Here is a 126,949-nt window from a genome sequence, read left to right as displayed (position 1 = left end):
TCAATAGCCAACTTCCTTGGGACAATGACACCCAACATTCTCAACCTATCAATCCGTGACTTCATTCCTAATACATGAGTACACACAAGTCTTCTATCTTTATCTTTCATTGCAAGCAGGGTTTGAGTGATCTTGAACTTTTCAAGTCTTCGAGCTTGTGGGTCAGGGAGATTAATTAGAGAAAGTGGATGAAGAGGAGTATGATTTCCATGAGATTTGGGGAGATCATAGTTGTCTGAACCAGACGTCTAAAATGGGAGAAATTTAAGTTAGTTGATTTAAGTCATTAATAGGACACCAAATATGAAATATTAAGGCTAGGATCCAACACAATATTGTATAACTTGGAAGATGGATACCGTAATTCAAGCTATAAAATATTCGAAGGTAGGCGAATGACGATTCACCAACTTCCACCATGAAAAACGAAATAATTTATTAGGTTTTAATTGGATTTGAAACTCCTAGATCTAATTCATTGAACTTTTCAATGGCATGATTACCCTAACTAGCATACAAAACTTTGATACTTGGGTAATAAAACAAGTTAGATGACATACCTTTTCTTGTAGCATGTTGGAAACCTTGAACATTTAGCCTTTACGAGCTTAGCACCAATAGTATGAATCCCTCAAGTGGAATCACAACACACCTAGAACAAAGGATAACTTGAGAAGAGATTCCTTGCACACACAAATAGGCTAGCCCTCTAGTATTCCACTTAAGTGTCGTTTTCATGAGCTAGAGGGGTTCTTATATAGTGTGGCAAACTTGAGTTACACCATGTAAACCTTAATGACTTTCCATATCCATCATGCTCCATGGGTTAAAACCTCCATGGAGTATCCATGGGTTACCACATGAGTTTAGCCCAACATGAAGAACTATGGTTCATAAGCCCACTTTATAAGAATGAATGATTTACCAAATCAACCCCTTATATTTAATTAGTCTCTTTTGATCACAAAATTAATTCCAAATTAATTCTTGATCAATACTAATTAAATAATATGATTTCATATTAATATATTAGAACTTATAATATATTAATAAACCATAAATAAATTCTTCTCAAAAGTCCATCCTATCAAATTGTCCTGATGATATGCAACCCAAATGGATCATGCTACTCTCGGGACATGTACATACCAATTATAGTTATAGATTTAGACACTAATCCAACAGTCCTCGACCCACTTGCTAAATGTCCACTCTATTGGTCCTTCTATATACACTTAGCCCAACCATTAATTAAGAAATATTTAATAATTATTATCTTAAGTGACGGTCGTTACAATAAAAGGGTGTTGTCTCCTCATGCGTTGATATGAAAAAAAAAAAAATTGTCTGTTATAAACTATTAAGATTTAAGATATTACAAAATACATAAAAGTTTAAAAAATGCATTTAGAAAACAAAATGAGGATTTAGGATAATTGAAACCCTCACCTTTGGGGTATGGATGACCAAGCGTACATTTCCACTCAATAACCGTACCAAATGTAAAAACAATAAACAAAAAATGAATATATTTTAAATAATATTGAAATACATTGAAACGTTAAAATTTTAACGGCTAAAATCATAACTTTCTAGAACACTAAAAATTTAAAGGAAATAATTTCAAAGAGTTTGTTAATAAGAAAAACGAGAGGGAATAGTTTACGGGCTGTTTTTGTAATTTGGATGCTTTGTGATTAAAAAAGAATACTTTAGGGAACATTATGGTATACGAAAACACAATTATAATTTGGATGCTTTGTGAAAAAAAAATTAAGGATCATTTGTAAATATAAGAAAGAATTTAAGGACCATTACTATATATGAAAACACTAAGATGTGTTTTCTTTTCATATATATATATATATATATATATATATATATATATATATATATATAAGAGTATGATCAAATGAGAACACCTAAAAGGTTGAGAACGCGATCTGGCCCATCTAAATATTCAAATCTAAGGCTATTATCAAACGAGTCATTTATGTTAATCCTAAAACTATTGGTAGTAAAGTGTAACTTTAAAAATGGCATAAGGGTATAACAGTAATTGAAACTTTAAGTTAATCCTATAATTTCTCATTCCCACTCTTATTTCCATTTTCGTCTCTCTCTCTCTCTCTCTCTCTCTCTACATAGGGTTGAATTAGTTGACCCCTCCATCATTTGCACACCATGATATATTCATCTCTTAGCCTACCTCCATCGCACCTTCGATTTTCGTAGCTTTAATCGAACATGCAAGTAAATTTCCAATTAACCTTTTGCAACTCGATCTCAATCGGTCTCTTACAACCCGATTCATGGAAAACTGAAAGGGAGGTGTTTACCTGGTTCAGATCGCAATCAGATATCCGTCTTGAAAGATACAAGAAGCTAAAATCATTCCACCTTTCTCTTTCGAACTAGCTATTGTTTCCAGATTTGGGACTCAAATTCATCATTGCTGAAGACAGGTGAAATCCTTCCTTATTTTTTTCACTTATTTCATTTGTATTTTAGCATCAATTATTGGTCGTTTGGTTTAGTTTGATGGTTGGGGTGTTTTAACCAATTAAACTTGCCTTTGGATGATTCAAGGATGAATTTGAACATCATGTACTGTTGCATGACAATTAAATAAAAATTGTATTAACCTTTTGTTCACTTATTTTATTGTAAAATAATCTAAAGTTATTAAGTTATAATCTCACACGCAGATTATTGTCTCCAGAACTCAGATTCATCATTTCCGAAGATGAAATCATTCTGCCTTTCTGTTCCATATTTCTTTTAAGATTGCAATCGAACATCCATCTTAAATGACACAGGAATATGAAATTGTTCTTCCTTCTATTAGAATATGTAACGCCCATATATCCGGGTTAGTCAATTTAGAGACAATAGGGGTCGAAAACGACTTTTCAACAAAAGATTATCTAGAATAAATAATCTTAACCAAGTTGTAGAATATGTCACAATGCATCCGTGCGTATAAAGAACGCCGAAATCCGAGTTATAACGAAGAAGTTATGACCCGTCGAAGTTTCGCGACAGAACCGACACGACACGACACCGGGGAGCGTAAATAGTGAATTTACGACAGAGCGAGATTTAGCCTTAGCGATTTAAACGAAATTCGTAGAATATGTTAAACTAAGAACATCGATAAAAAGAACAACCAAATCTGACTTCGTATGAAGAAGTTATGATTCTTTGAAGTGTCGGATTAGCAGTGTAGAGCCCGAAATTCGAATGTTAGATCGAGCGGTTTTTAGCCGACATGACCAAAACGAGAATCGAATATCTCGTAAAGAGTAGCATAACGAGAAAAAAGATGGGCGAAAACGGACGTCGGATGAAGAAGTTATGAGAATTTAACGGACCAATCCTATCCCGGCCTGTTAATAAAATAAAATTTTAAAATCGAGTCAAAATTAGCCGTCAGAGTCTAAACGAAAGTTGTAGACTACATTCCCGCATTCGCGTGGATATAAAGAACGTCGAAAACGGTGCTCGTATGCGAAAGTTACGAATTTTTAAAGTTCATAGTCAAATTTGCGAAGCTGATGCACGAAATGATGGCCGAACTCCCAGCCGTCGGATGAAGTCGCTGCGGATGGTGACACCTGGTGCGAGGGTTACGCCCAGCGTAGCGAAGAGATGCCTAGTGTCCGGAGTACGCCCCGCGTCCGAGGCCGGGTACGCCTAGAGTACTTCGGTTCTTATCCCTTCGCAGTGTAAGCCTTTTGGAGGCTCGCTGGCATTCATATCCAAGCACTACGCCCAACGTAGCCAAGGACTACGCCCAGCGTAATCCGAGGCCTCGCTGGGTATAAAAAAGGGGCGAGGGTTCCACATTTTCACACCTTTCTTCACTCTCTCTCTAACTTCTTTCTCTCTCTAAGTATCCTAAATACTCCTAAACCCCAGGGAACCTCCCTAGCACCCGAAGGAAGCCTCGAGGCTCCCGGAGTCCCGAGAAAAAGAGTCTTTCGGTTTCGAAACGCTGCTCCAAATAAAGTTTCGGTTTTCGATAAAATTCGTTTTAAGTGTGCTATGCTTACGCAACTTTTAATATAGCTTTCAAATAATTATAGGAATGTTATTAGGTCCTTAAAATAATTATTCGAGCTATTATTATGAATTATATTGAGTGTTATTTAACACTTATATGATAATAATAATAGTCAGATTATTAATTTGTCGCAGTTATCGTTAGACTAAACCCTAGTGGTGTTGATACTAGGTTTTATCAAAGGAAATTGTTTTGAGAGTATCGAAGCACTGTTCGAGTACTAAGTCACCACCTTTCAGGTGAGTGCATGGTCCCCTTCAACTTACACATAGATATGAAGTATTTACTACGTGCTATGTGTGCATATTGTCTGTTTACTTGTTGTTTATGCTCGGTAAAAGATTTTATACATGTTTTAAATGATTTAAACTACATATGTATTTTATATCTATGAAAATGTTGGGGTAAAACATGGGTAGATATAATAGATGAAGTATGAGTTGGACGATGAGTTGAGAGGTGATATAGACCATGAGGTATGGTTGAGAGGTGTACGATGTGAGAAGCCTTTTTCCCAAACGATGCCCCCGTCATTCAGTAGAGTATGGATGACAACCACGAATTGTTCTAGACAGTCCAGTGGAACACTAGCAGGCTCGCAACCTGTAGGTGTTGTGAACGATGTGTTCACTCGGTGTACTCTAAACCTTGGTGACCATGCAGACTTGGTGCCTAAACCTTAGTGATCATGCAAACTTGATGCCTAAACCCTGGCGGCTATGCAAACTTAGTGCATAAACCCTAGCGACTATGCGGACTTAGTGCCCGTTGTGTAAACCATGGCAATGATAGACTTCGTGTCGATTCCTTTGGATGATCCTTGGGAATGAATGAACGAGGAATAGCTGATTCTTAGGGTAGATCCTTAAGAATGGAGAATATAATGGGGATGGATAATGGGGTTTAATTGCTTGATTGTTGAACATAATAATTATATTATTGTGTGTTGAAAACCCTATGTACTCACCAGGTTTCCCAACCCGACCCACTCAGTTTATTTATATTACAGGTGTTGATATGAAGTCACATTACACTGAGAGATTTAAAGAGATGTAGATCACTAGTGTAAATGAATGTAAGTTCTGTTTATGCTTATGTTTCTGTATTAACGATGACATCCCAAATGTTTTAAAATGAATAAAATACGTTTCTTCGAAAATGTTTTAATAACGTATTTATCGTGTTTTTCTGGGAAAAAATTCCACAACATTTTTATTAAAAGAAGTAGTCTGATTTTTGTAAAGCATAAACAAAAAAAAATCAGTCTTTTCTGGCCGTGAAAATGGGGATGTCACAGTTGGTATCAGAGTATTAGTTTAAACGAATTAGGAATTTGTAGGAAATTTCTAGACTTAAACTTATAATGCTAAGAGATGATTGTGAGGTGTTAGCACTAGCTTATTTTAGGAATGATGCCTAAATCGCTTTTATGAGCTAAATGATTTGTTATGCTATAGTTTATCGGATCTATGGTCTGTTGCCAACCGGATCTAGAAACCTTATGTGTTTAGGATTCTAAACGTACGAATATGATATTAGAACTAGCATATAAACATTTCACAGTGATAAGGATGATTTAAACGTCGATCCTAAATAAAGATCTAGATTCACCTTATTCGGTGTATAGATCAAGATGGCAAGGACCCGTAGCGGAAATGTGAATGCAAATGGGAACCGAAACCAACCCCTAGTGATTGAGCAAATACCGGTTGTGGTAATCGCTACTGAACCAATAACAATGGCCGAAGTGCAAGCGATGATCCAGACGATGTTGGATCGTCAAATGGAGGAAACCAGACGTTTGCTCCAGCAAAATCGAGAGGAGGCGACCATACAGATCGAACAACCCGAGTTGAACGAAGGGCAGACTGAGGAGGGAAACTTCAGTGGGACTGTTGGTCAAGCCAACCCACCGATAGTTAGGCAAAACCACCAGGACGGAGGAAATGACGGACATGGATGCAAATACAAGGATTTCATGGCGTCCAAACCACTGAGTCTATCTGGAAGCCCGACGCCGGTGGAAGTCATGAACTGGATCTCCGAGATGGAGACGATGTTTGAGAGTTGCGAGTGTAGCAACAGGAAAAAGACCGCTCTCGCGATTCCTTTGTTGAAATCTGGAGTACTAAGCTGGTGGAAGTTACTAGCCGATTCGATACCCAAAGGAGAAGCGAGCAAAATGCAGTATTACTCTAAGCAGGATCTTCTGGAGATCAACAACGAGTTTCAGAATCTAAAGAAGGGAAAGATGAGTGTCATCGAGTATGCTGCAAGTTTTACAGAGAAAATGAAGCTTGTTCCTTATCTAGTTCCAACTGAGCTCTCCAAGGTAAATAAGTTTGCCCATGGATTACCAGCAGACTTTGGACCAATGGTCAAGCAAGCAACCACTTTGAAAGGAGCCATCTGGGCAGCCAGGAATGTTGAGACCCAGATTAGGGAAAAAGGTCTGGAGAGAGCTGAAGTTGGCGAGAAAAGGAAGCATGAAGGATCCTCAAAATCCAACAAAGAAAAGAAATTCTCAAAGACTGAAGAAGGCGGAGGAGGTGAAACCAAGTGGTACGAGAAGTGTAAAAAGAAGCACTTCGGGAAATGTAGTGAGGAGGTGACTTGCTACAAATGTGGAAAGACAGGGCATTACGCCAGCAAGTGTGCATCCAACAAGAAGGTGTGTTATGGATGTAACAAAGAAGGGCATATTTATAGGGACTGCCCGGGGAAAAATAAAGCAGCAAGGCCAGAAACGCCACCGAGGCCAAGGGCATTCCACATGATCCTCGACGAAGCAGAAAACAACGCGAGAAACCAAGGATAATGAATCTATACCCGAAGATCGAGTTACAAGGTAGCCTAATAGATAAAACCACATGATGTAGCCTCTTAGAGGCATAGTCTAGGGTGAACTTGAACACCTATGTAATAGCTTCAAGAAATAATAAAATCTTCGTTTTGTTATCTGGTGTGTTAAATTGTTATGTGATTTTATTGAATGGTGACTTGGAAAACTGCGACACAATACTTGGGACGATTATGAGTAGGTGTGAAAGGTAGTAGATGCATATACTATCGGAAGCACAGGACTCACTCTTGGATCAGGGAAAGTCACAAGGTTACCAAGAAGCTAGTAATTGATTTTGTTTTATTTAAGTATATCGTTACCATTGTTTCGGTAATGACCAAGAAGATTGTTGATATTCCAACCCAAGTGGTCATATCGAATTGAATCCGACTACGATAAGTATGTTACAGAGAACCAAGTTCGATGTAGCACCAACTTAAGCCAGAAGAATTAATCAAAGCGATCAGTAGAAGTATCACGACGGTTGCTAGAAATGCTACCTTTTAATATGTGATTAGAACATGAAGGAAGGTATAGTCTATTCTGGATTTTGACTCTAAATGACCTGAGTCCAAGCAATGCATCACACGATGATAGGTCATTAGAATATGACACATTGTTCCATTGTAGTAATGAAAGAACTTATCTTAAGTTCGTATCAACTAAGCATTGACATTGTGACTTGAAGGTCATAATTTGGAGTCTAACGTGAGATAGAGAGTGTATGCAAGATCGAGCACCGCTTGCAGTCAAGGAGTCTAAGAGTTAGATACTCGTTTGAAGAAACATCGAAGTTATGACTTAGGATGAATAGATAACAAATGGAGTCATCATGTGAGCCCTGTTTCGTTGATGATTCCAGGACGTAATCATCCTAAGGTGGAGATAATTGTAACGCCCGTAGACTCGAGCTAGTCAATTTAGAGGCAATAGGGGTAGAAAACGACTTTTCAACAAAATATTATTTAGAATAAATAATCTTAACCAAGTTGTAGAATATGTCACAAGGTTTCCGTACATATAAAGAATGCTGAAATCCGAGTTATAACGAAGAAGTTATGACCCGTCGAAGTTTCACGACAGAACCGGCACGACACCGGGGAGCATAAATAGTGAATTTACGATAGAGCAAGATTTAACCTTAGCGATCTAAACAAAAGTCGTAGAATATGTTAAACTAAGAACATCGATAAAAAGAACGCCCAAATCTGACTTCGTATGAAGATGTTATGATTCTTCGAAGTTTCGAATTAACAGTGTAGAGCCCGAAATTCGAATGTTAGATCGAGCGGTTTTTAGCCGACACAACCTAAACGAGAATCAAATATCTCGTTAAGAGTAGCGTAACGAGAAAAAGATGGGCGAAAACGGACGTCGGATGAAGAAGTTATGAGAATTTAACGAACCAATCCTGTCCCTGCCTGTTAATAATATAAAAATTTAAAAACGAGTCAAAATTAGCCGACAGAGTCTAAACGAAAGTTGTAGAGTACATTCCCGCATTTACGTGGATATAAAGAACATCGAAAACGGAGCTCGTATGCGAAAGTTACGAATTTTTAAAGTCCGTAGTCAAATTTGTGAAGCTGATGCACCAAATGATGACGTGGCTGAACTCCTAGCCGTCGGATGAAGTCGCTGCGGATGGTGACACCTGGTGCGAGGGTTACGCCCAGCGTAGCAAAGAGACGCCTAGCGTCCGGAGTACGCCCCGCGTCCGAGGCTGGGTACGCCCAGCGTACTTCGGTTCTTATCCCTTCGCAGTGTAAGCCAGCTGGAGGCTCGCTGGCATTCATATCCAAGCACTACGCCCAGCGTAGCCAAGGACTACACCCAACGTAATCCGAGGCCTCGCTGGGTATAAAAAAGGGGCGAGGGTTCCACATTTTCACACCTTTCTTCACACACTCTCTCTCTCTCTCTCTCTCTCTTTAACTTCTTTCTCTCTCTAAGTATCCTAAACACTCCTAAACCCCAGGGAACCTCCCTAGCACCCGAAGGAAGCCCCGAGAAAAAGAGTCTGTCGGTTTTGAAACGCTGCTCCAAATAAAGTTCCGGTTTTCGATAAAATTCGTTGTAAGTGTGCTATGCTTACGCAACTTTTAATATAGCTTTCAAATAATTATAGGAATGTTATTAGGTCCTTAAAATAATTATTCGGGCTATTATTATGAATTATATTGAGTGTTATTTAACACTTATATGATAATAATAATAGTCAGACTATTAATTTGTCGTGGTTATCGTTAGACTAAACCCTAGTGGTGTTGATACTAGGTTTTATCGAAGGAAATTGTTTTGAGAGTATCGAAGCGTTGTTCGAGTACTAAGTCACCACCTTTCAGGTGAGTGCATGGTCCCTTTCAACTTACACATAGATATGAAGTATTTACTACGTGCTATGTGTGCATATTGTCTGTTTACTTGTTGTTTATGCTCGGTAAAAGATTTTATACATGTTTTAAATGATTTAAACTACATATGTATTTTATATCTATGAAAATGTTGGGGTAAAACATGGGTAGATATAATAGATGAAGTATGAGTTGGACGATGAGTTGAGAGGTGATATAGACCATGAGGTATGGTTGAGAGGTGTACGATGTGAGAAGCCTTTTTCCCAAACGATGTCCCCATCATTCAGTAGAGTATGGATGACAACCACGAATTGTTCTAGACAGTCCAGTGGAACACTAGCAGGCTCGCAACCTGTAGGTGTTGTGAACGATGTGTTCACTCGGTGTACTCTAAACCTTGGTGACCATGCAGACTTGGTGCCTAAACCTTGGTGATCATGCAAACTTGATGCCTAAACCCTGGCGGCTATGCAAACTTAGTGCATAAACCCTAGCGACTATGCGGACTTAGTGCCCGTTGTGTAAACCATGGCAATGATAGACTTGGTGTCGATTCCTTTGGATGATCCTTAGGAATGAATGAACGAGGAATAGCTGATTCTTAGGGTAGATCCTTAAGAATGGAGAATATAATGGGGATGGGTAATGGGGTTTAATTGCTTGATTGTTAAACATAATAATTATATTATTGTGTGTTGAAAACCCTATGTACTCACCAGGTTTCCCAACCTAACCCACTCAGTTTATTTATATTACAGGTGTTGATATGAAGTCACATTACACTGAGAGATTTAAAATGATGTAGATCACTAGTGTAAATGAATGTAAGTTCTATTTATGCTTATGTTTCTGTATTAACGATAACATCCCAAATGTTTTAAAATGAATAAAATACATTTCTTTGAAAATGTTTTAATAACGTATTTATCGTGTTTTTCTGGGAACAAATTCCGCAACATTTTTATTAAAAGAAGTACTCTGATTTTTGTAAAGCATACACACAAAAAAGTCGGTCTTTTATGGCCGTGAAAATAGCGATGTCACAGAATACGTTTCAAGCTACTCTGAAACTGAGACTTCCTTTAATTCCAAAAGATGGTGAGGTTCACAAGGAAGAAATAGAGAAATGTTTTTCTGAAGATGTGCAGGGATTGTTGGATGAAAGGTTTCAAATTCAGATTTATGAAGGTTTTTGCATGTTCTGTTAAATAAGGATATTGTACTTGTTTATGATGAATGTGTATTTATTTATGAATAACAGTGTATTCATGTGTGAATTGTTGTATGTATTTATGAATTGTAGTGTATTCATGTGAATGAGTATATTTATTTATGATTAGAGGTATTCATTTTATGATAGAATGTGTATTAATTTATGAATAACAATATATTCATTTATGAATAACAGTGTATTAATGTGTATATGATTTTATTTATTTATGAATAGCAGTGTATTCTCGTGAAAGAGCGTGTCTATTCATGTGAATAAATTATTTGTAATTTGATGTTCATTCATTTGTGATTTGAGTAGTATTAGGTTTTTTGAAGAAACATTTCGTTTGTGAATACAAGCGTATTGATTTGAGATTGGATTTATATTCATTTTTTGAAAAACAAAAACGTGAAATAGGAGAAAAAATAATTTTTTTTATATTTTTTTCAGGTCTTAAATAAATTTGACTAAAAACGTTTTGTATATACAATTAATAGAAAAAATTGAATATTTTTTTGTTTTTTGGTAACTGGTCCTAAATTTAAGGGAATTTTGCTTTTTGGTATAGTTACTAATATGCCCTTATATATTGATTGATCCAGAAATGTTTTCGCGTTATCAACCTTTTAGGTGTTTTTATTTGATTTTCTCTCTCTCTCTCCCCCCCCCCCCCCCTCTCTCTCTCTCTCTCTTTATATATATATATATATATATATATATATATATATATATATATATATATATATATATATATATATATATATATATATATGTGATTAGGTTCATGTGTTTCTTACATTTATTGTGTGTTAGAATACATTAATATGAATTTAGTAAAATTAAATAATTATTTAATCAAGTAACATAGATATTAAATGATATCCATAATTATAATTATTCTTTTGTGGAAACTAATTAAGTTCGTCATTAATGTTAGCAATAACATTTTTTCAGAATAATTCGTATTTAGGTTTTTATATATGGATTCATGTTTTGTTTTAAGACACAATCACTTAAAATATTATAAAGTTGCATGGAATATGTAGAACGAGAGTGTATTCTACTAGAATACACTTCTATTCGGCTTGAATACAATCTCATTCTTCTTCATACAAATTCATTTTGAAAAAATATTATTGCTGACGTTAATGACGAATTTAATTTATTTCCATATAAAATAATTATATTTATAGATATCATCTAATATACATATAATTATGAAAATCATTTAATATATATCTTTATTTGATTAAATAATAAGTTGATTTTTACTAAATTATTATTGATGCAATCTAGCACACTATAAATGTGATATATATATATATATATATATATATATATATATATATATATATATATATATATATATATATATATATATATATATATATACACTTAAAAGATAAATAATTACTTTGTAAAATTGTAAATGGTTAATGATTAGATGTCATTTTGATTAATGTGACTAAGGATGGTTTTGACTAATGGTTTTCACCATGGTGTGTTTAAGGATTTCGGGAGTGGTAGCCGTTTCACGCATAGGATGCTGACTTTGACCCACTAGAGACTAGGGATAAGTTATAAAACCAAAAAACGGGACCGAAACCGGAACCGGTATAACCGAAAAGTGCTTAAACGGTCCGAGTATTGGGTTCCAAAATTAGTCTTATCCGGGTTCCTGTCATTTTGGGTACGGGTCCAACGGGTCTGGGTATTCTGAGTAAAAAAATAGAAACCGGGTTTAATGGATTGGAACCAGTTTTTGTACGTTTTATAAAGTTTTTATGTAGGAAATATAAATAAATATGTAAAAAGCTAAGTTGATGAGTATTTTATCATAATCTATATAAATTTTAAAAAATGAATACCTAGGGAATATATTTTTGGTATAGAAATTTGTATAAAAAATAGTGTTAGGTTAAACATGAAATATTATTTATAATTTTTGGTCTAAAGAAAATGTTGTAGGATTTGAGATGATCTAAATATATGTATGTTTATCATAATCTCAATTTGCATATCATCTCATAATAAAAAGAAAGAAAACATTGAAGTAATGGAAAACTCACATATACGAAACATGACATCCACCTAACCAAATCCCAGCCTATCTCCATTCCCCTATTTGGTGAATTTTATTTGTAAGAACCATAATTTATATGTAATATTAATATTAATACTTGATAAATGGCTATAAATTTGGTTTTATATGTTAAAGAATGGTTTAATTAAAAAGGGTGATTTAGTCGTATGTAGGAAATTTTGAAAAGTTGGCTTATGCAATCGCTTAAATATGTTATATTGTAATAACTTTTGTAATAAATTATGTTGTTTGATTTGAGTGAATTTGACTATATAACAATGTATTTGATAAAAAGGGTGAAATCAGAAGTTTTATTATTTTTAGTATCAACTCGTTTTGTTGGTTTATTGGGTTAAAATTCTATAAGCTTTTAGCCTATTTACACTGGATCTTTTACAAATAGTGTTATATATATATATATATATATATATATATATATATATATATATATATTCATTTTCTTGTTTAATTATTCTAACTAATTTTTTTAATTAGAACCTCTAATCATGTTACAACATATTTTTTTTTTCTTTTGTTTCAAAATTCTGGGTTTTCGGTTTCATTTCTGGGTCTAATACACGAATCCGGTTCCAATTATCAATTTGCGGTTCCATACCCACTTTACCCAGTTTGATACCCGGAATTGAACCAGAACCGATTACCATATACCGGTCCGGTTCGCGATTCTTATAATCTGTCAATTTCGGGTTTTCCAACTTCGAGTTTTCCAACTTCGGGTAAACCTATCCGGTTTTGAACCCACTTTCATCCTTACTAGAGGCACCTGAACACCGCCCTCGGGGTGGGTGGGTTGGCTATGGCGTGAAAGGTAAGAAGGAAGAAGACGCGAAAGATGATTGTTGTTTTGTTTTTGACTGTTTGCTCATGACCTTTTCAAGCATTTAAAAAAATTGAATTCATTATTTCTTCAATTTTTCTTTTTTTCTATATACATTCATTTTACACATAATTTTCAAACTAAAACACACTATACTCTTTCAAAACAAACACATATTCAATAAAAAAATATTTTATTATGTTTTTTTGTATAATTTTATAAATTGTACGTGTTTTAATATTTTTGTTAGTAATTTAGGTTTAATTTTCTATTTTTTTAGATTTAGTTTTCTATGTTTTTTTTAATTAATGTAATGTGATTTTAATTAATATAAAATATTTTATTAATCATAATTTTTTTTAAACTTATATCCAGTGTGTTGGTGGTAAACCGACGTCACTTTTTCCATGGTTAGGTGGCGACCCTCGCATAGCCTAAAATCCCCCATTCTTGCCATGTAATTAATTTTTGATAGACGCGTGTCGTGTAAATTCCAAGTCATCCCATATCTGAAAAAAAAAAAAAAAAACACTCGTATCGTTACTCATCAGTTTTACACATTTGTTCTTCTTCTCCAAGGCTGTAGACACCGTTCGATTGAGCACATCGTCTTAATCCTTTGATTCATCGATCGATTGTTGAACATTCTTCCACGAAAGTCGACGATTCCTCAACTTCTTCAAATATTTAAGTGAGAATTTTCTTTTAATGAGATCTGATATCGATTTTGAGTTTTGTTTGATGTCGATTTCTGGTTTTGTTACAAAGGAACAAAGCACCTTTATCTGCTATGATTTTATGACTTCAGGCTTGATTTTCATTTATTGCACCTTTGATTTTAGGAGCCGATAGGGTTTTGTTCCATCTATGCTGTGATTTCCGATTTTAGGTTTTCTGTTTGATGATTTTGAAGCTATGTTGAAATTATACCTCCTTGATTGTTGCTCACTATGGATTCATACATGTGCTAGGGATTCAACTTTCAAGAATTTGCAAATGGAAGCCACCGGAGAAGCTAATATCGGTAGCTTGTTGGATAAAATCAAACCACCGCTACTCGAAGATGCAGGCCTTGAGGATTGTGCACTTCCTCCGGACTCCATACAAGAAGCCTTCCTGAAGGCGGCCACCGCAGTCCGCTCACATATTTTCCACGATTCCGATGATGAATCAGAAGGAGACTGCATCAATGATCCATGGCCTGGAAACGAATCTGGAGGTGACAGACTCATCGGAATCACAACCGAGGCTGATCCTCCGGGGGCTTGTGCTCCAAAGAAAGGCAGTGAATTGCCGGAGGTGATAGGAGACGAGGTGGTTATAGGCGAAAGAGAGGGTACGCCGGATAAGGTGGTGGAACCGGAGGTGCCAGATGAGGCGGAGAAGTCATGTGTTGATGGACTGCAAGGATTGAAGATCGGAGATACCAATGATAAGAAATCTGAAACTAACAAAAAATTGAATGAAGATGAAGAAGACGACGAAAAAAGAAGTCCAGTTTTGGCTGAAGTTTGTATATGATTAGCGACTGTTTTACTTTTTATGCTTGTAGTAGCAGTAATATCTCTATCAATTTTACTTTATTGCTGTAACATGTTGCTGCTTTGAGCCTAAGACCATTTGCTGCGTCTATTTTTTGTCAAAATTTTCTTTGTTGCGTCTAGACTATACGTTGCTATCAAATTTGTCACTTACCTATCGCCTTGTTACTTCTTTGCAGATGGATTCAAGTTGCAATTTATTTACTGATATGTTTTTAGATGAATTTACAATCAGACAAATTATTCAAGCATTGCAGAGATCGTATCAAATTAAATTAACCAAAAATCAATATCTCATTTTGACAAACTTCGATTGAAATTAGAAGCACCTGCAAGATTTATTTTTTGAACACCAACACAATGAACACAATGCTACATTCTGCTTTGTATATTTATTAATCTTCTACACGGATCCATGAAATAGAAGTGGTATTGATGAGGAGTTTAAAGTTGCTAAAATAAGTATATTGACAACAAAGCACAAATGAATTGATGAGTGTATATTCAAACGACTGGGGTCAACAATGGGTTGTTGGAAAAATGAGCCTCTAGGTTTCCAACAACAAGATCAGCCATCACTATTCGCGTCTCAACAGTGCCACTCCCAATATGTGGCACGAGTACTACATTATCAAGACCAAAAAGCTCTTCAGGGACATGTGGTTCATTCTCATACACATCAAGACCTGCACCTGCTATCCGCCTTTCAACAAGAGCGGATACCAGTTCAGGTTCATCAATGTGTGGGCCCCTCCCAATGTTGATGAGAAAACCCTTGGGACCCAGTGCATCGATGACTTGGCGGTTGATGATGTGGCGAGTTTCTTCGGTTAGTGCACACGCCACAACAAGGATGTCACAGTCGGAAGCTAATTCAACTACACTGGGGAAGTATTTGTAATTTGATTCTGGTTTTTGTGATCTGGAATAGTAACTTATTGGACAGTTGAATGCTTCAGCCCTCTTTGCAATTGCTGTCCCTATTCTTCCTAGACCTATGATTCCCACCTTTTTGCCACTGAACTGCAACAAGGAATATAAACAAAAGATGAAATTGTAGTCCAAAATGACATGAAGCAAACGAATCAATGAAAATGTTCTAGCTGAATATTCATTGAATCTGAGAAATCAGTGGTTGGCAACATTCATCAACGAAGACAAGAAAGTAACTATCATCAAAAGTCAAAACCCTAATTGAATCATGATATGTTGGGTGGAAATCAGATCATATACGTGGCACCTTCAATATTAGGTTACTAAATCTTTAAATCAGATCAGTAATAGTGCGAAGCATCATCGGCTTTAAAGTGATATAGCATCTGATATAGTCAAAATAACTATTTTTGATAATGTGAAGCAGCATCTGAAATGTGATTCAGTAAAACAGGAGATGATTTAAAAAGAAATTGCGAAATTCGCGTAGATGATGAAGTCAAACCTTAGTAGTCAATTTGAAGTCACCTTTCTTCCATAATCCACCTCTAACATACCGATCGCACTCACTGATCCCTCTTAAGGTCGTCAGCATCAATCCAATCGCTAAATCAGCAGCGTCGTCAGTCAATACATCAGGTGTATTGGTGACCCTAATTCCTTTCTGCTTACAATGTCGCAAATCTACCTTGTCTAACCCTACACTGTAACATGATACAATCTCGAGAGCCGGCAACGAATCAATTAATTCTCGGTTGGCACCGACGTTAACATTTGCGACAACGGCTCGGATGGAACCGGAGTTGTCCTTGAAGAAGTCATTTTTCTGAGGGAAATTCCAGAGGCGGAAGAGATTGAAGCGCTTATCGAGTTCCTGTTCAAGGTAAGAAGACATGGGAAAGGTGAGGAGTACACCGATGGCGTCCATTATCAAGGCGGCGGGTGAAGTTTAGAGTAACTACCGGTGTGGGAAAGATAAGTTTGTTGGTTTTGGCGATACGGACCGGACTGTAATACCAAATTGTGTCTGGTGTGTCTATGCATCTCTGCCTTTTTATTTTTAGGTCGGGAAAGATGCAATACGAAAATTGAACAAAAAGATGCTAACACCATTTATTTATTTATTTTTATTATTATTTTTTTTTAATCACTAAAATAATATATTTTTGTAAACCATAAAATTTAAAAAAAAAAAAAAAACATAATATTTAAAATCTAAAATTACGAATACAATTAAAAAATATAAATTTAAACCTAAAATAATAACTAAAATATCATTCAAATTACTCATAAAATCCTAATTAACATAATATTTCTTCCTAATTTGTTCATTCATCGCTTGTAGCACTATTAGATCAGTAGACGTCAAACATTTCTCGCTCGTCTGAAGAATTGACAACTAATGTGTCATTAGTTTCCTCTCTTTTTGCTTCTGTTTCTCCCGTGTCTGCCTCTCTAGGAACTCCAAATGCCGACGTTTCAAGCCATTTTTTTTCTTTTATTAATAAATTGTGCTCGTCGAATTTCGCTCTCATTTCCGCCGCCTCTTTTGCTTTCACTTTAACCTCCTCCGCATGCCTTGCAGCGCGCCTCGCTTTGTCGCGTCAGGCAGTCGTCGTTGTGGGGATATCTCCTCGATATCATCCGGGATCTCATCGTTGTCGACGTTTAGGTCGATGTGAGTCTGTGTGACTGGCATATCGACCGAGCTCGAATTCCGAGACATTTTGGATTGAACCTTCGACGATGTATGCGTTTTATTCCACTTTGGATCCGCTCACAACAACTCCCATGATTTTCAAACTCGAAAACATGTCCCATATCGACCCGATATTGTTCTTTTGCAGATTTGAACAAATCGAAGTTGTTGGTTCCGCTTTGCTGTTGCGCCTCAAGCCGGTTGTAAATTTCGTTGAATTTGCTGCACCGCTTAGTTATTTAACTCCATTTGCTGCTCAACATGTCATTGTTGCTATACATATTTTTCTTCAAAATAGCGTGAAACTTATCGCAGAGTTATTCATTCTATTTCCGCGGAGTTCGTCTTTTGAAGTAGTACAACAAGCCGTCGACAAAGCATATTCCTCATCTGGTGTCCACCATTGTGGAACATCTGTATTTTCTGTTTCAACCGCTATCGATTTTCCTTTCCCTTTCCCTCTCCTACTTCCTCCTGCTTTCACTTTAACCGATGGTTGTGTTGTAGGTGGTGGCTGGTTGGTTTTTTGTTGCATCGAAGCAAAAATAGGGAACATATTTTGTTGTAAATTTGGGTTATGACCAAATAGATTTTGTTGAATGTAAGGTAAGTTAGGAAATTGCAGTGGTGGTGAAGCGGGATTGAAGGTGACGCCTTGTTATGAGATTTGTGGTGATCCTTGAGACGATAAAAGGTTGAAATAATTTATATAACCCGGAAATTTGAGAGACGAGTATGTGTTTGGGTTTGATGATGGAGGGGGTGTTTGGGTTTTGATCCATTTTTTGGATTGAGAATAAACTATGAATTTTTTTATAAAATATAAGAGAAAGAGAGAAAGAAAGATGTATATAATGAAATGAAAGTTATATTTATATAAGGTTTAAAGTTAATTTTTTTTTTTTAAAATTTTGAGTGTTGTTAAAACAGTCAATTTATTCAAAATCATACGTTTTGCCAAGTTGTAACGAACACGGGAAATAACGCAACGAGAAGGGGGGAGGGGGGCGGTGTTCCCCCATTACCAAGTTTTTGAGGCCTATCCATGTCGACAATAACGAGAACACCATACTGCATCGTCTTACATATCTTCTTATTCATTTGAAACAGAAATGTATTAAAATATTATTAATTTTATTTAAATATAATAAATGTTAAATACTCCCAACTTCTTCATTGTTTTAGGAATTTTCATTTTTATGAACTTGTTATTTGTCGTCTATATAAGCAATTTATTTTAGAATTCCACTAATTTAACCATTTTCTATCTTATTTATCAAAAAATAACAAAAAAGAAAAATCTTTTTTGCAAAATTAACAATCCGTAGAGAGGCCTATGAAGGCTCTCTACTAGGGATGAGCATTTGGACCGGAAAACCGACCGGAACTGATACCGGATAGAACCGATCAGGAGGCAACCAGGAGGATGTTCTTGTGAATTTTTGGAACCGGGAACCGGTAGGACCGGCAAAAATCAGAACTGTATGTTGCTATTTCTCGAGGACCGGTTCCAACATTAAAGACACGAATAGAACCAGTAAAATCGGTGGTCCAGTTCGGTTCCTATTTTACACAAAGTATTGATTAAAGTATTAAATATATGCTTGTGTGTGAAATATTTGTTATTACCTGAAATACGTGTTAAGAGCATATCTGATAATATATGATGATTTAGGGTACAAAACAAACCTAAATTAATTGAGATGGATATTAGGTAGTATCTACTTTTGAGTGTGGGTGAGATATACACGGAGAGTCGAACTTTAAGATTTGTCATTGATCCGAAAGCATGGATTACACAGAGTCATTTATCCTTAGTCCATGAGTATAGAGAGGACATAGTTATTTGTCATTAATCCGGGAGCATGGATTAGACATGGTCAATTGTCCTTAGTCTGAGAGTATCCTTAGTTTGAGAGTATGGAATGAGCATTGTTATTTTAACAATAAAACAATCCCCGTGAAATTGATCGTGTTGTTCATAATTTGAGCAAGTCTTTCGCAGTCCAGTATATGAGTTTGTTAACATATTTCTTGGGTATCGAGGTTCAACTCCATGGTCATGATATATTACTGTCCTATCTCCTATTACAACAACGACCAATCTTTCTCTTGGCAATAGCCCTCCTTTTGTTGATCAGGTGCAATATCGTCAACTTGTAGGTACTTTGCAATATGTAACCCTCTCGAGACCCGACATCACCTATTCAGTTAACAAAGTCTGCCAATTTATGCTCTCCCCCACTGAAAACCACTGGTCAGCAATGAAACACATCTTACGATATTTGCAGGGCACTTCCGATCATGGATTGCGAATCACTCGTCAATCGCCCAATATTTCACATGCCTATACTGATGTTGCGTTTAATTCCTTGAGCGCTTTTTCAGTTGCTGATTGGGCAGGCTGCCCGGATGACCATCGATCCACGTAAGGATTTGCTATCTAACTCAAATCCAATTTAGTTTTCTAGTCCGCAAGAAAACAAAAGACTGTTTTGAGGTCCTCCATTGAGTCTGAGTGTAAGGCCTTTGCTGATATAGTCGGTGAACTAACATGGTTAGAGACCTTACTAGATGAACTTCATATTCCCATGTCCATTATACCAAATTTATGGTGTGATAATCTGGGCGCCACATACTTGTCTGCAAATCCTGTTTTCCATTCCCGAACAAAGCATGTGGATGTTGACTTTCATTTTGTCAGAGAGAAGGTTAATCAAGGAAGATTGTCAGTTCAGCTTATCTCAACACAAGATCAGATAGTTGATGTGTTTACAAAGCCTTTATCTGCTGAGAGATTCATTTTCTTGAAGTCCAAGCTAACTGTCGCAAATCGGATTTAGCTTACGGGGGAATATTAGACTATTATTATCTATCTTGTATTTAGAGGGATTATTGTGTAATATTGTATCCTATAAATAGGGATGAACATTTAGACCAGTGGACCAGACCGGACCGGTGAACCGGACCGCACTGGACCAGACCGTTTTTTTGGACCCCCGGACCGGTTCTCGGTTCTAGGAATCCATCAAAACCAATCAATTTTTTTTCCAGTTCGATCCGGTTTTTACCGGGTTAAGAATCGGTTGGACCCGATCTAAAAAAAATTGTAATCTATGAAAAATTTTAAACAACCATAACTCATTCGTTTTAAGTCGAATTGATATTTAGTTTTTTTCCAACGTTTAATTTATAATTTGTAGATAAATTTAGACTATAATTTTGTTGATTTTGGTATTATATTCAATGAGTTACAGTATTTCAAAGTTGAGCTATCAAAGTTGAAAATTTTCAGTTTTTCAGCAACATTTTAAAAAATTTTGTAATCTGTGAAAAATTTTAAACAACCATAACTCATTCGTTTTAAGTCGGATTGACATGCAGTTTTTTCGAACATTTAATTTACACTTTGTAGATGAATTTAAACTATAATTTTATTGATTTTGGTATTATATTGAATGAGTTACATTCTTTCAAACTTGAGCTATCAAAGCTGAAATTTTTTCAGTTTTTCAGAAATATTTTTAAAATTTTGTAATTTGTGAATTTTTTAAACAACCATAACTCATTCGTTTTAATTCGGATTTAACTACGGTTTTTTCCAACATTTAGGTGTTGTTTGTTTTTTCTTTGCAGATCTGCGTGACCACTTCAGTCTGCGTCGCGCAGACTACGCGCATACATATACCCTCGTAAAATGTTTGCTTTTTAGAAGTGCACAGACTTAAAAATGTCAGCGTTAGGTTTTCTTGGCGTAGACCATTGACTTCTAAGGTTTTCACACCTCTTTAATTTAAGAAAACACGCTTTATTTTTTATAAGTGCCTCCAACGACCAACATTCATCTACGTCTCCCCCTCCATCGATGCTTATCTCCATCGGTCTTCTTCAACCTCTCTCCTCCTCCTCCTCGTGCTGCCGACGCTTAGATTAGGACCGTCTTTTTCCTCATGACCGACTGCACTACAGACACACTTCATTGTCACCAGATTTCTCATATGCTCTGCAATCGTTCATGTCGTTCACCGCCGCCAGTCGCGCCCACCGTCTCCATCGTCGCCTCTCACGCCCACTGTGTCTCTATCATCAGCGTCTCTGACCTCTATTGCCATTGGTAAGAACATTTTCCCTAAAACCAGATGTTATCTTCTAGGGTATGTTGTACTTGCTAGAAATAAGAAGTTATTGATACTGAAATCAGATTAGTTTGTTGAAACATGAAAATCATATGTACATTCACTGAAAATCGGATTTATTTGCTAAGATTAGATGTTCATAGGTGCTGGAAATCATATTTATTTGCTGAAAATGTATATACTTTACTGAAATATGAAAAATGTTTTTCGATTTGTTGAAATTAGTTGTTATTATTGTTGGAAATCACATTCTTAACTGAAATTTGATGTATATATTTTTGTTGGAAATCACATTTTAGCTTAAAATCGGATTTATTTGCTGAGATTAGATGTTCATAGGTGCTGGAAATCATATTTATTTGCTGAAAATGTATATACTTTACTGAAATATGAAAAATGTTGTTCGATTTGTTGAAATTAGTTGTTATTATTGTTGGAAATCACATTTTTAACTGAAATTTGATGTATATATTTTTGTTGGAAATCACATTTTAGCTTAAATTAGTTGTTATTGTTGCTGAAAATTACATTTTTATTTAAAATTATATGTATATACTTGTTGGAAATTATAAACACAAATGACTGATGGATTCATGTTACTATTTGATGAAATGCTTTTGAAATGTTTTTGTAACATGTATAGAGAACCCTATAAGTTATGAACATTTATATAATATGTGAAATTATAACACGAGTGTGAGGAATGATTCATGAATTGCAGCTTTGTTTCCATGTGATGTCAAAAAGATTTGAGGTTTGATTTATATTTCAATGTTGTATAATTTAAAAATAATAGATTTTAGAGGTTAGATTTATGTTTCAACGTTGTAATATTGTACGATTTGAAAATAATAGATTTTAGAGGTTAGATTTGTGTTTCAATGTTGTATAATTTTTTTTTTTAAAAAGAAAAATTGTGATTGTAGGATTTATATATGATTTATATTTTATTGTTATAAAAAAAATTTTATTTTAAATTTTCGTGTTGAAAAACTATTTTAAGTATAAAAAATAATTTTATTAAAATTTTAGTTTATTTTACTAGACTGCAGACGTTAAAAATCAAACAATCTTCTTCTTGCAGACTGTAGACGTTTAGTCCACCTCTTCTACTGCAGATGTTTGCAGATATTGTCCATAGACTGCAAACATTTTGTCTCTCAAAAAACAAACAACACCTTAGTTTACAGTTTGTAGATGAATTTAGATTATAATTTTGTTGATTTTGGTATTATATTCAGTGAGTTACAATCTTTCAAAGTTGAGCTATCAAAGCTAAAAGCTTTGAAATATTTCAGCTTTTAAAATATTATTTTAGATTATAATTTTGAATTTTATGTATCTTTGATAGATAAATCATATGAAATGGATCTTGGTGGACTTGATTTTTATGTTAGTTGTTTTTATTTTGAAAATTAATTTTGTAAGTTATAATATTATAACATCAAGGTAGATTAGTTATGCATGAAACGAAAACGTAATCAATTTTACAAGTTGTATCATATCAAACCGAACAACATATTCGTTTTAATGATTTCTATCAAACCTAAAAACTTATTTTAACGACTTGTATTCTATGCAATTAAAGTTGTACCGGTCCAAACGGGTCCAACAAACTGGAAAACCCAGTCCTGGACCCGGATACAAACACGACTCATCCGGTCCGGTCCACGGTCCACAATATTCTTCATAACCGGTCTGATCCAAGAGCCGGTCCGGTCTAGTTCGGCCCAAATGCTCACCCCTACCTATAAATATCCCATGTATTTACCATTCACAAATAATACAATAATACAATACAATTATCGATAGCTAAAGTCGTTTATAAAACATGCTTTACGTGACAGACTATTTTGTAAGAGGGAAAAGGAACCCATTAAGAGATAAAGAGAAGAGAGACATAGTTAACTTAGGATTTTGGTATGAGATTCCATAGTCCATACTCCATACCATGCTTTGGACTGTTTTTGAATACATCATTTATCATTTGTTTGATTATTATTTAGTATACGATTTCATATGTGATTCTTCCATAAACTTAATAAATTGTCAAACGAGTTTAAGAGTTAAAAGAGCTTGAAAGAGTTTGGAGAAGCTTAAAAAGTTGATAAAGCTTAAAAGAGTTTATAGAGTTAAGGCGTATAAAGCTTGAAAACGCTTATAGAATTGAAAATATTTAAAGAGTTTAAAAAGGTTGAAAGACTTTAAAAGAGCTTTTAAGAGTTTAAAATACTTAAAAGAGTCCAAGAACTTGAACATGTTTAAAAGATGGAAAGAATATGAAAAAAGTTTAAAGAGAGAAGAACTATTTTAAAATATAAAAATGTCAAATTTTATATATTATTTTTATGGTTCATAATCATGCATATAGCTCATTTCCCCCTACATATTTTTCCAATCAAAAAGGCCAATTTTAAGTGTGGTTAGAGTCAATTGCAAAATCAAAATCTTAAAATACCAACACAATGCTACAATCTGCTTCGTATATTTATTCATTTTCCTTGCACAACCCATGAATTGAAAATGGTATTGAGGAGTTTAAAGCTTTGCTAGAAGAATAAGCAGACTTTAAAAGAAGCTCACAAGTGTCAACAACATCTTTTTAAATGGTAGTAACTTAATACCAATATCATCATAATCGTATTCAAACAACAGGGGTCAACAATGGCTTCTTCGAAAAGTGAGCCTCCAAGTTTCCAACAACAAGATCAGCCATCGCGTTTCGTGTCTCAACAGTTCCACTCGCGACATGTGGCAACAGAACCACATTATCAAGACCAAACAACTCTTCAGGGACATGGGGCTCCTTCTCAAACACATCAAGACCTGCCCCTGCTATTCGCCTTTCAACAAGGGCAGATACCAGTTCAGGTTCATCAATGTGTGGGCCCCTCCCTATGTTGATGAGAAACCCCTTGGGACCCAGCGCATCGATGACTTGGCGGTTGATGATGTGGCGAGTTTCTGCAGTTAGTGCACACGCCACAACAAGGATGTCACAGTCGGAAGCTAATTCAACTACACTGGGGAAGTATTTGTATTTTGATTCTGGTTTTTGTGATCTGGAATAGTAACTTATCGGACAGTTGAATGCTTCAGCCCTCTTTGCAATTGCTGTCCCTATTCTTCCTAGACCTATGATTCCCACCTTTTTGCCACTGAACTGCAACAAGGAATATATACAAAAGATGAAAAACAATATCACAGCAGTGAGAAACAGCATCCAAATCAGAACTGATATAGTATGTTAGTCTACTGTATAACTAGAGTGAGAGTAATGGCGAAATTCAATAAGGAAGATCATATCCATGATAGTGTGAATTAGCATCTAATATTTGAGTTAATAGAACAGGAGATCGATTAAAAAAATTGCTGAATTCGCGTAGATGATGAAGTCAAACCTTAGTAGTCAATTTGAAGTCACCTTTCTTCCACAATCCAGCCCTAACATATCGATCGCACTCACAAATCCCTCTCAGCGTCGCCAACATCAATCCAATCGCCAAGTCAGCCACATCCTCGGTCAACACATCAGGTGTATTAGTAACCCTAATCCCTTTCTGCTTACAATGCCCCAAATCCACCTTGTCTAACCCCACGCTAAAATTAGATACAATCTCTAAAGCCGGTAACGAGTCGATCAATTCTCGGTCGGCACCGGCGTTGGCGTTTCCGACGACGGCTCGGATTGAACCTGAATTCTCCTTGAAGAAGTCGTTTTTCTGTGGGAGATTCCACAAACGGAAGAGATTGAAGCGTTTATCGAGCTCTTGTTCGAGGTAAGAAGACATGGGGTAGGTCATGAGGACACCGATGGCTTCCATGATCGAGCTCGGTGAGTAGCTGAGGTCCACTGGTGTAGGAACGATAAGTATAATACTTAAAATGGCTTTGCTGATAATCTGATATGCATAGAGTCTAGCGCGGATCTCACGTTTTCTTTCTCTTATTATAAGATTAATTGAAAAATATATACCATACGTTTTACCATTTAAGATTTTTTTTTTTTATCTATGTAACATAATTATTTGATATAATAAATAAAACTTGTTTTTTAAATACGATATATTGGTAAAGTTTATAGTCGGTAAACCTAAAAAAGAAACATGACGTAGTAAGTAACCTAAAAAAGAAACATATAAAATTAAAAAAAAAAAAAAAACAGAAAACAACAATAATTTCTATTAATCTAATGTGCAATCACCATGAACGATTAAGAATCAATAAAAAGTAAGGGTTTTAAAAATATTCATTTGTAATTAAATACTTACTATTTATTGTGTAATTAAATACTTACAAATAAAAAAGTTATTTAAAAATACTATATAAGTTATCTAACTTAATAATATATTATTTATTACATAATTAAATTTTAAATTCTATTTAACATTAACATCCGTGAGTTCTTCGGGTTTTTACCTAGTTGAAATATAAATATCATACGTTTTACAATTTAAGATTTTTTTTTTTATCTATGTAACATAATTATTTTGATATAATAAACAAAACTTGTTTTTTTTAAATACGATATATTGGTAAAATACTAATAACAAAAAAAATGTATTACAAACCTTGAAAATATATATATATATATATATATACATATATTCTCCTTTATAAATGAATGCTTTTTTACCATTTGTCAATTTCTTATAAATTTCGATACTTGTCATTATATAGAATAAATAATATCCACATTTGATTTTATTTTTTCAAAATTTAAAATTAAAAAGCCTGTATAATATTTTTACTTATATATGTGAAGTATTCATTGTAATAAATATGAAAATAAATTGCAATGATCATGTTTCTTCCTTCCTTTTTATTTCGAAATTTTATTTTAAAAAATATTTAATGTAACACTTTAATATTTAATTATTTTTTTAATTAACCCGTATAATACACGGGTTTATCACCGTGTGTGTGTATGTGTGTGTGTGTATATATATATATATATATATATATATATATATATATATATATATATATATATATATAAAACTTTAATAAATGAAAGTTTTTTTTTCCACTTATCACACTTTCATTCAATTTGCGAAATATCATTTAGTGGTTATTTTGTATTTATTATTTCAATATGTCATTTTATGAGTTTTCTCTTTTATTAAATTTCATTTTTTTTATCTTCTTATAAATTCAAGAATTTCAAATATTTTGACCTTTATATTTAATTCTTTTTTTAAAATTAACTTATTTAATAAAAGGGTGTTACAACTAGTACATACTAAATCACACGAAAACCTTTAAGTTTTACAAGTTTTTATTATTTTTGCTTCACTGGCAAAAAAAAATTATATAAAACCTTTTCTATATAAAACCTTTTTCTTTATAAAAACATATTTTCTATGTAAAAACTTTTTAAAATTTTTTTATACGAAATACCTATTTATAAAAATTGGTATTTATTAAGTATATAAATATATAATTTCATTTTTATAAAATAATGAATACAAACATGTATTTTATAAAAAAGATGTATATGAACACTCTTTTCATATATATATATATATATATATATATATATATATATATATATATATATATATATATATATATATATATATATATATATACCTAATTTATAATAAATTCATTTGTATTCAAACATGCTCATATATATTATATATCCAAACACACACACAAACACACACACACACACATATATATATATATATATATATATATATATATATATATATATATATATATATATACCTATTTGTATGCATATAAAAAAACTAAAGCCATGATGATTTCATAACAAAATTCTGAAATTTGGACCGAAAAATAAATTTTGGAACAAATTTATAAGAAAATTTAAAATTTAGGCAATAAGTATAAATTTGACCAAATTTATGATAAAATTTAAAATATGAGCTAAAAGTGTAATTTTTAAAAGTTAAATGAACTATAAAAAGATTAAATTGAATAGGTTTTTGGGACTTAATTAAATTAAAAAATATATAAATATTAAATCAATTATTGATCCAATGTAAATTTTTTATTTTTTATTTATTTATTATTATTATTATTTGTAGTTTGCCTTTAAGTTTAGGAATAGTATATTTATTTGACCCTTTGAATGTCAAAGTTAGGAACCAATACGAAGAACTATCATTGAAACCCTATTTGAAGAACAATACTTATACGGTTATACCTACAATGTAAACAAGGGTGAAAGTGAAAGCAATTCCGTTGGCTGAATGGATTAACAATGTCGTATAGCCCGGTAACGTTAACATCAATAATGCCATGAAACAGCATCGATATATGAAAAAGTAAAACAGTACAACTAACTATACGTAGATGAGATCACTGAAAAAATTTAAGAGGAGATGAAGAAATCTAACCTTAGTAGTCAATTTAAAGTCACCTTTTTTCCACAATCCAGCCCTAACATACCGATCGCACTCACAGATCCCTCTCAATGTCGCTAATATCAATCCAATCGCTGTATCAGCGACATCCTCCGTCAATACATCCGGTGTATTTGTAACACTAACTCCTTTCTCCTTACAATACGCCAAATCGACATGGTCTAATCCGACACTGAAACTCGATATGATCTCTAGAGCCGGCAACGAGTCGATCACTTCTCGGTTGACACTAAAATTGGGGGTTCCGACGATGGCGCGGATGAAATCGGAGTTCTCCTTCAAGAACTCGTCCTTTTGAGGGAAGTTCCAGATGCGGAAAAGCTTGAAGCGGCTATCCAGTTCTTCTTCGAGGTAAGAATACACCGGAGTCGTTAGCAGTACACCGATGGTTTCCATGATCAAGGTTGGTTGTCTGAGGTCAACAGGGATAGGAAAGATGAGTCCAGTGAGTGTTGGATTCGTACCTATTTAGTAATCAGAAGGCCTTGATGACAGATAGGAGATTCCGATGACACAGATCGAAACTCTATTTATACGACACGACACGTACACATTCCTTGATAGATTATGTCTTCAAGTAATCAAGTAATCGGCGGTTTCTAGAAAACCTTTTAATATAACGAGGTTTGATTTGTAGCTCTTGTATTTGAATAAATATTAAACTTATATTTTTCATATTTTTTGTAGTTTTGTTTTAGAGTAATATCTTTCCCCTAACCTACGTATTAAATTAAAAGAAGATTAAAAAATTAATAAATTCTATATGTTATTATTTTATATAAATAGAATTTCTTTTTTAAATTTACTTTTTCTTAAACGGACCCACAAACCTATTCTCAAATGGATCCATGTCTTCATGGAATCCGGCCGGCGCTCTCTACCATGCTACCACCCTACCACACCAGTTTTCCTTTGTCTTCAACTCCAATTGATTTATTTATAAGATTATATCTCATTGTTATTCTAATAATATAGTTTGTATAAGTATAACAATATTTTTAAATACTAATTATTTGCTAAAAGATAAACCCGTTACCAAAGAACCATGCATAGTTTGCTACCTCTATCTTTTCTATAAAAAATGAGAAATTTATAAGAACATTACTCATTACTGATTCATCAACCGTATTTTTATGCCTACAAATAGGGTGAAAGTAATTTGTTTCATAATCTCGAGGATTAACAACATCATATAGCAAAGCAAGGCTAACATCAACCATATTATGAAACAGCCTCAGAATTTGAATTGGTAAAACAGAAAATTGAAGAATTTTGCAAAATTCGAGCAGACACAGAAATCTAACCTTAGTAGTTAATTTGAAGTCGCCTTTCTTCCATAATCTAGCCCTAACATACCGATCGCACTCACAGATCCCTCTCAATGTCGCTAATATCAATCCAATCGCTGTGTCAGCCACATCCTCGTTTAATACATCGGGTGTATTTGTAACACTAATTCCTTTCTCCTTACAATATGCCAAATCTACATGGTCTGATCCGACACTGAAACTCGACACGATCTCCAAAACCGGCAACGAGTCGATCAATTCTCGATCGGTACCGAAGAATGGGTTTCCAACAATAGCGTGGATGAAATCGGAATTCTGTTTCAAGAAGTCGTCCTTTTGAGGGAAGTTCCACAGGCGGAAAAGCTTGAAGCGTTTATCCAATTCCTCTTCGAGATAAGAATTCATCGGAGACATCATCAGTACACCGACGGCTTCCATGCTCATATTGGGTGTAGCAAATGAGTCAATGGAACTGTAAGAAGAAAGTTATATTATAATATAGAAAGTTCAAACCAGTTTGATCACTCATGACGTAGTGGCTTTTGTCCCATGTGTTTTTATATTTCATTTTTTGTGTTTAAAATATATTCTTAATAAAGTTCCCAAAAAAATCTTTTATTAAAAAAAAAAGAGTTAGTAAGAGAACTTCAAAATGTTTTTTTTCTTTTTAATTAGCCGGACAAGGATTTTAGAATGACATAAAACTGTTCCACAAAAACTAGATGGTACTAGTGAGGGTTTTTAGGTTACAATTACATTGTACATGTGAAATTTCATTAACTCTTAAAGGTTATATGCAATCTAAATTAGATTTATGTCTTTTCATTATTAATAACTACATATTTATGAAACAAAAACTATAAACCCTATGAAATCAAATTCAAGAATAGAACCACATACATTGTGCTTGATTTGAAACAAGCTAATCAAAATCTTTTGTAGTTTCACCGAAAAACTAGCTCCAAAAATATGGTAGTCTCTAATGCGTCACACCCAAAACTCAATAAACCCTATTATTAAAGGTGAGGGGGGAGAGGATAATTTTCGGAATTCTCTTGTTGAATAGGTTAGGCCGAAAATACAAGGGTTGCACCCCTTTATATAGTTGTCTGATAATCCCAGAAACCCTAGGATTGAAGGAGAGAAGGGAGAGGAGAAGTTTAAATTAGTAATTATCTAGTGTCCTTTTATCAGTTGGAGGCTTCACGAAGCCCTATCAAGAGCCTCTAAAATTGCCCATACTCCAGGGAGGTTCTAGATCCTCTCTTTTGTTCAATTATTGAGTAATTGCAGTTCGTCCTTATACCTTTAATTAATTCTAATTAACCTATAATTAATTCCAAATTAATTTTGATTAATTCTTAATTAATTATTACAATTTCTAATTAATATTTTAATTTTAATCATATAATATATTAATAAATCATTTATCTCTCTTATTTGATCAATCATAATCATTTCCTGATTATCACGAGAACCTAAAAATGACTTTACTTTTATTCATCAACATTATACTAATTTAGTTAACACCTTAGATATCTTAATTCAACATGTAGCTGGAAGTCATGACTTTTATTTGTTTTAAACTCTACAAAAATTCAATCAAATGTTTGTTTTAAACTTAAAAGGTTTTACTTTTCTCATTGAAGAGTTAAATGACCCTCATTCAACTATGATTGAGTTTAATTCATTGAATTAAATTAATCATTCAACCATTTCATTAAACTATGCATCGTGAATGTTCTAAGTAATTAGAAACACCATGCAAGAAAATGAAACCGTACAGATAGCCCATGTAACAAAACACAAAGTTGGATCAAAGTTGTAATTTTCATTGTATCATATGAATAGACCATTTATTTAATTTAATCATTTTATTGTAAAGGCACTACAACCAAAATATTAATAAGTAAATCGTCCTATGGTAAATAAAACATGATCGTAAGGGAAAACGTTGCTTTAGCATAATAAACTATGTGTCTTGTCCCAAATTTGTCACTCATGTTTTTTTTTTGCACAATAGATCAGTAAACTTGTAAAATCAGTGCCAATTAAGCCATTATGAAACAAGTGAAACAGTTACCCGGTTACCATCAATACATAGCATGTCACATCAAAACATATCCATATGGCGCTAACATGACAATACCATTACGCCCTCTCTTTTTTCCCTTTTCTTTATTTTAACATTTTTAATAAACTAAGGGGACTATTTGGTGGACATATGTTTGTTTGTACAAAAAATAGATACATATGAACACTACGAAAATAAAAAGAAAAATACAATCAAACGATTAGAAAAAAGATGAATAAAATATTTACTCTTTAACTTACCATACATTGTTCCATATGGAACGAAAGCAAACACATAACTAATAGAAAAGAGCAAGAGATTTTTTTTTCCCAACAACACCTAAACACAATGGATGATGAAGCTTATATCATACATTAACATCATATCAAACACCCGATGGACATAATTGCAAACCAGTTATATAGGACTTTGATTTTTGTTTACTCACAAGATAAAAACTCAATGTAAGAGAACACTTCATATTATTAATAAAATTAACATTAAAAAAATCGATATACAACAATGGTAATGATATCATACACACATGTCTTTTGAGGATAGGGACCGGTTGTAATTGGCTTAGTTAAGGTGCTAGATCACGATTGGAGTAGGAAAATTCTTTGATCAACGGACCGAATATGTGTGGTAGTTAGGCTAGGGTAGCCTTTATCAGTTAGACTCTTGGGCGGAGTCTCGTGGTGTGATGTAACATCCCAAAAATTTCAACAAAATTTAAAGTTTTCAAAACAACCCTTTACTAATAAAAGTGTTTACAAAACCATTGTTTCCAAAACATGATTTAAAATTAGAGTCTCCCAAGATCCAAAACCAAGGATGTGTACAGTCACGCCTTCGCCTTGCTACAATCTTTTGAAGCATCTGAAACAATAAACTGAAATTGTAAACACAAAGCTTAGTGAGTTCCCCCAAAGTACTACCACATAAACAGATAGCATATATGAACAAGCATGCTCAAATACTTATGCCTGACCCAATCAGCCTCGGTCTAGAATACCAGGCATGTCTACGATGGGCCCAATCATCCTTAGGATGGAATACCCTCATATCATAAGCATGTTGGTACAATTAACCATCAGGTTAGAATACCAAACATGTCGGGTACAATCAACCATCGGGTTGGAATAACCCATGCCTATTGACTGATGCACAAAGCAGTCCAATCTCACCATATACCATACAATCATGTCGGGTCTAATCAACCATCGGATTGGAATACCCCAGGCCCAATCAACCATCGGGTTGGAATGCCAATATACATCAGGTCTAATCATCCTCGGGATGGAATACCCTTGGGCCCAATCAACCATCGAGTTGGAATGCCCCCGGTTTGTTGGCTCATACACATAGCAGTAAAACCTCAACCACTAACCAACAGACAATCGGGCAGATCTACAGATCACTAAGCATAGTATCATCCTATATACCAGGATAACGATCTAACAGATCACTATAGCATAATAACATACTATCACATAACAATATATCTAATCCAATGGGCCGACCTTGGTGTCTTCGACCCACAAGTATAGTGAGGAAAACTCACATCAATTCGCTAATACTCAAATAATTGCTCGGACCGCCGAACCGGATAACCTCATGCCAACTAACAATAAATACAATCTTAACAAATAATTAACCTGATAACCTAAATTTAAGGCCCACTCCATAAACTAACTTCCAAAAGGGTAAAAGGCCATTTTACCCATTTTTTACTTGTTCCATAAGCAAGGCCCAACCCAAAATGCATAAAAAGCCTAAAACCCAAAACGGCAATCCAAAGTACAAATCAAAAGCAAAAAAAAGCCCATTATGTACCAATAACTCGATTGGGCCCCAAAACCATCATGGACTTACTTCCAAGAAAACCCTAAGTCCATTCATGACCCAAAGTCTAAAGTCCAATGGTCTAACAAGGCCCAAGTCTCAAAAAGCCCAAAATGGCAAACTGGGGAGTATGCCCCGCGTACCATAATGGTACACCCAATGTACTCACCCACAAAGCACATATTACAAACAGCTAATGCATGAAAATTTGATTACGCTGAGCATACTTCCTGTGTACGCTCGACATACTCATCAGGGACTAAAAATCCATATTAAGCTCTTAACGGTTAAGCCAATGACTTCCAAACTCAGATATGATCCTAACGATGTAACAACCCAAATTTTCTAAAGAAAAATTTTCATTTTTAAATAATCAAAACATTTCCAGTAAACCATAAAATCTCAAGAACAATTGTTTTCGAATTCACAACATCAATAAATTTTATTTCAAATATCATAGGGTCCCATAAAAATGTTTGATGGAGTGCATGCCGCGCCATCAAGCCTTTCCTTTTCCCTTAGGCTCAGAAGTACCTGAAACAAACCAACAAAATGTAAGCTAATGCTTAGTGAGTTCCACGAAACATACCCCACACAGTCCACATAATCACACATAACATATTAGCTATAAAGCTACATAGACCACATAAGCCATGCATATAAACATATTGGATCGTGGAAACCATCCAAGGTCTTACACCAAGTGCCACTGGAAACCCCCATGTGGTCTTTACTAGCTACCACTGGAACCCCCACGTGGTCTTGGCTCACTGACGTGGGAACCTCCACACGGTCTTACCTAATCATAGAAATATTATATGAACTAAACATGTAAACATGCTAGGAAACCGTGGAAACCCTCCAACAACTTATACAAAATGCCATAAGAACCTCCTCATGGTCTTAACATATTGCCACGAGAACCCCCTGGGGATTTCCATACATGTGGCGTAGCAACATATCATCTAATCAACTATTTATCCATATATATATATATATATATATATATATATATATATATGTATATATATCATAAAATGGGTTGGCCTTGGTGCCTTGGACCCATTGGTATGGTGAGTAGCAACATCTCTTATAATGGTTCTAACAGGAACATGAGGACCTTCTTTCACGGATCTCCAGATCTCTTCATCTTTATCTTTGGCTAAAAGAAATCTTGTCATTCTAACTTTCCAGTGATCATATTCTTCCACTACTAGTAATGGGGCACGTGTAGGGCCACCCACACTATTTGCGATTTGCATTGAAATCATTTGTTGAGGATTAGAAGCAGCCATCGAAGTTAAGATATCTTGAGAAAAAGTGGTATATAGAAGAAATTTTATCCTGAATACAGAAATGGTTGAAATACCAAGGTATGTTCAAACCAACTACAATCTGCTCTTGTGGATTCAAAGAACAACCACTCAAGCTCTGACACAATTTGTGAGAACTAGAATTTGATTAGTTGCGTAGGGACAAAGTTTTAAAATACAAACTTTGAATGAATGCTTGAGATCAATGTCTGCTTATTATAAGAAGTTCAAGTCTAGACTGGAAAGACCAATCAAGTCTTAGATATTATATTCAACAAATGATCAAGACATTAAATGAAGAATAAAAGTAAATGATCAAGGTAAAGCTAATAAATGACGAACAAGAAGAATGTTTGAAAAAAGATTTGAGATAAAAAAGTAAATGCCAAAATTTGAGCAAAAGATCTGTGTTTTACTTGTATTGAATTCTCCTTTATATAGGAGAGAATGTTACAGTGAATTAACTAAGTAACTTACATTGGATTGGACAATAGAACTATTTCTGACATTCTGATTGTCCAATACAACAAAAGGCTAAGTCATATGTAACGTCACATCAATACAAGGATAATTAATGACAAAAGACAAAAAGAATGTTCTTCCGGATCAGCAAGCATTACGGGCATGAGAGTCACTCTGGAATGTGTTCCTCTTCAAGATTTTCTTCCTCTTCTTCTCTTCAGCTCCGGACAAGTTTCGAAGCACTATTCACTTCGGAACCAACATACTTTGGAATATGTACTTGGGATTGCTAGATGTTCACTTTCAGGTTCCAACATGATGTGAATAGACAAGTCATGATGTGTGGTTGTTCCATTGGCATCTCCTTCTTTTGAAAAATACTAAACAACAAGATGATGGTTGTGAAGTTCTTAAATAGAAAGACAAAAGGGAGTAGGTTAATGGTGGAGAGAGAGAGAGAGAGAGAGAGACCCTTTATATTAAATTATATATATATATATATATATATATATATATAGAGAGAGAGAGAGAGATTAATTTACAACCCCCTTAGGGAATAGTTCTTTGTTGTCATTGGCTGTTTATGGTTGATTTTTTTTGTTTTTTGTTTGATGATTTACTTTTATTTATTTATTTAGTTTTTCTAAATCTATTTTTCACTAATGGCTGCGTGTCTTGTGTAAGCCAATAAAAATGAAATTATTGTCACTACGTGTTATTTTCTCAGACAACCCACCGCATATAGACCTCTCTCGATGCTTCCCAACGCATATGAACATCATTGGTTACTTCCCTCCGCCTGGGTTACTTTCATCCCTTCACCGATATACCTTCTTCAACTCACTTAACTATCGCCTCTATATCTCTATCTATCTCTCTCTATTGCAGAAAGAGACACCGAGAAACATACATAGTTGAGAAAGGAAGACAAATCAGATGGTTCAGTTTTTAGTTTCGTCGGTGGAGATAATGTCAGATGAGAAAAATCAAAGTAGTAAAGTGGCAGAAAGATGTATGCAAACCTGATTTTATTTACAACCCGATTTCGATGACTCCAATTTTTAATCACAGCTGCCACATTCGGTAAATTCCAATGGTTCCCTCCTCTGGTATAAATACCAAAAAACTGGTGTATACCAAGGTATGGGTTTATATTCTAAATGAACTCATGGAAACCCAAATCGATTCCCCATCTCCAAGCCTTATCTTTTAAGCCTCACCGGACCTCTGCCACCACCATCTACAACCACTCATCACTCACTGGTTCAATTCTTCATTAATCCAAGACTTCCATTTACTCTGTATACCAATTCACGTAAGTCTGGACCATTATGAAAATTTGAGCTTTTAACTATTATTTTTGTTGATTATATGGATTAATTTGTTTGAATTATGTATGTATGTAATATATTATGTTTTCTTCAACCTCAAAGTCCACGATTCTTATTGTTGGCTATCACACCCCCAAACCGAGACGACGGGAACATTCGGGGGTGGAGGATGTCATGTACAGTCCAACATAATTTGTATTCAGCAAAAGTATAACAAAAGTATAAAAGACGCGACACTATATGCTCCGTCTTCTCAAAAGCCTGCGGGTGTACCTGTCTACCGGTTCCTTGAGAATACAAGCAATTTTGAAAGTGTATCAACATTTAAGTTGGTGAGCCCATAAGAATGTTTTTGTAATGAAAGTCTGTCTTTGAATCTATAAAAGATGTTTGTGTATTTCTCAAGAAAATCAAATATTTTCTTTAGTATTGAAAAATAGTCTTAGTCTTAAGACCAAAAATGTATGCTCGTTACTGCGTTTTGTAGTAGTATATGAAAATGTTAATTTGTATGTCTGGTCACCACCAGTTGTATTGTATAGTGTGTTCTGTATGAAAACCTTTGTATGAAACTCCTGGCTACCACCAGTAATGTATAATGTGTTCTGTATAAAAACCCTGGCTACCACCAGTATGCATAGTAGTTTTATTACTTAAAATAAAACTAATGAAGAATGAAATCTCATAAACATATGGTTAGTTTATACTGTTGCGAGTTTGGTATAACCATGCTTAATATGACCTAGTATAACATCCCAAAATTCAAGGCCAAAAATTTCATTTTTAATTAAGTTATTACATAAAACTAAAGTGTGAATAATCAAAATATAACATTATGAAACCATATCAGAGTATAATCCCAAGGATCTCGTGTGCGGAAAACATAGTGTGATGCGTTGCGACCAAGCCGAATCCTTTCCTTTGAAACAAAGTACCTGAAACCAAAACTGTAAACCATAAGCACGAAGCTTAGTGAGTTCCCCAATCATACCACATACCACATAACACCATCGGTATCTCTCAACCGGTAACTGTCATCGGTATCTTTCAACCGATAATCGGGGACTATTTCACCCCTACCACTATCACATAATAATATGTTATAAACATACTGATCACGTACTAACATCATAAACATGCTGATCACATACTAACATATCTTAAACATGTTGATCACATACTAACATATCATAAACATACAAATAAGCATTGCATCGGTTCTGTATACCCCTTCGGTATCTTTCAACCGATAACTGCCATCGGTATCTTTCAATCGGTATCTGTCATCGGTATCTTTCAACCGGTATCTGTCATCGATATCTTTCAACCGGTATTCGCCATCGGTATCTTTCAACCGGTAACAGGGGACTATTTCACCCCCTACCACTATCATATAATTGATGGGTTTTGGTCATAAGACATCCTATGTGCTCATACAAACCCTAATGCTTGGATCTAGGTTTCTCTATTGTACATGCTTTGAATCCAAGACTATAAAGTCTAATTCTAGCATACAAGTAATCATATTAATATGTAATTAGGTTTAAGATCATACCTTGATTGTTATGTAGCAATAACAATCTCAATTTCTCCTTGAATTGACTTTGGAAGGCTTAGAGTCACAAGTGTCACTCCTTTAATGGCTCACAAACACCATAAGCAAGAGGATGAAGAGGAGAGAGGTTGGAGGCTACCAAAACGTGTGTAAACCCTTACAAGAAGCTTAGCCACGTTTTTGAGCCTTAAGGGGTCTTTATATAGTTGGGCTATTAGGGTTATCTAACAAGGAAACCCTAATTTGGATGCTTAAGCCCTAAGCAACCCATAGACTCCTTTAATCAAGCCTATGGACGATTTCCTTATGGGTTTTCCATTAGAATTCGTCCATCCCTTAATACAAGGCAATCCATGGCCCAAATTGCAATTATCTTATAATTACAATTCCAGTCCCTTAATTTTAATTAATCTCTTTTAGTCACAAAACTAATTACCAATTAATTATTGACTAATATTAATTAAACAATATGATTTCTCCTTTAATATATTATTCCCATAACATATTAATAAATCATATTTAATCCTTACTCTCCATAATTCATCCTATCAAGTTGCTTTGGTGAAGGCAACCCAAAAGGACCATGCACCATCGGGTCAAGTACATACCAAAATAGTTATGGACTGAGACACTAATCCAACAGTCTCCCACTTGGATAACTCTAACAACTATTCTGCGTATGACTTCAGATCCTGATCTGCAATCGTAGCTTTCCAAAGCCGCTGTCAACTCTGATCACATCAGATACGCGTGTCCTTAGATAAGGGATCATATATTCCTCCATTCTTGATATCGTCTGAGATATGATTTCTAATCATTCTCTTTGTACTACTTCTCGATTTCTGATTTATGATGACAGACTAATTGAACAAATCAAATTAGCCCTAGCCCGGCCGAGCATTTACGTATGACATCACTAAACCATCGAGGGGCCCAAAGATATCGCTTTTTGTTCTTTGAATAAAAGGAACGGATAAACTTTGATACAATGCTTGCTTGCACTCACTCACCGAATTACACACAACACTATGTTTTATAACACCAAGTTACTAGTGCGTTTACATATTATCAATGTGCAACCGATTAGCAAGATACAACTCATACATCTCGGTTTCAAGAATATAAGATGTTATCGTCTCACTAATCACTCGAGATAGTGATCCAAGTGAGTGTGGGTTTAATCCAATGCTCAAATCATATTCATAAGCACTCATGAACGTTGCAGCAAACATTTGCTTATGTCTAATACTCTTTTAGACAATCCACACACCAATTCACGACAATCTTCATTCATATCTACTTCCAACATATGAACGACTGTGGCCCGTTCGAATAATTCGATTATTCTTAATAAACTCAATTATTCTGGAAGTCAAAACATGCAAGGTGAAACACAAGAATAATACTAATCCCATATGGCCTTAACCCTTTGAGTATAAACAAAACACGTTTTATTTATCACCATATCGATTACTCATTATTTGTCATTTCGGGTAATCAACTTCTTACTTGAATTATTACACTTGTCCCATGCTCCTAGCATGCACACAATGTTTACCTATGGTTCTTACTTTTGTGAAATAGACAAATTGAACACATTTCCAATCATTCTCATTTTACAACTCCAAATCCATTTTCTTAAGTGTAAGAATATCAAATTCTTGTTACTTATAGAATATACTAGATTCTAACACTTTATGCAACGATCCTTTTGTAATGTTACTGCACCAAAGTCTCAAAGACTATTGCCAATGATATTACAAAATCCTCTAACGTAGTTTGTTACAAGACAATTCCTTAGATATGATGTCTCTCACTCAAAGTACATTCCTTTGAACATCCTTTTGCATAAAAGTTTCTAATCTAGTCATAGCTTTTCAATACTTACTTCCCAATATAGATACATTTCCATACTTTCCATATGACAACTCATTTCTTAATAGAATCTTTTCTATTCATCATAATGTCAATATGGTCCATTAATACCATGCTTCCAACTACTCACAAGCAACCAATCCTCGTCGAACTTTGGATTGTTCTTTGATAGTTGTTTAATTATTTTAGTCAAAACCGATTCTAGTCCTTTTTCCCTCTTAATGTGCTAGACATTTGGAAAATTTTAGAATGGTCAAACATTAAAGCATTTGCAATCGATCCTATACCCGAAGCGTATGGGACACGACGCATAATGTTTTATTTGCTATGTTCTCAAAATTCGAATTGTGAAGAGGAATGTCGTAATCATAATCGAAGTTTTAAGAACACACTATGTACCCTTGACTAAGTTTATTAACATTTCTCAACCTAATCCTTTAGATTTGAAATGAAGCATAATATTCTCTCCCTTAATTATAGCAAAACAACCTTTCAACTCTTACAACTTTGCAAAGTATGACTCTTGTTTTCTATAATTAATATTGCCAACTATGCAATACGTGCCTTAATAATCATACAATCATAACATTTATGCTCCCACTATCATGGTGATTATTATAAAACATAACACTTATGCTCCCACTAGCTTCGACATGTATTCATAAACATCTTAACTTTCAGAAAAACAATACTTATTGAATTTCTTAAGTTCATGTTTCTAATACTTAGTGCTTTGATAATCTTTTATCAAGGCTTCTTGAACTTATACACCTTTGCCTTCGATAGTTCATATGTATGTCTAAACAATTTAGACTAATTGCCAAACCTCAAATTATGGAAAGGGATGTCGTAACCATAATCGAATTCGAGAATGCAATTTTACAATCACTATCTTTTAAAATCTTTCTTAGTGAAAGCATTTTCTCACAATCATTTTCATGAAGGAGGAAATCTTATGACACTTAGATTTAAACGGTGTATGTGTTCCTATCCATGTGAATTTGTTAAAAACCAAAGTTTACGACAAATTCAAACTCATATGGACCGAGCCTTTTTTAATCTTGATTTCTTGCCTTATGGTAGCACAGTTGCCCACCACGTCTTCCAAGTAGTTAAGCAGCTCACATTTTCCTATCAATGTACTTTCCATTGATCAAGGTCCTTGCCTTTTATGCATTCAAATGAGAACTCATAGGACTCACATGCATAATTAACTCGATTAGATTGGCACAGAAACAAAATAATGTCTTCACGATAGGTTGTAAACCTCAACTCGTGTGCTAGTGATGATCGATAAGGTTTATTTGATTTGTTCTTGAAACTTTTCAAGACTATTAAGACTCCCACTGACTCCTTGACATATACGATTCTCTTATCAAAACATTTCTTGACAAACAAATATTCAAGAGTTAGTGTAGCTTTTATCAAAACAAAACACTTCATAATTTTGGTCTTAGTTGGTCTTCGTCTTATCCAAGACATCACAACTTTCCACAATTGATGAATGTTATAAACCTTCTTAATACTATTCACTCAATGTCACAATCTTGACTTTAAGACTTGTTTTGGAACGAAGTATGATTGACTTCTTGATTTGACCATTTCTTCAATCTTTGATTCCTCTTCTTGGACATACAATTGTACGAAGACTCACTTAGAGGATCAATTGAGATATGGTTCTTAATCATTAAGACCTATCATAAAGCATAAAAGCTACTCTCCCTTCTTCTTAGAATGGAGAAACTCTGATCTTTCTGCCTACTTGATTCTTCTTATTCGTTTTGCTATTGATCTAAACCCTTTAATCAATTCAAAATTACACTTAATCTTGTAAGTATAATCATATTTACTAAGCCTTTAGTAAATCATGACGAATATATTTGTTACTCTTATGGTGAACTTGATCAACACACAACTTTGTGTACTCGATCTCCTAATCCTTCACTTGACACTTTGTCAATGAATTAGTCTAATTTCCAAATACGAAATTTCTCATTCATCATGCAACCAAGTTGCGTGATTCCAAATTTCTGTCCAATTGAAACTTTAGGTGATGAGAAACTCTCCCTATTTGGTAAATTCTCGACATTTCCATAAATAACATAACTAAGAATCATATCCATTCGTTGTAGAAATATGTAAACATCAATATTTCATAAGGATTTCATTGCAAGGAAGTAAACAAATAAATAAATAAGTCAAACAAAATTTATTTTATTTATAAAAGCAGCGGAAAAACATTTGTCCTTACAATGCAAAATCTATTGAAAATTATGTAAAAGAAAATTTCTAACAACTATATCATAACTATCTAAGCTCAAAATCCAATCTTCAAGTCCATGCGATCAAGATCCATCTCTTGTGATTAGATTCATCTTGCTCTCTTATCAAGTTTCCTTTCTTTTCACCGATCCTTCAAAACATTCAAATGCAATCTTATCACATCATGTATTAAGAATCAATGAATAGGAACTTAATGGAGTTAGATAGTGGATTCTTACCTAAAGCGTAGTCATACTTTTGACTCTCCCGTCTCTTAGATCTCTTAGGTAAAGAGGGCAACTTTGTCTCCAATGCCCCTTCTCTTGGCAATAAAATCAAATTGACTCTTTTGGAACAACACATGGAACTACCTCAGACATTGCCTTTCTCTTATGATCAAACTTTTCGATCATTGCATGTCTTTCATTGCCATTGTCTATATCCATAGAGGTCTTGAAGGCAGATTCACCAATCAACTTTGCTTTTCTATTGCGCCAAACCACTGCTGATTCAACATCAATAAGCATATAGGTGAGATCAATAAGGGTTACGTCGTAGTTCATCATATAGTACTCTCTTACGAACTCACTATATGAGTTAGGAAGTGATTGAAGAACCCAATCAATAGCCATCTCTTCACCGACAACGGATCCTATCAATGTGTGACTTCATCCCTAAGACGTGTGCACACACCGACTTGCCCTCTTTATGTTTACTTGCCAAAAGGGATTGAGTGATATTGAACCTTTCAATTTTACAATCTTGTGGGTTAGGGAGAATAATTGGAGGAGGAGGAGGAAGTGAAGCATGATTTCTTGTTCCTCGATCGAATCGTGGAATATCATCTTCATGTGGAATGCTTGTTCCACGGGATTTGAGAAGACCATAGTTGTCAAACTTTGACATCGGGAGAAAAACGAATTCAAGTTAGTTGATTGATTGAGTCCTTGGTAAATCACCCAAATGAAATTCCAAGGCTAGGACCCAACACAATATTCTACAACTCGGGAGAGGGATGCCGTAACCCAAATTGAAGAACATTTGAAGGTAAGTGAATGACGATTCACTAATTTCCACCATGAAAAACGAAAAAGAAATTTAAGTTTTAAATCTATGAAAACTCCTAGATCCTTTGAGATTCATTGAACTTTCAATGGCATGTTTAAATCTCGATATGCCCCTGTTGTTTGTGACTGGGATGCCGAGGATCACAAAGCGGGTGTGAATAACCATGCAAACTTACGTGGTGCACTCACATGTTACAATCACCTATTCGATGTGCCGGTAAACCACACACGCTCCACCGAACTATGACAAACATTGAGTCACCCTTTGCTACCTTTGCTTAGAACCATTTAGTGTGCCGGTAAACCACACACGCTCCACTAACGTCTTTGCAAGGGCACAAAGTGTAATTTCATGGAATTGCATCAATTCACTTTTCCTAAGTAACTAAGATTGGGAATTAGAAAAACATTTAGTTACTTTAGTAATTCATTATACTTATAATGGAAGGTTTCGTCCTATCCTACCCGTTCGGCTAAAGACCCTCCACTAGTCAAGAGTGCGGTGGGTAAGAGTGGATACCCATTCAATCGCCATTTTATAGGCAATTTCCTTAAACACCCCTTATAGACCAGCTTCGTGAATGAGGCCTACTAACGGTAAGACTGACTTTTACTCATACATATATATATATATATATATATATATATATATATATATATATATATATATATAATGTTAGACTTTTATTGTTATATATAGTATAAGGTGTATTTTATACTTTTAAAATACTATGTGGTTAACTTTAACAATTACACTTTTAATTCAATTAAATGGTTAACCTAAACCTTTATGGATTTATTAAATCTCTTTTAATTATACTCCTTAATTAATTAATAAAACCATAAGGGTGTGATTTGAACTTTTCAAAACATTACTAGGGTTTTAGAATTTAACATTCCTAATTAAACTTTTAATCAACTTTTAAATTCCAAAACTTGATGGCAAATTTTGAAACATTTCAGAACATTAGGGTTTTAACTATTTAAATTTCAAAATTTCAAAACTTTTGGGTTCAAATTTAAACTATAAAACCTAAAGGGGAAAGTATGAAACTTTTCATAACAACAAAGATCAAATAACAAATAATCTAAATTAACATTTAATCACATAATTATCTATATTTGATTTATTTAATGATTTCTTGCAAAACAATTTATCAATTTAATCAAAATAATCAATCAATTATCATATAAGGAAACAAATATTTTATTAATTGATAATTATCTTTAATTAGATCAAGGATATAGTCATATATATCATAAAATCAGATTTATATTGATCTAACATGATAAGGTAACTATCCATATGCAAAAACAGCAAGAAATCCCGAGATAAGCATTATCTGACGAATTGACTCGTCGAGTCAAGCCTGGACTCGTCGAGTCTGCATGGACTCGGCGAGTTCAGCCATGGACTCGGCGAGTCCAGCCTCCAGAATCCAAAAAAGCAAATTTTCCAGTTATACAATGCATCAATACAATTGAAACCAAGCTAGGCTCTGATACCACTGATGGGTTTTGGTCATAAGACATCCTATGTGCTCATACAAACCTAATGCTTGGATCTAGGTTTCTCTATTGTACATGCTTTGAATCCAAGACTATAAAGTCTAATTCTAGCATACAAGTAATCATATTAATATGTAATTAGGTTTAAGATCATACCTTGATTGTTATGTAGCAATAACAATCCCAATTTCTCCTTGAATTGACTTTGGAAGGCTTAGAGTCACAAGTGTCACTCCTTTAATGGCTCACAAACACCATAAGCAAGAGGATGAAGAGGAGAGAGGTTGGAGGCTACCAAAACATGTGTAAACCGTTACAAGAAGCTTAGCCACGTTTTTGAGCCTTAAAGGGTCTTTATATAGTTGGGCTATTAGGGTTATCTAACAAGGAAACCCTAATTTGGATGCTTAAGCCCTAAGCAACCCATAGACTCCTTTAATCAAGCCCATGGACGATTTCCTTATGGGTTTTCCATTAGAATTCGTCCATCCCTTAATACAAGGCAATCCATGGCCCAAATTGCAATTATCTTATAATTACAATTCCAGTCCCTTAATTTTAATTAATCTCTTTTAGTCACAAAACTAATTACCAATTAATTATTGACTAATATTAATTAAACAATATGATTTCTCCTTTAATATATTATTCCCATAACATATTAATAAATCATATTTAATCCTTACTCTCCATAATTCATCCTATCAAGTTGCTTTGGTGAAGGCAACCCAAAAGGACCATGCACCATCGGGTTAAGTACATACCAAAATAGTTATGGACTTAGACACTAATCCAACAATAATAACATGATATAATCATACAGTCAGGCATTTCTGGGATACTGACCTACCCTTTGATCCTAACGATCGAGTCAGGGAAGAACTATTCCCTGCTACTACCACTGACACACATAGCATATCACATAAAAATATCTCATAAGCATATCACATAAGCATACCAAGATAATTATCACAAAGATAATTATCTACCAACTACCCCTGTTAGTGGGCCGACATTGTGGCCTTAAACCCACCCCTACTGGAAGGTAACTCACCTCGCACTGTTGAAGTCTCAAAGACTCAATCCCACACTACTGAAGTCCTGTAGACTCAACCCCTGCTGCTGGCTGACAGATTCTCAAACTGTCAACACCAAAATAACACCCAATTAATAATTGGGTCCCACTACATAACCATGAGTACATACTTTGGATAATTACTACATTACCCCAAGCTTGGCTTTATGCAAGCCCAAGGCCCAAGCCAAAGACCCAAAAGTCAACTATGAGTCAAAGCCCATCATACGGCCCAATTTTTCAAATTGGGCCCACACCCTTACAAGGTCTTACCATAAGGCCCAACCATTTAGTCCAGTCCAACATTCAACATTCTAATGGCTCAATATCACATACTCATAAAGGCCCAAACTATGGCCCAATTTTCCAAATTGGGCCCAACTCCTCATATGGGCCTTACCACAAAGCCCATTAATTATTCTAGTCCATTTGCTTGATCTTGGATGGCCCATTAATAACCCAATCATCAAGGCCCAATAGAAAGGCCCAACAATAAACCCAAGTGAAATTAGGGTTTCACATAAAATGATGATTAGGGTTAAGTTTCCTACTTAACCTATTAAGGACTTAATCCATTAAGTCCAATGTTGACTTAGGTTGATTGCAATGATTATTAATTAATATTATGAGTTCATTAATTAATCTCGATAAACCCCAAATTAGGGTTTCATGGCATTAGGGTTTTCCAAACCCTAATTAGGGTTTCCAACCCAACTTAGCCAAATAGGCCCATTAGCTAAGTCATTAGATCCATTAGGGTCCATTAAACACATTAGACACATGTTTGGGATTTAATGTCAATTAGGGCTTCATTGGGCCAATTAGGGTTTACGTCCCTTATCCAAACACCACAAACGAGTCACCATACAACGAGACACACCGCCACCTGACAACGGGTACCGGTGGCGGCAGGAGGCGGAAACCACCACCTCACGGTGGTGGTTTCAAGATTTCTATTACTATTTTGGCACCATTACAATGTAAAACTTGATAATACACACACATGCACATACACACTATAAATAACCCACATGCACACACACAGCCACCCCTATGGTGGCCGGTGGTGGCAGAAAAGCTATAACCGGCAGCAACCACCATGGTTGGCTGCCATGGTGGTGCACTTGCTTTCCGGCGAAACAAACCTCCCAAGCACACACATCACACACCAACAGTGGAAATACAGCAGCATACACGCACCCGGTTGCAAAAATAACCTAACCACCTTCTTGGTGGCGTATGGCGGCCGGAATCGACGGTAGCACATACAATCATTGATGACAGCAACAGATGGAGCTCAAAGGAATCACAAAAGTGGCTAACGGCGGCAGCGGACCTATGACGACGCAACAGGAACGAGGGAGGTGGCGGTGACACCTTCACGATTTGGTTACACCTCCGACATCCACATTGCAAAGGCGCTCAATACCAAGGCAGCAGGCGGCAGTCTCATCGTCGTCGAAACGCAGCATCAACATCGCACGCCATGGCAGTGGTTACGACTTCCATTGGCGGTTGGATGGCTCCGACTTGCGTGGTAGCAGGTGGTGGATGCAACGTCTCGTGGCAGCGACTGTAGAAGAAGAAGGGGATGAAGAGTGGTGGAGAATCGGTGTTCAAATAGTGGCCATTTGCTGATCGGAAAATGGGGGTGGAGGTGGTGCCGGTGAGGGGCATAAGGATGGAGAGAAATGGCGGTTGTATGGTCCTCCAGGGTTAGGGTTACGGAGAGCAATACAACAGTTTAATATCGTGTCTCATCAAACTTCCCTCCATAATGGAAGGAAAGGCCCCTCTATATAACATTTCCTTTCAAAATGAATCCGATAATTACCATTTAAACCCTTAGCACTAAAATCCTTTACAACTTAGGTAAAAAATTTACCAAACAGCCCCCAATACCTTAATTATGACATATTTAGCACCTTTTTCTTTAAATTAAATCCAAATAGTTACCACGGAGCCCCTGTCTTCATAAATATTTATAAAACGAGTCCCGAACTCACACTTTTAACCCTCGACTTCCAAAAATGTGGCAATTAACTCCTCGAACCTAACACCCTACATATATAATTATTTATTTTAGGCTACCATTTGTTCATTAATTAATTTATTTATCTTGATAAATAAATGGGTGTTACACCTAGTGACCTCTGCGACGTTCTTCAAGCGTCAGAATAGTATGATATTTGTTACCCCAGGCATGCCTGCCTAACTGTAGCTAGCAGTTAGGTGTGGGATTGTCAGTCCCGAATAGATCTATTCACAAATAGCAGGCTCTCCCACCAGGAGACTCTAGTTATATCGTGGTAGGATTTAGTCTGCACCTCGAAGGGTACAATTGAAGTAGTGCCTCGCAACCCTGTATTAACTAGTTTACGTGTAGTGTTGTAGTGTTCTCTTGTACTTGAAACTGTGTGTATACTTGTAGAGTAAAAATAATTATACTTAAATAAGTATTTAGTGTTGTACTCTTGTGTTCAGAAAATAGTATTGTATGTCATAAACTACATCTATCATAGTTTATATGTTTATTAATGTATAAGCTCTGAAATTGATAAAACTGTGTGTTGATTCCCAAACTATACCCATTATAGTTTGCATGTATGTTATGTATTCAATTCATGTATTGTCTTGAAAACTTTACGATTATGGTTGTAAGTTGAAAACTTCCCTTATGCTGCATGTTACAAAAAGGATAAAATATCTAAGTATTTTATAAAATGTAATGATCTATTGGTTGTAATAATTGCATAAGTTTTAATTCTGTTGAAATCCTTTGTATAAAAACACAAAAATTCTTTGTGTTTGGCTTGTATCCCCCTGAAAACGTTAAAAATAGTAAAAAGCATAGGGGTATGAACTTGCAGTTGATTATGTGCACGTGCTTGACAACAAAATCGGAAAGATGACCATCGAGTTGGAGTACGCGGGATTAACGGTATCCTAATGATAATTAAACACATAATTGTATTTAAATTAGCGAAACCATTAATTAAAGTGTTAGAAAACACTTGTTTTTGGGTTAGGAATGTTACCGATACTTGTTTGAGGTGGGAAAAAAAGGTTTTCAGCCAAGATTCTCGGCTCAAGGTTGTTTGCGGTTGGGATCCAGGGTTTGCGGCCGTGAACCTGGTTTGCGGCTGCAAACTGGGTTTGCAGCCCTTGAAGATATGAAGGCTATTCTTGGTGTTCCTGAGGAAAAACTTGAAGATTTGAAGGTTTGTTCTTGAAGATATGAATGTTATTGGAAGGTTCTTGGAAGCAACTTGAGAGAGTTTTCGGGTGAAAATGTGAGAAATGAAAAATCTCTCCGGGAAAAACTTTTATACCGGTTGGGTTTGTGGTCGGAAATAGGTTCTCGGTTGTAAACGGGTTTACGAACCAGGGGTTTACGATCGTAAACGTGTGGCTGGACGAGTTTGCTGATTTTTCGAGGGAAATCTTGATTTTTTGAGTGTTTTTGGATCTAAAAACATATATAACTTCTAAATATATATTTTAGATTATTTTCTAAACCACAAGAACTAAACGGAACAAAATAAAATTTGAAATTTTATTTGACGAAAATTGACTTTTTTTAACTAGAAAGTATCGGGTTGTCACATCGGCTTCTACAATCATGTTCTAATTGAAGGCAACATTGCCGGTATGCTTTCTGTTTACTAAAAATACGTTTTTACATGTGACACCCTGATTGCATGCTTCGTGTATCAGACTTCATTGATAGTTTCAATTTGAAAGGTATAATATTCTATATGTAAAATGTTTAGTTTGTATTTTTCCAGTTTCTATGTTGTGATTTTAGACTCTGAACATGGACTAAATTTTGTAGTTCACTATATGGGAAACATAAATATGCCCGGAACTAAATAAACTATTTAGATGGTGGATGATGTTAAGGGTTATATACAACCTAATAGTTCATCTTCACTTTATTTCATAAAGTCAAAATAAGGATGACTAAGGATTTATCTGTTTCATTTGCTACTTTGGAGATGCACATTAGAATGGAGTATATGTATCAAATTAAGTATTACAATCCAATGATTTGACTTTCATGTTAGATGTTTGACAGAATGCCTGAATGAAACTGATCAGATTCTCTTGAAAGCTACTTTTGATTATGGATTTTATTTACATTTACAGATTGATCTGCAAGTGGTCCCTCATTTTGAGTTTTCAGTCCAAAATCCACATGATGTTTGGGTGGGAAAAACATGGATTATGTGAGATAGCTTATTGAGTGTACGTATTTCACATGGCTCGAAATAGAGGATAGAGCAATGTCCATTTGGTTGTGGTTCAAATAATCAAAAGTTTATTCATCTTTTCAATATTTGGAGCTTTTATGTTAATTCCAGCTGATGCTCAATACAATTGTTGCTGCAATATTAGTACTTAAAATTTGTACAAGTGGTGATTGGTCCTCTAACACTTAAAAGGTAACCATTTGATTCAACATGTGGATATTGTAAACGAAGATCAAAAGTATAACAGGTTAGCAAATAATTTATATATATAAATTTTTATTCTCAACCTTTTGGATGCTTTTTGATATAATAACTTTCATTTTGGTCGATTTATTTTCAGAATGGTGAAATTGTTGGACGACATCATGGATGCTCTAATTTTTACGGACACATATGAAGACATTTAGTGATTTTGAAATTGTTACAATATTACGTAAGTTCAATAACCATCGTAAAATAAAGGATTAATAATAGCAAAAAAAAAAACAACACACTTTCATCTATTTTTTATATTATATCATCCTACCTTCACATATTTTTCTATTCAACATTGTAGCTGTAAAATCTATCCAATAAAAACAGTATGCAGAGACTATATGGTTTTAAAACTGTAATATTGAATTTTATTAATAATAATATCAGTGTGCATGGGTAATATGATCCTAAAACTGTAAAAAAAATTAATTTTATTAATATAAAAACAGTGTGCAGGGCAATATCGTCCAAAAAATAATATATTTTTATATTTATTTATTTTTAAATTAAGACAAAACTTCATAAATGATCTTGTAGTAATGAAATTATGCAAATGCCCATCAAATATTTTAATCAAGGAACAGAAACGGCCAAAAACTAATAAAATTAGCAAAATTAAATAAATAAATAAATAAATAAATACTGTTTTTTAAAAGTTCTGAAACCTCATAAACCTTCCAAAAATGTTTTTTTAACTTTAAAATTATATCTAGAGATTTCTAAAACACAACTATTTATGACCATCTTTTTCTTGTTTTAATAAAAAAAAATTTGTGATTCACTTTATAGCCCCCTTTGTTTTTTTTTTTCATAACTAATCCTTTTACTTTTAAAATTTTTACATATTAGATCTTAAACTAAAAAAATTGACTGTGCCCCCCTTCCTATTCTCTACTTTTTCTACGTATTTTAATTTCGTCCCCCCAACTCGAATGTTCAAGCTCCGTTACTGCTTGTAGATGCAGCACCACACTTCCATTTAGGGTTGTGCATGGGTCGGTTTGGATCGGTTTTGAACCCAAACCCAACCCAACACATAAATGGTCGGTTTCTGGTTTTCAGAACCCAATAGGATCGGTTTCTGGTGGTTCGGTTTCTCGGGTTCTGAGGTCGGTTTGGGCGGTTTTTCGATTTCTTGGGTTCAACCCATACATTCACGGGTTCTGAGTTTAAACCCATGGGTTTTAGGTTTTGGGTTTTAACCCATTTTCCATAAATGAAGCAACAATTTAAATACTTCAAAAAACACCAAAAAAACATGAGTCTTACAACAAATAGTTTATTACAAGTTACAACCAAATCCCAAAATAGTTTATTACAACCAAAATACAATCATGTATTTGTCGGTTTCACGGGTTGGATGGGTCGGTTTCTTGGGGCGGTTTGTCGGTTTTAAGTATGGATCGGTTTCTCGGGTTGGATGGATCGGCTTCTAGGTAAAAACTAAAACCGAACCCGGTTTTTCGGTTTTAAAAAAATTCAAACCCTAATCGTCGATTTTACGTCGGTTTCAGTTTTTTTGGTTTCGGTTTCGTCGGTTTTGATCGGATTCTTGGTTTTTTGGTTTGGGATTGCTCACCCCTACTTCCATTTCAAAGTTATTTTGGATCGGTCCAGCTGCTCCGTGTGTGGTGTGCTATGTGCACCTCTACGCTATCAAAACCTGGAAAAAGAAAGTAACCCCATAGCGGTTGCTGGCCAGTGAACTTACCGACCTCAATCATGGAATTGAAAGCCATCGGTGTACTAATGACCTACCCCATGTCTTCTTACCTCGAACAAGAACTCGATAAGCGCTTCAATCTCTTCCGCCTTTGGAATCTCACTCAGAAAAACGATTTCTTCAAGGAGAACTCCGGTTCCATTCGGGCCGTCGTCGGAAACACCAACGTCGGTGCCGACCGCGAATTGATTGACTCGTTACCGGCTCTGGAGATTGTATCCAGTTTTAGCGTAGGCTTAGACAAGGTGAATTTAGTGCATTGTAAGGATAAAGGAATTAGGGTTACTAATACACCCGATGTGTTGACCGAAGATGTGGCCGATTTGGCGATTGCATTGATGTTGGCAACGTTGAGAGGGATTTGTGAGTGCGATCGTTATGTTAGAGGTGGATTATGGAAGAAAGGCGACTTCAAATTGACTACTAAGGTTTTATTTCATCATCATCATCATCATCTCCCTTTTTACTAAATCAAACTGTAGATGCTTCAATCTTTTAACCTATCCAACAGAATTACTTTCATTCTATTTACATTGTAGAGAAAAGGTCGGATCATGATTTTTTTTTTCAATTGTTATGTTTTCAGTATCGTCTTGGACTAGTGTTTTTCATCTTTTGTATATAATCCTTGTTGCAGTTCAGTGGCAAGAAGGTGGGAATCATAGGTCTAGGCAGAATAGGTACAGCAATTGCAAAGAGGGCTGAAGCATTCAACTGTCCAATAAGTTACTATTCCAGATCACAAAAACCAGAATCAAATTACAAATACTTTCCCAGTGTAGTTGAATTAGCTTCCGACTGTGACATCCTTGTTGTGGCGTGTGCACTAACAGAAGAAACTCGCCACATCATCAACCGCCAAGTCATCGATGCGCTGGGTCCCAAGGGTTTTCTCATCAACATTGGGAGGGGCCCACACATTGATGAACATGAACTGGTATCCGCCCTTGTTGAAAGGCGGATAGCAGGTGCAGGTCTTGATGTGTTTGAGAAGGAACCCCATGTCCCTGAAGAACTTTTTGGTCTTGATAATGTTGTCCTTGTGCCACATATTGGGAGTGATACTGTTGAGACTGTAAAAGCCATGGCTGATCTTGTGGTAGGGAACCTAGAGGCTCATTTTTCCAAGAAGCCATTGTTAACTCCAGTGTTTATTGATTAGAAAGCTACACCTAGGATCTCACACAACTTTCAATGATTTTCATCTGTTATGTAGTTAAACTGCATTTTTAAGTTTAAGAGATGAAATTGTAATCTCTGTGGGATTCGCACATCTACATGGATCATCAATGTCTTACCATGTCTTTGAGAGGTTGTTTATTATTCGTTTTTCTTAAATCGGTGCTATATGATTTGTTCTTATGCATCCTTGAGAATTGAGATTGTATATTTAGTACCAACAAATTCAACAATTTGATCGCTAGTACATAGCTTTTGCATGTGATTGAAGTCTATATGACCATGTATTGACATGTGCATGCGTTTTATGTGATTTTAGTGCATCGGTGAATGAGTTATTGCTTACATTCGTGGGAAGGAGATCTACGATTAGGGTTGGATGAAAAGCAATGGTAATAGATCGGAATGCTAGCACAAAGATGTAAGATTAGGAGTGGAGAATAAAAGGAGTTGATATTGATAAAGGAAAGCGTCCACCTAAAATTAATTGGTGCTGATAGCAAAATGGTATGAACCATAACTTTAAGGGTTATGGACATAAAAACACATTAAAGAAGAAGTGACAACACTTTAGCAGCGGTTGCATTATAGAAGCGATTGGAGGCACACTGCTTGGTATCGGTAAAAAAAAAATCACGTAACAAGAGTCGATGGAAAAAAATCACGTTGATAGGCTCGAATAGCATGGCCCTATTCACTACATCTTCGATCATCCACATCCATTGAGCCATTGTTAACTGACACTCACCAAGTCGGACGCTATTACCACATATCAGAACCACAACAACCCCGTCTCTATCATCATCTCATTTGCGACCTGTTACTAGTGAAAGAAAGGGAAGAAGATGGGGCAATTTTTTAGACCTGTGATCAAAAGAGAGAAAAGGGAAATTCGCACCTGTTCAACGATCGAGGAAAGAGTGTGGTTGTTTTTGGTTTTGGTTTTGTTTCTATCGGGAAGTACACAAAGGCAAAGAGAGAGATGCAAGAGTAGGATTCCATTGGATCAAAGAAAAAGGGGTGGGTTACTTTTTGTTGGTATTTTATTACACATCAACATTCAAAAACCTAATGACTTTGATCAAAATGATGTTTTGGATGGGTAAATTTGTAATATGTAACCGGGAAACCTACTAACTTTGATCAAAATGAGGTTTTAGATAGGTAAATTTTGAGTTTAATGGTCTAAAAGGTTCAAGAAAAAGTTAACTAGTCATTTAAAATCAAACGCAAAACTTTCATGTATTTTTATGTCAATAATCCTAACTTAAAAGCTCGGATAAGATCTCAATAACATTTGATATGACGGATTTTTCAATGTCTGTGGAAACTTAAGACTTAGTGTGGGACGTAGGGAAAGGTGCCATATGTTTACATTGCTAGAAAGCTATCGAAGCTAGGAAAATGTTTTGCATTTGTTCATCTCTTAATGGGGTGGAAGAAGGAGAATTAGCAACAAATATATATAGTATATACGAAGGACATGATCATTATTTACGACATATAAGTTTTTTAGAGATGAGAATAATAGCAACAAAATGAAACCAATCCATATTGAAAATAACAGAATGAGTGTTTATCATGTTCTTTTGTGAACGTAGTAGCCAGAAAGTTTGGGGAACGAGTATAAGAGAGCCGTTGAATAATTAAAAAAAAAAAAAAAAAAAAAAAAAAACTTATGTTATTGTTAGATGCGAGAGACTTATTGAGTATTCAAGATTCAACATGTGTTGTTTTGGTTGAAGTAAATGAAGTGTTAAGCACTACGAATCTTGTGGACTTGGAGATTAGCTACATTGATGGTGCTTGGGTTTGGATAGAGTTTAAGGCTTGAAATTCTCATGTTAATTTCAAGCAGCATGATTTGCTTTGCCAAAAAATTCAAGGACTTATGCTCGTTTACAAAATCTTTTTTGTTAAGGAATGTTTAGTTTGGGTGGAAATTGAGGGGTTGCCTTTTAGTGCATGGATAACTAATTCTCTTAAAAAAAAAATTGCAAACATATGAAGAACATCCATGTTTGATGATGAAGATCAAGATGAGAACATTACATCTGGGAGGGTGTGCATGAAAGCATTAGAACCTACAATCATAACATATAAGGTGATGGTTACAATGAGAGGTGTGGTTTATGATGTCCGAATCAAAGAAATTTTAAGGCGGGTCTTGAATATAACCAAATAATATGAGAGAAATATAGATAAGACTGAAATAGATATTTTTTATGAAGAAACTACGAAAGGTGGAGTATTAGGGAGAGAGGAGAGTGATCAAGAAGGTGTTGGAGTTGAGAGAGAGGTTACAATCTCTGATTTGTTGTTAAAGCCTCCATGATTTGATGGAAGTTATATAACAACCATGTGATACTTGTTCCGGTGCCCTCTTTAGAAGTGGGGCCGAGTGGTACTAATCATGATTATATTAGTTTGTTGCATGTTAGTGAACCTTCGACATCAAATAGATTTCCAAGCACTTGGAGGAAAACTATGATGTTTAGGAAAAAAAACAAGAGATATATTAATTACGCTTCTCTCATTGACAAGATGTTAAAATATATCGAATTTGGTGAGGTTTGGGGTTATGAAATGGATGGGTATAAAACCGACTTAGAGAAGTTTCTTGCTAGAATTGGTAAGAACAAGGTAATCCAATGAGTTTTCTTGCGGTAAATGTTTGTGGGATCGACTCATAGGAAAAAAAGTTTGATTAAAAGTATTTTATATGAAGAATGGTGTATATATGTAAAATGTCTATAGGAAGTAGATGGAGGCATATGGGGTACACATGATTTACATGTAAGAGGGAGTTAGACCATCTCCAACCCTTAACACTATTTTTTTTACGCTATACCTATAATTATAGTGTAAAAGATAGTGTAAACACTAAAATCCTACAACCCATTACATTATAATTATAGTGTAAAAGATAGTATAAACACTAAAAATGACTATTTGGAAGGAGAGGAACGCTATTATCTTCGGATCTGATCGACGAGCGTGTATGTTTTTGGCGGACGATATTAATATAAATACATTTAATTGGATTAAAAATAGATCAAATTGTTCTAAATTGTTCTATGTTTGATTGGTCCTTTTGATGTATGTCTCCTTTATCAAACATTTTGTTATAATGTGGCTTGAGTTCTTGGCTTATAGCCCCTTTTTTGTTATCTAATATATTTCGCTCGCCGTTCAAAAAAAAAAAAAAACTAAAATCCAACATTCTATATAGTGTTAGGTATAATGTACGGTTAGAGTATTATAACTGTAATTTATAATGTAAAAGTAACTTTTTAATGTATGGTTGGAGATGCCTTTAGATAGTTTTTTTTTTTTTTTTTTAAAGAAGAACTCGATACTTGGTTTTTTACAAGTGAAGTGAGAGCTTCTGTTTATAGATGAAGGAAAGGCTTCAACATCAAAATTATCAAACACGCTTTTTTGAAAATAAAATAATACAACTTAACATATTAGTAACACCAATTAGTAACACCAATGAAAAAAAACATTACATAAAGGATAACAAACTTAAGAATTATACAATATTATACATAAATAAAGACTTAAGAGTTAAGAACTATGCGATTTTACTTTATGCAATAGACATGTATTCCAGTTAAATTTTCGAGTTGTGTGGAAGTAGATCCTTAGACGATGATAGTTGCTTCATTATGTTTTTTGACTTTTGTAATGTGAAACTATTATTGAATTATAAATTGCAAAAATATTATTGCAAATGATGTCGTATTGTTGCTAATTCCCAATGATTAAAGTTGGGGTGTTCCGCAGGGATGATTAATTTGTATTCTAGAATGATGAAATTATAAAATTATAACATAAGTTTTAGATTTAAAAAGTTCAATGTTATAATAAATAATAATTAAATTAAGTTCCTTTCAAAAAATTTAAAAAATAATAATAATAATATTAATATTAATAATTAAATTAAGTTATCTACATGCAATTTATCTGTTTTTTACATGCAAAAATTAAATTTTCTGCGAAAGAATTGCACAGGCTAAAATTCCAACATAATTGTGGTATATGTTTACCCTTTATCCTTTTTTCCCCTTCTTCCATGCAAACCACCATCCTTCAATCCCCCTGCTAACTAACCATCTCCATTGTTGTCTCTCCAGAATCCCCAATTCTTTCTTTGCAGAATCAACCTCCCAAATCCCTCTTTTTTCATCTAATTCTCAAAGGAAAAAAATAAAAGAAGAAATCGTGCGTGCAGTTTGTTCACCGGTTTGTCTTCATCTTCATCGTATGAACCTCGCTGCTCGAATTCAAAATGGTTCGAGCAGCTGAGGATGAACAAAACATGAATCCCGGAGCAGGTGATGAAGGCGCCACAAACAATGACAACAAATGCTCAGGTAATCGCCACTTTTTTCCCGAGTTTTATTCGGATTTCATGTTTTAATGATTTCGTTGTGCCCTAAACCTGCAATTTCGTTGGATTAATTGATTAAATTGGGTGAGAATTGAGTTGCAGTATCAGATTTGGATACGGTGAAGGAAAAGTTCGCGAAATTGCTTTTAGGCGAGGATATGTCAGGTGGAGGAAAGGGCGTTTCATCAGCTCAGGCTTTGTCAAATGCGATTACGAATCTAGCAGGTTCTACCCATATTACACCTATCTATTCTGATTTTTCAGAATTATAATTCGATTTTCTGAAAACTTTATTGGATTGATTGATTCTCGATCCATGTATTCAGCTGCTGTTTTTGGGGAACAATCACGATTAGAGCCAATGCCACCGGAAAGAAAAGCAAGGTGGCGGAAGGAAATGGATTGGCTCTTATCTGTCACCGATCACATTGTTGAATTTGTGCCCTCAAAACAAAACACTAATGGTGTAAACATGGAGGTAGACGTTCTCTTTCTCTGTATCGATATATGCATTTTTCTTGAATATTAAATGGGGAAGAAAGGGGTTTGAATTATGATTTGGATCGAATACCAATGCATTAAATGCTTTACTTTTACAATGTGAACAGATTATGGTTACAAGGCAACGGAGCGACCTCCACATGAACATTCCCGCATTAAGGAAACTTGACGCGATGCTCATTGTAAGAAAAAGACAAGCCCTCTCGATATTACAAGCCTTTTTTTTTCATTAAATGTTATCCATACAACACTGATCTCATAGAAAGCTGATGTTGGACATTTAGGCTTAACATGTGATGTCGGGGTATGCAGGAATGCTTGGATAATTTTCAAGGCGAACATGAGTTCACATATGCATCTAAAGACGACAATGAAGCAAAAAGCCAAAGAAAGAGGGAAGAAGATAAATGGTGGTTACCAACCCCAAAGGTCCCTACAGACGGTTTATCAGAGTCTACAAAGAAATGGTTACAATTTCAAAAAGATGCGGTTCACCAAGTACTCAAAGCAGCCTTAGCCATTAACGCACAAATTCTAATGGAAATGGAAGTCCCAGAAAGCTACACCGAAACCCTCCCAAAGGTACTTGTACCAAAATTTCAATCTTTATAGAATTTTTTTGAATCTTGATGATTATTGATTGTTTCAGAATGGAAGGGCGAGCTTGGGAGACTATATCTATAAGAGTATAACGGTTGAGCACTTTGATCCGGATCACTTTCTTTCATCAATGGATTTAACGATTGATCATAAAATTGTTGACCTCAAGAATAGAATCGAGGCGTCTGTAGTGATATGGAAGAGGAAGATGTCTGCTAAAGATGGAAGATCTAGTTGGGGTTCGGGTGTTAGTTTGGAAAAAAGAGAACAATTTGGAGATCGGGCAGAGACTATTTTATTAATTCTTAAACAACGTTACCCTGGGATTCCTCAATCCATTCTAGAAATCAGCAAAATCGAACACAATAGAGTAACTAACTAACTAACTAACTAACATTTCCCTTTTCAAATCCCATATCATGGAATTAGACATTAGTTGTAAAAGTTTTTGATTGTTTGATTTTATAGGATGTTGGGCTTGCTATTCTTGAGAGTTATTCAAGAATCCTAGAAAGTTTGGCACATAAAGTGTTGTCGCGTATAGAAGACGTACAGCATGCAGATGCTCTTACACAAAATCCATCTTTGGGAGATATGAAGACCAATTCTCTTAAAGATTCAGTCAAGATATTAACATCAGGTAAATTCCCAGATGCAGTAGAAGAGATAGAAAGCTGAATCATTCAATGACATTGCCAGATTCAACACAAAAGTTCACAATTTCAGACTTACATGGAGCTTCGATTTACTGTTCTTTCTTCCTATGTAAAATGTAAAATGTATAGAAGAGAACAGATTGTATATTGTGTTTGGTGTGAATTGGATTGGGGTTGAAACTGATGAATCAAATGTACAAAAAGATTTGTAATGAACACGAATTCATGCTTGATTCTACCACATCATCATATACTTGAAAAGTGAAAAGAGTTTTGGAGTAGGAAGCAAACATGTACTTACAAGTTGTGGCAAAGATACATAAAAGACATAACTATATAAATTGTTGATCAGATTAGATTTTGCCACGTGGACCTAGCTTAGGTGGTAGTTGAGGGCCCTTGACGATGGGTAACACGTCACCTGTGGCGGTGGAGCTGAAGTAAGCAAGGGTGGAACCACCTCCAAGAATCAAGAACTTGAGTAGCAATCCTCTCTTGGTAAAAGGCGCAGCAAATGTCTCGAAGAACTTGCTCTGCAATAAAATCATCACAGTGTAAAATTTCTTTTTGTATAATCAATCCATCGACTTTGATCAATAATTAAACTCTAACTTAAATCATATGGTGTTCATGAACTCGTTGAGGCATTAGGTCGAATACCTGGAGGGGATTGTAAGGTGAAGGAGCATCGGAACCATAGACATCCCACTCACCGGTGGTGTTGCCCAAATCTTCCAAATCGAAGTACACACTTTTGTCTCCGTATTTAGCTACCACAGCTCCAGATCTACGTATTGATGATTAATAACATCAATGAGCCATTGCGAATGTAAATGTAAAGACGAAATTATGAGTTGAAATTAGTACCTTTGAGATTTGGGTTTGAGACCGAGGCGAGAAGGCTTGAGGTTAAGCTTGGTTCCGGTGAGAGAACTGCCGGCGAGGCCGTTGACTGTGGTGGGTGCGAAGGTTGCAAGAGACGCCATTGTTGCAAAACAGCAGAAGCTTACAACCTGTGATTTGAGTGAATGTGATTATTTCTATCGTCGATCGGAGAGTATATGGAACGATGGCCAAGAATCTGAGGAGGGTATGGTGGGGTCGTTTGGATGTAGTTGCATGGATTGGATGATGCCATGTGGGAAATTGGGTTTGTAGGGAGAGAGATGGTATCCACCCATTTAAGAGCTGTAGATTACGAGATTGGTTGGAGATGGATAAGCCTATCTCCTCCCGATTCTTGAAAATAAGATGTTAAATTAGGGTTTTGCACCGGTTAAAAATAGGAATGGATCCCAAACGGAACTCGTTTAACGGAATATGTTACCGGTAAGCTAGTTTATACGGATTAGAGCTAGAATTCACAAAAACTAACATAAATGTTAATTTAATACGAAGCTAGTAAAAAGTTTGGGCTATGTCGCGGGGTTGAATGAATTGTGGTAATATGATGACATTATTAGCATTCAAAAATAGACATTGATAACATTAGTAATCTTTGATGATTTGTAACATGGCAAAGTGTAACAAAATGGTTATATAACATTAGTAATCTTTGATGATTTGTAACATGGCAAAGTGTAACAAAATAAGGTTATATAATGACATGATTAGCATTCAAAAATAGAGATCCATAACATCGGTACATAAACAAAAAAATATCAATAATATAGATAGCTTTATCGGTCCATCCATCGTCTTCAATGATTTGTAGCATCTCCTTATACGTTTTTTATTAGTTTTTGAACGAGTGGTATGAAGAGATTCACGCATTTGAGAATGACAAGGTTTGCATTTCGGTCAAAATTTGAAACCTCTTCTCATTTGGTCCTCATTCCAATTATGTAGTGATCAAAGTGGATAAAATATAAACCAAAATTGGAAAAAAAAAATTGTTTCAACTTTAGACGAAACACAATAATTCGGAAACCAGGTAGACTATTTTTGAAATATTTGTAACAAAGTTGATATGATTGTTACTATTTAGTATAAAACCAATGTGTTCCACTGGCGTAACATGCTAGTCTTCTAGCCTAGGAACATAAGGGATCCCAAATACATAGATGTGTCAGATGGTGATGGTCAAATCAATTTCAAAGGAATTTTCCCATAAATAAATCAAATTAAAATAAAGAATTAGTTTGTATTATTGCCCAAAGCACGATATCAGTTTCCGAAAACTCAAGAGAACGATTTTGCTTGACCCATGAGGCTAAGCCTTCACCAACACATGGATTCTGTTTAGGAAACTCTCTTCCAAGAAAATTATCATCAAGTGCATATGGTGTAACCCAAAGATTATGTTTAAGAAATTTAGCTCTTCTAAAAAACTTAGCCTCTCAACCTGCTCATGGCAAGCAATTTAAACATAGTACCAGCTTTTACTTGGTCAATTATCTAGTCTTATTCACAGTGTGAGTGTTTCTAATCTACATACACAAACAAAACACAATTCAACAATAATATACAAAAAAGATGCATATAATTATTTAAAAGGGAAAAGATGTTTACAATCCAGTGACGAGCAGATAACTAATTGCAATCACACATAACTTCATTTTCAGATTTAAGTAATGTTTCTTCAGTGTGGAATCACGCATTATTATGGATGTTACTTTCCCATATTCTTCAATTTTCACATTAACATCAACAACCTAAACAAACAAAACCAAACAATAAGGGTCTGTTTTCGTAAGGAGATGCATGGATGTCCACATCAAACATTTAACCTATCAACATCCACCATTGTCATCATCAAAGTCTGCAGCTTTTGCTTCAGAACCTTGTGCATCAACACGATGAGTAACGAAAGATTTTCTTAGATAAAATTCCAAATTTAACCTGTAACTCTTTCCCATAGGGATAAATATCCACATAGATAGTAATTTAGTAAATTGGTTAATTAGAACCCAAAACATGTTATGTAACAACATTGGTTGGAGGAGTGTTACAAACATAAATGATGGAAAATACGATAAACACAATAAAGACCACCAAATAAGAAAGGACCCAAGAAACTGTAGTCATATCCTCTCTTTTCCACCCAAAATATAAATGAAGTCAGACTCACAACTACCACAGTTCTTAGAACTTAGAATCACTACTTTCAAAATCAACTTCCTTACGTTAATACTTTCACATCATTCCTTAAAAATCACAAACAAATATGGTTTTCCAAACATGGTAAGAAATGGAAACCAAAAATGACAAAATGTGCAATAAACCTAGCAGACATGGTTTTGAGTGCATTTGCTACAACATATAAACTGGTAAAAGATATTCAAATGTTTGATATTTAAACTCACCACTAGTGAAAGCACATGACAAGCCATTACTAAAAGTAAAGGTGAGTATGAAGATCCCTAGTAATACATAATTCACATGATGTCACTGATAATTGTAACATCGCTAAATTATAAAGTAAAAATTTTTGATTTTAATTCAACCAAAACATTAATTATCTTTTAAGTCAACATTCAATACTCATTTGCTAAATATTCAAAAGTACTTTGACAGAAAACAGTTATCATAGTACAATCCTAAAATAATTATAATAGGGAAACATGGGTGGATGCGTTGCGATCAAGCCGGACCCTTTCTTTTGAAAATAGAAGTACCTGAAACATAAATTGAAAACCGTAAGCACAAAGCTTAGTGCGTTCTCCAAAATACCACATACCATACATATTAATATATATTGGGCCCTGCCCATCATCGCACCCTGTTCGGCATCGGGCCCCACCCGACATTGGCCCCCGCTCGACATCAAGCCCCACTCGGTATAAATATATGTTAGTCATCAGGCCCCGCACGGTATAAACATATAAACACACAACACATGTCATAATCACATAGATAAATAACATACATACTAGCCTTCGGGTCCTGCCCATCATTGGGTCATACCCGGTAATCATAAAAACACATACAGATAACTAACATACAATATACTCATCTGGCACCGCTTAGAATCGGGCCCCGCATGGCATCAAACCTCGCTCGGTAAACATAAAACACATAACACATGCAAGATTCATGCAGACAACAAGCATACTAAGCATAACAAACCATGGGCCGACATTGGTGCCGGTGACATCCCCAATTTCACGGCCAGAAAAAGACCGATTTGTTTATGCTTTCTTTTATAAAATCAGAGTAACCATTTGATTAAAAGAGTTGCGGAATTTGTTCCCAAAAAAAATTATGATAAGAATTTATCAAAAGCATTTATGAAAGAAGTGTATTTTCATTTATAACAAAATCTCGCGATGTCATGTTCCGATACAGACACATAAGCATAAACAAAACTTATATTTAATTACAAATGATTTACATCTCCTTTAATCTCTCAGTGAAATAAGTCTTCGTATTGATACCTGTGATACAAACAAAACTGAGAGGGTCAGGCTTGGGAGCCTGGTGAGCATATAGGGTTTTCAACCCACAATAATATAATTATTATATTTAATCATCAAACAATTAACCCAATTACCCATCCCCATTATCTTATTTAATTCTTAATATTTTACCCTAAGAATCAACTATCCTTCAATCATTCATTCCTAAGGATTGACCTGAGGAATTGGCACAACATCCATCGCTACATAAGGCGCATCAGCCAAGGTTATCCTTTAAACGCCTCTGCCCGGATTACAACATACATTATTAGGCGCATCTGCCGACATTATGACATTCTATTTTAGGTACATTTGTCGACATTATCCTTTTAATGCATCTGCCAGGATTACGACATTTACTATTAGGCGCATCTGACAATATTATCCTTAAGCGCATCTGCTAGTATTATGACATACTCTATTTAGTGCATCTGCCAAAATTATTCCTAAGCGCATTTGCTAGTATTATTACATTCAACACCAATCTCAAATAAATAAACAACTTATTAACACGTATCACGTATTTTATAGTCAATACTTCATATTCAACACTCATCTCAGATAAACAAACAACTTATTAACACATAGCACGTATTTCATAATAAATACTTAATATTTATGTGTTAGAAGAAAGTAATTATACACTCACACAAAACATGTACTTAATATGTTCCAACAATACTTGTATTAAAACCGTGTTATGAAAGGGACTATACACTCACTTAATTAGACGATGCTCGTACGGCACTACGACTTGTAAAAGTAGTATTCTTCGGTAGATCCAAAAGATCTTCACAAAAACCGGCTTCTCGCAGGCAGAGCTTCGACTCAGGAAAATCCTTTCTCGGGATATTCGGGCTTCGGGACTCGATTCGGGTCTAGGGATGATACCAGGGCTTCGGGGGGTTAAAATAGTGCTTAGAGAGAGTATCGGGAGTGAGAGAGAAGAGACTGAGCAACCAAACTCGGCTGCCCCTTGAATTCTATTTATAGGGCTGATTTTATGGATTCAGGTCGTGAATCTCAAATATTCACGTCGTGAGTTCAGTCGTCACTGCATGCATCATCGCAAGTTGCGTCTGTCAGGCTCTAGAAGTCATAAATACTGATTTCACGTTGTGAACACTGTATTCACGTCGTGAACTCTGACAATTTTGGGGTTTCGCGCCCCGAACTTCAGAAATTCATAACTTTCGCATACGAACTCTGTTTTCGACATTCTTTATATCCACGCGTAGGTAAAAACAAGATCTGCAACTTTCATTTAGAATTTGTTGGCTAATTTTGACTTTAATTTTAATATATTAAAAATATATTATTTTTAGTAAGCCGGGACAGGAAAACTCCGTTCGAGATTCATAACTCCTTCATCTGAACTCCGTTTTCGTCTGTATTTTTAACACGACAATTTTGGGGTTTCGCACCCCGAACTTTAGAAATTCATAACTTTCGCATACGAACTCTGTTTTCGACATTCTTTATATCCACGCGTAGGTAAAAACAAGATCTGCAACTTTCATTTAGAATTTGTTGGCTAATTTTGACTTTAATTTTAATATATTAAAAATATATTATTTTTAGTAGGCCGGGACAGGAAAACTCCGTTCGAGATTCATAACTCCTTCATCTGAACTCCGTTTTCGTCTGTATTTTTATCGTTGGACTACTATTGATGAGATCTTCAATTCTTATTTAGAAAGTTTTTGCTAAATATCACTCGATCTCAATCTCGAGTTTCGGGCTGCATACTGCTAATGCTGAAACTTCGAAAAATCATAACTTCCTCATACGAAGTCAGATTTAGACGTTCTTTTTATGCATGCTCTCGGTTTAACGTTTTCCATGACTTTCATTTAGATTGCTAAGGCCAAATATTGCTCTAACATAAATTCACTATTTACGTCGCGCTGTGTTGTGCCAGTTCTGTCACGAAACTTCGACATGTCATAACTTCTTCGTTATAACTCGGATGTCGGCGTTCTTTATATTTATGGAATCCTTGTAACATATACTAAAACTTAGTTAAGATTACCCTTTCTAAATAATCTTCCATAAAAATGTCATTTTTGAAACTTATCGTCTCAAATTGAATAGTCCGGATCTACGGGCGTAACAATTATATCCCCCTTAGGATGATTACGTCCTGGAATCATCAACGAAATAGGACTTGTATAATGATTCCATACGTTATCTCTTCATCCTAGGTAATAACTGTAAGTTCTATGTTTCCTCGAAAGAGTATCTAACTCTTGGACTTCTCGATAGCAAGTAGTGCTCAATCCTGAATTTGCTCTTCGTACTATGTTGTACTTTCAATTGTAACCTTCGAGTTACAAAATAAATCCTTATTGAGGACTCCTTCTTATTCTTAGGATAAGTAATTTCCTTTATCTATTGTAACAGACCGATGGGTCGTGTTCTAATGACCTCTCATCGTATGATTCAACGCTTAGACTCAAGTATCATATAGTTAAATTCCGGAATGGAATATACCTTCCTTCATATTCTAATATGATATAATCACATTTTTACATGTAGCATTTCTAGCTACAAGCTTTCTTAACAACGAGCGTGATGCTATCGATCGCATTGATTTCAATCTTCTGACTTGAGTCAGATGCTACCTCTAACTTGGTTCTATGAACCACATAACAAACTCATCGTAAGCGGTAGGGATGAGTAGCGGAAGCGGGTACCTGCTTTCAGAATCGGAACCGTCTCGAAACTGCAGGTTCTAGAACTGGAACTGCCTTAAGCGGTTTCGGTTCCGGTTCCTAATGTTGCAGAACCGCCTTAAGGGGTTTCGGTTCCAATTCTTATTTTTACGAAACCGATACCCGCTGGATACTCGCCGGTTCCGGTTCCAAAACCGGGTATCCGGAACCGGTACCGACGGGTACCCGCCTATTTATAAAAAAATATATACTTAATTTCTATATTTTGTTGATTTGTTTTTAAAAATTAGGGCAATTGTTTTAGGGTTTGTCACTTTGTTTGATTCTTTCTTACAAACAACCGCTGACACCCTATACTATATTCTATCAATCGAAAGACACAAGCTCACTCTCACCGTTTCTCTTCCCTCTGGTAAATTTGATTCGTTGGTTTCGCTCGACTCCGTGTTCAATTGATTCACTTGTTTTGCTTGACTCCTGTTCACGCCGACCATCGAGTATCATTTGTTCTTAAGTTCTTTTTTTTATCAGTTTTTACAGTAATCAAATCCATTGGTAAGATTAGTTCACTTGGTTTAATCGAAGGTTCAGTCAAATGTTTAATCAATTGGTAAGATCACTTCATTTTGTGCTTTGTGGTCGAGTACTCGAGTTCGATTATAACATTTATTAGTCTATGGTCGACCATCGTTGTTACTTCTATCAATTAATGCATCTATTAGTCTATTACAATTTCGAATTTTCGATTATATCATCTATTTATGAAGTTTTCAATCTGTTACTTCCATCGATTTTTCGATTATACCTGCTTAAACACATGTTCTTCATCTTTTTGAATGGCTACTAATCCCTTTTGTTTTGTGAACTATAATATCGACTAGTGACTATAGACAATCTCTGCAATTTCATAATTTAAATGAGGAAAAGAGAAATATACAGATAGAGGTTTTTGTGTTATGTTAATGAGTAAAATATTATTAGTATTCTACCTTTAGTTGTCGTAACATATGCAAATTCAAGCAGATAACTACAGATGGGAGAAGAGAGAAGATTTCAATATATGATGTAGTTTTGGGTGATGTAATACCTCTTAAAATAGGTGATCAGGTAGGCTAATAAATTTTCATAAAGTTTTTAAGTTACTTTTGACATGTTCAACTCTTTATTAATTGTTGAATTTCCAGGTTTCTTACAGGTCCCTGCTGATGGTCTCCTAATAAAAGGTCACTCTCTAGCCATTGATGAATCCAATATGACCGGGGAAAGCAAGATTGTAAGCTGGTTAGACCTCCTTTTTAAATAAAAAAATAATAAATTGAATTCTTCTTATATTTCATCTCACTTTCTAGGCACATAAGGACCAATAAAACATAACAACTAGAGAATTAAATGTAAATGATGGTGATTTTAGTGTCATCTATGATCATTTATTTGGGTTGTTATTTATACAATTTCAGGGAGCCTGGGTATTAAAACCAAGAAATTCAGAGCCAACATTTGTTGTGCATTTTGTTGGTGGCATATTTGTTGGGGCAGCTCCTCAGCTCACTTATCGCTTATTTCTGGAACGCCTTTCAGAAAGGTAACTGGTCTTATATTCATTAAACATAAATCATAAAAGAATCAACAATTCTTCTTGTTGTCCAGGGGTGCATTGGTAATTGTAACACCTTATGCCAGAACCAGGGACAAACTGACAATCAAGTAAGTTTGTATTGACCTATTGATCAGGTTCCAGGTATTCTATTATGTTTTATCTATGTGTGAGTGTGTTTTAAGTTTATATAAATAAAAATGGATATAAATTGCAGATTGGGATGAACTTTGTTGTTGTTTGCTTTTTTTCTGCTGCTGCTGCTGCTGATTGTTACTGTTGCTGTTTTTTGATATTGTTGTTTTTGTTGTTATGTGTTGCTGCTGCTGTTTTTATTGCTGATTTTTGTTGTTGTTTTTTTATTGTTGTTGTTTTTGCTGTTTTTATTGTTATTGTTTTTGATTTTATGAATTACAATTTCAGCCTCCTTTTGATATTGTAGTAGTTTGTATTTTCTTGTTGGCTCTTGCTATCGTGTTATTTAAAAGTGGGAAATGTTTTTAATAACTTGTTATTCAAAAGATCAAATTTTTGTATTTTTTTGGTTTTATATCTTGTACTTGTATTGTTTGTATAGGTTACTGTACATAATTTACATGACATGTATACAATAACAAGTTTTAATACTCAAGAAGTCGGGTACCCGGAACTGTACCCGGTTCCGCCAGTTCCGGGAGCGGTTCTAATTTTCTAGGAACCGGTGTAGGCGGTTCCAGTTCCAATTCCAAAAACTTAAGAACCGCCGGTTCCGGGAGCGGTTCTGGTTCTGGCTAAAATAGGCGGGTACCCGGTTATGCTCACCCCTAGTAGTCGGACTCAATTTGATATGACCGATAGGGTCAGAATATCAATCATCTTCTTAGTCACTACTGAAACAATGGTAACGACATACTTGAATAAAACGAGATCAATCACTAGCTTCTTGGTAACCTTGTGACCTTCCCTGATTCAAGTGTGAGTCCTGTGCTTCCAGTAGTATATGCATCTACTACCTTTCACACCTACTCATACTCGTCCCAAGTATTGTCCTGTAGTCGACCAAGTAACCATATAAGAAAATCGCGAAACAATTTAACACATACGAATGTCTCTGAATAATCATAAAATTTTCCCTAGACTCCACTAGGACTTCTTCATTGCGCATCTTCAATCATCAATTCTACTTCAACTCGGCTGATGATGGAAATTCCAGATGATGGGACAACTTCAAGAATTACACCAATCTTTCCATCATCCTGCCAATCGAAGGTGTACTCCAAAAGTACCGCACTCCCCTAAATGTACTGGTTATTTTATCATATATATTCTAAAGGCTAGATACCACTCTTACGATATCTACCGATAAGTGTCATTCACTATCATAAGCCTTTTCATCTCCTCTATTTACTAAATTCCATATGAGTCTTCACCATGACCTCTTGTACATCCACGCAGACATTCAGTCACTAGGCGAGAATTTAAGATAGGAAAGCTTCATTTACGATAAACGTATAAATCCCCTTATCACTCCGAAACGTTTACATGTTGGTTCTAATATCGTAGTCATACGCTTAGAATCCTAAACACATAAGGTTTCCAGATCCGGTCGGCAACAGACCATGGATCCGAACAAATACTAGCATTGATATAGCTATTACACAAAATATTTAGCATATAAAAGCATTTTAGGCATTATTCCTAAAATAAACTAGTGTTTGTGTCAATTTAGGTGTACTACCTAACATATTTTAGACACACTTCTCACGGTCATTACTTAACATTCTAAGTTTAAGTCTAGAAATTTCCTACAAATTCCTAGTTTGCTTAAACTAATGCTCTGATAGCAACTGTGACATCCCCAATTTCACGGCCAGAAAAGACCGATTTGTTTATGCTTTCTTTTATAAAATTAAAGTAATCTTTTGATTAAAAGAGTTGCGGAATTTATTCCCAAAATAAAATATGATAAGATTTTATCAAAAGCATTTATGAAAGAAGTGTATATTCATTTATAACAAAATCTCGCGATGTCATGTTCTCATACAGACACATAAGCATAAACAGAACTTACATTTAATTACACTAATGATTTACATCTCCTTTATTCTCTCTGTGAAATAAGTCTTCGTATTGATACCTGTGATACAAAGAAAACTGAGAGGGTCAGGCTTAGGAGCTTGGTGAGCATATAGGGTTTTCAACCCACAATAATATAATTATTATATTTAATCATCAAACAATCAACCCAATTACACATCCTCATTATCTTCTTTAATTCTTAATGTTTTACCCTAAGAATCAACTATCATTCAATCATTCATCCCTAAGGATTGACCTGAGGAATTGGCACAAAATCCGTCGCTACATAAGGCGCATCAGCCAAGGTTATCCTTTAAATGCCTCTGCCCGGATTACAACATACATTATTAGGCGCATCTACCGACATTATGACATTCTATTTTAGGTACATTTGTCGACATTATCCTTTTAATGCATCTGCCAGGATTACGACATTTACTATTAGGCGCATCTGAAAATATTATCCTTAAGTGCATCTGCTAGTATTATGACATTCTATATTTGGTGCATCTGCCAAAATTATTCCAATGCGCATCTGCTAGTATTATTACATTCATTATTGGTGCATCTGCCAATATTATTCTTAATCATCTTTCGCACCTCATCATTTATATACCCATGTTTTCCCCAACATAATAGTAGATATAAAACACATATACAGTTTAACTTATTTAAAACATGTACCAAACATGCATTCAACACCAATCTCATATAAACAAACAACTTATTAACACATATCACGTATTTTATAGTCAATACTTCGTATTCAACACTCATCTCAGATAAACAAACAACTTTTTAACACATAGCACGTATTTCATAGCAAATACTTAATATTTATGTGTTAGAAGAAAGTAACTATACACTCACACAAAACATATACTTAATACATTCAAACAATACTTGTATTAAAATCGTGTTATGAAAGGGACTATACACTCACTTGATTAGACAATGCTCGGACGGCACTACGGCTTGTAAAAGTAGTATTCTTCGGTAGATCCGGAAGATCTTCACAAAAACCGGCTTCTCGCAGGCAAAGTTTCGGCTCAGGAATTTCCTTTCTCGCGATCTTCGGGCTTCGGGACTCGATTCGGGTCTCGGGATGATACCGGGGCTTCAGGGGTTAAAATAGGGCTTAGAGAGAGTATCGGGAGTGAAAGAGAAGAGACTGAGCAAACAAACTCGGCTGCCCCTTGAATTCTATTTATAGGGCTGATTTTATGGATTCACGTTGTGAATCTCAAATATTCATGTCGTGGGTTCAGTCGTCACTGCATGCGTCATCGCAAGTTGCATCTGTCAGGCTCCAGAAGTCATAAATACTGAGTTCTCATCGTGAACACTGTATTCACGTCATGAACTCTGTGATATAAATAAATTGAGTGGGTCAGGTTGGGAAACCTGGTGAGTACATAGGGTTTTCAACCTACAATAATATAATTATTATGTTTAATCATCAAACAGTTAACCCAATTACCCATCCTCATTATCTTCTTTATTCTTAGGGATCTATCCTAAGAATCAACTATTTCTCGTTCATTCATTCCTAACGATTATCCTAAGGAATAGACATGAAATCCATCGTTGCCAGGGTTTACTCAACGGGCACTAAATCCATAGTTACCAAGGTTTGCTCAACAGGCGCTAACTCCATATTCGTCAAGGTTTATCTCGTTTATTGACAGTATCGTTTTCGAGAGTCCACTCGCAGTACATGTCAATGGGTTTTTAGAGTACGTTGGTGAACACATCGTTCACAACACCTACAGGTTACGAGCCTGCTAGTGTTCCACTGGACTGTCTAGAATAGTCTGTGGTTGTCATCCATACTCTGCTAGATGATGGGGCCATCGCTTGGGTCATCGTTTTGGCTCATCGCTTCGCACCATATTTTATCACTCATATATCATCGCTCATCATTCATCTCATCTTTCATATTTCATCTCTCATCATTCCTCTCACCTCTAATCTACCCATGTTTTACCAAACACATTTTGTAGATATAATATACATATACAGTTTAAATCATTTAAAACATGTATAAAATCATTCATCCAGCGTAGACAACAAGTATTCAGATAATATGCACACATAGCACGTAATTTGTATAAAATACTTCTTATATATGTGTAAGATGAAAGCAACTATGCACTCACTTTTTAAGGTGGTGATTCCGAACTCAAACAGCGCTTCGTTACACTTAAAACGATTTCCTTTTACAGAACCTAGTATCATTACCACTAGGGTTTAGTCTAATGTTTGACGAGAATAATTTATAGTCTAGCTATTATTACTATTATATAAGCGTTAAACAATATTCTTCACCCACTATGTACAGACACGGGCCAAACATAAAACACCGGAGGGCAGGACCATTTTGGCATATAGCACTTCTGCAATCCAACAACCCTATGCGGCCCTTTAAACCAGATTCCCCGTACCGTGAGTGGTTAAAAAAATATTATAAAGACTCTATATAACTCATAATAATAGCCTAAATACTCATTATAAGGTCCTAATAACATTACTATACTGAAACATAAGCTATACTAAAGATAAGGTAGGCATAACTCACTTACAGCGGGTTTTCTCGAAAATCGGGAATCGCTAGAGCAACGTTCCCAAGCCGAAAGGCTCTTTTCTCGGGAATCTAGGAGCCTTGGGGCTTCCTTCGGGTGCTTGGGGGTTTACCTAGACTTTAGGGGGCTTAAGGGAGGCTAGAGAGAGAGAGAGTCTAGAGAGAGAAAGTGGAAGAGGAAAGGTGTGAGAATGAATGGAACCCGACACATCTATTTAGAGTGTGAAATCCTGATAGACTCACCGAGTCGGGTCACTGACTCGCCGAGTCAGTGCCATGTGTCATCACCTGGTGGCTTTTCTTGGGAAGAAAGCCTTGGCCCATATTCAGCCACGTCACCCCTTTCGCAGCAACACTCTGCCGACTTCTAAACCCCGTAACTTTCACATACGAGCTTCGTTTTTGACGTTCTTTATATCCACACGTAGTTAAAAACAATATCTACAACTTTTATTTAGACTCCATCGGCTAATTTTTGACAGATCTTAAAGTTAACAGTAGGAGGAGATTATATTGTTAAATGTCCGCGTAAAATTCATAACTTCTACATACGGACTCCGTTTTCGTCTGTCTTTTTATCGTTGAGTTCCTATTAATGAGATCTTCAACTCTCATTTAGATCGCGTAGGCCAAAAACCTCTCAAACTAAAATTCGAGTTTCGGGTCGTGCACTGCTATGCCAAATCTTAGAAAAATCATAACTTCCTCATACGAAGTCAGATTTGGGGGTTCTTTTTTTGTATGTTCTCGGTTTAACGTATACTACAACTTTTGTTTAGATCTCTAAGGCCAAAAAGTCCTCTATCGTAAATTCGCTATTTACATCTCCCGGTGTCATGCCGGTTTTGCCGAAAAACTTCGACTGACCATAACTTCTTTGTTATAACTCGGATTTCAGCGTTCTTTATATTTACGAAACCCTTAAGGCATATTCTACAACTTGGTTAAGATTGTTTATACTAAATAATACTTTGTAGAAAAGTCGTTTTCGACCCCTATTATCTCTAAATTGATTAGCCTGGATCTGCGGGCGTTATAAACCGATACCACCAGAGCGCTAGGCAAGAAAGGTACGAGATCATCACTTCGATGGTCACTGCCAAAATGGGTAATGGAGAGTCCCTTACCGCTCATCTGCAAAAGATGCAGAGAGATGTTGATCGCCTGTTGAAGTTAAATGTTAACTTCGATGAAGAGCTGTCAATCGACGTCATCCTTCACTCCTTGCCTCCCTGCTACAACCAGTTCCACATGACCTACCACATGAATAAGGAAGAGGTCACCTTGAGAAAGCTTCAAGGCTTATTAAGGACTGCTATGAGCAATCTCAAGGATAAGTCTGTTGCATCGACTCCCACTCCTACTGTTGCGCCTGTTTTGGCAATAGGTCAAGGGAAGGGTAAGAAGAGGAAGACTCCCTCAAAGGGACACCACAAGGGAAAGTCCCAAGATGGTACCTCTTCTAGTGGAACCAAAGTTGGTTTTGCTAAACCCAACTCTAACCCTAAGGTGGCAGAGTGCCACCACTACCACAAGATAGGGCATTGGAAGAGAAGCTACCCATAATATTTGCAATCCATCAAGGATGGGAAGATCAATCCATCTTTCGCAGGTATTTACACAATTAAATCTAATGATTCATCGCATTCTATTTCTTGGGTTCTTGATACAGGATGTGGTTTTCACATATGTTTTGATTTGCAGGGACTAAGAAGAAATAGGGATGTGGAGCATGGAAGGATAAATCTAATCATGGGAAACAGAAGATTGTCGCCTGTCACCAAGATTGGAGTTTATTCCTTAGTGCTTAGTAATGGATTAGGTTTTGATTAAAACAATTGTTGCTATTCACCAGATACGGCTAGAAACATCATTTCATTTCATGGTTTATATAGACAAGGTTTTAGATATTAATTTGATAATGAGAAGGGTTCTATTTATGCTTATCTGAATATTGTTTTATATTTTGAAGCATTGCCTTGTAATGGAATATATGAGACTGTGATGGTTGTAGATAACTTAGGAAATGATGTGTTGTGTGTCGATTCTTCCAATAGTATGGATAAAGCATGCTTGTGGCATTGTCGTCTTGGACATGTCAACAAGAAACGCATAGCCCAAATCCAAAAGGATGGAGTGTTGGAGTCATTCGATCTTAGGGATGATGATGTATGCGAGTCTTGTTTACTTGGAAAGCTTACCAAGTCACCCTTCACTAGCACTTGTGAGAGGGGTGATGGTTTATTGGATCTTATACACACCGGTGTGTGTGGGCCCTTTAGATCCACCACAAGGGATGCGAACCGCTTCTATGTGACTTTCACCGACGATTATCGCAGATATGGGTATATCTACTTAATCAAGCACAAGTCAGAAACATTTGAAAAGTTCAAATAGTTTAAACAAGAAGTGGAGAATCAGTTGGGTAGGAAAATCAAGATGCTTCAATCCGATCGAGGTGGAGAGTACCTAAGTCTTGAATTCTACAACTACCTCAAGGAATGCGGAATCGTTTCGCAATTGACGCCACCTAGGACACCGCAGTTGATTGGTGTAGCTGAGAGGCGTAATCGAACCTTGCTAGACATAGTTTGTTCCATGATGAGTCATGCTTCACTATCTATCTTATTCTGGGGGCATGCCTTAGAGACTGCCACCCATATCCTTAACTAAGTCGCTACGAAGAAGGTTGCCAAAACACCTCACGAGATGTGGACAAGGAATGTTCCCTGGTTATTACATATCAAGGTTTGGATTTGTCACACCCCCGAATCGTCAGAAAAACAATGGCGGAAACATCGGGGGGCGGGTGACGTCATGCGTAGTATCACAACAATCGTATCATAGCAATCAAAGTAAACACAACCATTACATTACAATATGAATATTTACATCTGTTTGGAAACATAGTTTATGTACATTGGTTTAAACAAAAGATAAAGACGAGACTCTAAAAATGCTCAATATTCTCCAAAAGCTGGCAAGGTACCTGTCTATCGTTGTTTTGAGAATACAAGCGGTTTTGAAAACGTATCAGCATAAAGCTGGTGAGTTCATAAGCATGTTTTTGTATTGAAAACTAGTCACCAATTTTGTATAAATGGTTTCTTTCCATTATACGTAAAATGTCATTTGTATCAAAGACCATTGTTATCAAATTCTGAAATATGTATGCATCTTTCCAAGAAATACCAATATTTTCTAACGTGTTTGTTGGTTTCTGTATGAAAAGTTTGTTCCATTTGCAAACCTTGGCTACCACCAGTATGTAATGTATGATCTATTTGAAAACCCTGGTTACCACCATTATGTAATGTAAGTTATGTTCGAAAACCCTGGCTACAACCAGTATGTAATGTATGATCTGCTTGAAAACCCTGGTTACTACCAGTATGTATAGTAGTTTTATTACTTAAAATAAAACCAAAGGTTTTACCCCTGGAGTACCCTCCAATAAGTAGATGTGTAGTTTTATTAATTAAGATAACACTATAGAAGAAAGAAATCCCGTAAACAAAGGTTACTTTATACTTATTGTGAGTTCATATAACCATGCTAATATGACTGATGACCTCCTTGATGTTTCTTCAGTCGTCGTACGGTTACAAAATTTGTCACCCCAGGCATGTCTGCCTAACTGTAGCTAACAATTCAGGTGTGGGATTGTCGGTCCCGAATAGATGTATTCACAAATTTCACGATCTTCCTCCAGGAGACTCTGGTTATACTAAAGGTGAGGATTTACTGGTACCCCGAGGGGCATAACGAAGATAAGTCTCACAATCCTGTATTAACTAGTTTACGTGTTGTTCGGTTGTTCTCGAGTTCGAAATCGTTCGTAACGGTTTAGAGTATAAATAATTATACACAAATTAATTATTTAATAAGATACTCTAGTTTTGTATTCGTAGTAATGGATAACTAAATCTGTCATAGTTTATATGTTTGACTTTGCATGAAGTTTGAATCTGTAAAACCGTTAATGAAATCCCAAACTATACCTATTATAGTTTGAATGGTTTTTTACGTTTATGTACTGTTTTGAAAACTAGGCAATTATGATTAGAAAACGTCCCTTATGCTCTGCATGTTACAAAAGGGATAAAGTATCTAAATGTTTGATAGAAAACCATTGTAATTGCATCAGTTTTTAAGTTATGAAAAACTTTATGTGTGGCTTGTATTCCCCCCCCCCCCCCTGAAAACATGAAAAACTCGAAAAAAGCGTAGGGGTGTGAACTCACCGTTTAACGTATGATTCGAGTGTACGATCGATATGAGTGCTGAGTGTCAACTGATGTTTCGTACGCAAGTGGACCCTATTAGCATATGGTAACACATATACGTATTAGATTAGGGTATTTCATGATTAAACATGACGGGAAACCACCCTTAGGCCTTGGAAATGCTTATACTAAGTGTTCTAGGTCCCACACTTAGTGATTTTTGCAAGTTTAAGGCCAAATATGAGCATTAAAGTGGGTGTAAGGCCATAAAGATGGGTGTAAGGCCGTATAGTGTGTGTGTGTGCGGATAGAGTGTACGGCCAAGATGTGTGTGCATCCGTATAGAGGGTGTGTGCGGCCAGAGTGTACGACCAGGATGTGTGTGCGGCCGTACATAGGGTGTGTGTGGCCGTACACCTTCAAGTGACGAAGAACACGAAGAACATGAAGAGTTTCAGGCTTAGATCAAGGTGTTTTACCTATATAACAAGCTAAATGATGGATTTCTTCACGTTTTTTAGGCCTTTGGAGTGTTCTTGGATGAAGATTTTAGAGAGAGAAAGTATAGAGAGTGTGTGGAGTGTAGCCAAAGGAAAGGAATGAATGAAGGGGTCACCCTCTATATATAGAGGTGAGTGTGCGGCTGGGGGATGGGTGTGCGGCCACACACCCATGTGTGCGACCGTACACACCTCTCAGGAGGGTGTATGGACCGGTTTTGTCCCTATACGACTTGTTGACTCATTCCTAATCTCATTCCCGGCTGTATTCGATCTTAGAACACTTAAACGTACCCTTAAACGACATTAAAAAGTAACGAAATCAATTTAACATTGATAAAGTTGACCAATCGTACAGACTGAAAGTTTCGGGTTGTCACATCATCCCCCGTTAGAGGGAACTTTGTCCCGAAATTCAAGAATAAAGATATAAATCATGGATTTGGAAAAAGATGGGGGTAATTCTGTCTCATTGAATCCTCGCGTTCCTAAGTGAATTTAGGTCCCCGCTTGGCATTCCAGCGAACCTTCACTATCGGGATGCGACTTTATTTCGTTCGTTTGACCTCCTGGTCCATGATTTCGATTGGTTCTTCCATGAAGTTTAGGTTCGTGTCAGATAGACATTTCTTGAGATTCGAAACGTGGAAGACAGGATGAATGTTGCTAAGTTCATGCGGTAAACGAAGTTTGTAGGCTACAAGACCAATCCTAGCAAGGATTTCGAATGGTCCTATGTACCTTGGATTTAGCTTCTCACGCTTTCCAAAGCGTATCATGCCTTTCCAGGGTGAGACCTTCAGCAAGACGCGGTCACCAACCTGGAATTCCAAGGGTTTTCGTCGTTTATCGGCATAGTTCTTTTGTCGATCTCGTGAAGCTTTTAGTCGTTCCCGGATTTGTATGATCTTTTCAGTGGTTTTGCAGATGATTTCTGGACCAGTGAGAGTGCTATCAGGGACTTTCCCCTTGGCTAGCTGCATGTCGCCCACCTCAGCCCAACACAGAGGGGATCTGCACCTGCGGCCATAGAGGGCTTCGAAAGGCGCCGCCTTGATATTGGTATGATAACTATTGTTGTAGAAGAATTCAACCAAGGGAAAATGAGTGTCCCACGATTTACCGAAGTCGATGACACATGCTCTCAACATGTCTTCCAAGGTCTGGATTGTGACATCCCCAATTTCACGGTCAGAAAAAATCAATTTGTTTATGCTTTGTTTTAAAATCAGAGTAATCTTTTAAAGAAAACAGTTGCGGAATTTGTTCCCAAAACAAAATATGATAAGAATTTATCAAAACATTTCTTTAAAGAAATGTATTTTCATTAAATAACAAAATATCGAGATGTCATGTTCCGATACAGACCAAAAGCATAAACAGTGTAAAATAGACCTTACAACAGTTATTTATAACTAGTGATCTATAATCCAAAATCTCTCGTCAAGTCCACCAATATATACTCTTGTGCCATTAACCGTAATGCAAAGAAAACTGAGTGGGCCAGGCTTGGGAGCGTGTGAGCATATAGGGTTTTCAACCCACAATAATATAATTATTATATTCAATTATCAAACAATTAACCCAACTACCCATCCCCATTATCTTCTTTATTTCTTAAGGTTTTACCCTAATAATCAACTATCCTTTATTCATTCGTTCCTAAGGATTTACCTAATGAGTTGGCACAAAGTCCATTGCTGTCAAAGTTTATCTATCATGTACTAAATCCATAGCTATCAAGCGCTAACTCCATAGTCACCAAGGTTCACTTAACAAGCGCTATCTTTATAGTCGCCAAGGTTTACTCAACATGCGCTATCACCATAGTTGCCAAGGTTTACTTTAACAGGCGCTAACTCCATAGTCACCAAGGTTCACTTAACATGCGCTAACACCATAGTCGCCAAGGTTTACTTTAACAGGCGCTAACTCCATAGTCACCAAGGTTCACTTAACATGCGCTAACTCCATAGTCGCCAAGGTTTACTTTAACAGGCGCTAACTCCATAGTCACCAAGGTTCACTTAACAGGATCAACGTCTAACAGTCACCAGGGTTTACTCATACCATCTCTCATCACACACCAACTATTCCATCTACCCATGTTCTACCCAACATATTTGTAGATATAAATTACATATATAGTCAAATCGTATACAAACCTGTATAAAACATTCATCCAACATCCATCTCAAATAACCAAACAATATATAAACACATAACACATATTTCATTGAGCTGACTGGATAACTCTTGCATTTCTGCTGGCACTAGGTGATATGGGGATTTAGCTACGGGGGTATGAAAGACCCCAACTTTCGTATTTTTTGAAAGACCCAAACTTTCATATTTCACATTATGATTACTCCAAAACATGTTATTTGCATATTCATAAAAGCAATATTTTACATTGATATAAAGGATTTACAAACTATTGGATACAAACCTTCTATTACAAAGTGTTATATATATTACATAACTACCCATGATATTGTAATTTATACAAACATAAAAAGTAGTACAAAAGTACTATTACAAACTATTCTACATCTTTCAATAGTATGTAAACATACTAGTTATTTATTACCTGCAATTGTTTAACATTGATGGGGTAAGCGGTGATGCTTAGTGAGTTCAAAAATAGATACAATATAATGTTATGCCATATATATATATATATATATATATATATATATATATATATATATACACTTCAATGTGGCAAAGCAAAGAGGAACAACAAGCTGTATGTGAGATCATGTGACAAGCGTTCATATCAATCAAAGACATTATTCAAAGATATTCTTTTCAATTCTTGATATACATCAATAAAGCTTTGGCCCAAATGGCATAGAAGACATGCAATTTCTGATTAACATCTTGTTAGATTTCAGGCTTATAGTCCTGTCTAACCATTTGCCAATGCCATAAAATAGAAGTCATTCTCTTACGGAGACATGCTCTACATGGCCAGAGGCTACGTACCAGTACTAATGTGAATCTAAGTCCTTTCACTGATCACATGGTCAAATGTATTACAATTGCTATAAACATAGCGAATAACACGAAAAAATAACTCAAAATGATAATACTGAAAAGCACATAGCACATATAACACATAACATACAATTGTTCCTATATATTGAACTCACCTTATGTTAACTGGGGGTTAAAATAGTAATTTGGACAGCACTTCGGCTTTAAATATGCCTTTCAATTTTCGGGCTTCTCGGGGGTCTCGGGATGTGTTTCGGGTGCTAAAATTGATTTCGGGGCTTCGAGGAAAGTTAATATGAAGAAAATATGGAAAGAGGGGTTAAAAGTGGCAAATTTTCAAAGTTAGTTGGAAGGGTTCGCAGGTCCTCTTTATATAGGGTCGAGGGTTCGAAAGTCTACGGCTGGGAGGAGTCCACGTCGCACCTGCGAAGTTCGGTCCGGAAGCAGCTCGGTGGCTCGGACGTGGCTTCTTCGTGCGAGCGTCGATGGCGAAGGCGAGGGACGTGGAGGGGCGAGGTTCGGACACCGCAGCGAGGCGCGTCGAAAGCTGATTGGCTCGCACTTCGGTCGAATCGGTAGGCAGCACGCGTCGGTCTCCGGAAGCAAGCAGGGAAGCAGCTCGGTCTGGGCTACGTCTCCGGTGACGCACCCGCTTCGTGCGAGGTGACGTGGCCGGTTACTATTCATGCAGAATTCTTCGATTTTCGGGCCCCAAACTTCTAAAATCCATAACTTTCGCATATGAGCTCCGTTTTTGACGTTCTTTATATGCACGCGTAGCTAAAATTACGCTCTACAACTTTCGTTTAGATTTCGTTAGCTAATTTTGATTTTAATTTTAATATTATTATTTTTAACAGACCGGGACAGGAAAATCCGTTAAAAAATCATAACTTCTTCATCCGACATCCGTTTTCGTCAGACTTTTTACCATTGTACTACATATGACGAGACCTTCGATTCTCGTTTAGGATGTATCGGTAAAATATCGCTCGATCTAAAATTCGAGTTTTTAGCTGTCTACTGGTAAGTTGAAACTTCGAAAAATCATAACTTCCTCGTACGAAGTCAGATTTTGGCGTTCTTTTTATCGAATTTCTCGGTTTAACGAATACTACGACTTTCATTTAGATTAATAAGGCTAAAAAGTAGTTTATCAAAAACTCACTTTTTACGTCATTCGGCGTCGTGCCGGTTTTGTCGCAGATCTTCGGTTGGTCATAACTTCTTCGTTATACCTCGAATTTTGACGAGGTTTTCGCCTACAATTTTCTAACGAGATTCTCTACAACATCAAATAATAAAATTTTTACTTATTTAAAATTTCATATTTTCTCTAAATTTCACTATTTAGCTTTTAATTGAAATCTTATAAGACTTCCAATATTTTCTGAGTCATTCTAAACATGGTTTTACTTCATTTCTGGTAAAAACCATCTGTTAGAACTCAACACTCAATTTTACATAATATTTCACAATTTTATTCATTATAAAACACGATTTTAAAACGTGTATGTTACAAATACCTCCTCCTTTTGAGGATTTCTCCCACGAAATTACATCGATTAAAATAAATGGGGATATTTTGCTTTTATCTCATTGTTATTCTCCCAAGTATAGTTTGGGCCACGATGGTGTTTCCACTTGACAAGCACCAATTCTACTTCTTTATTGTGTAGCTTAGTTGTTCTTTCATTCACGATTTCTTCAGGCTCTTCTACATATCTTAACTTATTATCCAATTCCTCTTCGAATAATGGAACTGTCTCATCATACATGCTCAAGCATTTGCGCAGATAACTTACATGAAACACATCATGAATACCCGCCAAATCTTCAGGCAATTCTAAGCGGTAAGCTTGCTTGCCAATTCTCTGGATGATTTTGAAAGGACCAACAAATCTAGGACTCAACTTTCCTTTCTTCCCAAATCGCATAAGGCCTTTCCATGGGGATACCTTCAGCATCACGAAATCACCCACTTGAAATTTTATAGGTCGTATTCTCTTTTCCGTATAGGACTTCTGTCGATCCTGGGCCGATTTCATTCTTTCTCGTACGATTTGAATCTTGTCGGTGGTGTCTTGAATCATTTCAGGGCCTCCAAGGATCTTCTGTCCTACATCACGCCAATATAACGGCGTACGACATTTGCGACCATATAATGCTTCATATGGTGGCATTTTGATTGAAGTGTGGCAACTGTTATTATACGAAAATTCGACAAGCGGTAAGTATTTATCCCAGTTACCACCGAACTCCAAAACACATGCACGAAGCATATCTTCTACTGTCTGGATTGTTCTCTCTGTCTGACCATCTGTATGAGGATGATAAGCGGTGCTGAGAGCAACTCGAGATCCCAATTCGCGTTGCATACTCGCCCAAAAGTGAGAAGTGAAGCGAGTATCGCGATCGGAAATGATCTTTAGTGGCATACCATGTCTTGCAACAATTTCATCCAAGTGTACTTGTGCGTATTTCTCCATTGGAGCCGTTTCATACATAGCGAAAAAATGTGCACTCTTAGTCAGACGGTCGACGATTACCCAAATGCTATCATTCTGTCTAGCAGTCTTTGGCAATTTGGTAATAAAATCCATGGACAGCTCTTCCCACTTCCATACAGGAACACTAAGGCTTTCTGGAGTTCCATAAGGTTTTTGGTGTTCTGTTTTGACTTGTAAGCATACTAAGCATTCTTGTACATATATTCCAATGTCTCTCTTTAATCCAGGCCACCAATAATCAACTCTTACATCATAGTACATTTTACTTGTACCATGATGTATTGATAGCTTAGACTTATGAGCTTCATCTAAAATATTCTGTCTTAATCCACCAATCTTTGGAATCCATAGCCGATTCTTAAATACTTTTAATCCTCGTGGATCATCAAGTAAAACATCGGCATAATGTACCATTCCTTCCTTCTTTACATTTTCTGGCTTTAAGGCTTCAACTTGCCACTTCTCTAGTTCATCAAGAATGGTGAACTTCACCGTAGTGTGAGTAATAGTATAACACATACTATTATGATAAACTTTCCTGCTAAGTGCATCTGCTACCACATTAGCCTTTCCAGGATGGTACAAGATTTCACAATCATAGTCTTTGATCAGCTCCATGGCTCGTTGTTGTCTCATATTCAGAGTTTGCTGACTGAATATATACTTGAGACTCTTGTGGTCAGTAAATAATTGGTATTTTGTACCAAAAAGGTAATGTCTCCAAAGTTTTAGGGCAAATACTACTGCAGCGAGTTCAAGATCATGCGTGGGATAATTCTTTTCATAATCTTTCAGTTGTCTTGAGGCATAGGCTATCACTTTACCACGCTACATCAACACACAACCGAGTCCCAATCTTGAAGCATCACTATATACGGAGAAATCATCATCACCTTCTGGGAGTGATAAGATGGGAGCATGAGTCAAAAGATCTTTTAGAGTTGATAAAGCTTTTTCTTGAGCTTCACCCCATTCGAACTTCACTTCCTTCCGTGTAAGACTTGTGAGAGGTACGACTATACGAGAAAAGTCTTTAATGAATCTCCGGTAATATCCCGTGAGACCTAAGAAACTTCGAATTTCGGAAGCATTACGGGGCACTTCCCAATTTTGAATGGCTTCGATTTTGATGGAATCTACAAATACACCGTTACTAGAAATAATATGGCCGAGAAATTGAACTTGACGGAGCCAAAATTCACATTTCGAGAATTTAGCATAGCGTTTCTCCTTTCGAAGAAGTTCTAAGATTTCACGAATATGAACGGCATGATCGGCTTCAGACTTGGAATAGATTAGAATATCGTCGATGAATACGATGACAGACTTATCGAGCATTGGGCGGCACACTCGATTCATCATATCCATGAATACAGCAAGATCATTTGTCAAACCGAATGGTATGACAAGGAATTCGAAATGCCCATAACGAGTATGGAAAGCAGTCTTCGATACATCTTGCTCTTGTACTTTCAACTGATGATAGCCAGATCTCAAATCAATTTTTGAGAAATAGCTAACACCCTGAAGTTGATCGAATAAATCATCGATGCGAGGTAGTGGGTACTTATTCTTGATAGTCACTTTATTCAGCTCAAGATAATCAATTCACATTCGCATCGATCCATCCTTCTTCATGACAAACAATAGTGGAGCACCCCAGGGAGAGGTACTCGGTCGAATAAAGCCTTTGTCAAGTAATTCTTGCAGTTGGATCATCATTTCTTTCATCTCGGCTGGTGCAAGACGATAAGGAGTCTTTACGATCGGAGCAGCACCGGGCACAAGGTCAATTCGGAATTCTACTTGTCTGTCAGGAGGAAGTCCAGGCAGATCATCGGGGAAAACATCGGGATATTCGTTAACAATGGGAATATCATTTACAGTTTTATTCTCCTTTCTTAAGATGTCAACTGTATAGGCCAGATAAATAGGACAACCTTTCGATATGAATTTACGAGCTTTGAGGAAAGAGATTATTTTTAAGATTCTTTGTTCACCGTAGACATGAATATGATTTTCCCCTTCAATAGGAATGTGTATCATCTTTTTGTAACACAAGAGTTCTGCATGGTTCTTTGACAACCAATCCATGCCGAGAATAATATCGAAATTAGGCAAGGAGATAGGGATTAGGTTAGCAAGAAAATTATAGCCTTCAATTTCTATGACATAATCCCTATAGATTTTATCAGCAAGTAATGATATACTTCCTGTAGTATCTACGTGAAATGGTTGCGCGAGTGCATAGCAAACAGTTTGAAAAGAATGCGCAAATTCATAAGATACGAAAGAATCTGAGGCACCAGAATCAAATAAGATGTGAGCAGGTCTAGAGTTGACAAGAAATGTACCCGTCACAAAATTTGGGTCCTCACGTGCTTCCTCTACGGTAATCTGGAATGCACGACCCTTAGCTTTTGGCACCTCCTCCTTTTTAGCTGGAATATTCTTCGGTTGTTGGACAGGGACTTGACTTCTCACTGGTTGTTGAACAGAAGCTTGACTTCCCGTCACTTGGCTGGTAAGAGTAGGGCAAAAACGCTTCTTGTGGCCAGTAATACCACATGCATAACAAGTCACATCCTTCCTTGGGCAAGCTGGCTTGATATGACATGTTTCTCCACACCCATAACAGATAATGGATTCCTTGTCTATTTTGCATTGATCCAGATGATTCCTTCCACAAACGCGACATGACGGTGATTGAATAGAAAAAGATTGTAACCTACCACGGACATGAAAAGCACTATGAGATTGTGCTTGCTTGGTAGGATCAGTTCGAATAGATTGAGCTGGTGGAATAGTGGAAGCAGGATTAGTTCTTTCAGTACGTGGATGCTTTGGAATAGTAAGAGTGGCACCACGTATTTCTAAGTCATGCTCACGCCTTCGAGCATACTCAACGGCTTTATCGAATGACAAAACATCCCGGTTGACAACGAAATCATGGATTTCATGTCGTAGTCCCTCCATGAATAACTGAATTTTCTCGTCTTCAGTTGGAATATACTTCGTAGCAAACCTTGCTCTTTGATTAAATTGAGTTTCATACTCATTCACAGTCACTCCTCTTTGTTTAAGCTCGAGGAATTCCTTCTCCAATCTTCTCCTCATATCTAGAGGACAATACTTCTTTAGCACACGAGTCTTGAACAACTCCCAGGATAGGTTCTCCTGGTCACATCCATCGAGAGCTTCATATGTTGCTTCCCACCAGACTAAAGCTTCTCCAATGAGCATTGCAGAAGCATAAATAGCCTTGTCTTCATCATCCACATGAGAAAAACGAAATACATTCTCGGTCTTCTGAATCCAAGTTAGAACAATTATAGGATTAAGGACACCAGAATACTCCGTAGCACCACTACTCTTGAAATCTTTGAACGAGGGACGCTTCAACTTTCCGCTTGAAGATTCTCCAGTGACTTTCTCTTTTCCTTTATCATCATTCTTTTTGTGTTCTTCGAGAGTTTGTCGAATAACACCGGTAAGTTTACCTAGAATTCGCTCCTCATGAGGAGATACTGGAGTATTCACTTCCTCGGGTTGAGGATCTCCACCAACATCAGGGGTATGGCTACTTACTTGTTCAGCCATCGATCTGAAATACGGAGTAAGATAGTATTTTAGAATATTAGGGTTGACTATTACCTAATACTTTTACTTATATATTTCCTACGGTTTGTATCCCTATACTTACAGTGATTAAGTTCATATATTGAACTTCCTATAGTTTAAGTCTAAATAACAATCCGTGGAATTTAGTTCGCTTAAACTACTGATCTGATACCATGGTTGAAAGACCCCAACTTTCGTATTTTTTGAAAGACCCAAACTTTCATATTTCACATTATCATTACTCCAAAACATGCTATTTGCATATTCATAAAAGCAATATTTTACATTGATATAAAGGATTTACAAACTATTGGATACAAACCTTCTATAACAAAGTGTTATATATATTACATAACTACCCAGGATATTGTAATGTATACAAACATAAAAAGTAGTACAAAAGTACTATTACAAACTATTCTACATCTTTCAATAGTATGTAAACATACTAGTTATTTATTACCTGCAATTGTTAAACATTGATGGGGTAAGCAGTCACGCTTAGTGAGTTCAAAAATAGATACAATATAATGTTATGCCATATATATATATATATATATATATATATATATATATATATATATATATATATATACACTTCAATGTGGCAAAGCAAAGAGGAACAACAAGATGTATGTGAGATCATGTGACAAGCGTTCATATCAATCAAAGACATTATTCAAAGATATTTTTTTCAATTCTTGATATACATCAATAAAGCTTTGGCCCAAATGGCATAGAAGACATGCAATTTATGATTAACATCTTGTTAGATTTCAGGCTTATAGTCCTGTCTAACCATTTACCGATGCCATAGAATAGAAGTCATTCTCTTACGGATACATGCTCTACATGGCCAGAGGCTACGTACCAGTACCAATGTGAATCTAAGTCCTTTCACTGATCACATGGTCAAAGGTATTACAATTGCTATAAACATAGCGAATAACACGAGAAAATAACTCAAAATGATAATACTGAAAAGCACATAGCACATATAACACATAACATACAATTGTTCCTATATATTGAACTCACCTTATGTTAACCAGGGATTAAAATAGTAATTTGGACAACACTTCGGCTTTAAATATGCCTTTCAATGTTGAAAACCGGGAGCTTGATTGAAAACCGGGTTCTACGAAGGTAGGGCCTCAAAACCGAAAAGATAAAATTTTTGGGCTTCCCGGGGGTCTCGGGACGTGTTTCGGGTGCTAAAATTGATTTCGGGGCTTCGAGGAAAGTTAATATGAAGAAAATATGGAAAGAGGGGCTAAAAGTGGCAAATTTTCAAAGTTAGTCGGAAGGGTTCATAGGTCCTCTTTATATAGGGTCGAGGGTTCGGAAGGCTGCGGCTGGGAGGAGTCTACGTCGCACCTGCGAAGTTCGGTCCGGAAGCAGCTCGGTGGATCGGACGTGGCTTCTTCGTGCAAGCGTCGATGGCGAAGGCGAGGGACGTGGAGGGGCGAGGTTCGGACACCGCAGCGAGGCCCGTCGGAAGCTGATTCGCTCGCACTTCGGTCGAATAGGTAGGCAACACGCGTCGGTCTCCGGAAGCAAGCAGCGAAGCAGCTCGGTCTGGGCTACGTCTCCGGTGACGCACCTGCTTCGTGCGAGGTGACATGACCGGTTACTATTCATGCGGAATTCTTCGATTTTCGGGCCCCAAACTTCTAAAATTCATAACTTTCGCATACGAGCTCCGTTTTTGACGTTCTTTATATGCACGCGTAGCTAAAATTACGCTCTACAACTTTCGTTTAGATTTTGTCAGCTACTTTTGATTTTAATTTTAATATTATTATTTTTAACAGACCGGGACAGGAAAATCCGTTAAAAATTCATAACTTCTTCATCCGACATCCGTTTTCGTCAGACTTTTTACCGTTGTACTACATATGACGAGACCTTCAATTCTCGTTTAGGATGTATCGGTAAAATATCGCTCGATCTAAAATTCGAGTTTTTAGCTGTCTACTGCTAAGTTGAAACTTCGAAAAATCATAACTTCCTCATACGAAGTCAGATTTTGGCGTTTTTTTTTATCGAATTTCTCGGTTTAACGAATACTATGAATTTCATTTAGATTACTAAGGCTAAAAATTAGTTTATCAAAAACTCACTTTTTACGTCATTCGGCGTCGTGCCGGTTTTGTCGCGGATCTTCGGTTGGTCATAACTTCTTCGTTATAACTCGAATTTTGACGAGGTTTTCGCCTACAATTTTCTAACGAGATTCTATACAACATAAAATAATAAAATTTTACTTATTTAAAATTTCATATTTTCGCTAAATTTCACTATTTGGCTTTTAATTGGAATCTTATAAGACTTCCAATATTTTCTGAGTGATTCTAAACATGGTTTTACTTCATTTCTAGTAATAACCATCTGTTAGAACTCAACACTCAATTTTACATAATATTTCACAATTTTATTCATTACAAAACACGATTTTAAAACGTGTATGTTACAGGGTAGCTTCGGGGATGAAGTCGATGCGAAACTCGACTTGGCGCTCAGGAGGGATTTCCGGAAGCTCTTCAGGAAAGACATCAGGAAAATTGCAGACTTCGGGGATGCTCTTGAGGTCTTTAACTTCCTTCTTCTCATTAACAACATGGGCTAGGAATGCATGACACTCCTTTCGCAGAAGTTTTTGGGCTTTTATGCATGAAATATGTGAAGGTTTGAGCTGAGTTTATCACCATATATCATAAGGGTTTCTCCATATGGAAGATTGAGGCGGATGGCTTTTTCATAACAAAGGATATCAACAAGATTGGGGCTTAACCAATCCATGCTAATGATGACATCGAAGCTTTTTATGGAAACTGTCATAAGGTCGATGGGAAAGGAATGATCATTTAGGTTAAGGGTATAGCCGATGAATATGTCGTTGGTGCTCTCGTTCTCACCGTTAGCCATCTCGATGGTAAATGTTTCGGTTAAAGGTTGAGGGTTATGTTTGAGGAGATGTTTAAATGCATGACTAATAAAGCTTCTCTCCGCACCAGAATCGAAAAGAAAGCATGCATAAGAGTTGTCGAGGAGGAATGTACCCGTTACGATGGTAGGGTCAACTATTGCCTCTTCTTGCCCCATCATTAGAACTCTCCCGGTGTTGTCAGTTGTTGCTGCCTTAGGGCAGTTTCTTTTGTAGTGCCCGACCTCGCCACATCCATAACAGGCCTAACCGACACCTGCTCCAGACGCCTGATTGTTTGGTTGGGATGGTGTTTTGCAACTTCGAGCAGTGTGACCCTTCTTGCCATAGTTGTTGCAGAGCACTTCATGACATGGGCCGGGAATACAGTGATGATAACTACACTTGCTGCACCAAGGAAGAGTACCAGTATATCCGTTGGTAGGTGCTTGAGTTGCACGAGCAGCAATGGGAGTAGTGGCAGCATGAACTGTTACAGTATGTTGTTTCTTGGAAGCCTCCTACAAAAACTGGCCCTTTTGTTGCTTCCAAAACTCTCTTTTCTCGCCACTTCCTTTTGCTGGTTCGGGAGCGGCTGTTACTTTATCCAGATCAACCCCGTGATGTATGAAGGTCTGCGCCAGGCATTTGGCGCTGTCAAAAGTGATTGGCCTGGCAGCCAAGACATTCCCTTGAGTTGGGGGCATCAATCTCCAAATGTATCTCTCTATGTTCTTGCTTTCCGGGGTGACCATTCCCGAGCAAAGAAGTGCTAGGTCTTCAAACCTAGAAGTGTAGGCTGCAATGTCAGAATCCTTTATTTTCAAGTTCCATAGCTTGTGCTCCAGTTTTTGCATTTTGCTCAGTGGGCAGTACTCAACAAGCATGAGCCCCTTCAAGCTCTCCCAACCCATAACATTTTCTACTGGCAGGGTTAGGGATTTGACTCGACTATTCCACCAGGTCAATGCTCTGTTGGTAAAAGTGCAAGCGGCGAATTTCACCTTGTTGGCTTCGGGACAGGAATAGATTTCGAAGATAGAATCGATCGTTTCGAACCATCGAGTCAAAGCAATAACACCTCTAGTGCCATCGAAGGATGTAGGTTTTGCATTCATGAAGTCTTTGTAGGAGCATTCCTTCTGATTCCCTTAACCTCCTTCATGATTTTGGGAATGATTACCACTCCCGGAACCATCAAAACCACCAGGATTTATCTATGACAAAGCAGCAGTCACAACAGCAGTAACGACTGCTTGGAACATAGCGGGATTGAACTGAGGAGGTGGTGGTGGTGTTGGATCCTTTGAGGAATTGTTGTTCTTTTTGTTGGGTCTTTTCTTTGGGGCCATCTTGTTCTATATCAGGAAGAATAAGATGATAAGTTCCTTTGACTTTAGAACCAAGAGATATGAAACAAGGTATATATCTATATGATAGGTAAAGTTTTCTAGTAAGCGATAAACAAGAATGAGTTACTAAAACCAGTAAACTATCGCTAAGAATGAGTAGCAACACTTGGAATGAATTTCTACGATGTATTCGGCTTTGACTAAAATACTCCTATAGTATTTTATGATGAATGTTTTGTTCTATCGATTTCTTGTGGTAGGAATACTTGGTAAGTTTCAGGTCTGCTGCAACACCGCAATCACTCCCAAGCACATGTTGGTCATGTCTCGAATGAATATAGTTAATCATGCTATATTGACCCTAGACATGGTTACATAACTGCCCAGGTTTAACCGCAATATCCAACATCCAATTACTTTTGTTTTGTTCTACTTATGATTCTGTCTTTGGTATGTAGGTATACTTATATACTTCTTGTGAAAATACTTATATTTTAAAAGCATAATTTTAGTTCAGAGCACTTCGGCCCCTTAGTGTTTATAGTTGTATACCATGTAAGGTTCGGTATACTTAGTTCACTATAAACAATAGCTCTGATACTAATTTGTCACACCCGCCCCCGGACGTTTCCGCCGTTGTTTTTCTGACGGTTCGGGGGTGTGACAGGATTAAATAGTTTAGAAACGTGTAATAGATAAATGTAATTGACATTTGATGATTAAATAGATGTGTATTATTTATTAGTAAAGTTACTGTCTTATGTTAATTGTTTACCTATTGTTTCATTTTTCATGTTTTGACTTCCTAAATAAAAAATTTATTCAAATGGTTCACAATCGTTCATATGTTGGAAGTAGGTATGAGTGAAGACTGTCATGAATTGGTGTGTAGATTGTCTAAAGGGTATTAGACATAGCAAAGGTTTGCTACAACGTTCATGAGTGCTTATGAACAAGTTTTGAGCATTGGAATAAACCCACGCTTGTTGGAATCACTTCATGGAATTTTATCATGAGTGATCGCAAGAGGATAATAGCATATGGTCTTAAAACCTAGATATATGGTTTATTGTTTACTAATTGGTTATGCATTGATAATGCGAAAATGCATCAGTAACTTGATGTTATAAAACGTGTTGTTATGTATGATTTGATTAGTGAATGGTAAATGCATATAAGTCGAAGTTTATCTGTTCCTTTTATCCTAAGAGGGTAAAAGCGATATCAGGGCCCCTCGATGATTTGGTTTGACTTATGTGTCGGGCCCGGTCAGGACTGAATTAATGTATTCAATTAAGTTCTATGTCAAATGAATTTGAGATCGAGAAACAAACTACTGGACAATAAGTATGACTATGTTCCATGTGATTGTCCGCACGATATCTAGAACATAGGATAATACGATCCGTTATCTAAAGGACATGTTGCTGATAAGATCAGAGTTCGACAGTGTCTTTGAGAGCTACGATTGCTAATCGGATTCTACTTGCATTTATGGTTACTAGACTTATCCAAGTGGGAGACTGTTGGATTGGTGTCTAAGCCCGTAACCGTATTTGGTAAGTACTTGACTCGGTTGTGCATGGTCCTTTTGGGTTGCCTTCACTAAAGCAACTTGACTGAAGAAATAATAAAGAAAGAGGTTATTATGGTTTATTAATATATTATAACAAGAATATATTAAATGAGAAATCATATTTGTATAATTAAAATTGGTCAATAATTAATTAAGAATTAATTTTATGATCAAAAGAAGTTAATGGAACTAGGGGGACTAAACTGTAATTATGTGATAGTTACAAAGTAGGGCAAAGGATACCCTATATGATAGGGTGGACGAATTAAAATGGATAAAGCCTTAGAATTCGTCGATGATAAGGTTTCTAGGGTTATCATTAGGACTGCTTGGCGGGCAAGTAATCAGATAAGGATAAGGACTCAAATACTAATTCCTACACCTATATAAAGACCCCTTGGCATAGGAAAATCGGCCACTTGATCCTAGAAGTTCCTAGAGTCGATTTTCTACCTCTCTCTATCTCTCTCTCCCTCACACTCTCTCTCTCTCTCTCTCTCTCTCTATTGCTTCTTCAATTGCTCTTGGTATTTTTTGAGCCATTAAATGTACTACACCTGCAGTACTTGCTTTCAAAGACAAAAAGATTCAAGATACAAGTTGTTATTACAACATAACAACAAGAGGTATGTGTTCCAATCTCCTTTATGATTTTCGAAATTACCTAGGAGCATGTTAGGTTTCTTTTGTGTTCATAATGTTGTGTAACTAATAGTGAAAACATAGATCTGTATCTAGGGTTGCATGCACACATATGATTGTTTGTATAAAACCCATCACTAAATGCATTAACGACTGGTCCACGTACTCTTTTATGTGATAATATCAGTGTTGTTTTTATGAGCCAAAATCCGATTTCTCATAAATATGCAAAACATATTGATATTGACTATCACTTCATTTGTGAGTTGGTTTTAGTTGGGAAACTTCATACCAAATTTGTTCCTACCAAGTTGTAAGTGGCATATATAATAACCAAACCGCTTCCTCAACCAACATTTGAGTTATTTTGAGATTGTTTAGGTATAAGACCGCCACTTGTTCGCTTAGGGGGGTGGGGGTGGGGGGGATTAGCGATTATAGATAGTTTGGTATACATTTTATATTAGTTTAACGTATATTATGTATTATTGTACTTCCTTATTTACCCTCCCCACATACTATATATATATATATATATATATATATATATATATATATATATATATATATATATATATATATATATTTATGACTGTGTTTAATGTACAGCAAGATCCTTCAACCATATAATTTCTTTATTGTTTCCTAAGAAATGGTATTGGGGAAATACATCTTCATGGGAGATTGAGGGTTGACCACTTTGTAAACGAATAACAAAAAGAATAAGGGGTCATACCAACTAAAGTAGTGATTTACCGAATTGTGTATATCAGTAAACGTAATGTACAAAAAATCACTTGTTGTGAGCACAAGTGATACTACGTTGAGGATGATAAAGTCATTGATATGACAACTAGGAGTTTATTCTTTATAAAGAGGGCTACAAAAATCACATAAACAGAGCCATAACGAGCTTTGATTGGTTGCAAGGAACAGAGAGTGAAAGTTTGAACCCAAGTAGGTGAGAACCAACCATTAAGGCAAAAGTGCGAAAGACAACTCAAGTTTGAATTTAACGTCAAGATCCAGAAGAGTTTTAGCACAATAAGTTAAGATGTAAAATTATTAGCTTTAGGTTTTGATATGTAAATGATAAAATGGATGTTTTGGTTGGAAGGTATGATATTTATATCATGAAGGAACTTGAGACCTTTACTTATGCATATGTATAAATGGAATGATATTACCTTAGATCTTATCATCAAGCATTCCATGATGATGTAAAACCACGATATATCACAAGTCAAAATTAACCAAGTGATAAAATTATGTTTTTCTAGGCATTTTATACATGGAGAATTGGTCTATAAAGAATATTTTCGTAGACTCATTATCATGAATAAGTAAAAGTTTTGATTTATGATTATCCTTTGATTATCTTAAAAAAAACTTATGTTAGTGATAATGTGAAAACTGTTGCAGTCCAACAAAGTTGAAACTTGAAAAGGACACACAATAGTAAAATTCATGTACTTTGTCATATTTGTATACGAAGAATAGTTGTGTGAGGAAATCGATGTAAAAAGGTCGCTTATATGAAACATTAATCAATAGTGTTAGTGATTATGCAAGTAGGTCGAGAGGTTGTTAAGTGTCAAAAAAGAATCTAGAATAGTGTGTTTTAAGTAAGTCAATTTAGTACTATGGGTGCTCTGTATAGAAACAATCCTTACTTTGGGATCGAAATGAGACTTAAGGAATCACTACTCAGAGGTGTTTAATTATATCAATATAATTAAAATTTCCTATTTATATATTAAAATATCAAGATGTAATGGAAGTCGCAAAAATAAAAACTACATAACAAAAAAGTGAGCAAAAGATTTTCTAGCATCGATTTTGTGTTTGTGTGACTTTTATGTACAATACTAGAGTGTGCCAATATGTTTATTTCATTCGTACATTTCTCTAATGTCACTACATATGAAATGGCGTTTTAAATTATATAGTCTTCGTGTATGAAACAAATCTTTAACTTTCTCAACATCCATTCAAGCACAAGGCTTTAAGGGAGGAGGGAATCGTTCCCACTGAATCCACCGAAACCACTGAACCTACTGCCACATCAGCTTTTCTTTTTGATTTTTCTTCATCTTTTCGAACCCACAACACACGGAAATCCTATCTTTTTCAACCCACTTAATTAAAAATATATATACAAAATAATCAAGGTAAAATCTTAATTAGCAATAGAGTTACCACCGGTACCACTCCCTGTTCGACGGGTTGTTTAATTGATTTCACAAACCCACTTTATCCTCTCTCTCTACTTTCTCTCTCTATTTTTCTCTTGTATCATATGTTTTAAGACTTGTACATTAATTGTTTAGTATTTTTCTTAATTGAGTGGGTTAGGTGAGTTGAAAAAGATAGGATTTCCGTGTGTTGTGGATTCAGAAAGATGAAGAAAAATCAAAGAGAAAAATTGATGTGGCAGTGGGTTCAGTGGGAACGACTTCCTCATCCCTAATAATCAATATTCTATTTAAAGAGACTCCTTTTTGCATGCATGTCATCTCAAAACGAAGCTATCACGTAGAAGTACATAAACTCATAAACCATTTCTGAATTAGAGTTAGAACTCAACTTCGTTTTCGGGTCCAAAGTGGGCACACAACTCATTTCTCCAACAATATAAACATATCAATAGGGAAATGGACGAGATTGTCTGAGAATTATAACAAAAACGAATTTCAAAGTTAGATTATAAATTTGTTAATTGTTCTAATACACTTTGCGAATTAATGAACCCCTTATTCATGGATCATCTACCGAGTTCATTTTTATAAACAAAAAATTGCTTCATTAATTTACAAAATTACGAAGTTTGTAATTATTTTGTTGATAAATAGTTAGAAATATTGTCTTGTAGCTATATGTAAGTTCCAAATTGCTCATTTTAGTAGTTTTATCCGAAAATATATATATAATCAACCAATAAAACATGTGATTAGTAAGGTGAAATAAAATCAAGTTTTGAGTTTGTATCACACTACCTATGGAGCTCGAGCTTGGCTCAATAGTCGATATCATTGAGGTGCTGTTTGTTTTTTGGAAAAAACCTCTTCAAACCTCTTACTGCTGCGCGGCGCAGCACACGCGCAACACTTTTCATCTCGCAGTTGTTTGTTTTTTAGAAGTCTTCTGAGTAAAAAACCTCTGCGCGTGCTCTGTTTGGCGCAGCACTTGTACTGCCTCTTCAAACCTCTTCTTCTTCTTTTTTTCTTTTTTTATTGCTGAAATTTTGATTATATGTTATTAAAATTTTATTTCACATTTTTTTTCCTTTTTTTTCGTTTATTCTTATTGAATTTATTTTTAATTTTTTTTTATATTCAATAATGATAATTTCTTGATGAAATATCATTATTTTTTACTGAAAATATCTTTATTTTTTGTTGAAATATCATTCTTTTTTACTGAAATATCATTCTTTTTTACTGAAATATCATTAATTTTTACCGAAATGTTATACATTATTAAATTTTACGTATTAAAAAGCTATTTTCGGTTTATAAAATTAGTTTATTTTGATTTTTTTATATCTGCAGCAGTATGCAGATGTTAAAAAAACAAACACGCTTCTTATTATAGTCTGCAGCCGTTTGGTCCACCTCTTCTACTGCAGAGGGTTGCAGAGATGGTCCGCAGACTTCATGAATTTTTGCTTCAGGCAACTGAGTCATTTCATTTGTAACATGTAGCAATTGTCCAAGGTACCTCTAAATTCTAATCAGCTTTGGTAAGTATAATCAACGGCTTTGCAGGCATGCGTGCTTACGTGTTACAATCTTATTAAAACGAACTTCTTTACAAAAGTAGGCGCGAAGCACCAGAACACAAATACCCAATCCCTAAATATCATCATCTTCTTCCACTCTTATCCAGTGAGCCATGTCTCTCCTCCAACTTCGGTTCCCTCTCTCCCAGTTCAAATCCCTCAATCTTTCAACCCCTTTCATCCATGGCAACTCCGTCGTTTCCACCAAACCCTCCTCCTCCACCTCCAACCACCACCACCAGCGCCACGCTTATCTCCCCCCAATTCGCGCCATGAGATCTCTCCAGGGCCGCGTAATCTGCACTACCAATGATAAGACAGTGAATGTTGAAGTGACTCGTCTCGCGCCTCACCCGAAGTACAAGCGCAGAGTCAGGAAGAAGAAGAAGTTCCAAGCTCATGACCCTGAAAATCAATTCCAAATTGGGGATTTGGTTCAGCTTGAAAAGTGTAAACCTATTAGTAAGAAGAAAACTTTTCTCGCTATTCCGGTTCCCAAGAGGACAGCCAAGCAGCCGAAAGAGGTCGCGCCACAGGACCTTGGAATCCCGTTGGAATCTGATTCTTCTTCGCAAGTTTAGAGTGAGAAGGTTTGTTGATTTTTGTTTATCATTGTATTGTTTACGATTCGACTACTGGAAATTAAGTTGGTTCAATGTTGGTTGGATTTCCTATGAGGGTTTGTGCTATTTTGTTTAATTGTGATGTAAACTCACCTATGTCTGATCAAATGAACACCTTTTCGAGGCGTTCGGTTCCAATTTAATAAATTCAATAGTTCATGATAGAAACGAAGACATTGTGTTTGATCAATTGCCCCTTAGACACGAGGTATAATGATTCAATCCAGCATTGTTTTTATTCCTTCCGGAAGGAAGTTATTTTGAGCTTTAGTTAGGCCAATATTTAAAGTTAGAATTTGATGATTATTTAATTAAGTTGTGAATAATCGAAATCAAAAGTTTCTTGGTTGATTATCTTGGCCAATATCAGTATTGCAAGTTGCAACCAATCAAATGATTCGAATCGTTCCACATACGAACCAAGATTGTGTGGTTAAAAAGTTTGTGAATTTACTTTTGATTCAACAAATCCACAGACCACATGTACAGTATCCGTTTAAACGCTTGATGGAAAGCCTCGCGTTGCAGACTTCAAAAACCCGAGTAGTTTCAAAACAGGAAGTAAAAAAAAAAAAAAAAAAAAAAAAAAAAAACAGAACAAATCTAACCACAAAAACAAAAGGTGAATCACAAAATAGCCCGAAAATGGAACTATTGAATCATGGGTTACTCCCTTTATCGGAATTGCTGGACAACATGCCCTGGTGGGCACCTCGTGCCGCCTAAGGCGCCACCCTCCCCGCAACTCACACCCGTCATGGAATCGTCTCCACACTCTCTCTTCGCTTTTCCATCTTTTGTGAGCTGACTCTTTCCTCTACATTGTACATTGTGTTGCATTTACTTGTGCATTGCTATTGAAATGTGAAAGATACATATAACATGGTTTGAAAGAGGGTGTTAAAATGAGTAGGGGAATGATCTGGTGTTGACTTGACATAAAATGATAAAAATTGAATGAAGAGTATAAAACAATCTAAAGGTTTGTGACATAAAATGGTAAAAGTTGAATGAAGAGTATAAAACAATTTAAAGGTTCACTACAAGAATTATCCCATATTTGTTAGATAAGATGATAGGTTATTGGGTCTCATGAGGCATTGACCCTCTCCTGGCTGCAAGCTTCAATCTACATATTCATTAGGATGTGACATACCTTAGCAAGCGCGACCAAAAGGGGTTTGTGCTTTTTTTTTGGTATGTTTAGAGTATTTGACTACTGATCGGACTATTGGGCATTGCCTTTAGATGGTCTTGCTAACAACACCGCTATGATATTTGGTTGCGAGTGGCACATATGTATTAGGGATATTGTAACGAGATTCAATAGGTATTGTATGTTTATATTTTAAAAACAAACAATTATCGGGGTTTTGAAATAGATGTTAAAAACAAATAACTTGAATTAATACAAAACCTCCTATCTAAATAAATGTAAAACTTGACTCAAAATCAATATCATTAACTTTAATTCCATATATCTAAAAGTTGAAAGGATAACTCTTCGTGTCTCTTGAATTCCCTTCTCAATATGGTAGAAGATTTTCAGTATTTGTGAAAGATACATATAACATGGTTTGAAAGAGAGTGTTAAAATGAGTAATGGGTAGGAGAATGATGTGGTGTTGACATGATACAAATTAGTAAAGGTTAAATGAAGAGTATAATATAATCTAAAGGTTCACAAGAAGAATTTCTCACACTACAAGAATTATCCAATATTTGTTAGATAAGATATGATATTGGGTCTCGTGAGCCATTGACCCTCTCCTGGTTGCGAGCTTCAATCTACATATTTACGAAGATGTGACATACCTTAGCAGTCACGACCAAAAGGGGTTTGTGGTGTTTTTTTTGTATGTTTAGAGTGTTTGACTACTGATCTGACCATCGGGCATTGACTTTAGATGGTCCCACCAACAACAACACTATGATATTTGGTTGCGATTGGTACATATATATTAGGGATATTATAAAGAGATTCAATAGCGATTGTGTGTTTATATTTTAAAAACAAATATTTACCGGGGTTTTGAAAATGTTTGTTAAAAACAATTACCTGGAATTAATACAACACCTCCTAACTAAATAAATGTAAAACTCGACTCAAAATCAATATGACTAATCTTAATTCCATATATCTAAAAGTTGAAATGATAACTCCTCGTTTCTCTTGAATTCCATTCTCAAGATGGTAGAAGATTTTCAGTATTTGAGTAGAAGAGAAGTGTCATATTATAATCATATATCCATTTTCTTGCAACTTTAACTTCGTTTTCATATCCGAAATCCAGTTTTTCCTCTCGGTATCTTATTCCCTACGTGTAATATTTGTTTGTATTTGTTTATGTATGTGGTTGACTTCTTATAAGCCCCACATAAAAGCTTGTATTGCACAAGACCGTGATTGTTTTGTTTGGGGTCTAAGGATAACGTTAATGATGCTACATATGATTGTTGTTAGGTCTTCCGATGTGGATCTAGCTCATATGTATGTGTTGTTGAAAGGTTCATGGCTAAAAAGCTAGTAACCATTAAAATAAAAAAGATAGTTAGGACAAACCGATAAATTGCATCTTGGGAGCAACCTCCGATGATCAAGTTAAATTGTAAGGTAAAGTGGAATTCTAAGCATGAGACGACTCTAAAGAAATAATAATGTAAGTGTAAGAGAGAAAGAGAGAATATGTGTGTGACGCATAATATGAGAGAGAGAGAGAGAGAGAGAGAGATGAAGAGTACATTTTAAATAACGGATAATGCATTTTAAAGCATTTAAGTTTGGTTCCTAGGGAGCATGCATGAAGAGACAAATTTGTTGAACAACATAGGTGATTTAGGGTCTAGTAAAAGCTAGATAACACATAACACCAGATAATTGGCGACAAACACTAGGATCAACGATTGGTTTACCAACCAAAGCACTGAGCTTAGAGTTGGTGTTTGTGGGTGTAGAAAATGAGGAAATACAGAGAAAAGGGATCAACTAACATCAGGTTCAAACTCTATACCATAGGCAATAGACACATGCTTATGACCAATAAACCAATTCCATATGGCCACCGTTTTCTTATACATTTCTGATCTAATTATTCCAAATTAACATACTTTCACAAAACTACAACACAATAGAAAACTTATCACCATCATATGAGAGTATTACATTGCTTCTTTTGGGTCTGACTATGCGATTTCCTCTACCAGCCGATTTAGGTTGGGAGAAGTGATCCAAACCCATTTTTCTATAGTGCCTAGGTCATATCTTAATTGCAATACACTTTGTCCTACGAACATCGTATCTTAATTGTAATATACTTTGTGTCCATGGTTTCTATGTACAAACTCTGAAAATGGTATGTAAACATTTTATTTGAAAAACTCCTTACAATGATTTATGTCCCAAACAATTTTTGACTAATCCAATACCATTCACCTACTTCAAGGATCTACAATTACAAGCATAAAAATAAAACTCAATTTAAAGCAAATTAACTATTTCATCTCTATTAAGATAAACCTATTTTACCTTGATAGGTTTTAGATGATCATTCTTGTGAGAAACGATTTTTAACATCTCAACCGTAGCAAAAAAGTTCCAATCTCCTGTTCAAACAAAAACTTGTGTCACAGAGAGGTCCAACAACAAATTGACATTAAGCCAATAAATAAGAGCTTTAAACATGTCACATATTAGAAAATGATAAAGTTGAAGTTGTATGTATTAAGAAATAAATAAGACGTCACTTTTGGATCATTTAATTATAATCTTCATTTTCTATTAAATAAACTATTTATTGGTTTCGGTTTTAGGGAAAAAACATTTTTCAATTTCATTCACTCAAACAAATGACAATTAATAAATTGACTTGCTTTAAACTTTTTATAAAAAAATTACAATTTACAATTACAAACAAGTGAAGTATTAACATATTGCAAATTGAATTTGAACAATAAACATTTATAAACATTAGAATTTAAAACTCAATGAAAATTGTAAATGTTACAGATTCAAAAATTTTGATTTCTAAATCATGATGCTTATATAAAAATCACAAAAGTACAACGCCAATCTTCTATTAATGCATAGAATTGTATAAGCGAGAAATTAAAGTCCAACAATTCTATTAAACATTTAAACAATTAAACCATTCAAAAAATTGAACTCCGAGTCTAAATAATCTACCAATTTAAAATTTAATATTTATAACAAACAAAAATCACAAAGTTAAATTGATACTTTACCGGATTAAAACATAATTTTAGGCGTCAAATTAAGAGGGACCATTTGATTGCTAATTTATTTTATGTTCCTCATTTTTGGCGCCTTTTTTCTTATAGAGTTTGAAATGGCGGAGGTATGGTGGTTAAAGGCAGCTTTGGAAGGTTAAATGCGGGTATGTGCACTCTTAGTCGGCTTCATATTTGTCTTCATTATCAACATCAACACTTCCACCCACCTAATTTTGTACAATTAATTGTAAACTAATTAAAACCCCTAAAAGAAAAGAGAAGAAGGAGACGGAAAAAGAAAAGAGATAACAGAGGGATAGAGCGAGAAGGGGAGAGACAAAGTCATAACCATACCAGACTAGCATTGATTTCTAAGGCTTCTTTGTTACCATCACAAGTTGTACTCATCTTCTTCTCCTTTACCGAACATCCAAAAAAAATCAAATGACTGAGAAATTTCCTAATGACTGTTTTCACCATGGTGATAGTGATGGTGTGAGGTCTTAGGGTTTTAGCAAGCGGCCTCGACTTATGAAAGGTAGATGATGTGATCTTCATAGAAAAAGAGAAAGTCAGGTGCTATCTATTTCATAAAATCTGCTTGCTGATTTTAGAGGCTACAATGTGGAAAGTCCTCATTTTATGCAATGTAGTTATAAAAATAGAAATTAAGATACGTTTTTGTTTGAGCGGGATGATAAGACTGAGGGCTATTTTCGATATTTCATTTTGATGGTTTGGAGGCTCATGAATTTCCATGTGGAAATAAAAGTACTTATTTATTAGGATGGGATATTCTATAATATGTTATATAATAATACATACTATAATGCAAAATCTATATATAAAATAACTTATTCTTATATATATATATATATATATATATATATATATATATATATATATATATATAGAGAGAGAGAGAGAGAGAGAGAGAGAGAAAGCCAGGTTCTTTTGAGAATCAAAAAAATTGTGAGAACAACAGAATCTACAACAACAATGTTCAATCCCCTGCAATGTTAGTTGATGATGCCATCTCATTGGTTTTCTCTTGGTATAAATTTAGGGGGGCCTCATAATTTATGTAAATGGTTTGAGTGGTGTTGCTTTCCTTTCTTATGTTGTAATATGTAACTCTTGTTTGTCTGCCTTTCTGCCTCTAACTAGTTTCTTGCTAGCCGCTTGGTCTTTTTTGTAATATTATTTGTCGTTTCAAAAAAAAAAATTGTGAGAATTTGCGAACTCATAATCAACTCCATATCTAGGCTCAAAAATTGATATATTTTTTTTAATGGTTTTTTGGAAATGTGGATTTATGTACAATCAACAGCGAACACAGTCAGCAGTCATATGACTGTTGATGAGCACAATCAAAAGTCATAATTGTTGATTGTATTCGTCAACAATCCATATGACTATTGATTATGCTCATCATCAGCCCATATAACTATTGATTGTGCTCATCAGCAGTTTATAAAACTGATGATTGTGTATACATGCAAATTTCCAAAATGAATAAATAAAATTGTCAATTTTTTTAGCATAGATATGTCACACCCCCAAACCAAGGATGGCGGAAACGTCAGGAGGTGGAGGACTTCATGTACAGTAGCATAACAACGAGTATAATATAGATCATAGCAAACACAACCAACATAAATATAATTGAAAAGTTACATCATAGTATAAGTTTACATGTTTCTAAATCAATTACATTATGTTGACAAAAACAAAATGTTTGACGCTTTAGCGTCCCATCTTCAAAAGCAGCTGTTTACCTATTTTACTGATTTCCTGAGAATACAAGTAGTATTAAAAAAGTGTCAACAATTAAGTTGGTGAGTTCATAAGCTTTTGAATAAAATGTTGAAATCCTTTCTTTGTAAAGGTAATGTTTGTTCTAGAAAAATCCAATATTTTCCTTTTAAAAATGTATTGTAGCCTTAAATGCCAAGACTAATAATGTACTAGTATTTTCCATATAAGTTGTAAATTATGCAAGTTTAAATTGACATAAACTCGTTTAATTGAAGGAAAATCCCAATGAATATTATGTTTTGTTAATACCTCATGTGAGTTATTATAACCATGCTATGACTCGGTCAGCCTTGTTGTGACATCCCCAATTTAATGGTCAGAAAAGACCGATTTGTTTATGCTTTGTTTTTTTTTAAATCAGAGTAACCTTTTAAAGAAAACAGTTGCGGAATTTGTTCCCAAAAGAAAATATGATAAGAATTTATCAAAGCATTCCTTTAAAGAAATGTATTTTCATTATATAACAAAATCTCGGGATATCATGTTCCGATACAGACACATAAGCATAAACAGTACTTACATTTATTTACACTAATGATTTACATCTCTTTTAATCTCTCAGTGAAATATGGCTTCGTATTGATACCTGTGATACAAAGAAAACTGAGTGGGTCAGACTTGGGAGCTTGGTGAGCATATAGGGTTTTCGATCCACAATAATATAATTATTATATTCAACCATCAAACAATCAACCTAATTACCCATCCCCATTATCTTCTTTATTTCTTAGGATTTTACCATAAGAATTCAACTACCCATCATCCATTCATTCCTAAGGATTGACCTAAGGAATTGACACAAAATCTATTGCTACATAAGGCGCATCTACCAACATCATCCTTTAAGCCTCTACCAGGATTACGTCATACACTATGAGGCGCGACTGCCAGGTTTATGACATTCTCTTTTAGGCGCATATGTCGACATTTTCCTATAAGCACATCTTCCAGGATTATTCTATAAGCACATCTACTAGTATTATGATATTCTCTATTTGGTGCATCTACCAATATTATTCTTAAGCACATCTGCTAGTATTATGATATTCTCTAATTGGTGCATCTACCAATATTATTCTTTAATCATCTTACATAGCTCATCATTTACCTCATCATTTTATCACATACCAACTATCTCATCTACCCATGTTCTACCCAACATATTAGTAGATATAAAATACATATACAATTTAACTCATTTAAAAACCATATAAAACATCCATTCCACACTTATCTCAAATAAACAACAGTACATAAACACATAGCATGTATTCCAAGCAAATACTTCATATTTATGTGTTAGAAGAAAGTAACCACACACTCACTTGATCAGAAGATGATCGGACAACACTACGACTTGTAGAAGTCGTATTCTTCGGTAGATCTGGAAGATCTTCACACAAACCAGGCTCCTCCCGGGTAGAGCTTCGGCTCGAAAACTCTTTTATTCTTGGGATCTTCGGGACTCAGGATGATACCGGGGCTTCGAGATATTTCTTGCATGTAAATCGAGGTAAAATGGGACAGAGAGGAGAGAAAATAGCAACCCTAAACGGTTGTCCCTTCAAATCTATTTATAGGTAAAAAATTGCCCTTGCCACGTCGTGGCACCTTTTTCCACGTCGTGGGCTTGGTCGTCACTGCATGCGTCATCGCAAGTTGCGTATGGGGGACTCCAGGAGGTGTCAGAAGACTTGCCACGTCGTGGTATCTGACAGTTTTGGGGTTTCACACCCCGAACTTCAGAAATTCATAACTTTCGCATACGAACTGCGTTTTCGACGTTCTTTATATCGACGCATATGTAAAAACAAGATCTACAAATTTTATTTAGACTCCGTCGGCTAACTTTGACTTTATTTTTATTATATTATTTTTAGTTGGCTGGGACAGGAAAACTCCGTTATAAATTCATAACTTCTTCATCCGACATCCGTTTTCGCCTATCTTTTTATCATTTCGCTACTATCAACGAGATCTTCGATTCTAGTTTAGATTGTTTAGGCTAAAAACCACTCGGTCTCAAATTGAATATTCGGGTTGCGTACTGCTAAGTTGAAACTTAGAAAAATTATAACTTCCTCATACGAAGTCAGATTTAGACGTTCTTTTTATGCACGCTCACGGTTTAACGTATTCTACGACTTTTGTTTAGATCTCTAAGGTCAAATCTCGCTCTATCGTAAATTCACTATTTATGCCGCGCTGTGTCGTGCCGAATCTATCGCCAAACTTCGACAGGTCATAACTTCTTCGTTATAACTCGGATTTCGGCGTTCTTTATATGCACGAAATCCTTGTAACATATACTACAACTTAGTTAAGATTACTCCTTCTAAATAATCTTTCATCAAAAAGTCATTTTTGATGCTTATCGCCTCTAAATTGACTAGCTCGGATCTACGGGCGTTACACTTCTATACGATGTTCTTCAGGTGTCAGAATGTTAATGATATTTGTCACCCCAGACCTACCAGTCTAGCTGTTGCATGCAACTAAGGTGTGGGTTTGTCAGACCCAATATAGATCTATATACAATTATCACACTCCCCCTACAAGAGACTCTGGTTACAATTACTGACTTTTGATTTCGTTACTTTGGAACTAACGTGAAGCTAATGTCTCACAAATTTATACATTAACATATTTACGTAAAGTGAACTGAAAACCCCTTTTTGTCGAGATGTACTCTCTCGTGGTGTGATGTAAATGAAACATAAACTATGACTTGTTATAGTTTATCCTAATTGTTTGTAATGTATATGAAACATAAACTATACCTATTATAGATTATCAAAATGTTTGTAATGTATAGAAACCTTTTCTGTGTAAGTAGAATGTATAGCAAAAACATAACTATGTTTATTATGCCTCATCTTGTAATAATTGTAATAATAAAGGATTCTTACAATTTAGTGAACATTTTTATGTTATATAATTTTATCACAACAGAAAACACATGCAAAATATGAAGTCATCAAGTAATAACACTTTGCTCAACATGTTACAAAGTGTTATGAAAGTTGTAAATTGTAAATTCGTTTTTACCATTTCTCCATTGATTTAAAAAAATCACAGAAAAATCATATGAAATCGAAAACGAAATCTGTAAACTTTGAGAGTTTAGAAAATGTTTCTAGTTTGTTCATAAATTTTATTATGATTTTTAGAAGCCTCTAACTATTGTGAAAATGTTCATATTCATAGACTGGTCCGAATTCATAGCTATAGTGATAGACAGTTTTGTAAAAATCACCATAAGTTGTAGAAAAAATGTATGAATACGTGCAAGTATTCATTTTAAAGGTATAGACCTGAAATATCTACATATTAAACAGTTTTGAAAGATTTTAAGTTTAAGTTGGTCAAAATAGTTCGTGAATGGAACTCAATTTTTATGTGGAAAGCTGATGTTTGAGTTTTAGTTAAGTTCTTGGTGATTTAACTTGTATTCTCCCCCCTAAAACTTGAAGAAAACATGAAAAGGTGGGGGTATGAACTCACCTTGACTGATTTCAGTAGATGGATGATGAAGAAAAGTAGTTTCCAAGTCAAGAACACTTGTGAGATACTTGAGGATTTGAGGATCTAGTAACAAATATGATGATATTTGTGTAAGGAATCCATGATTTGAGTGAAAGGATGCAAGATTATCAAGTGTAGGATGAAGTTACTTACCAAAATTGGAGGGGAATGCTCAAGAACAACCTTCAAAATCGGGTTTAGAGAGAGAAATGGGTTTGATTCTTGGTGAAAGTGAAGAATGTGGGAGGAGAAGTAAGGGTTTCCAGGCCTTACTCACGATCATATGCTGGAGAAAGAAAGGGAAAGGAAAAATAGTTGACTAGGTTGGGATGAATAGTGACTGAGTATGGCCATAGAGTGGGTGTGGAGGGTTGCTTGTGTCATAACTTTAAGGTAAAGTCAACACTCTACCTTAATATCTTATCCACTAGATATTATTCCTAGACAAAGATTTCCCTTAAAATATGTTTAAATTATCAATATATAGGGTCTTATATGTCAAAATATGATTTTGGGTGAAAATCCCACTTCAAAATCATGAAAAACGGGCTTAAAACGTGAAAGTGGTTGAAAACCGAGAAAAGGTGCGAAGTTAGCGAAAAATCCGAGTGGAGGACCGAAGTTCGGTCCTTGGGAGCTTAGAACCGAATGTGAGTTTCGGTTGTGGATGAGAACCGAGAGGGGGGTTTGGCCAGAGGATCGCGCATGCGAAGCATCAGAAGGAACCGAAAGCGAAGGTAGCGATAAGCGAACGCGAAGCGAGGTTTAAAGTTCGGTCTCAGATTGGTGACTTTCAGCTTTGGTTCTCGGGTAGTTCGGTCCCAGCAGGTTCGGTCCTTCAGCAGTTCGGTTCAAGCGAGAGGTTTCGGTCCTGATGACTTCGGTTCCCAGGATTTCGGTTCTTATCAGGGTTTGGTTCCTTAAGGGAGGCTTCGGTCCAAGAGCTTCTTAGGGGTTTCGCTTCTTAGGGATTTCAGTTCCAAGAGGTTTTGGTCCTATAAAGATGTTTTACCAATAAAATTCCCGTTTTGTGCGGTTTTTGACTAAGTTAAGGGTCGGGATGCCCCAAATGAATATAAAAAGTTGAAGGAGGTTATGAGAGAGATTTGAGAGAGAGAGAGAGATTGATAAAGTGAGATTGAGAGAGACTTTGATTTTGGCCTTTTTGGATGTTTGGCTTCGTAACGCAAGGTTCGTACACCCCGTTAAGGCTCGTTATGATTGTTATATGCCCCCGAGGGGTATGGAATAATGTTTTATCGAATAGTTTCATCACTTACCCCGATTAGGGTTTAGAATTTCTGAACATACGAACTTTCCAAGTGATAACTCCTTATTAAAATAACGAGTTTGTACAATAGTAACATAATGTAAACCCTAATATACAAGGGTTAGTTGAGTTGACCGGTTTGACATGTTGACTTTATTTGACTTTGTCTTGACCGAAAATTGACGGTTGTCACACGATATGACTTAGACGTACCATTTAGAGAATATTGGTGTTTTTGGTTTTGAAAAATGATGAGCGGATTAGGAGTTCACAAGTTCACACACTCTTTTTTAGTTCTCATAATCAAGGTTGCGGAACTCGCTACTCGGTACATGCTCGGCCGACTACCGAGTAGCGAGTACTCGGGGAGTACTCAGATTCGGTAATTTGTGTAGAAATATTTTAAAGAAAATTTTATATATCAAGATCATAAGTTAAAATCATAATTTTATTGAAATATATAACAAAATTAGATACATGTGAATACATAAAACCTGAACTACACACAATTGTCTATTTTCATGAATAATTACTGAAAATTTAAGATATATATATATATATATATATATATATATATATATATATATATATATATATATTAATAATCATATATGTGTGTGTTAAATAATAGATCCTTAAGTGTATTATACATATTAATCTTGAAATTCTTGAATTTTTTCTTTTTATGACAATTTTGACTCTTTGACAAAGTTTGACCGAGTTGACCGAGTTTGACGGAGTTGGCAGAGTTTGACTGAGTAGGCCCGAGTAAGATCGAGTTAGAGAGATATTGGCCGATTTTTGACCGAGGTTGACCGATTTTGACTTAATCCGAGTTTTTTTGCCAGGTTCACAAATCTCGCCTCGGTGGAGGGCCGTTTTTTACAACACTGCCATAATAACTCAGACATATATATATATATATATATATATATATATATATATGTTGTTGGATTAAGTGTCTAAGCCAATAACTAAATTAATATAATCTTGAATTATTAGCAAAGTTATTTTGGGTTTCCCTCGAACCTAGTAATTGACGGGTTAAGGAGGGAGCAATAGGATAAGGGTTATCTAAAACGAAATCTGTCTTATCTACAACTTTCCTAACACTTATATAAACCCTTAAGGGGTTATGAGTTTATGCACCATTGATTTAGAGAGCATTAAGGCCAAAAATATCCCTTCTCCTCCCCTCTCCTCTTAAGCTTCCAATTTCTAGGGTTTGGGTGTGAGCCATTAGAGGCACAAGATTTCTTATGCTTGCTTTATGAAGACCAATCAAGAAGGAATACTAGTGTATTTGCTATAATAAACGAAAGGTATACAATTTCTAATATCCCTTTCTTAATTTCGAAAATAGAAATATGCTATTAGGGTTCTTGATATTCAATTGTTTGTTGCAAATCATAGTGAAAATATAGATCCTTTAGGTTGCATGTGAACTTAGGGTTTAAGTTTTCTCCACCAAAATAAGATTTTTGTAACTGATAAAAACCCATCAGAGACATTCTTCTCATTGATCTTGCACAAAATTGAATAATTCAAAATTAGGATTTATAGAAACTAAATCCTAAGGAGACAATTTTCGAAATTTACTAGGGTTCTTGAAACCCTAGCCTCCGCCCTCATATTTTCGATTTTTGTAAGGGTTTTAGAAACCCTAGCCTCCTTAGCCATTTTCGAAAATTGAGGAGTCCCTTTTAGGATTTACATTGTTTTCTTATTTGTTATTTTAAAAGCCTTAAAATATGAATAATTAAAACCTGATAAGCCCTAACCTATTTTCGAAAATTAAGAGGCTTAGGATTAGGATTAAATTTGAATTATTTTAATTGGTTAATTGTAAATAATTATTTAATCCATAATGATTTAATTAATGGTTTAATTAAAAGATAAGGATTAAATCAAAATTGGTTTATTTTTAAATTAAATTAATTTTTTATATTCATTTCGAAAATTTAAATTTAAACCTAGTATTTTAGAAACAAATTAAAATACACCTTCTCCTCTTTTATAATAAATGAATCCCTTTTTGTACACTTGTCTTCTCTATATCCTAATGAATTCATAAGCTGAATTTACGCTTTTGCCCTTCTGTTAATTACATATATGGTTTTGAATTCCTCTAATCCCAATTATTGATCTCCTTAGATCTCGCTGTTTTCTAATTGGTCTACTCATCTCAAATGCGTTTAATTTAGGAACCTGGTTGTATTTCCAAATGAATTCTGTAGGTTACTTTTTCCTCTGTTCCTCAATATCAATTATTCATTCTCAATCTCCATCCCTAATTTCAGTTGGATCATCACATTTTCTTCAATCTCTCCTTAAATCAGAGACATAAAATCTGTATAACATTTTTTTATTTCTTTTGTATATCATTCCCTGTCCATCATTATTTGAATTATCAAGCTTACATTGTCTTACATAAAATTTTCGATTCAGATGGATCCATTAAAATTTAGTTAAATATATCGGAGGTTGTGTGAAGGTAGAACTTCACACAGATACATACACATATAAGACGAAATAGGTTTGAAGCATATTTTGTGATTGAGGTGAATTTACCCGCTCTTGAAATTTCTGTTTCTTTTGTTTTATATTAAATCGTAATATAAGATTAAGGGATGGAGCTATTTCAGATCGGTGAACTTTAGGATATATCGAGAATTAACTAGAAAAAAACATGTATTTTTTCATTCGATTACACAAAAGTTGACTCAATCAACTTCTTAGTTCATCTATTTAGATGCACATTGATTAAATGTCTTCCTTGTACTCAATTTTTTTTTTACTTTTGATTTGTTGGATTCCGTTTTTGTAGATAGAAATGGAGAAAGAACGGGTACACCCAATTGCTTGGTGCTTGGTGTGCAATGAGTACCAAAATCCCAAGTTTAAGCATTACGCATCTAGTATGTATGTTATGTAATTGCTCACACTATCATACACGAATTAAACTTCCTACTTTTAGATTGCTAAATTTGAATCCTTTTCTAGGTTCAAGTCATGGAGAAGCAATATGAAAAGTTAAATAAGATACTAAAAAAACTACATGTTTCCTCTACTCCATCCATCATTCAACAATATTACCTTTTTAGTCATACTGGATACCTGAATATGTTCTAAATAGGATGGTATCTACCGAATCTTGCCTATTTACTTTTATCTTTAAGTTAGTTTATTGATTTTGATTTTTGTTGCTTATATTTATACTATAGCTAGGTTTTTTAATTGGATGTTTTGCAATGGACATGATGAAGTTGGATACCTTTTTTATTTATGTTGATAATGTAGCTTCTAAGAAAGATGATTTTGTAGTTGAATCTTATGTTTTGCTTGATATTTAGTAAGTTATAGGTTTTTTGTTGCCAAATTCAGTCTCATGGATTTGCTCCTCGTGAAATCTCATGGCTTTAATATCCAACATTTTTTTTCCTTTTTTGGTTAACAGGGCTTTCAAAGAATATGAAGAAAAAACAATATTGATGGGTTTTTATACGCCCTATAGTTATTAAAACCATAATTAATTAATGGTGGACCTGGAGCAAGATGGGAAAAGTCTACTATTTCAGTCCAAAGTCCATTATCTTTATTTCAATATCAATTTTCCTGGTCTCTTTACTATTGAACATAAACACAGAACATCTGCCATTGTGAGGTATGAATTTGTAAACCGCTTTTTGCCAATTCATTTGTAGCAAAATAAATTTGTTTTTTGTTTTTTTTGTCGGTGCATTCTACTCCTTCTTTAAAGCCTTTGTTGTAGGTGGGTTGATAAAGGGTTATGTTATCTTGGCTTTTGTAATCTTGAAGAATTCAAGTTTAAAAGATATTATAGTTTCATCATGGAAGGACCGAATAGATTAATATCAAATGAATTTAATTATCCTGGATGTCTTGTCAGAGAGATTCTATCTTTCATTTTGTTCTATATACATCATTATAGGTTGAGTTGTCCCATATTTGCCGGAGTTCTTGATCATGCTACAACTAATTAACAACATACTAGTCATTTAGAAAGATTGTTAATCCGTGTATTACAATGTGTTTTAATATATAATTAATTTAATGATTTTAAATATTTCAATGTTGTTTTACTATGACTACAACTTGTAGGAGCTCAAAAACATGTTATGGTTAAAATCGTGGATTGTCAATAATGAAGGCAATCATTTTCTGCATTTAAAGGGCTATTGTTGTCATTTTCTGCATATGTAGGGTTGTTTCTGTTATTTTGTATGTAAAGAGTAATTTTTGTAAGTTTTTACACTTAAAAGAATTTTCTATATTTTTCTTCATTAAAAGGGTAATTTCTATAAGCTTGTGTATTTAAAGGGTAATTTTTTTTGTTTTTTTTGTAATTTTCTGCATTTTAATCGGTAATTTCTATCATTTTGTGCATTAAAAATGTAATTTTTGTAATTTTCAGCATTTAAGATTTAATTTTTGCCATTTTATTTATTTGTAGTGTTATTTTGGGTATTTCCGCATTTGAAAGGTTATTTCTGTTATTTCTCATTTAAAGGGTAATTTTAGTAAATTTCACCTGTTAAATGAATTTTTCAGTAAAATTTTCATTTAAAGGATAAATTTTATAAGTTTACGTTGTAATCATTCATTGAGAAATTCTCTCCAGGTAGCAGGTCAAATTAGTGTAATACAATATTTACTTTTGAATGTTAGTCTTTATGATGGTCGATTCTTAGGGCATTTGAACGAAATCGGCGATGAATTAAATGGAGACAAGCAAAGATACTATTCTAATGAAACAACTATATTTTGGAAGTTTTTATTGATAACAAGCTTTAATGATGTTTTCTCTCTCAAATTTATGGATTTGATAATGAGTGCAAATCATTGGTTTTTTCTCAATTTATTGAAATGAAACTAATAATCGCATTGCGCGCAAGTTTCCCATTATTTATGATTTATGACTATTTTTGTTATTTTGAAAAATAGTTTTTTAATATTTAAACTACCTACTTAGTCTTAATTTTAATTTTAGACGGATCCTATTTAAGGTGTCATTACATTGTACAGGTTTCCCCAACTTTTTTTCCCGCCTAAATTTACAAAGCGAAGTATGATTTTTCCTTTCTCATGCTTTAAACTCCCGATGCATGAAATCCGGTAAGACTTATCCCTTCTATAACATGATTTTTGGTCTCCTATCGAATCAACAATTAAATCGCAATATATCTTCAAATTTGAATCGTTCATATGTAACTTTGAACACATCTTATATAGCCGCTTCCTCCTGGGTTCAAACTGTGATGCTATGACATCCCAAATTCATGGTCATTTTAAAATTTTTATTTATGCTTATTTGAAAATCAAAGTATTGCTGTGAAATTTGTTCCCAGAAAAAACATGATAAATATATTATCAAAGCATTTATGAAGAAATGTATTTTGTTCATATTAAAACTTTGGGGTGCCATCGTCAATACAGAAACATAAGCATAAACAAATCTTACATTCATTTACACTAGTGGTCTACATCTCTTTTAATATCGCAGTGTACCATAGCTTCGTATCGACACCTGTGATACAAATAAACTAAGTGAGTCAGGTTGGGAAACCTGGTGAGTACATAGGGTTTTCAATCCACAATAATATAATTATTATATTTAATCATCAAACAATTAACCCAATAACCAATCCCCATTATCTTCTTTAATCTTAGGGATCTACCCCAAAAATCATTTATCCTTCATTTATTCATTCCTAAGGATTATCTTTAGGAATAGGGACGAAGTCCATCATTGTCTATGACACAATTGCCAATGTTATCTATTAGGCACAACTGCCAATATTATCCTTTGGACGCAATTGCCAGGATTATGATGTTCTCTGTTAGGTGCAACTGCCGATATTATCCTTTAGGCGCATCTGTTAGGATTATGATATTCTTTATTAGGCACAATTGCCGATATTATCATTTATGCGCAACTGCCAGGATTATGATGCTCTCTATTATGTAGAGTTGTCAATATTATCCTTTAGGCGCAGCTGCCAGGATACTTAGAGTACATCTGATGAACACGTAAATCAAAAACACATACTGGTTATGGCGCAACTGTCAATATTCATCTATATCATCTTTCATCTCTCATTATTTATCTACCTATGTTCTACCCAACATATTTGTAGATATAAAATACATATACAGTTTAAATCATTAAAAACATGTATAAATCATTCGTCCAACATAGATATCAAGAACACAAATAATATGCACACATAACACATAATTTATATTAAATAATTCATATCTATGTATAACATGAAAGTAACTATGCACTCACATTAGTAGCGTGATTGGATAGAATATAACTAGAAATTGTCAGTGGTTCGTGATCATTGGGTTCGGGAAGGGAAACGATCTTTGGAAAAAGAGAGATAATGAAAGTAGAAGGTGTAAGGAAGGAATGAACCTTAATCGCTATTTATAGGCTGGTTTTGGCTCTCTCACGTCATGAGAATCAATGCTCACTTCATGAGCCATGACTGTATCATCTTGTAGACTTGCCATATGCGTTTATAGCTTCGAAAGGTGTCTCGATGACTTCTCACGTCAGGAGAATGATATGCTCACATCTTGAGCTTCCAAGAGTCATCTCGTAGCCTTCCCAGGTTTTTTCTAGCCTCGATTAGTGTCCGTTTAACTCCTCACGTCATAAGAAAACATGCTCATGTCGTGAGCCCTGACAAATTAGGGTTTCACCACGTGTCATGCTCTCAAACAACTACATATTCGGAAGATCATAACATTTGCATACGAGCTCTGTTTTTAACGTTCTTTATATCCACGAGCGGTGGAGACGTAATCTATCTTTCATTTAGATCAGTAAGACTAAAAAGTAATCTATCGTAAACTACCTTTTTTTACGATTCCCAGTGTCGCGTCGGTTTTGTCGCGAAATTTCGACATGTCATAACTTATTCATTATAACTCGGATTTCAACGTTCTTTATATGTACGGAACCCTTGTGACATATACTATAACTTGGTTAAGACTATTTATTATAAATAATTTTCCATCAAAAAGTCATTTTTGACGCTTATTGTCTCTAAATTGACTAGCCCGAATCTGCGGGCGTTACAAATGTTTATTTAAAGAATGTATAGAGATAAATATGGAAATAGTTTTTAATGTATATAAAGATTCTTTTACAAGAGAATTGAAGAAGTTTAATCCATGATTCACTCTTCCCAACTTCATCTTTCTTGGCATTTATATGGACCTAAAATGTCAAAACTTTATGGTTTAGATTTGCTTACATGTATTTATATCTTTGTGCTGGTGATCAACATAAAAGTCTAAAAGTATATTTATTAATGACAAAATTACAAAAATGGTCCCTGTGGTTTGTCAAAAGTAACAAACTTAGTCCCTATCTATTTTTTTATGCATTTGGCCATTGTGGTTTGTAGAAGTTGCATTGGAGGTCCTTTTTCATAACACCGTCAATTTGTAGCCGTTTGGGGTCATTAAGTTGGGGGTATATTCGTCTTTTTACGTTTGCTTCTCCACACCCTTTAATAAGCCCTAACCAACGTTCACAAAAATCAAGCTAGCATCTCTGAAAAATCGAAGCTCTCCTCTCTTGCAAGAATGGTGATTTGTACGTGTGGAAGTGTTACTGTGAGAGTCACATATTGGACGGACCTCAACCCAGGAAGGCGATTCTGGTCTTGTGCTCGAAATGGTCGAAGTTGTCCATTTCTTGGGTGGGTGGACGATCCGATGTGCCATAGAGTTGTGGAGGTGATTCCTAGCTTGCTGAGGAGAATGAACAATGTTCAAATGCTGTTGATTCAAGCTCGTGCAGATGTTGTGAAGCTCAAGTGGATGCTTATTCTGTCTTGGTTCTTTTTTTTTTCATTTATATATGTATGTACTAAGTAGTAGTTGGATTTGGGGATGCATTTGTTCAGTGTATTTTGGATATGTAATGTCGGATGGTGTGTAGAACTGGAATGGGATATTGCTAGTTGATTTTGGGATGGGATGTCATGTATTAGAATCTTAATGTAATGTATGGTTTTGGTTAATCAGTTTAATAGTATTTTGTTTTATGTTAATTATAAAGCATTGTTTTTTTTTATTATTATTGATCAGGAATATTGGAATGGAATGGAAAGAGTTGTGTCCATTTATCAAAGATTGGAATGGAATGAGAAAAATAGAAGATCAAAACCCTATAAGTAAACAATGGAATGGAATGTGTTTTGGTCATTTATCAAACAATGGAATGGAATGAGTTTTGGACATTATCAAACAATGGAATGGAATGAGTTTTGGTTATTATTAAACAATGGAATGAAATGAGAAACACACCATATCAAAACATGATAACTGAGATCATTATAACCAGAAATGTAGCATGACATATGGCTAGTATCAATTTAATTACATCACTAATTCAGGTAGTTGCAAAAAGATGTAATTATCTAGATTAAACATGTTTTAACAAAAGCATCAATACAAGTTTATAATCTTAAACAAAAGGTAGCCAAATAACTTGATTAGTCATGCTTTCATCTGTATCCAACTTCACTTAGGTCCTACTTGAGGCTTTTTTTCCCTTGTCTATCTTCTTTGCTCTTAACCCACCCATGACATTTTCACTTGATCCACCCACTGAACCTTGACTTGTTCCACCAACTGCATCTTTACTTGATCCACCCACACCACCTTAACTTGATCCACCCACTGCTCTCTGACTTGACCCCCCTTGCCCCTTACATGTTCTAGAGTTATGTCCTTTGTTATGACACTTGGAACAAGTAACAGTCAAGAATTTCCTAGATAGGTTTTTTGATTGGTTAGTAGGCTCATCTATAGCCCTCCTCCTATTTTTCTTGGGCCTTCCAACCTACAAAAATATTAAGGAAATCTTAAAAGTGGATGAATAAGAAACTATGTTAACTAACATACAACTTACTTGTGTGTGATGTGTAGGTGGTATAAGAGTGGTTGGACATCTAGATTTTGGCCACATGCTCCTTCCATTGATTGGATCTATTTTGTTAGAGTACATTGCCCTCGATGTTTCTAGCTTATAACAAGGATGCGCCCAATATTCAGGTTGTTGGGCTTTTTCACCATTTTGAACATGTTCCCATATTGCACAAATTCCATGCCTGCAGACTATCCCTGTTATCTCCCAGTACCTACAACTACATGTACCCTCTTTCAAGTTGACCACATACTGATCAAACATCATACCAGTCACTTGATATTTTCCAGAACCACAGAAGAGTGCCTTATATTTGCTTGCAGCTGTTTTAATCGTGTCAAGTATAGTAGTTGCAGTAGGGGTTAATAGACTTTTGCATTTATCAATTTCATTTTGTACAATGCAATGTCTCTTCATCAAGTACACTCTTATGTACTCTAAACATGTAATTATAGGCTTGTCCCTTCCACGCTCTAGCTTAGAGTTGAATACTTCACACAAATTGTTTAAAAGACAATCTGAATGGGCTCTACCTGAGAAATGGGACCTAGCCCAATGAACTGGAGGAATCTTACTTAGCCATTCACGAGCCTCTGCACTGAAATCTTTGAACTCATCCATTGTCCTTTCAAAGTGTCTAATGGTTGTATATGTAACACACCTCCATAAGTGATCTCTAAACTCTTCTCCCCTCCATTGCAACTTCATGTTTTCATGTATATGTCTCAAACACCATCTATGCTCTGCATTTGGAAACACTTTTGCTATTGCAGGTATTATGCCCTACATATAATGTAATTTATAGTTAGTATTGTTACAAGCTTTAAAAGATACTTATGTTATATGTATTCATACCTTTTGTCTGTCAGATACAAAAGTGAAGTTGCATGATGCATCCAAATCCAAATCATCACCAAGGCATTCTAAGAACCATGTCCATGAACTTGTTGTCTCAGCTTCCACAACTGCATAAGCTAGTGGATATATTCCATTGTTAGAATCAAGACCTACAACTGTTAGAATTAGTCCAGGGTGTGGTCCTTTCAAGAAACATCCATCCAATCCTAATAATTCCCTTTTTCCATATTTGAACCCCAACTTAAGTGCTCCAAGACAAATGTATATCCTCTTGAATATACGAGTTTGAACATCAGGATTTGGTTCATTACACACTTCTAGCTTCACTGTTGTACCTGGGTTATTGGTTTGTAACTCCAAACAATAATCTCTCAGCAAATTATATTGCCTTTCGTATTCACCATATAGTTGTTCCTTTGCAATTGATTTAGCCTTGAACACCTTCATTCTTGATATGCTTAATTCCAAATCCATTTGAAGCTCTTCTTGTAAGGCTGTTATTGGGATGCGAGGGTTGGAATCTACTTTTTGGAGAATAGTGCTTGCAAGATATCTAGATGTACATGCCTTCACATTTCTACTTTGTAAGCATAAATGCTCATCAATAACTGTCTTCACCAACCATTGTTCCTCTTCCGTAGATCTAGAAATCTGAATAGCAAAAGGACAAGAATCTTTTTGTGAAATTACAGTTTTTCCCTTCGGCTTTACTTATAGTGGAGGGCCCACCATCAGTGGAATTTGGAACCACCCCTTTACACTTGACTCTTACTCTTAATTTTTCATTTTTTGCCATGTGTAGGGCCCTCCTTGTTTTTATTGAAAGCATCTTCACGTGACATTGTATATTTTTTTGGTTTTAAAAGCTTGACCCACAAAAAAATGGTGTAACATGAACTACCCCAGAAGAACAAGGTGATGGGTTTTAGCCATAAGAACTTTCCTATGTGCGCATGCAAAACCCTAATGCTTGGATCTAGGCTTTCTAATTAAACATGCTTTGAATCCAAGACTTCTAATGGCTAATTAGGTTAAATAACAAAATTGAAATAGATCTAGAATCATACCTTTGAGTTCCTTGTTGATCTTGTTGTCTTGGAGCTTCTAGAGTCACAAATATCACTCCTTTAATGGCTTACAAACACCAATAGCAAGCAAGATGATTTAGGAGAGAGGAGAGGGGAGGAATTCGGCCAGAGTATCTCTACTTTAGATGGTGTGTTGAATTCCCTCACCCCTATGGTCTATTTATACTTGTAGACTCCTTAAGGGTTACAACCTAAACCCTAATTGGATAATCTTCTCTTAAGGCTATCCAAATCCATTCCATAGATAACCCTATGGATGATTTTGGCTTATCCAAGCCCTAGAAATCGTCCATCCTATCTATTATAAGGATTTATAGTCTAAAGTGTAACTATCAAACAATTGACAGTTTATACCCTCTTATTTAATTAATCTCTTTAAGTCAGCAAATTAATTCCAATTAATCTATGACTTATATTAATCAAATAACCATATATTATTCCTTATAATATTTACTCTCTCTTAACAAATCATCCATCAAGTTGCTATGGTGAAGGCAACCCAAAAGGACCATGCACAACCGGATCAAATACTTGCCTAATATAGTTGCAGCCTTAGACACTATTCCAACAGTCTCCCACTTGGATAAGTCTAGTAACTATACAAGTACAATTCGGTTTGCAATCGTAGCTCTCAAAGACGCTGTCAACTCTGATCTAATCAATCTTGTCCTTTAGATAAGGGATCTTACAGTCCTCTGTTAGATATCATGCTGATAATCCTATGGAATGGTTAGTCAAGCATTCGATTTCTCGATCTCCGATTTATTTGACATAGAACTTAATCAAACACATCAATTCAGTTCTGACCGGGCCCGACACATAAGTCAAATCAAATCATCGAGTGGCCAAGATATCTCTTCTACCCTCTTAGGATAAAATTTACAGATAAACTTCGACTCATATGCATTTACTTATTCATTAACCAACTATACACACCAATGCGTTTTATAACACCGAATTAATGATGTGTTTTCGCATTATCAATGTACAATCAATTAACAAATAATAAACCATATATCTAGGTTTTAAGACTATATGATATTATCATCTTGCGATCACCTTTTATATCGTATTCCATAAGGTGATTCCAGCAAGCGCGGGTTTATTCCAATGCTCAAAACTAGTTCATAAGCACTCATGAACGCTGCAGCAACCCTTGCTATGTCTAACACCATTTAGACATTCTACACACCAATTCATGACAATCTTCATTCACATCTACTCCCAACATATGAACGATTGTGGACCATTTGAATAATTCGATTATTCCTAATAAACTCAATTATTCTGGAAGTCAAAACATGCAAAGTGAAACAATAGTTAAACAATTAACATGTGACAGTAACTTTACTCATAAATAAAACTCCTTTATTTAATCATCAAATGTTAATTACATTTATCTATTATACGTTTCTAACACTATCTAATCTATACTAATATCATCCTTCAGCCCAATACTCCTAGCATGCTGCAAGGGCTTAACCCTATTCAGTCCCTTCGTAAGCGGATCTGCTGGGTCATCTTCTGATGATATCCTCTTCACTACGAGTTGTCCTTCTTCTACACGATGTCTAATGAAGTGATATTTTCTGTCGATATGTCGAGATCTACCATGATCCCTCGGTTCCTTGGTCAAGGCAACCGCACCTTCCTTATCACAGAAAATCTCCATGGGCTCCTTTATGGCCAACACAACTCCAAGATCACCAATGAAGTTCTTTAGCCACATTGCCTCCTTCGACGCTTCGCTCACTGCGATGTACTCTGATTCGCACGTTGAATCAGCTACGGTTTCCTGCTTGGAACTTTTCCATGTCACTGCTCCTCCATTTAGGGTAAAGACCCAGCCCGATTGCGAACGATAGTTGTCCCTGTCGGTCTGAAAGCTGGCGTCACTATACCCTCGCACCTTCAAGTCATCACTCCCTCCAAGGACTAAGAACCATTCTTTCGTCCTCCGAAGGTACTTAAGGATGTTCTTCACTGCAATCCAATGTGCTTTGCCAGGGTTCCCTTGATATCTGCTAACCATGCTCAAAGCGAAGGCTACATCAGGGCGAGTACAAGTCATAACGTACATGATTGAGCCAACTGCGGAAGCGTATGGTACTCGGCTCATACTTGGCATTTCCTTGTATCGGTAGTTCTCCCTTCTTTGAGTTTTCGATACTAAAACGTTTTAGTACCTTCTCTAAGTAAGTATTCTGACTAATTCCAATTAGTCTCTTACTTCTTTCTCTTACTATCCTTATTCCCAAAATGTAAGAAGCCTCTCCGAGGTCCTTCATAGCGAAGCACTTCCCGAGCCAGGACTTAACCTCCTGCAGAGTCGGGATGTCGTTCCCTATGAGTAATATGTCATCGACATATAGAACGAGAAAGCTTACTATACTCCCACTGGCTTTGACATATACACAAGATTCGTCTTCGCTTCGTACAAATCCAAACTCTTTGACTTTCTCATTGAAGCAAAGATTCCATCTGCGAGACGCTTGCTTAAGTCCATAAATGGACTTCTCAAGCTTACACACTCTATTCGGATGCTTCGGATCCACAAACCCCTCTGGCTGAGCCATGTAAACATCCTCAGCCAACTTTCCGTTAAGGAAAGCGGTCTTGACATCCATTTTCCAAATCTCATAATCATGAAATGCGGCAATTGCTAGCATCACTCTAATAGATTTAATCTTCGCAACTGGTGAGAAGGTCTCATCATAGTCAACCCCGGGAGTTTGAGTAAAGCCCTTCGCGACCAATCGCGCTTTATATGTGTGTACGTTCCCATCCACGTCGGTCTTCTTCTTGAAGATCCATTTGCACCCAACGGTCTTACGTTCGGGCACATAATCAACCAAATTCCAAACTTGGTTATCGTACATGGATTGGATCTCGCTATCTATTGCCTCTTTCTATTTCGCAGACTCTGGGCCTGCCATGGCTTCCTTATAGCTATTAGGTTCATCAAGATTTACTAGTGTACCATCACTAATATACGTGTCCCCTTCGGTAGTAATATGAACACCATAAAACTGGGGATGAAATCTAACTCTATCGGAACGTCTAAGAGGTAAGGATTCGTCAATCGGTTCAACCGGAGTTTCCTCCTCGGGTTGAATGCCAGCGGTAGAGGTTCCTTCATCTATCGACTCTTGAATCTCTTCAAGTTCGATTTGCCTCCCACTGTCTCCTTGGCTTATGAGTTCTCGCTCTCGGAAAACTCCTCTCCTCGCAACAAAGACAACATTGTCTTTCGGTCTATAGAAGAGATATCCAAAGGATGTTTGCGGGTAGCCGATGAAAATACATCGCTCACTTCGAGGTTCAAGCTTGTCGTGAGTATCTCGTCTTACGAAAGCCCGCAACCCCAAACCTTGATATGTGCCAACGAGGGAGCTTTCCCCGTCCACATCTCGTGAGGTGTTTTGGCAACCTTCTTAGTAGGGACTCGGTTAAGGATATGGGCGGCAGTCTCTAAGGCATACCCCCAAAAGAAGATAGGTAGTGAAGCACGACTCATCATAGAGCGAACCATATCCAATAAGGTTCGATTACGCCTTTCTGCCACACCATTCAACTGCGGTGTCCTAGGAGGCGTCAATTGCGAAACTATTCCACACTCCTTGAGATAATCGTGGAATTCAAGACTTAGGTACTCTCCTCCTCGATCGGATCGAAGCATCTTGATTTTCCTGCCCAATTGATTCTCCACTTCATTCTTGAACTCTTTGAACTTTTCAAAGGTGTCTGACTTTTGCTTGATTAAGTAGATATACCCATATCTACTATAGTCATCGGTAAAAGTCACATAGAAGCGGTTCCCATCCTTCGTGGTTGATCTAAAGGGTCCACATACATCGGTATGTATTAGGTCCAATAGCCCCTCACCCCTTTCACAAGTACTCGTGAAGGGTGACTTAGTCATCTTTCCAAGTAAACAAGACTCGCATGTGTCATCTTCCCTAAGGTCGAATGACTCTAACACTCCATCCTTTTGGAGTTGGGCTATGCGTTTCTTGTTGACATGTCCAAGACGGCAATGCCACAAGGATGATTTATCCATACTAGTGGAAGAATCAATATTCAAAACATCATTTCCTAAGTTATCAACAATCATAACAGTTTCATATATTCCATTACATGGTATAGCTTCAAAGTAAAAGACACCATTTAGATAAACCAAAATAGAACCATTCTCATTGTTAAAAGAAAATCTAAATCCTTGTCTATATAAACCATGAAATGAAATGATGTTTCTAGCCATTTCTGGCGAATAGCAACAATTGTTCAAATCTAAAACCAAACTATTCCTAAGCACTAAAGAATACACTCTAATCTTGGTTATAGGCGACGATCTTCTGTTCCCCATGATTATATTGATCCTTCCTTACTCTACATCCCTACTTCTTCTTAGTCCCTGCACATTAGAACAAATGTGATAACCACAACCGGTATCAAGAACCCAAGAAATAGCATGATTAGAATCGTTAGATTTGATTGTGTATATACCTGCGAAAGATGGCTTGATCTTTCCTTCTTTGATTGCTTGCAGGTAATCCGGGCAGCTTCTCTTCCAATGTCCTATCTTGTGGCAGTGGTGGCACTCTGCATCCTTTGGGTTGGAGCAGGGCTTAGCGGGATCAACTTTGGTCCCACTAGAAGAGGCACCATCTCGGGCTTTCACCTTGCGATAGTTATTCGATGAAGCTTTCCTCTTCTTTCCCTTCCCTTGACCAATAGCCAAGATAGGAGCAGCGGACGGATTGGGAGTAGGTGCAACAAATTTGTCCTTGAAGTTGCTCTCAGCGACCCTCAAGAGACCTTGGAGTTTGCTTAGGGTGACCTCTTCTTTGTTCATGTGGTAGGTCATCCTAAATTGGTTGTACATTGGAGGCAAAGAGTGAAGCACCATGTCGATTGCCAAGTCTTCACCAAAGTCAACATTCAACTTGCGAAGGCGGTCGACATACCTTTTCATCTTTTGCAGGTGCACGGTAAGAGATTCTCCATGACCCATCTTAGCGGAGATCATGTTAGTGAAAATCTCGTAACGCTCTTGTCTCGCGTTTTGGTGGTATCTCTCCAACAAGTCTTGATGCATCTCGTATGGATACATGTCCTCGTAGGACTTTTGGAATTTGGAGTTCATGGTGGCGATCATGATGCAATGTACCTTCGTTGCATCTCGCTCATGAGTTTCAAAGGCGGTGATTTCTTCGGGAGTAGCAATTTTGGGGTTGATTTTCTCGAGCTTCTCATCGAGGACATACTCTTTATCCTCATAGCGAGCAATGGTGCGAATGTATCTTATCCATTCGCTAAAGTTCGTTCCATCGAAGGTGACCTTTTGGCAAAGGCTCATCAACGTGAAAGAACTAGCAGCAGCGTTGTTTGCGTTCGACATCTTCAATTAGAAAAGGACAAAGATAGATTAGAATAAGAATCCCTAATTATCACCCAATAAGAAAAATTAGGGCTAGGATCCAACAATAACATTTACATACTAGAAAAGGGATGTCGTAATCTAACATGCAAATAAATTGAAGGTAAGTGAATGACGATTCACTAATTCTCCATCATAAAACTTAAACTATTAGTCCTAAGTGTTTTTGAGAATTCCTAGGTTCGGATGAGATTCATTGAACTATTCAATGGCATGTTTAAATCTCGATATGCCCCTCTCGTTTGTGACTGGGATGCCGAGGATCACAAAGCGGATGTGAATTACCATGCAAATTCACATTGTGCCTTCATTGTAACGATCACCTATTCGATGTGCCGGTAAACCACACACGCTCCATCGAACTATGATAAACAATGAATCACCCTTTGCCACCTTCGCTTAGAACCAATTAGTGTGCCGGTAAACCACACACGCTCCACTAACTTCTTAGCAAGGTGCAAAGTGTAATTTCATGGGATTTTTAACAAATACTTGCCTAATATAGTTGCAGCCTTAGACACTATTCCAACATAAGGCACCTTCTTGTTCAGGTTTTTTAACATTCTCTTCCTTAAGTCTTCCTCATATCCTGTACTTTCAAAGTCATCATTGTTGATCACACCTAAATCATCATCTTGATTTAAATCTAATTCTATGTTTGGACCTTGTCCAAACCATTCAACCTCATCCACACAACTGTGAAACTCTCTCATATCAACATCCCAGTCATCTAAAATAGCTTCTGGGTCAACAATGTAGTTAAAATCATCATATTCTTCTGTATGCTCTTCTGAATCATCTGCATGCCCTTGTTCATCTTCTTCATCCTGTTCTTCTTCAGCTTCAACCTCTCTTTCAAACTCACCCATATTCTGATATCCATCACTACTAAAAGGCTCAAAATCATCTAGCATTTCCCTATGATTATGGCAATTAATATCAACTGTAATTTCTTGCATTGTATCAGTTTCTTTTGGTACAGGGAAATATGAATCATCCTTAAACTCATTAACCATGTCTTGTTTGTTTGGCTCAAAAGGAACTAGGGACATGGAATAATCATACACACCATCTTCTCTCTGAGCTTGACTAGCTGATTTTTAAGTGGGACATTCATGTCTAATTTCTTGCTACACGAACCAATTCCCTTATTCTTAGGCCTAATCCTATTAAGCTCAGGAGAAGGATCATCATCCAGTTGCTCAATAACAACTTTACTTGGGGACATGAAGTAAGTATGAAGTCTTGTAAAACCATGTTCAACGCACATATTAATCACTATGTTTTGAGGGACAAATTGAGTCAGAGATATAACGTCTTGATCATTTCCTAGAGCCTTCAATCCAAAATCTAAGTCTAGATTAGGAATTCTATAATGATATTACATTGTGTCATCCGCAAAATACCCTATCTCACGAATCATGTCATTTAGATCATGAACTGAAAAAAGATCAGTGTCAACAAAGTCATAGAATGGCAACCTTCCCTTAACATACTTTCTTCTTGGGAACTTTGAAAAAAAATCCACCATGATGTATCTTTAAAGTGAAGAAATTATCGTGACCATCTGAAAAAGAAAAATGATGAGCCTTGAATATATTAACCAAGAAACACCAAACAAAAGATGAAACAACTTACTGTAATCTTTATCAAGGTCGGGTGCAATCGTATGGGGACCACGTAAAGTCCACATACAAAGTACCATTTTCAGTTGATAAAACCTAAAATCGGATGGGAGTGATGAAGGATGAAGGATGAAGATCGTCAAGATGATCGGTAAGCTAAGGTGAAGAGGATATGAAGGGGGTTTCTTGGACTCTGCTTAATGAGGATATGTTAATGACGTATCGCAACCTAATCCATCTTAAATGAGCGCCAAACGTAAAAAGACGAATATACCCCTAACTTAATGATCACAAACGCCTACAAATTGACGGTGTTATGAAAAAGGACATCCAATGCAACTTTTACAAACCACAATGGCCAAATGCATAAAAAAATAGATAGGGACTAAGTTTGTTACTTTTGACAAACCACAGGGACCATTTTTGTAATTTTGTCTTTATTAATTTAATAAAATTTTATAAAATCTTTTTTTACCCGTGGATTCAACGGGTTGTAACCTAGTATTATATAATTAAAAGATTAATATATTATATGTATAAGATAAGTCAGTCAAATTGCTACCACGACTCATTCATGAAGCCATAATATAAAGAACTTTTAAGGAAACGACTTATTGAATGACCACCGTTGGGTATCCGTTTTTATCTACCGTTCTCTTGTATGGTGGAGAGTCGTTAGCCGAACGGATTTGATATGACATAATCTCATTAATAAATATAACGATATAAATTAAGTAAA

General features: G+C 35.7%; 7 protein-coding genes and 1 long non-coding RNA gene across 11 annotated transcripts; 5 read left to right on the top strand and 3 right to left on the bottom strand.

Annotated features, from left to right (window-relative positions):
• Nucleotides 1-13,885: 13,885 nt before the first annotated feature.
• On the top strand, nt 13,886-15,044 carry LOC145045748 (uncharacterized). Its single transcript, XM_078994072.1, has 2 exons — nt 13,886-14,090; nt 14,371-15,044. The coding sequence occupies exon 2, from the start codon at nt 14,396-14,398 to the stop codon at nt 14,918-14,920; it is 525 nt and encodes a 174-aa protein (XP_078850198.1). The 5' UTR covers nt 13,886-14,090; nt 14,371-14,395; the 3' UTR covers nt 14,921-15,044.
• Nucleotides 15,045-15,253: 209 nt separating this feature from the next.
• LOC145045745 (glyoxylate/hydroxypyruvate/pyruvate reductase 2KGR-like) lies at nt 15,254-16,918 on the bottom strand. Its single transcript, XM_078994071.1, has 2 exons — nt 16,379-16,918; nt 15,254-15,963 (listed from the first exon to the last, which is right to left on the bottom strand). The coding sequence occupies exons 1-2, from the start codon at nt 16,799-16,801 to the stop codon at nt 15,445-15,447; spliced, it is 942 nt and encodes a 313-aa protein (XP_078850197.1). The 5' UTR covers nt 16,802-16,918; the 3' UTR covers nt 15,254-15,444.
• A 7,256-nt stretch (nt 16,919-24,174) lies between these two features.
• LOC145045743 (hydroxyphenylpyruvate reductase-like) lies at nt 24,175-29,846 on the bottom strand. 3 transcript variants are annotated; one of them, XM_078994065.1, is made up of 2 exons: nt 29,408-29,846; nt 24,175-24,871 (listed from the first exon to the last, which is right to left on the bottom strand). In XM_078994065.1, the coding sequence occupies exons 1-2, from the start codon at nt 29,834-29,836 to the stop codon at nt 24,353-24,355; spliced, it is 948 nt and encodes a 315-aa protein (XP_078850191.1). In that variant the 5' UTR covers nt 29,837-29,846; the 3' UTR covers nt 24,175-24,352. The 3 variants fall into 3 exon arrangements, with proteins under 3 accessions (XP_078850191.1, XP_078850195.1, XP_078850194.1); XM_078994069.1 differs by lacking the exon at nt 29,408-29,846 and adding an exon at nt 28,077-28,681; XM_078994068.1 differs by lacking the exon at nt 29,408-29,846 and adding an exon at nt 25,110-25,641.
• Nucleotides 29,847-51,876: 22,030 nt separating this feature from the next.
• On the top strand, nt 51,877-53,338 carry LOC145045740 (glyoxylate/hydroxypyruvate/pyruvate reductase 2KGR-like). The gene is made up of 2 exons (XM_078994062.1): nt 51,877-52,419; nt 52,629-53,338. Exons 1-2 carry the CDS (start codon nt 51,991-51,993, stop codon nt 53,151-53,153), a joined length of 954 nt encoding a protein of 317 aa, XP_078850188.1. The 5' UTR covers nt 51,877-51,990; the 3' UTR covers nt 53,154-53,338.
• Nucleotides 53,339-57,224: 3,886 nt separating this feature from the next.
• LOC145045738 (rop guanine nucleotide exchange factor 12-like) lies at nt 57,225-59,528 on the top strand. Its single transcript, XM_078994059.1, has 7 exons — nt 57,225-57,549; nt 57,669-57,791; nt 57,893-58,044; nt 58,175-58,249; nt 58,380-58,649; nt 58,717-59,037; nt 59,136-59,528. The coding sequence occupies exons 1-7, from the start codon at nt 57,465-57,467 to the stop codon at nt 59,343-59,345; spliced, it is 1,236 nt and encodes a 411-aa protein (XP_078850185.1). The 5' UTR covers nt 57,225-57,464; the 3' UTR covers nt 59,346-59,528.
• Nucleotides 59,529-60,396, bottom strand: LOC145045739 (photosystem I reaction center subunit VI-1, chloroplastic-like). The gene is made up of 3 exons (XM_078994060.1): nt 60,191-60,396; nt 59,984-60,110; nt 59,529-59,856 (listed from the first exon to the last, which is right to left on the bottom strand). The coding sequence occupies exons 1-3, from the start codon at nt 60,307-60,309 to the stop codon at nt 59,677-59,679; spliced, it is 426 nt and encodes a 141-aa protein (XP_078850186.1). The 5' UTR covers nt 60,310-60,396; the 3' UTR covers nt 59,529-59,676.
• A 6,305-nt stretch (nt 60,397-66,701) lies between these two features.
• LOC145045735 (uncharacterized) lies at nt 66,702-68,448 on the top strand. 2 transcript variants are annotated; one of them, XR_013681876.1, is made up of 6 exons: nt 66,702-66,807; nt 67,419-67,502; nt 67,580-67,676; nt 67,853-67,977; nt 68,043-68,099; nt 68,207-68,448. It is a non-coding gene; the product is annotated as an uncharacterized LOC145045735 (long non-coding RNA). The 2 variants fall into 2 exon arrangements; XR_013681875.1 differs by having other exon boundaries at nt 66,724-67,502.
• A 28,396-nt stretch (nt 68,449-96,844) lies between these two features.
• Nucleotides 96,845-97,553, top strand: RPS17 (ribosomal protein S17). The gene has a single exon (XM_078994053.1). The coding sequence runs from the start codon at nt 96,876-96,878 to the stop codon at nt 97,341-97,343; it is 468 nt and encodes a 155-aa protein (XP_078850179.1). The 5' UTR covers nt 96,845-96,875; the 3' UTR covers nt 97,344-97,553.
• The last annotated feature ends 29,396 nt before the right edge of the window (nt 97,554-126,949 follow it).

This window comes from Lactuca saligna, chromosome 5 (genome assembly GCF_052625555.1).
Source record: "Lactuca saligna cultivar CGN05327 chromosome 5, ASM5262555v1, whole genome shotgun sequence".
In the NCBI taxonomy this organism is placed as follows: Eukaryota; Viridiplantae; Streptophyta; class Magnoliopsida; order Asterales; family Asteraceae; genus Lactuca; species Lactuca saligna.
This window is presented reverse-complemented; position numbering and strand designations above follow the sequence as displayed.

What these genes read in the sequence shown, in the direction of transcription:
- LOC145045748 (XM_078994072.1), top strand. Translation starts at nt 14,396, where the DNA reads ATGGAAGCCACCGGAGAAGCTAATATCGGTAGCTTGTTGGATAAAATC.
- LOC145045745 (XM_078994071.1), bottom strand. Translation starts at nt 16,801, where the DNA reads ATGGACGCCATCGGTGTACTCCTCACCTTTCCCATGTCTTCTTACCTT. An exon ending in ACTTCAAATTGACTACTAAG is followed by an intron (nt 15,964 to 16,378) that starts GTTTGACTTCAT and finishes TCCTTGTTGCAG; the next exon opens with TTCAGTGGCAAAAAGGTGGG.
- LOC145045743 (XM_078994065.1), bottom strand. Translation starts at nt 29,836, where the DNA reads ATGAGCATGGAAGCCGTCGGTGTACTGATGATGTCTCCGATGAATTCT. An exon ending in ACTTCAAATTAACTACTAAG is followed by an intron (nt 24,872 to 29,407) that starts GTTAGATTTCTG and finishes TCCTTGTTGCAG; the next exon opens with TTCAGTGGCAAAAAGGTGGG.
- LOC145045740 (XM_078994062.1), top strand. Translation starts at nt 51,991, where the DNA reads ATGGAATTGAAAGCCATCGGTGTACTAATGACCTACCCCATGTCTTCT. An exon ending in ACTTCAAATTGACTACTAAG is followed by an intron (nt 52,420 to 52,628) that starts GTTTTATTTCAT and finishes TCCTTGTTGCAG; the next exon opens with TTCAGTGGCAAGAAGGTGGG.
- LOC145045738 (XM_078994059.1), top strand. Translation starts at nt 57,465, where the DNA reads ATGGTTCGAGCAGCTGAGGATGAACAAAACATGAATCCCGGAGCAGGT. An exon ending in TGCGATTACGAATCTAGCAG is followed by an intron (nt 57,792 to 57,892) that starts GTTCTACCCATA and finishes CCATGTATTCAG; the next exon opens with CTGCTGTTTTTGGGGAACAA. An exon ending in AACTTGACGCGATGCTCATT is followed by an intron (nt 58,250 to 58,379) that starts GTAAGAAAAAGA and finishes CGGGGTATGCAG; the next exon opens with GAATGCTTGGATAATTTTCA.
- LOC145045739 (XM_078994060.1), bottom strand. Translation starts at nt 60,309, where the DNA reads ATGGCGTCTCTTGCAACCTTCGCACCCACCACAGTCAACGGCCTCGCC. An exon ending in CTCAAACCCAAATCTCAAAG is followed by an intron (nt 60,111 to 60,190) that starts GTACTAATTTCA and finishes ATCAATACGTAG; the next exon opens with ATCTGGAGCTGTGGTAGCTA. An exon ending in CACCTTACAATCCCCTCCAG is followed by an intron (nt 59,857 to 59,983) that starts GTATTCGACCTA and finishes ATTTTATTGCAG; the next exon opens with AGCAAGTTCTTCGAGACATT.
- RPS17 (XM_078994053.1), top strand. Translation starts at nt 96,876, where the DNA reads ATGTCTCTCCTCCAACTTCGGTTCCCTCTCTCCCAGTTCAAATCCCTC.